We start from the raw sequence: 125117 nt of genomic DNA on the forward strand, positions 1-125117 counted from the left end.
AGACAACTGCCTTCCTGCTCTTTTCCTTGAAATTCTACAGTCCTGATGCTTTTAAGATAGAAACTTACTTCCCCAATTTCCTAGAGGCTGCTAGCCAGTTATCCATTTCTTTATCTCCCAACAAGCACTTCAGATGTTCTTCAGAGTTTCTCAGTGGCTTCCCATTTACTAGTACTCCATTATAAAGTACAGTTAAAATGTCAGGAAACCATTCTAATGTCTTCTCCTAATAACCCATTAATACAGCTTTCATTACCAATGTTTAACAATGGCTAATTTTTATTTCTCCCTTTAATTCACACACTACCAACGTCACAGTGGTTTTCTGAGAGCATTTCATTTTGCGACCATTAAGGCGATTGCGTTTTGTTTGTGTTTGGGGTTTTTTTAATCCCCTTTTTCTACTTGATGAGCTTTTTCCCTGACAGCATGTTTCTTCTTCCATGGTGCTGAAACCCCCAACCCCCATAAGTTGCAGAGGGACCCCCAAGCATGCCCAGGTGACCAGCAGGGAGGGGTACAGCTAAATGCCCCCTCTTTTTGTTGCATTTGGGTTTTTTTTAATCCCCTTTTTCTACTTGAGCTTTTTCCCTGACAGCATGTTTCTTCTTCCATGGCGCTGCAAACCCCAACCCCCCAAAAGTCACAGAGGGACCCCCAAGCATGCCCAGGCAACCAGCAGGGAGGGGTGCAGCTAAAGACCCCCTCTTTTTGTTTGCAGTTGGTTTTTTTATCCCCTTTTTCTACTTGATGAGCTTTTTCCGACAGCATGTTTCTCCTTCCATGGTGCTGAAACCCCTACACCCCATAAGTTGCAGAGGGTCCCCCAAGCATGACCAGGTGATCAGCAGGGAGGGGTCCAGCTAAAGGCCCCCTCTTTTTGTTTGCGGTTGGGTTTTTATCCCCTTTTTCTACTTGATGAGCTTTTTCCGACAGCATGTTTCTCCTTCCATGGTGCTGAAACCCCTACACCCCATAAGTTGCAGAGGGTCCCCCAAGCGTGACCAGGTGACCAGCAGGGAGGGATGCAGCTAAAGCCCCCCTTTTTGTTTGCGATTGGGTTTTTTTGCTGTTTGCTGTTCGGTTTTTTCAAAGTAGGACACCCAAGCAGCCACGGAATGAGGGTGGAGGGAGAAGCCTGCAATGCTGCAATGGGTTTTTTGCCTGGATGACACTAAACTAAGAGCAGAAAAGAGGAGAATAGTACCCCCCAGTGTCCGCAGACTTTACCTGCAGGAGACAGGGAAACAGCACCCCTTCAGTTTATGCTGACCATATGGTCGAATAAATAATTGATTGATTGATTGATTGACCCCTTCAGTTAACATTTTAAATAGGGGGGCGCGGCAAGAAAAAAACTGAATGCAGTTAATGTGAGCGCATGTGAACACACACACACACACAAATCTGCAGTGAGGATGGACGTATATGAACCATCCAAATCAATCCCGCTGCAAAAAGCCTTTAAAGTGTGGATCCAGGGCTCCATGTAAACAGGGCCATATATGAATCCTGTGTGCAGTATACATCTCACTGAATGCTATTGGCTGGCCCTCGAGATTGGGTCTTCTTTATTTTGACCTGTTCTTGAATTTCATTGTAAATATTTCCTAATTTCCACTTCAGTAGTTGTCTCCCTGTCCTCCGACCCTCCCGAAATGCAGGATCTATTTTCTAAGTGATAATAATGACCACTCATTCCTGCATCGCTGTTGTATCGCAATATTGGCGTTCGCGCTCCAAGCCTTAATAAAGGCGTCATTCGAGAAGTTAGAGGCAGCTTTTTCTGTGGCCAGACTGCGATCTGGCAACCCCTATCGGGAAACTGCCGTAATTGAGAAATATAGCGCCAAATTTGGGTGAGAAGTTCATCCCCCCCCTCCGCGAATGCAGCCAGCACCGTCTTTTCTTTCTCTCTGACCCCGAACTAATTGGAAGAAGCTTCCGATCTTTTACGCGTAAAGGGATGCACCGAGCCACTAGATGATCTCCTACAATCAGTATCCAATGCCTTGTTCTTATCTGAGCGGGGACTGCGTGCAGGAAGCAACCAAGCCAGAAGCCCGGGAAGGAGGGACGAAAGCGACTCTTGTGAAGGAATGATCGCCACCTACTTTCTCCGCCTCCCTTAGCTCTTACGCACTTACACCTCTGGCCCATCGCAGTCACCAGAGAAAATAAACAGTCTCCTGCTGCCTTTCCAGACTCTGGGCAAAACCATCCCCTTGAAAGCGGGAGGTTCTAGAGAGAGAAAAAAATCCACCCAGAGCAGGAGAGGGGGAAGTTTACAACGGAGCCGCTCTCTTTTCTTCTTCCTTCCCCCATTCCCATCCCAACAACCTGGAAAGCGCCGCCACCGTCGAGAGGATTATAAAGGATTGTGGGGTTTAAGAGCGAGCCATGTGGCGAGGGTTTTGAGGGAAAAGCCACGCGTGCCCCTGCCGGCCGCCGCCGTGCGCTCCGTGGGGGGGTTTGCCCGCCTCCTCCCGGCCGAGCCTTGGGCGAGCGGAGCGCCCTGCATGTCTGTGTGCCTGCGCGTCTCTGTGAGGGACGGAAGCAGGCAGGCGCAGGCGCAGCGCCCGCCCGTCTCCTTGCCTGCATGCAGCCCGGGCTTTCTCGCTCAGTGCAGTTGCCGGGGAGTTGATGGCAGCGCCAGAGCGCGCCGACAGCAGAGCGCCACGGGCACCCGAGCCCAAGATGTGCAGCCAGGAAGGAGGCAGCGGCTGCAGCAGCTACAGGGGCCCGAAGAGGGACAGGCATCGTCGTCGTCCGGTGGCCAGTCAACTCTCCTGACCTGCCTGCCGTCCTCTTCCCCTCCCTACCGCTTCCTCCCCAAAGAATGTCAGCCAAGTCCAAGGGGACCACCTCCTCCTCCGCCACCTCTTCGTCGGTGTCCTCTCCAGCCGAAGGGCTGCCGGCAGCCTCCAAAGCCAAGGTGAAGGAGCAGATCAAGATCATCGTGGACGATTTGGAATTAGTCCTGGGGGACCTGAAGGACGTGGCCAAGGAACTGAAGGAGGTGAGAGAAAGAGGGTTAGAAAGAAAGAGAGAGAACACCCACCCGTCTAACCTGGGGCGGGGCGTGTTCCTGCAGGAGGAAAGGCAGAAGAGAGGCTCTGGAGGATTTTGGAGAGCCCAGTCCGCCGCTTGCGTTTTCCCCGGGCAGGACTGGCCCAACTCTTTGGGAACTGTAGAGAGGCGGCGGCAGTAGTAGTAGCAGCAGCAGGAGCCGGGCTGGACCGGACTGCGTCAGACTTGTTACACTTTCGAGTCTTGCCTGGCCACGAGCAATCAACTAGTGTCTCGCTCTTTGCGAGCGGGTGGTGGCGGCGAAACATCTCAGGCAACGGCCGCCGCCTTTAGCCTTTCAGTGGCCTTAGTAGCTGGGATCGGGGGGGGGGGCGTGCTGGCTCGGCTCGCTTCCAGAATGATGCCTCTTGATTCCAACCCTCTGGGGAGGATGTGAGTGAGATGAGGAGACGCGCAGGCTTCGAGGGTGTTTCTCCCCTCCTTTGGGATGACTAATAGTTGAGAGGACTGCCCCCCCCGCTCGGATAGAGGTGGTTTGGGACGAGAGGAAAGGGGAGGGGAAAGGGCTGGGATGCTTTGCTCAGCTGTCCCCATTTCCGCCCCCTCAGGAGTTTGGTTTGTAAGGGGGGGGAGGCAGCAGGAGGAGCTGTGACTCTCCATCTCTTCGTGTAAAGGGCTGTGTGGGCATTTCTCTCTCCTTCTTTCTCTCCCATCCCAATGTCTTGAGATCCAGATTTAGCGTTTAGTCATTGCATTAACTAAGGAGATGCTTCCTTCTCTGTCAGCAGCGACGCCACTTAACGCCTTTGTTTTTCTTCTTCTCTCTCTCCCCCCCCCCCCTCCCCGTGGTTATTTCTGATCTTTATGTGGCGGATGTTATTTTTAGGAGGTTGGGGGGAGGTGGCGGCTTTGAGCTTGTCAAACTCATTAAAGTTCCCGTGTTGAGCAAAAGGGGATATTCCTCGCTAAGAGGGGAGGGGAATGCTGACGATGTAGGCCCTGGAGGGATTCTGCTGAATTTTGACTGGAGTCTTACTGGATGCTCCTGCTTCCTTCCCAAATTCCTCTGTCTCAACACGGATGGCCTCTTCTGTGCATAAAGACTACAATGATCCTTGATTCTTAATGCCAGCAAAGCAAACATGCCCACAGGGATCTGGACACAATTCAGAGTTCCCTGTTGAACTGATGACTTTACCAATACCATGATCTAAAGTTATTTATATTCTGTACTTTCTGAAAGTGCCCAGGATGGCAATACATTTATACCTATTCTTTAAATGAGTATATAGTCTCATCTGCATTCTTTCCTTGTATTTCATCATGTAGAATGGTGGGATATTATCTTGATAGAGTTTGTAGGTGGGGTGATTCTTTTCTTTTTTTAAACTGGTTTTTAAAAGACTTGTTTTTCCTGTGATGGTTACAGGCTGTGACAGATTATGGTGTTTTTAGTTCCCTGGAAGCAGAAGAAATCTCCATATAGTTATATATTTAATCAACAGCTGTCAAAATTCAGCAGGGTACATTTTTTCCTCTTTAGACAAATTTGTACAGGATGATTTGGTATGTGGATAACTCAAAGAGAAAGGCTGTGGATAGCAGCAAGCAATTATCTCTCTTCATTTTGTTTGACATTATAAACTTAGCATTTAACATCCTAGAGTTGGTTTCTGAATCATATAGGTTTGGATGACAAAAGTGAATTCAAATATAAATCAGTTGCTGATATAACTTAAGGATTACTTGGTGCAAAGGCTACCACCCTTATTAGGAAATAAGTCCAAATCATTTGGACTTTCTTCTTAGTAAACATGTATAGGATTGGACTGTAAAGGAATTGAGTGAGGGTGGAGAATGGACCAGTTGCAACCATCAACAGACACTTCCCATATTTGGAAATATAATTGCCGGAAACATTCTGGATTTTCCTTTTCAGGCTTGAATCATACAATAAATGTTGTGCAGAATATCTTCTTATCTTCTGTAGTTTAGGAATGGATATAATATTTCCTTATCCAGTGTCAAATGTTGGCTCCTGTAGCTTAATTTGCAGACGGAATGCAATTACTGTGGGGATGCTCTGAAGTAGCAAAACATTGCGATTCAAATAACATAACTTATCTGTCCTTTTTAGAGCTTCCTCAGATCTTTATTAGTTTTTTTGTGTGCAGCACAACTGGTGCACAGATGGTGGGATTACAGACTGAGATTTAAGTCGAAAGCACGTGTGCATTGCTTGGTAATCCTTTACATTGCATTACACAAGACTCTTCTCTCTGTTTCCTAATTTCATAGATGTTTAACAATATTATTTTCCCCTTAACAGAGTTCAGAAACAAATTTTCATTTCCTGGAGAAAGTTGTATAAAAGGTTCAGAAATACATTTCTTTTATTCCAACAACCCTACTTTCACTATGTTTTATCCTTGCAAATATGCCAGTATGTGTATATTCTGCTTTCAAGTATTTGTGGGTGTTTGATATTTTTATCTGAACAGATAAACAACTTGTGGTGTGGGGGCCACATGTGCCCCTCCAACCTCACTTAATACTGTTGCCTTCTGAAGCTGCCCCATTGTTTCATCTCATCCCATCCCTTCCTTCTTGTTGATTTTCTCCTTATTTTTTCCTGGCCTTTGAAAGTGGTTTTCCTTCTCTTTCCCCTGTGAGGTTTCAGAGCAATGGAAAGGGTCAGCATTTTATTTGATAAAAATAAATTGATATAGATTGAACTGTATTGATCTGCTGATCCTTATTGGATGAATTCACAGTCTATAAATGAATTGTATAAATAAATAAAAAATTCTCTGATTCGAAAGTAACCCCATCAGATTCAGTGGAACTTTCTTCTGAGTAGACCTGCATAGGATTGGGGATTCTAATCCGAGGTAGCCATGGTGAAAATTGAAGCAGGACAATCTTTATTCTGGTTTACCTAATCCAGAACTCTTCTGTTTTGGGCTCTATCTTTTATTGGCTCTGTCCACTGCTGGCGAGTAGCTCCTGACATAGTTTTTGTGAGCGAATATGGCCCTTGGCAGAAAAAAACAGATTGCTCATCTCTGACTTATAGTAGCAATATTCTCTTTAAATTTCAAACAGGCCACAACTTTTACTGTAGTGTGTATACTTTTTTTAGGATCCAGGAATTGCTTTTTTTCTCAGACTTTCCTTGATTGCTAGAAGTGGAAGTGATCTGTCATTCATTGTGACTTGGTTTTAGGTAAGCAGACTTGTTTAGTCTTTGCCTGCATCACTGAGGAAAATAACAACAACAACAATCCATGGACTTTGCTGCTTGCTGCCAGGAGTAGTTTTCCTATAGTTGTGATGGTTTCATGGAAAAAGTGAAGCTACATGCCTGTTAGGAAAGGCTACATCTTGTAATGACAACTTATGCACTTAAAACAGCATTTTGTTTTTTAAAAAACAGTCAGTAGGAGAAGATTAAAAACACTGTTCATGAGTCCATCTCTCATGTCTTGTCGTAAGTTTTCTGAAGACAACTGAAATGTCTGACTCTTTTTTTAAAAACCTCTTGCTGCACAGGCTCATTCATTGCCTTGTTAAGCAAGACAGCAACAGATGTGTGGACTTAACTACCAGATTGTGTATTTATATATTATATTTTATTTACATTCCACTTTCCTACCTGGAAGTCAGTCAGTGTACGTAAGGTTCCCAGATGCTCTCCCACCCAAGCACCAAATTCAGACCAGCTTAGCTTCACTAAAGTACTGCATAATGTGCCTTCAGAACATGTCTCAATAGCTAGCTTTGGAAGCAAAGACATAGAAACTGCACTCTTTTTTAAAAAAAAATACTGGCCTTCTGCTTTTTTTTTTTTTAAACCAGAATATATTTGAAGATATTGGGTTGGATTCAGGGAGCCCAGTAGCAGCTGGTGGGGCGGCACATGTGGGGCCTCATTGGTCTCCTGGCTTCCCAGCACCATGGTTGCTGCCACAGACCCAGAAGGGGAGATGTGTGTGTGGGGGGGCTTCGCATACTGTGGTGGAGCCAATCCAACACTCTTGGTGCTATGCACCACACCACGCCGAGCTCTGTGTGTCTCATTCCTCTCCTTCCCCCTCTCAGTCAGTGGCAGTGACCCATGGTGTTGGGAAGCTAGGAGAGCAATGCCACTTCACCCACACTGCCCCACTGGCTGCTACTGAAGGAGCCTTCCCCCAGCAGAGTAAGTGCCTCTGGATTCATCTATTGCAAATTTAAGGATCTATATATTTGCTCTTTATAAGTATTTATTATTCAGTCAGGCAGACATCATCAGTAGGGCATGAGATGCCTGTGTCCTGAGTGCCGGCACCAGCTTTATTTTGCTTCTCTCTAATGATGGCATCTCTGCCATTTAACAGGAAGAGCAAAACACCATTGAGAAGAATCAGGAATGGCCTACACCTTGCTTTACTTCCCTTCCTCAGGGCTATAGCTCATACATGGCCACAGTGGTGATTATTCTGTATGGATTTATCTTTGCTCTTAGCTCTCAAAGATGCAGGCTGTAGTTGTGGAACCTCTTAGCACAGTGGTGTAGCAACAGTTGTGCTACAGTCACGTTCCAGCAAGGCAATGTCAGAGCACTGTTTCGAGGAGAGCTACATGTGCTGACTTGCTAGGGTTGATAGGGTATGTCCTGGGAGAGAATCTTCTGAATCTGAAGAGTAAAGCCATGGTAGAGAAGATGGAGACTCCTAATCCAGGTTGTCATCTGATTTTAGGATGGGGTGAAGATTGAATATGACACTGGCCTCATGTTCTGGCACTTTAAAAACTGATACATGTTAAGAACATTTGTACATTAAAGATATGTGCATTTTATGGATACCAAAGCCTAATCACATCATACACATGTTTTGTTTTTAACTAGGAAGTAAGTCCCTATGATTTTAATGGACTTGTTTCCATGTCTTTAGATAGTAGCTTAATGGCATTTGGCTTCTGAATCTAAACTTAAATCAACAGGAGAATGTTTAGTTGTCTTAAAAAAAAAGGTCACCTTAATTCAGGAATATACCCCCTTTTGTTGTTGGGTCGAGGTGCAGTGCAAATGGACAAATGTTCATGTTTTCCTTCAAAATAATTCCCCCCCTCAACTTTTCTTCCTAAAGAATGTGTTAGTTATTCTTTTAAAGTGGAAACATATGTCTAGCTTCACTGAACAATTTTGAAAATAACTAAATGGTACCTACCCATGAATACATACAGGAAGCATGGTTTTCTTGTTGCTTTACCACATAGCAAGTAATCCGACATCCTTTTAAAAAGGACATTTAATGCTGATGGCATATTGCACATTCATTGTAGAGGATCAGGAAGTATCACGGGCATACCCAGCAACAACAACCCTGCACATAGAAAATTAAAAGCTAGGAAAAGGGGGTCTGTAGACAAATGTATTGCCAGGAAGCAAGCATTCCACAAGAACAATGGAGGGACTGACTTGGAATCAGGACCTAGTAGATAATTAGGAAGGCAGACAATGATTTCATCTGATCGTTTTATTAGGAATTTGGAAGCTGTCATATACTGAGATTGTTGGTCCATCTAACTCTGTATTGTCAACACTCACTGACCACAGCTCTCCAGGGTTTTAGATAGGAGAGGAGTCCTTCTCAGCTCTACCTGAAGATGCCAGGGATTGAACCAGGGACCTTTTGCATGCGAAGCATATGCTCTACTGCTGAGCAGAAACAACAGAATGTTTAGTCCTCATGGTACAGACAGAAACTCACCATTTCCAGGAACCATGGCATAACTTAAATATAGTTGTTCACAAAGGAATCTTTATGTAATAACTTACTGCTACATACATGAAAAAGATGTGGTTTACAGTTACATTGAGACTGTTACTGAGGATGCAGTAAGCCCCACTGAACTCCGTGGCATTTACTTCTAAGCAATCAGTAGTGGCTGGCGGGGCTGTGTGGGTGGGATTGCATTGCCCTCCCAGCTACGTAACACTGCATGTCACTGCTGGTTAATGAGAGGGGGAGGGGCAAGGCAGTGGGGAGCTTGGTTTGAGGAAGATGCTGCGTCAGGAGCAGTGGATTATCTCCACCGCAGCGCTGCACCATGCAAAGCTTCCCTCTCGGCAACAGGCAGTGATGCGCAGTGTTGGGAAGCTGGGAGAACAGCGTAGTCTCATCTGCTCACTCCTGTCATATGCTACTGTAAGTAGTGTACAGGAATGCACTGTAAGCCAGTGGTGTGAAACCTGTGGCCCTCCAGATGTTGTTGTACTTCAATTCTCATCAGCCTTAGCCAGCATAACCAATTATTAGGGATGATGGGAATTGCAACAACATCTGGTGGCCCACAGGTTCCTTATCCCTGCTGAAAACCCTCAGGATAATCTGAGTTAGGATATAGTGTAGCAGTTTGAGAAAAGTTTAAATCTCAAAGAGGTAGCTGACAATGGTTAGGGAAATACTTATTTGTCAGTGGTGGTTTGCTCCCAGGAAAGTCATGTTCAGAGTAGATAATTCTTCTGAGAATCAAGGCCTGTTGAAAAAGATGAATCATAACTGTAGTGCCTAGAGCCAGCTGCTTATGCATGTATGGAATGTGTGGTAAAAATATGATACCTGAGAGCCAATGTGTCTAATAAGTCAGAGACTGTCATTTCCCACACATATGTAACTAATCTAGCCTTTTCCCAAACAATGTACTTTTGTATGTGAAGGACTGTGATGGAGCAGTCCATCATGTGAACTGCCCCCCTGCAGACTAGAGCATACAACTGAGGCTCAGATTTTCCAGCTTATTACCACATCAGTCCTAGATAAGAAATTGTTGTAAAAATAAAAAACCACCTTGTTGTGGAAACAACAATTGTGGGAATCTCCTGCAAGAGAAAGGAAAGTATATGATAAGATTTTAGGACCTTAACCCCTCAGTCTTCATTCTCTTCTCAGACTAACCCTACATATATGTAACTGCATTGAACTGAATAGTTATTCCACTATTTACCCCCCTCTTCCTCTTCCTCCAATTCCTCTATTTCTTCCCTATGTTGAATTTTAGATGGTAAGCTCCTTGGAGTAACAACCTGTATTTTTGTTGTTATTTTTGAAATGCTATATGTGTGGATAGCACTAAGTACATAATAATAGTTAATAGGATTTGTGTATATCTTCAAATGTGAGCAAAAGTGGTACCAAGATTAAAGAATATTATATAATTCTTGTTGGGATAGTACAGTATGTACATTCTCCTTACAGCTTTAGCTTCTTCAGGATTTGTTGTGAATTTTATTGACCTATCCTATAATATACTGTTAAGTCACTCACTTTGAGACATAATTCATGTCACTTGTCAGTCACCAGTCCACTTCAAAAATACTTGATGATATAAACTAGTTTTTCCACTCTGGTGGGCTGCATGAACAAGCATTGGGGTTATGGAGCTTTCTCTATCATGCATTTAATCTGCAATGAGATCTAGGGTTTGTGCACACCTACTTTCAAAGAAATCTAGGTTTTCCATTAGAGTGCTGAAATATGGGGTGTTCAAAGCTTAACCATCAAAGTGTTTGGTTGGTTAAGCCCCTGGTAACATCAGTGTTATATTTTGTTCGACCATTTGATCTCTGTCCCATGCTGTCTAAATTGCCAAGAGCAATGGCTTTCAAATGTTGTTGTAATGGGGCCCCCTAAGTCAGTGCTTCCAGCTGGAAATAGTTAACCTGTGGCATAGAGCAGCAGCCCCATGCAGTTATGGTCCAGGACTGTGTTGGCTGCTGCTGGCTGGGGTCACTTGGAAGTGCCACTGGTGTCACTGTGCCTCAAGCCCAGTGTATTTCTGTTGTGCTCTCATGTTTTGCATGTGGGCTGCAAGGGATGTCCAAGGCATAGAAAATGAAATATCTTACCACAGGGGTTGCGAACCTCTGACCTGTGGGCCTAATTAGTCCTGACATGGCTCCCAATTTGACCTGAAAGGCCATTTGCCTCAAACCACACCCACCCGTCCAACACCTGATGTCAAGTGTGGGCAGATGAGCTTAAATAACTTGTCCCTCTGTCACAGTTGGCTCATGGGGAGAGGTAAGGATCTGGCCCACTAGGTAGATCCAGTTCTTATCCTGACTTATTTTGTAGACCTTCATCTTACCCCAGTTTTGGTATTCAGAAGATCAACAGAAAAGACAGTGGCCATGGGGTCATTCTGGATTCCTAGTTCCTGAAGGCAGGGGAAATAGATGTGCATGCTCTGCTGCACCAGTGCATGCACAGTATCTGTGTGGGAAAGGTGGTGATGGGCCTCATCTTGCACTCCTGAGGAAGGAGTCAGTTGGTGCATTCTAATTAAGATACATCCTCAGCCTTCATGTTTCCGAACCGCATATCTTAGGTTTGGAGGTTTTGGTGCTTGACAAAATGCACAATTTCCCCATGCACATTTTTGCTACTTATGCAAATGAAATATATAGACGTCATATACTTAAGAAATATGAGCTTGTGTTTAGGGAATTAATGAATGCAGAAATTAAACAAAAATAAGATGAGCAGTGAAATCATTCAGACTTGTATCTAGTTCTTCTGACACTGTCATTTCCTGGACTTTCTTTTTTCCATCCAGAATTTTCTGAAAATGTCATGTGTATTTTAGTTTTTCATTTCATAGCACTAGAGAATTTTCTTGCATCACATGGTAAATATCTCTGTGGAAATCAAATCTCATCAGCCAGGACAAATTCTTGAAAGTTATTTATGAAATATTTGCATAACTTCTAGTAAGCTAATGAATGTGCTTTAGCTTTTTATCAAAAGGGAGCAGACATAGTAGCTGTTGCCAATATTCTGCTGAGATTGATACAAAATAGAAAATATCTATATTGTTTGGTATGCAAGAAAAATAATGGCTACTGTGCACAATTATTTTGGCTTCATGCAAGTGTTGCCTGCACTAGCAATTTGCTCAGTTGACTGCCTGCCATTAAACCTGTGGTTTTTGTGCATGAATTTTCCATTTCTGCCTCAAACTAGCTGTTTTTTTATTGATTTAGTGAATAACTTTCTGTGTCTTAAACTACTTGCTATTCCATTTCAATTTAAACAGAAAATACTGGCCCAGATTCAGAACAGGTAGTATGCTGAATCTCACATGAACATCTCACTTGTTCTTCTGTGGGATCTTTCGTCATCCAATATATTTATATGGACTAAACAAAAGAGGTTCAAATGGGCCATAATATTGGACCAAGATAAATATTAAAATTGGGTGGGAGGTAGAAAAGTAGATTCTCAGGGATGGGAAAACAATGAGAGGAAATGGGGTTCATTCTTTCTCTGCAACTGCAATTCCTGTCAGTTGATCACTGGTTGCAGTGCAGTGCCGCTTAGGGGGAGAGAACATGAAGAAGAGGGACCTAATAATCTTTTTATTTACACAGGCAGCCAGTAGTGTTCCTCATGGGGCTGAAATCACAGTTACTGGCATTTGAGAAATGATATATGAGGTCTTAGGATGGGATAATATAAATGAAGATATTGAGATTTGGATTTCTTCAGGACCTGTAATGCACACCTCCAATATGTAGTTAGCCTAACAACCCCTACATCAGGCATTGCCAACATGGCCCCCATGGACACCAGTGTGCCTGCTAGTGCCTCCTTTGGTGCCCATGAAATATCTCAGTAAATGTCCCTTCACAAATCCACAGTGCAGGAGAGACTTTGAACTTCCTGCTCAATTTCTCTTTGTACTGACCTGTCCTCTCTTACATAGAATGCGTCCCTTTAAACCTGCCCACATTGCATTGAATGCCAGGATTGTACATTTTATGTTATGCCACACTCCATGGCAGCTAATTTGTGACTGGCATCCATTACAATCTTTAAAAATTCCAAATGTGCCCACTGGCCCAGAAAGGTTGGCAGCTTCTGTCACTTCTTTGGATTTAAATTCAATTTGCCAAAAATTCTACTCCTTGCCTCCCTCTCTCCCTCCCTCCCTCCTCCCTCTAACCCTAACCTTACTCACTCCAGCAGCAGCATGCAGAACGCAGAAAAGGAGAGAAGTCTCTTTCCTCCTTTCCCATTCCCAGTATGTGGTGTGCTGTTTTGCAGTGCACCATGCACAAGTCTATCTCGGAAATGTTTTCTCAAGGACTATTCACATCCCCATTAGCAATTTGGAAAACTGCACTTCCAAGTTCTGCTTGTAACCATGGGCTGTGTAGCTGACTAGCACTGGAGAAGTGGTAAGACTTGCTCCTGCCATCATTGAAGCCACATAAGCAGGTTTGGGAAGAAAGGAGCAAGAAGGGGACTGGGAGGGGTCAAGGGTGCATGGTGGGGTCAAACATGAATGTGGCAGGGTTCATATTGATTCAGAACAAGTGGAGGCATTTCGGGGAATGGGGAATAACTCAGCATGTTTGGCTTACAAAAGGCAAGTTTCTTTCTCTCCTCCCCATCACTTGATGGGGAGGAGAGAAATAAACACTTTGCCAGCTCTTGGCTTGATGCTTCCCATTCTGCTGAACATAGGGGTGGTGATACACCTTGTACTGTGGCTTTCAAGTGCCCAACAGCCTGCTGAATGTAGAGCACTTGGGAACTTGCATAAGGGATTTTGACAGGTAGGAGGGACAACCCATATGTCAATCATGTGATATCATATTGACATAATGTGATTGACAGGTGGGTTGTCCCACCCACTTGTCAAAGTTGGCCCATGGGGTGGAACCAGATAAAGATCTGGAACCAAATAGTTCCTAACCCTTGCCCTACTAATTTAGTAGATCTAATTTAGCATGTTTGTTTTACTTGTATTTAATAACCAAACTTAAAACTTAGAAACTGCCAAGCTTTCCTAATATTTCTTTTCCATCAGCATCCATTAATTGTTACTAATGAATTTATGAAATGGAAAATTTTCTACAGAAAAAAAACCTTGGAAAACATTCTACCTCACATCACTGCAAATCTTGCAACAGGTACTCCAATGTATGTAAACTAAGAGCAGAACCCAGATGTTATAGCACCAAGTTGACACTTAATCCAGACAAGTTGGAGGTACTGTCCATTGAGAGGTTGATGGTCCTGGATTAGGTATTCAGCCTATTCTGGATGGGATCGTATTTCCCTTAAAGCAACAAGTTCACAGATTGGGAGTATTTCTGCATCCAGATCTACACCCGGATGCTTGGGCGATGATAGTGATTGGAGTATCTTTTGCCAGTTCTGCAGCACATGCCATTTGCACCCTTCCCCAGAGAAATAGGACCTTGGCTTGGCCATTCATGCTCTTGTAACCTTCTGGTTACATTACTGTGTGATATCTGGGGCTTCTCTTAATTACAGTCCAGAAGCCTCAATTGGTTTAATGGTGAACCCTTGGTCCTCCAATCAGCCCAAGTAAGCACATTAACATACTGTTTTAGTTTTAGTCCACACTTTATACTTGAAATTATGTTGTTTTAATTACATTGTTAGTCATCTTGATATGTTTGGTTGAAAGGTGGGATAGAAATAAATAATATGTTCAGGAAATGAATGGTCTGACAACTTATGTATTGTATATTTACATGCTTTTTTCTAATACTGTCTTTTAAAAAGTAATTCTGGGTCACTGTATTTATAGTAGCCATATTTCTTTATTTATAGCTCCTTTGAAACTGTGGCTCCAGTTGAAACTGAATGAGGCAAGATGCACAGACAGAGTATATTTGGCATCGCAGTCCTATATTGTGTCTTTCAAGTGGATCCAGTGATGATTGGATGTTAATTCCAATAAGGAATCTGTCATTAGTCTAGCTGTTTAAAACCCAAGAGTGAATTTTGCATGTTTGAACATAGCCCAACCAAGCTCTTGTGTTATGTTCTAAAGTCCATCAAATCAATTACATGTAAAGTTTCCTAGTGGGCTCTTGACTCTTTGTGACCTTTATCTGATCTCTTTGTTCTTTGAAGCACGTCTCACTCTTCCATTTGGCAGTATTGAGATTACCCTTCTACTCTGCATGCTTACTGCTTATTAAGCCGTCATTTTTTTCCTGTTCCATATGCTAAGAATATTTTTTGACAGACACCCTTGTGTTATGGCACCTGAGAAGCAAATGCTTCCTGGGTTTTGCTGAGATTCACACATCATGAAATCTGTTCTGGCCTCCCTTTGGACATTTAGGGCCGGCTTCACTGTATGTGGAAGTAGGCTAAGAATACAGTAGTGTGAAATTCTTTCAGATGTGTAGCAATATTAACAAAGAGCAAAGATCATGAGCAGCCTCTAACCTCCTCATTCATAGTTTATGATGATCATGAATGCATTTGTTTCTAAAGTGAAGCTGAGTGAAATCATTTTGCCCCTTCTGTGCACCAATCTGCAAGGGCTTTTAGTTCCAGTATCAATCTATGTTGAAACAAAAGACCAGCATATATCTTTGGTGCGGACCATGAGCATTATGTAACCTGACAGAATGGTGCATACTGCCACCTTAGTGTCAGCTATTTTATTTTATAAACATTTGTGTCAGTTGCAGTCAACCCTTTTGTGCAACTATAAAGTACTTCAAAGTGTAGTATATTGTGAGCTAATTAGAGCATATATAAATTCTGGTTTTCAAACAAAGTAATACTGCCATAGCAAGACATCCTTCTGAGCTGAAATGTGCTGTATTCATGCAGTCTGGCAGCTGTCAGTGGTGAACCAAACAAACAATAGCAAAGTATAGGTATGACAGTATTCCCTCCCTTGGAATGCTGCCTACATTATAAACCCTACTGGTGAATCATGTGTTCATGCACTTGCCAGGAAACTGGATTGAAGGCCAGAGCCATCTCGTATCACAAATATACTTAGAATCTTATGATAATGGATTTTTTTTTATATACACAGCAGAGAAAGCTGTGGTTTATAATGTTTTACATGTGCAGGCACGGATGATAAATTGATTAGTCGCTTGCTGCTGCTACTTGTTTTTGGCATACCTGAATGAAGAGTTTTCTTGTTGTATGTCTATGCAAAACTCAGCAAATAATAAAATTAATCTTTAAGGGCGAAATGGTATTTATACAAAGATTTCTGTTCCACTTTTATAGTGCTCATGCACCACTCATTTATTTATGTCACTTATACCCTGCCTTTTTTTTCATCATAGAAACCCAAGGCAGCCTACATATGGTTCCCAGGTGGTCTCCCATCTAGGCACTGACCACACCTGACCCTGCTTACCTTCAGCAGGGTGCTAGCCTCATGTGCCTTCAGACCATAGCCTGTATAATTAGTGTGTGTGTCTATTTAACCGCCTATTTCACTGTTACACGTTCACATCATTGGTATGCTGATGTTTGAAATATATAGCTTTTTAACAACATCAACAGATATTTTTCAATCCAGAGTACTCTTTTGTACAGATGGCTAAGTTATCGTAAGTATTCTAAAGTGAGAGCTGTTACCTGGATGCTGTTTATACTGTTTGTTCTGTCATATATGTGCTGATTGGCACCAGTGACATGAGAAGTAGATCTGGGAGGTGTGAAAGAGTCAATTTCACTCATCTCTGCAGAACCTAGGCCTATGTAGGGATGGAAGGTTCTGTCAATTTCAGTTCTCTCAGTTTCTAATTTTTCCAGTCTTAAATCCAGTTCTCCACATTTCTGCAGCAATTTGCATTTTTTAAAAAAAAATTGTCATGAAGATTCTTCAGCATTTTAGTGCAAATTTATCCTAACAAACACATTTGTGTATGCAGTTTGGAGAAATGTATATTGTTTTTGCAATTTCTCCTAAAATAATTCATTTTCGTATGTTATTTTCACTAATGTATTCATTTTTATGCAGACTTTCCCCTAATATATGCATTTTTGTGAACATTGGTTGGAGAACTGCATGACAAAATTCGGATAAGTGCAAATTTCAATAGATTGTTAAGTTTTATATTGTTTTGGAAAGTGCAAATTTCATAGATCCGGCTTTAAATGCAAACTGAATTGAATATCTCCACCATCCCTAGGCCTATGTAATAATGATGGTTAGAATGATCATTATCTCATTATGGATCGTCTAGCCATGTTAGGGCTTAGCCCACACTCTGTTTCAAATTTGCCTTGTAACTTTGTGAAGTTATCCCTCCCCCAACTTTATGAATGATAACACAAATTTCCACTTAATGGACTTATACTCTGAGAGTTCTGTGTTTTAGGCAGAGCTTGGAAGATTACTTTTAAAAAGTAATAAATCACAGTTACAATTACATGGCCCAAAAAGTAGTAATTACCATTACGATTACAATTGCTCTGAAAGTAACTGATTACTTTTTCTCAAAAGGAGCCACTATAATTACATTTCAGTTACTGAAACGCCTACAAGGTGCTGGCCTTGGGTGCTGCACATTGAAGTAGCCTAAAACAACATTAAAAATAAACACACACATACAGATGAAGTAGAATAATTCTTTTAATCTGTAAGATAGCAATGGTGGTCTCTCCGCTGGTAAGGGAGGTGGGGAGGGAGGCAGAGGCCACTACCCATATCTTTGCACGTCAAACCAAGTGCACCCCCCCTCAGCCAGCTAGTATAATCTCTCTCACTTAACCACCTTCTGGACTTTGCCCTGCCACCAACTAAGGGACACTCACCCGAGCAAACATTTTCCCCTGAGATGCAAAAAAGTTAAAATACTGCAAAAGCAGCACAGTAGCCAAAGAGGGTGGTGGAGGCTACTTTGTGTGCCAAGTGCACGCGCGCGCACACACACACACACACACACACACACACACACACATGTTGTCATCTTTCACCTCCACAAGTTCTTTATCTCCATTCTGCTGCTGCCTCCTTCTCCTTTATCCATGTTTTTGCCCTCTGGCTCATTTTTCCCTCCACTCCATTCACCACTACCATCCATTTAGTTAAACAGTTGTTTTCTTCACTCCACCCTGTCTCACTTTCCACCTCCTCCCTTGTTGCCTCCTACCCACCCATAGAGCATGAGGGAAGAGCGACACTGCACAGAAACCCAGTTTGAGGCACATGATTTTCATCCACAGATCAGAGGAGCAGAAGACTTCCCCTGCTTCCCCCCTCCCAGTAATGCCCAAAAGTAATGCTGGAAACATTAGTTACTCCTCAAAAGTAGTAAAATTACTCCTGTTACTTACAATCAAAATGTAAAGGAATTACCCACTCATCCTCAAAAAAGGAATGAATTACAAGTAATTCGTTACTTATAATGAATTACAAGTAATTCGTTACTTATAATGAATTACAAGTAATTCGTTACTTATAATGAATTACTTCCAAGCTTTGTTTTAGGTACCACCCAGATATAATATTACCACCACAGGGTAATTACACTGCAATAATGTCAGTCAAACTCTCAAGACTAAAGTCATTATGATAGATTTAGATAGTACATTGTAATCCTGAATTTGCTCAATCATACACATTTTTAACTTTATTAAACATTGTTTCTTTGATGGATTCAGCAAAAATGAAATGCTTTTGTCCTATGCATGCTATCTTGATTATGACGATATATCTAAGATGACTCTTACATAAATGATGAGGTGCCAACATTAAATCTTTTATCAACCTATTGGGTTGGGTTTCATAATAGTTTATTTACCAATTATGAGATATTTCCCAGCACAGTTAGTTGGAGAAAGGCACATTTGAAGGGTGATGGGGAAGGAAATTCCAGACAATTGATTGTGCTCCAAAGGATAGAGTTTATCGAGAGACAATAACAGACCAATGGACCCATTGGGAGAGAGGCTGCCAAGAACCTTCTCTCCCCAAGATATGCCAAGCAAAGCATTATAAAGGGATTACACGTCATACGTATGTCATAACCACAAAGCAGAGGAAAGATCCATATTTAGCATTATCTTACATTTTCTGGGTGGTCACCTTATACATTTTTTGCCCTGCCCCTCCATGTGCCAGGTTGGTATCATCTTATCTCCATATCGGGCAGTTCAGATTTTCAGTCTTTTTACGCTAAAAACCCCTCTTAATGGGATGTTTACTTCTTCAGTTTAAACTGACACTTTATGTGAAATATCTCTCTTGACCACAACTTCCTCTTTTCCCATAACTTAGTACATAGCCAAGCTGCTTTCGTTTTTGCTCTATGCATTTAATAGGACAGGTCCTTGGATTAATAAGAGACAAAGCAAAGGGGCTTTTAGGGACTTACTGGAACTGATGAGTTATAACTTGGCTCTCAGTGGTCTCCCAGATGAAAGCTTGCAGGTTCTCTATAGATACAGTCTAACACAGAGTTAGGCATGTTTAAGCCCACTGATTTTCAGTACACTTAGCATGCCTAACTTTGTTGGATCATGGCCACATATTTTTCGCTCAGCCTAGTCTTGAGAGTTCAAGAGTAAAAAGTGAGAAGACATAGACTTGTAGGGATGTGGAACATTTTCGTAGGAAATATATAGCAGCTCTGAAATAGTGAAACTTTCCAACCTGATTGGCTTTTTTGCATGATCTGAGGATTTCACAGAATCTTACATATGATATTTTGGAAATGGTGTATGATCTGATCTTTTAATCCAAGCTGTAAACTCTCAACATTTTGCAGTTACCGTGGGTCTGCTAATGAGATAAACTGTCAATGTGTGTATCTGCAAGACAATAATTGTCAACTTTTGGCAGTTGCATAGCTGCTTATTAATTTTAATATAACCTAGCGAACAGGGTCTTCTACTCAGTATTTATGAATAATTGTTACTGATTTTTCTCAAAACCTTGTTTAAGTATTTTTGTTCAACTGCCAGTGAAATTGTTGAGCACTAGAAGGGAAATTTTACAAATAAATAGTATGGAAATTATGAAACAAGTTGGCCACTCTTACCACAGGTTTTGAATAATTGTTGACAATAGAAGTATCCTATTCTATTGTTGAACAAACATACCAGTGTTACAAATTATGGTATTAGTAATAATAATCAACAGGGATTACCGTACAAATTTTCTTCCAGTTTAATCTTGTTAATATGTACAAAATGCTCCCAAGTGAGATATTTGTTTCTTCTTTATATTCTTCTTGTGGTTTACATTGATATACTTTTGGAGAAAAAGAGAGATTTCAATACATGACCAAATCACAAAGATAATATAACAATTTGCTGTTTTGCAGCATTAGCATTAATAGTAGTTCATGGGTTGTAGTGATATTGGCTATTTTGATCCTTATTAATTATTGATCATTCTTTAAGACCTTTTTTTTTGGTAGACAGCCTATGTAACCGTTTAATTTTTTTGATCAGCTAGTCATTGTAATGATTTTTAAACTGTTTTTATGGTGTTTTATATTTTATTGTATGTATTGTAGTATACCACCATGTTATATTGTATCAACTGGCAGTATATAAATAAATAAATAGTATTATCAAAATATTTTAAAAGTCAGATCTTTCTAATAACAGGGAGTTCTGCTTAAACACTGTTCTAAGACTGAAGAATGCTTTTGTATATATTAGTTGGCTGGATCCAGATTTAGCGATGCTTAGGGTAGACCAGTTGAAATCAATGGGACTTAATTAGTTATTACTAAATTGTCCCATTGATTTCATCAGTTTAGTCTAATTTTGACTGAACTGAATCTGGATGGAACCAACTCATTGTGTGGTATTCAGTGCTAGTGCTACTCATAGTAGATCCACTGAAGTTAATAGACATTACTAACAGGTTCATTAATTGAAATGGGTTTACTCTGAGTAGAATTTAGTTGAATACAACCCATAATCTCAGGTTAAAATACATTGTTTCTCATGTTGGTTTGTAAACAGGAAGCTGCTGCTTGGATTCACTGCTTATGATCTGGTTTTATATTATGGTTTGGAATCCACAAATCACAGTTTCATGCTTTGGATAGAACTGGGAATTGTGGTTTAAAGTAACTTTGATACAAGCCCCAAAGCCTGCATGCGAGGGGTGGGGTGGGGAGAGATTGTACAGGCACATGTGCATCAGAAATGGCAGTTTGTGGGAATCTGATCTTTTCCCCTGATTCTCTTCACAACTAACATTCACAATTAATGTTGCAGTTCTTCATTTAGTTTCCTTCAGCCAAGTACAAAATGTTATCTGAAGCAGTCTTAAGTTAGAGGCATTACTTTTTTTTCTGCCCTTGATATGGCAATGTTTTGTTTATCATGTTCTACTCATTGTTTTGAAGGAGTGAACTCCAGCTGAGGAAGTAACAAGTTTAATTGTACTCATGTAATATGAGGCTTTTGGAATGTAGCATGTGATCTTTCTTGGAGCTTTTGTGTGGAAAACAATGAAGAAACGTAATAGTGTTAAACTATATTTAATCTGGGCAGTTTTGTGTATGTAAGACATGAACTTGAGTCCATGTGATTTTCAAATGTATTATTGAAGCATGAGAATGCAATGTGTGGGATAACTAAATTAGGTTTAGGTCTAAATTGATGCCAGTTAAATAATTGTTTAATGAAACTGATAATTTGTGAGTAGGAGATGATGATCTACAATGTGTAACTCTCCAAATCCATATTTCATTGTTTTTGTGTTATTCCAAATACTTGCAGTATGGATTCATTTTTTCCACTGAAGAGACACAGTGTTAGATTTTTCTTTACTGGGAAATGAGATCCCTCTCTAAATTTTCATGCCTTTCTATTACAAATATTTTTCTAACCTCCTTCCAAAGATTTGGCTTTTCTAGTAGCATAGTTTTGCTCATCCTTTGAAAAAAGAAACCTAATAAAAAGTACTGTGATGGCCACAGTAATTGTGAGTGGAAGGTCTAGATTACAAAAAGGTTGTCTTGTTACATGAGTGAAAGAGAGGAGGCGGAACCCATTCTCTAGTAATGAAGAAATTACATGAAGGGAATAATATAATATTACCATTCTGTAAGATTTAATCTGTTAGTTCCTGAAAAATGCATAAAGAAAAAATCTAGTAAGAGAACACTCATCTCACTATAGGAAACAGCAAGAAACCTCAAATTGGTCACATTTATTTCCAATAAATGTTCTCAAAGACTCTTGTCAGAAGACTAAGAAGCATCCGTAGGGAGAAAAAAAACCCTACAGCTAAAGCAAACTCTCCTAAAGGCTCAATGCATAGATTTCAGAAATATACAAGAAATGACAGTTACGACTATTTACATGATTTTAAGCCACTTAACTTGAAAAATGTGCATAATGTACTTTGTTTTGGACCACATATATTTCCTTGCTATTCATTAACCTTTTGTATCTTTGAAAAATTGCTGTTTCCTTGTTGGATCCCTGCAGAATATGCAGTTCTAATTTAGCATTGAGAAAGGGGATGAAGTGTCCTTAGGAGGCATAGTATTGATTAACACACAAAATATCAGAACTTGGAGAAGGAAGAAGGAAGAATTAGAGTTCGTTAGGTCTGTCTTAAGGGCTATTATAGGTTTTTTACATATATAAGCTAAATAGAGTTTGACCAGATACAATGACATCAAGTGCTGTTGGTAATTAGCTGGCTCCAGGAGCTGTTGGAAAACAGACAAATTAGTACGACCCTCACACAATTGGGATCCATATAGTACTACTGCCTGAATGAGGATGGCAGGAGCTAGGGTCATGCAAATAATACAGAGGCATCCAATTCTTGCTGTGTCAGAGCATTAAGTGGCCTTTCTTACCCTTTATTTAATCATCTGCTCTGTGTAAGGTAGATGCAATTTGTAAGATGAGTTGGATCACAGTCTTTTTACCTTCTATAGCAGCCTTTCCCAACCGGTGTGCCTCCAGATGTTGTTGGACCACAACTCCCATCAGCCTCAGCCATTGGCAATACTAGCTGAGGCTGATGGGAGTTGTGGTCCAACAACATCTGGAGGCACACTGGTTGGGAAAGGCTGTTCTATAGGTTCAGACTTTTTCTGGGTTTGTGTTTTTGTATTTTACTGAAGATTCAGGGCACTTCGTATAAGTCCTTGTACATAAGTAAGTATTATTCCAGGTCAGTGTGCTCTTTTAATGCTAAATTGAATTGTATGGTTTTCTGTCTTTCCTCTCATATTCTTGTGGAGAAAGAGTGGAATGGGGAACCTTTGAAGCCCAAGAACCATGTCTGTGTATCCAGTTGCACAACCTAAAATGAAGAGGAGTGTTAACCTGGTTTAATAAATTTTACACAATTGATTTCATGAATTTTTGTTGATCAAATAGTTCTGGAAAAAAAACCCTTTGTTTTTAGATTATATATGTGTGTTGTAGCAGGCACCATATCAAAAGAAACACTACCTCCTATGTAAGAAAGATATCTAAGATAATGGGCTGGCCCACATGCCACATGAAGGCAAACAATGCTTTAGTGTGACAATGGCAGTTCCCACAGAGGAGATCATGGCTGATTCTTTTCTTCCTGGACATTTTGCTGCTGCACCATGTTGCGCTAAGCAATAGTTTGCCTTAGTCCAGTGATTCCCAACCTGGGGCCTGTGACCCCCGAGGGGGGCATGAAGTAATCCAGTTGGGGCCACAAACAGTAAAGAAATGAATTATTTATTATTATTTTTAAAAAAGACTTCACTCCTTGGACGCTGTCTGCTCCCCACTGCTGCTGCAAACACTTCTCCCTTGCTCCAAACGAGAGGGGAGGACTTTTGCTGAAGCACCAGAGCGTCTTTCAGGCATGCTGAGGATAGGCATCTACTTATAAAACACGTGGCAGACGCCAAAGCAGGCTGAGGGTGGAGCTACAAGGAAGAAGAGGAGATTACTATTACTGGCCCCCATCTCCTTGCACTGCCACTGCTAACTATGGCCTTACTCAGAACGAGAGGAGAGGGCTTTTCGTGAGGCAAAAGAAGCAAGGCCGCAAGGAAAGGCTGCTTTTCCCCCTTCCTTCCTGGCAGCCAGCCTGCCTGCCTTTCTTGGCTCCTGCTTTGCTGCCACCTCCTTTTAAAAATTATTCTTATTTGCGAGGCTGCCCAGATCTCACCTTCAGCCCAGATGGAGCCAAGGAGCAGTGAGGATGTTCAGGATTTGCTTGCCCCTCATCTTTGAGGCTAAGTGTATGTGCCAGCATCCCCCCTTTCTTCTACCTACACTCCCCCCCATCTCTCCAAGATGCTGTGGCAGTTGAGGGCTTCCCCCTCCCATGTGCCCAAATAAATGCATGACTACAGGTGCCTGCAGGAGGGGCAGGTGTGTTTGTGTGTGCCCTGATCTGTCTTTTGCTCCACTCTTTCCCCAAGTGCATGCTAACCGAGTCATCAGTTCTGATGATCATCCGAAGGCCTAAAAGCACTAATCCCCCTCCTCAATCTATCCACCCTTTTGTCTTCATAATCCAGCACCCCACCACTGCCACATTAATGCTTCTTTATTATTGTTGTTGTTGTTGATGTTGTTGTTGTTGTTGTTACTGTTACTGTTTTAAAAGCTCAGCAGGTTGGCTGAGGCTGGGGTCCATACACTGCAGCTGAAATGTATTTGTTTATTTAATTATTGCATTTATATCCCACCTTTCCTTCAAGGTGCTCAAGGTGGTGCACATGGTTCGCCCCCTTTCCATTTTATCCTTACACCCACCCTGTGAGATAGGTCAGGCTGAGAGACTGTCTGGCCCAAGGTGACCCAGTGGGATTCATGGCTGGGTCGGAATTTGAACTTGGATCTTAGTCCAACACTGTCACCCACTGGTGTTGGGAGACAGGACTGCACATCTTCAGATGGGGGGGATACAAATTTATTTATTTATTTATTATTTCATTTGTATCCCACCCTTTCTCCCAGCAGGGACGATCTTGGTTGGATCTTTGAGAAAAGAAAGCAACACCTCCCTGTCTGCAGGGAGCTTTTTATGAAGTAAGGGATATTTGGAGATGTGATTTTGCCACGCACCATTTTTTTCAATTAACAGAGAATAAAATTACAATTAACTTGTGAGGGGGGGGTCACAAAATGTTTTGAACTTACAAAGGGGATCCCATACTCATAAGGTTGGGAACCACTGCCTTAGTCTGTTGTCCAAACTTGGGCTCATGGTTTAGACTCCAGACTAACCATAAAGCCCGGTTTTGGACATCAAGCTAAGCCAAATTATGGATTAGTTCAGTGCAGTGCAGCTGCAAAATGGAGGTGGAGGAAAGATGTGGCTATGATCTCCTCTCCAGGAGCCCCCCCCTCACATGTTTGCAATAAGCCATTGTTTAGGTTAGCATGACATGCAAACCAGAGCAGTGTGTGCCATCTGTCATTTTGAAATGGCTAGTTTTAAAAATAATAAGTTACAAAGATTAAAAGTGTACTGCCTAATAAAATTAGAGACATCTTTTTCATAAGTTAAGTCTGCAGTCCTATACACATCTACAAGGTACGAAACAGCTAATGGTAGGCAGAGCCAGGGGTAACAACATGTGAATGGTAATGGTATTTGCAAGGGGTGTTCATGGACCCCAAGATTTGCTGTGTATTGGTGTCTGTGCATTATTGTTTTTCAAAAAAAAAATCTGTGCTTTCTTTGCTTTGATCTGTGTTTTGGGTTCCAAGCCACGCTGCATAAAATGAAACTCTGTCTTGCCCCAATTGCCATAATGGGGAATCTAAAAATGGCTATTTCCCCCCACACACACACACACTTTCGGTCAAAATGGATTAAATTTACAGGAACAAGAGTCCATCCAGAGTCGATTGAGCCTACCAAATTGTAGACAAATACGTCCATGGTTTTAAGAAATTTGACCATATAACACCTATTCTGGCCCAACTGCACTGGCTACCAATATGTTTCCGGGCCAGATTCAAAGTGTTAGTTCTTACCTATAAAGCCCTTAACGGCATCGGACCGCAATACCTGGCGGAACGCCTCTCCCGCTATGTACCTACCCGTTCGCTGCGCTTGACGTCGAAGGCCCTTCTCCGGGTTCCAACGCATAGCGAGGCCCGGAGAGCAATAACTAGAACTAGGGCCTTCTCAATAGTGGCCCCCGAATTATGGAACGACCTCCCTGACGAGATACGCCTGGCGCCTTCTTTGTTATCTTTTCAGCGCCAGGAAAAGACCTACCTCTTTGCCCAGGCTTTTTAAATATAAATTTTAAATTTCAAATTTTAATTTTAATTTTTTTTTGTTGCAATCTTGTTTTCACATATGTTTTATAGTGCATTTTATTTATACTCACTTGTATTTTAACCTGTTTTTATTGTTGTACACCGCCCTGAGAGCTTATTGCTAAAGGGCAGTATAAAAGCACAATAAATAAATAAATAATAATAAATAATAATAATAATTGTGGGGAAAGTAAAAGGGATTCACTTTCCTCCATAATCAGTTCTGGTGTGTGTGTGTGAGAGAGCGAGAGCAAGCAAGCGAGCAGGGAGTTGTCTCTTTCTTAGCTTAAAATAATTTAGAGGTATTTAAACATGGGTGGCTTTGATCCCTGTTCTCAATCATCCCATGTTTTATGAAAGGAATAAATTTCAGCAGTTCAAAGATTGGGAAAAGGCAGATCTTTACCACATTAGAGACTTTTGCATAGGTAGCCATCCCAAAACACCTGACCAACTAAAATCTCAGATCAAGGAAATTAAAACATCCTGGTTTCAACTTCACCAAATTCACCATTTCATCACAATTTCAATTATCATCCAGCAAGTGACAAGACCCCTAACCCCCTTTGAATCTTTCCTTGCTCAACCTTGGGGAAATGGCAAGGGGGTGTTATCAAAAATATATGGCATACTACTAGAGACAACAGTAGGTTCCTCTATAAACCGTAAAGCCCCTTGGGACAAAGACCTTAGTCAAAACATCAGTGAAGCTGACTGGAATGGTATTTGGACTAGAACCCCTTTCAGATCTGTTTCTTCTAGGATCCGTGAAAATGCACTGAAGCTGATTTTCAGATGGTACCTCACTCCCCACATCCTACATAGAATCAATGACAAGCTCTCCCCCTTGTGTTGGAGACGGTGTGGGGAGCGAGGTACATTTTATCATATGTGGTGGTCTTTTGTGCTGATTGTTCCCTTTTGGAAGGAAGTATTTAATGAAATCAACAAGATTACCAATCAATCCCTTCATTTAGACCCATCTCTGGCTCTGTTACTTATCGCTGATGAAGCCAACAATAAAATCAAACACAAAACCTTGACAAACTTTTTTCTTATAGCAGCACGACTGGTGATAGCTGCTTCCTGGAAAACACTTGACCCACATATGATGCATAAATGGTATCAGGAAATATGGAAATTAGACAAGGAACAGATGCAGACAAGTTCTATGAACATTAGTATAGCTTTATTGTTTTTGTTAGTCAAAGTGATGGGGCTTGCAAGCCTCCAACCTCGCATGGTAAGATTTGGCGGTTCACATTGGGATAATTATCTGGAAAACAGTTCAGGACAATAACCATTTAATATATGCTTACCTCCCTAGAGCATTATAGGTACAATAACTCCTTTTGTCAATTGCACTATTTTCTCTCATTGTTGTATAAGTTATACTTGTTTTGTATTCTGTTCTACCTAAAACCAATAAAAACATTATTAAAAAAAGGGAGGGAAAAGAAAGAAAGCCAACACTTTAGACTGTGAACAACTATTAATCTGTTATGGATTTCTAAGAACAGGAAAAAAACGTATAATGCAGAAACTGATATTATCAATGCTAGTCTAAAGATATGGGATAAACATAATAAATTTTTAGCACTTAGTATTTCACCAATAGCAAATAGTACTTTGCCAATAATAGAAGATGAAATATTCAATCTTAATGGACATTTAGGTGATTTTGAGATCTGGCATGAAAGAGGAATGAGTCATTATGAGAACTGGGAGAAAATAAGAACATGGGAACAGGTGAGAGAAAATGTTAATAACACCACTTAAACATCCTAATAAGAACCTTTCTAAGTGGGCGGAGACAGAGGCAGGAAGTGAGAACAGTAAAAAACAGAATTTGAAAAACTAACAAGGAAGTACCAAGTTAAATGATTTTCAGCTTTATATCAGGTGCTGATACATTCAGAGATAAAACATAAGCTTATGGTAAAATGGGAGAGAGATTTACAATGGGAAATCGTGGAGAAGGATGAAGATTCCTATTTGGACTAATTTCACAGTAGCCATGAACCACAGAGAAATTGCATTAAAATGGTGAGGCAATGGCATTTGATCCCATGGAAAAACAGAAGAGAAAACCAATGGGAAGTGTTGGTTCTATGACAGCACAAAATGACATTTTATACATACATGGTGGAAATGTTGGGAAGCCAGATATTTTGGAATATGGTGATATCAGTTATAACCAAACTATTTGAATTATTTTGATACAGAGTAAGTTAAAACAAAATGTAATTTTTAGCATTATTTGTTACTTAATAAGACTATTTTTACTTACATAGTATTTGATTTAAATCTGAATATTTACATGATTGTGTACATAATTAGAACGTCGTGATTTTCTAAGAGGTCTAAAATGTATATATACATACACATATACATATTAACACTGCATAATAATGATAAAGCTTATTCACAATTATTAATAAATAATTAAGAGATGGTATATATTCTCACTTGTACATTTTTTAAAAAATCTTTCAGCTTTACATCATCCTTTCCATTCCAGTGGTTTTGTGTCTTCTAGGACTTTACAAACCTCCCTGATAAAGCTTTACAGATCTCTGTAGGCCTTAGGTGTGAGGCTGTTCAGGACACTGCCTGCCAGGGTTGATAAAAATCAATGGGTTTTTTTTTAAATCAAACAATTGGATTTTTTAAAATTTAAATCGATTTCAAAATTTTCTTAAAACAATTAGTAAAAAAAAGAGCCTAGATCAAAGATATAATCATTAATACTAATTATACAACTTATATGCTATGATTACATTAACAACAGTTTATGGAGATGGGAGATCAGGTTATCTTCAGATGGTGTACATGAAGTGCTCTCTCTCTCTCTCTCTTTCTCTGTAGGTGTAGAGAGAATTTTTTCTTCCTTTGGACTAATTCATTCTAAATTGAGAAATAAATTGGGAACTGAAAAAGCAGGAAAGCTTGTATTTCTTTTCCAGACAATGAACAAGAAAGACAAAGTTGAAGTTAAGTTGAGTTAATTGTACCACCCAATATTATGTGTTTCTCATGTTTACTAGATAGAAATTACCTAAATTTTATTTTTTAAAGAACTTTACATTTATGTAAAAATTGAAATAGCCATTCAAAAATCCATGTGCATGTATTGTTAAAGTTGTTGCTTGTTGATTCTTCTGGTTAGTTTTCTTCTTCAACAATCTTATTAGTACAAAAAGTGTGTTTAGTGATGGTGATTCTGGCCCATCATGACAAAAATATCATGACTGATTGAACAGTTAGACCTGATTCATCACGTGAATTACTTCACAAGTTCATTCTGCTTTAGTTTAGGTTGCCAGGTCAGAAGCATCCCAAACCTGAGATTTCAGGGTGGGCCCTAGTGGTGTCATGAGGGAGAGCCCTAGTGATGTCATGGGGTGGGCCCTAGGAATGCCATTAAGTATGATACATTAAGCATCAACCATAGTTGCTTAGAGCATACCATTCAAACAAAAAAAAAATTCTGATTTAAAATTAAGATAGAAATCTTAGCTAAAAGAGGGTTTTGCCAGGTCCAGCTGAAGTGATGGGATCATTTCTTCTCACCTGCTTAGGGAGCCTCAGTAGGGAACGTTTAATCTGTTGGCGTGTGCGGATATTTGTGTGTCAGCGCGTTACTACTGAGAGCAAGACGTCCAGAAATCCACAGACAAGGAACTTGGTTTAAGAGTCTTTACTTCAGACATTAAGGCTTACAGCATGCAAGCGGTTTCACTTTCCCCCACGACACCTCCTAACAAGAACCTCTCCACTCTGAAACAAACCCCCCACAGAAGGCTGGCAGAACTTTCCCAGCCTATATCTCCCTGGTTGCCTTGACAGCAGGTGCTGGCCTTGATGGTCCGTGCCAAGGCTCTCTGCAAGGCTTTGCAACAGCTTCACCCCTGCCTTGCTCTCAGGCTTGATGGAAACTCTAGTGCCATCCATGTCTGTGGGTCAACATAATCTAGCCTGTTTGCTTCTGGCAAAAGGCACCGAAAAGATAGCAGAGATGGTGCTTGGCTAATATTCAAGGGGAGGGAATTCCACAGGGTAGGTGCTGCCACACTAAAGGTCTGTTTCCTATATTGTGTAGAACGAACCTCCTGAAAAGATGGTACCTGCACGAGGCCCTCACCTGCAGAGCGCAGTGATCAACTGGGTATATAAGGGGTAAGACAGTCTTTCAGCTAACCTGGTCCTGAGCTGTATAGGGCTTTGTACACCAAAACTAGAACCTTGAACTTGGCCCGGTAGCAAATGGGCAGCCAGTGCAATTCTTTCAGCAGCACATATTGCTGACATATTGACATATTGGTGATATCCTGCCCCATTGAGCAGTCTTGCTGCCACATTTTGCACCTGCTGCAGCTTCCGGACCAACCTCAAGGGCAGCCGCACATAGAGTGCATTACAGTAATCCAGCCTGGAGGTTACCAGTGCGAGGATAACAATGGTCAGGCTATCCCAGTCCAGAAACGGCCACAGCTGTCTTACCAGCCAAAGCTGGTAAAAGACTCTCCTAACCACGGAGGTCACCTGGGCCTCTAGTGACAAAGATGGATCCAGGAGCACCCCCAGACTACAAACCTGCTTTTTCAGAGGGAGTACAACCCCATCCAAAGCAGGCAACTGACCAATTATCTGAACTCGGGAACCACCAATCCACAGCGCCTCCTTCTTGCTAGGATTCAGACTCAGTTTATTGGCCCTCATCCAGCCCACCACCAAGTCCAGGCAGCGGTCTAGGGCTTGCACGGCCTCTCCTGATTAAGGTGTTATGGAGAAATAGAGCTGGGTATCATCAGCATACTGCTGACACCTCACCCCAAAGCTCCTGATGACTGCTTCCAAGGGCTTCATATAGATGTTAAAAAGCCTGGGACACAAGATGGTGCCCTGTGGCACTCCACAACACAACTGCCAGGGGGCCGAAAGTCACCCAATGCTATTCTCTGAGAGCGACCTTGGAAATAGAATCGGAACCACTGTAAAACAGTGCCTCCAATACCCATCTCACCAAGTCAGCCCAGAAGGATACCATGGTCAATGTTATCAAAAGCCGCTGAGACATCAAGGAGGAATAACAGGGTCACACTGCCTCTGTCCTTCTCCCGATAAAGGTCATCCATCAGGGTGACCAAGGCCGATTCAGTCCCATAGCCAGGCCTGAACCCAGACTGGGATGGGTCAAGATAATCTGTTTCATCCAAGAGTACTTGCAATTGCTGCACCACAACCCTCTCAATCACCTTCCCTAAAAAGGGGGTATTTGCAACTGGTTGGTAGTTGTCACAAACCAATGGGTCCAGTGTGGGCTTTTTCAGGAGTGGTTGGATCACCGTCTCCTTCAAGGCGGCTAGAACCACTCCCTCCCACAATGATGCATTGACCACACCCTGGATCCACTCAGTCAGGCCCTCTTGGCAAGCTTTAATAAGCCAAGAAGGGCAAGGGTCGGGAGGACACGTTGCTGGCTGCATCATCGCAAGTACCTTGTCCATGTCATCAGGCTGCATCAACTGAAACCGTTTCCAAGAAGTTGCAGCAGATGTTGCACTGGACACCTCATTGGGGACTACAGTAGATGTGGATGGGGCATCAAGACTGCTATGGAGGCGAGCAACTTTACCCTCAAAGTGCATTGCAAACAATTCACAGTGGGCCTCCAAAGGGTCTAAAACTCCATTTCCTGGAGTTGATGTCAACAGACCCCTGACAATACTGAAAAGCTCCAGCGGACAGCTACTTGAGGATGCGATGGAGGCAGAGAAGTGGGCCTTCTTTGCCGCCCTCACCACCACACAGTAGGCACAGAGCTTGGAAAAGTTACTTTTTTGAACTACAACTCCCATCAGCCCAATCAGTGGTCATGCTGGCTGGGGCTGATGGGAGTTGTAGTTCAAAAAAGTAACTTTTCCAAGCTCTGGCACGGTTATGATTTCTTACTCATGCCCGATCAGCCTCACAGCACGTCTTTCGCCACTTGCTCACTAGCCCCACTTGCTCCCTCGCTCTCCCTCTGCCCCACCTTGTCTCTCACTCACCCTCCCTCTGCCCCACCTTGTCCCTCACTCGCCCTCCCTCCACCCTGTCCGCTTGCCCTCCCCCACCTGCTTGCTCTTCCCCTGCCCGCCCACCTGCGCGCTCTCTCTCTCTTTCTCTGCCCCCACTCACTCACCCTCTCCCCACCTGCCCCCTCTCTTGGTCGCTCTCCACCCTGCCTGCTTGCTTGCTCGCTCTCCCCTACATGCCTGCCCGCTTGCTCGCTCTCCCGCCACACCACCCGCTCACCCTCCCCCCACTTGCTTGCTCTCCCTCCCTCGCCTGCTTGCTCTCCCCATCTGCTTGCTCTCCCCCACCTGCCCACTTGCATATTTTCATAATTAACATCTCAGGCTCTGGATGGCCATGATGGCAGTGAAGACAAATGGGATCATTCACAGCAAGTGTTGATCTCCAGTTGAAATTGTGTACACAGTCCAGGATGCTCTCCAGCTAGTTAGCTGATAAACTTGAGTGGAAATATTGATGTGTAAAGGAGATATGTTTCAGTATTTTATAAAACTGCTGTTGCCATCATTTGTTCCTTTGCAAAATATGCCACATGTCTGCTGCTTCATTATCTGTCTTAAGGAAGCTGCTGGAGAATAACTGAGATGACTTCATTCTGCTTTTTAGAAGTGCTAATTTTTTTATTGTATACAATAAAATGCATTTCTTGACAAAATTTTAACAATACATATAAAACACAAATTACTAGAACGTTCAGAACATCCTTGTGAACACTTGGAATTTGGAGAAATATCTTGTGGCAGAGTGTGGAGATCATTACTGACTCATGACAATGTTTAGTCAACAGATACTTTTAATGGCAGATTATTTTATGGTGGAGCTTGTTGGCAGTTCCACTAAAGACGGTTTAAAGAATTTTAAAGATTTTTAGATATGTTTTTAAAGATGTCTTGTTTTAATACATTTTAAAGTCTGTTTTTATGATGTTTTAAAGTGTTTTTAGTGCTTTTGTTTACCACTCTGAGCTGTTACTGGGAGGAAGGGTGGGATATAAATAAATAAGAATTCCAGCTATAGTCCCATTCTCCTTTCCCCCTACCTGAAATAGGGAAGAGTGTTTGACTATCAAGAACAGAACTCATCAGGGAGAGGAAGAATCATCCCCTCACTGTGGCATTCCCTTTCTGCTTCTGCTTCACCAAAAGAAAGAGGCTGAAACTTCACTAGCAGGAACCTTCTTTCTGTCCACACTTCCCTTAAGCCTATTTCCAGAAATGCAGGGCTGAGGGTGGGGATAAGGTAGCTGGAGACCAGAGATGTACATTTAACCCACGGCCAACCTCTTTATATAATGAAAAGTGTTGCCTTAGGTTAAAAATATTGGTTTGTGTGCTAAACCTCTTTGGTAATCTGAACTGTCAATGAGTGCCGTTTCTGCACTCTAACCTTACAGTCAAGTGTCGCTACAACTCAGAATTCTGTTTTCAAGTTCTATAATTTACAATCTTTTGGTGGTTGATAGACAGATGATAGAGAAATAACTGTGGATGTACAGCAGTCTTTTTGGAGTTTTGAAAACAATTTATGAACAAAAGTTGAATTTAATTTTGAATTTACTTTAAAAAAGGTTTTTTTTAGCAAGTTGTAATGCATGGTAAAGAAGCAGAACTCTGTTAAAACCACAGAAAACAGAAGATTTCAGTTCAGCCATTGGCCTAATTAGTCAGAATGAGATCTTCAGAGAGGGCATACTCTTACCAGATATGATTTATAATGGAATGGACATGCTTAAATTACTACATGGGGCAGATCTTCTCTTTTTTTCTTGGTTTAACATAAGAACATTAGAGCCTGCTAGATCAGGCCCAACTAGTCCACTATCCCTTTTTCACAGTATCCAGTCAGATCCAAGCAAAGCAGAGCCTGAGGACAAGAACAAGCAATGAGTGAAATGCTGAGATCCCTTTATAAACACTCTTCAAAAGATTAGGATGCATCTCTGTTGGATTTACTTATGGTTTGATGGTGCTATGTGACAGAATAAGAAATGTAATAAGTGGTATATACTGAGCAAACATTTGTAGCATTACAACTTGTGTCAAAGTAAAACCTGGTTGTACCATGTTTAAGTTAGGACTGAGCCTCTCCCTTTTGATTAACATTGTGGATTTTTTTGAGGTAGTTTTGAGGAAAAAAAGGTTATGTGATCTTCCATTGTGACATTGGCATTGCCATGGAATTGGGTCTGATGGTGGCGACTGCGATCCCAATCATGTTTGGTGTCATTTCTTCAGCTGTATAGCACCAATGTACAACACTTCTTACACCCTGGTGTAGCTTAATGAAAAAAATTGGGTAAAGCAGTGATGGAGAAATGGCATTCATTGCCTGCTGCCAGGACCTCAAAGTGGTGGTGATGAACAAGGTGAGCATGCGTACCAAAGACTGTGTTGAAAATGTTAGATTCAGAATATTTGGCTCAGCCTGACTTTTAGTATCAACGATTTGTGTATGTGGTTTTGAGCAAATACATCAAAATGTTTTCAGTGAGATGTCAACTGTTTACATGCCTTTCTTGGCACAGTTCTGAAGCCCTAATGTCAAGTTGGCTGTTAGAGCAGTATGATTAAGCATTAAGTCTCACAGCAAGTGTCAATAGGGAGTATGTATCTCTGAGTGCTGGATGCTGAATTCATGCATATGCTTCCAACAATCTAGACATAACATTCTGAAAGTGCATTTTGGTATATTGCTCCCAGTTAAGCAGTCAAGTTTCAGGACATGGATTAATTAATACAAAAATATCTGATACCCTTTTATCATTACAGAGAGATATACTAACCTTGGAGAATCTGACAGCATTGAGGTTTATATAACTATATGCAAAGATGTGTTTACAACTAACAGTAAGACATGTTAGAGGGCAAGTTTGCACATAGTGCCAAGACCCAAACCATGCACAACTGAGCAAATGTACAGGTTCCTGGATCAAAGATTGAAGCTGGAGTGCTCCTTCCCTTGTCCTGTGCTCCCAAGACTAATCTATGGTTTGGCTTAGTGTTACATGTGAAGCTGGGGTGATGGTTTGTCTCTCCTCCAGACAAACTAAGAGTGGTAAACCAAGAACAAACCTTGGTTACAGCTTGTGGTTTGTCTGGAGTGACACAAACCATGAGCCCAGGTTTAGATGAATGGTAAGCCAAATCATGGTTTAGTCCTGGGTAGTGAGGCAGCTGCAGGACTGGGGATGGAGCATTGCATGGATCTTGTCCATGATCTTTGGTCTGCAAATTCATATGCTTACTCGATTGTGCTAAGCGCCAATTTGGCTTACCATTGTGTATGAACTGGATCAGTTTGTATGAAACATATACAAAATAATATATTTGGAGTGGAGTGTTGATAGAGGACACAAATTCCACAAAGTGAAGCCCATGTAGCTTGAAAAATTGCTGAAGAACAAAAATCAATTTTCATATAAGTTTCACTGTAGATTAATTTTAGAGGTTTCTACTGAGCTTTACAAATTGATTGCATGTAGGATAGAGCTTGCAGTAGAATGTGTTATTGATGCTGTAGCAATGATACATAAAGGTCTGGGAGGAAAACATGTTTCGTAGGCTTGAAACAACTTGCTATTACCTATTGGCAATTTCACAATTTAGCCACTGAGCTGCTGTGATGTCAGGGAGTATCCAGCTGCTCAGGAGAAGGCTGATAGAATCTGAGCAAATAGTGAAGATTTTATGAAGGAGTGTGATTGGTTTGGCTAAGAAAAAGTCACACAGGTGTAACTATCGGAGGGGATGTGTGCAGTTGCCAGGATTGGAGGAACTGGCTGAGTTGTACTAGGTTCTTAAGTTGAATCAGATAGAATACTGTGGCAGTTTATGAAGCAGTTTGCTGGAGGGCTGCTAGCTTCTGCTACATCCGTAGTGGATATATAGCATCCTCATCATCTCTGTTTGCAGTGCTCACTAGTAAAGCACTGGTAGGATGAATGATTGAAATGGGATATAATAGGAAGCACAGGAACAGAATGGATAGGTGTGGAAAGGAGAGGGCTGAAATGAAAGGGTCAATGAGAAAGTGGCTTAAGGAAAAACCTAACACAAGGACTGGAAGAGCTGTGTGCTGATGATGGGAAGGACACAGATATGTGACAGGTTGAAGGAGATGGGTGCGACTTGTAAGGCTGGTGGTAGGCTGAGTGCAATTACATCTTAATCTAATTATGAAATGTTTTGGTGTCAAGCAGATTATCTTTAATAGGAGACATCCTAATGCTATTTCTCTTTGCAAGCCTCCTTCATGTAAAAACAATGTATTTTTTTGTTTATTCACACTTGATTAGGAGTCAGCACATTTATTTCTAGAGTAAAGTTTCTATTGGAATTCTTCAGTAACTCATCTCCTGCATTGTAGTTGCTCTGTTTTAGAAGTGTATTTGAGAGAATCTGAATTGGCAATTGTCAATTCTGAAACTCTTTTAGCCATATAATGCCCATTGTTTATGGCAAGAGTGGTTTATCTCAGGCTTTGTAAACAATTTCTTAACTTGTATTTAATAAAATTCCCTCATTTTCAGTGGGGAGCCAGAGGCAAGTCAAATTTAAGTCCTTTTTTTTTTAAAGCCCGCATTTCAAGATAGGGAAACAAGCATGGCTTCCTGAAATGCATAGGCATAATAGACTGCTGATAATAAAAAAGAAACAATAAACATGCATTCAGATACACTGTGTAACAAATATTAAGTATGACACACAATTTTTTTTAAAACAAATCTTACACAGCTGTTGCTTGTACTAATAGTCTGGCCACTGTGCATTTGTTTAGATTTCAAGATCTTTGCAAAATGTAATAGAACATATATTGATTGCGGTACACTGGACTAAACTCCTATCTTCCTGGTGTTGTTGTAAGCACTGAGCGTGGCACTCAACAGGGCTGAAGCAATGAATTCCCCATATTATACCAGTGTGGTCCATCCACTACTCTTTTCCAATTGAGGTAGAGTCAGTAGAACACTTTATGGGAGCCCAAGACATAAACAGGTCATCAGGAAAGGAGGGGTTGAAGTTAGCCCTTTAATAACCAGCCCACTCCTGCTTTCTCGCAGGGCATTTCACAGTGATATAGATCTTAGAGCAGAGAGAGCCTTTCTTCACAAACTTTCTTCCTAGATTTCTAGGGAAAATAGATGGAGGAAGAGTCATGTGGTCACAACAAGGGCTGTGTCAGACCCTGATATGAGTCAACCCAGGGCTCACTATTCTTTCCTTTTCTATTATGCCCTCTGGATTTTGTTCCACATTAAAGCAAATGCTTTACTTTGCTCTTGGAAAATGTAAAGATCACCATAGCTCAAGAAGAAGCATCCTCCAGAACAGCCCCTAGAGGTGCTCCCCTGTTAACCTGCAGGACTGATATGAGACTGGCTTCTGTGCTAAAAAGATATCACAACCAAGAAGCCCCTGTCATGGCCCAATGACAACCATCATAGGGCCTAAGATATAACCATCTTAGGTTATATCTTGAAGGAGGCACTCTTTTAGGTACTGATGGTGTGGTGTGGATGCGAGTGAATGAAACATGATAAATGCCTAATATGGAAGCATCTCAGTAGTTTCATCTGATTCTCCCATGAAGTTCCATTCTTTCTTTTGCAAATAAGGGGGCCTGTAATAAAATTGGGCTGTTGCTACTATGAGTGAGTTGCAAGAGAGCATCTGCTTTTAATAAGTGCCCTGATGGGTCACAGTGCACCCATGATGTCAGAAGCATGGTAGGGAAAATTAACCTGGAGGGTGTCGCTCCATACCTTGCTCTCTGCATGCTCAATACTGTGGTTTAAGGCTTTTGAAGACACACCTGCTTACACAGACATCCCTCTGATCTCTTGATAAGAACATAAGAATAGACTGCTGGATCAGGCTAATGGCCCATCTAGCCCAGCATCCTGTGCTCAACCAGATTCCTATGGAAAGCCTACAAGCAGGACCTCAGCAAAAGAGCACTCTCCCCTCCTGCAATTTCCAGCAACTGGAGATCTGAGTCTCCTGTTTTTAATGCTGTGTAGCTTTAATCTGATTGTTTTATTGATATTTTAGTTATGGATGTTTGTATTTTAATGTTGTGTAATTGTTTTTTGTATTTTGTAAACCATTTTGAAACCTATCTTGACATTAGGTGGTATGTAATAATAATGATTATCCTATGCATATTTACTTGGGAGTAAGTCCCACTGCACAGGATTTGTGATGTTTGTTTCTTCTGTATCATCTATGGTAAAAAGTTCTACATATCTCTAGTGGCCCAATAGGATAATCATTTCTTTTGTGCATGCTGATACATCTCATACACTACACTGAGAAATTATGTATCTTCTGCATACCATCAAATGTGCAGTTAGCAGTACTGTAATATGCCTGTTATTGCTAATATTTTACATTGATCTTGGTTGTTAAAACTTTCATATTCTTTATCTTGCACCTACCAGGGTTTTTATGTCACATTCAACTTGATTGCAGTGTCTCAGTGCTTAAAGAATAATTGTTGAACCATTCATCCTTGCTCTTGCCTTGCTTGACATGAATTTTAAAAATATTATTTCCAGTGTGAGTAAATAGCAGAAGATATCTGTCATCCTGTGCAAAGCTGATACAGATATAAAAGGAATGAAAGTATTTGTAAATCAATGATTTTGTATTGCAGTTATTGCCAAGTGGGAGAAAAGTATAAAGCAACTTTATCCTTAAACATGGAAGAATTTGGATCTGGATTTGAATTTGGATTTGGATTCAGTAGATATACTAGGGGGGCAGTGGGGACAAGTATATTAGCTCCATCTCCTTGTTGATGTTCTGCACCTCCAAGAATTGGAGGGTGATATTCTGAAGCAGGGAGCCATGGTTCTAAAATGTGTGGGGAGCCTCCACAAGTACAGGAGGCTCTCCGCTTCAGAATATCGTCATCAAGGGGTTACAATAAATTGCCATAAACACAGATAGATGTAATACAAAACAAAGTCACTGCAAATGAATTGAAAAAGGGCAATTACCACCAGCTCAACTGTTTCTAGGTCAGAGCCTTATCAAAAGATGAATACATTCTAAAGTTGGAGATCTGGTATTTGAGGCAGATCCCATTTGTAAATGAGAACCATTTCACATATGTACTTCATTCATCTAATTGCTCAGCCCTCAGTGTGTGATCCATATTTCAAGTGAGGTGAAATTCCTATGTATTGTATTTGATTTGAGATGAAATTGTGGCATGTGAAGTATGCATTCAACATAATCATTCTGAGGCTCACATGAGGCTCAGTCATGATGTATAAGTGACAAAATAGTTGCCTCAGTGATTTTAGCGTATCAAAAACCTGACAAGTTACCTCGAGGAAGACTGAATCTTGAGGAAGAGTTGCCTTTTTTTTAACTCAGGTAAGGCTCACTAGAACACAGTGACAAAACACCTGCTGTGAATTATCTAATCCCTAGTTTTCACTGAGGAAATAAACCTGTATCTGGGCTGTACTTCTTTAGACTGAATGTAGGTCTCATATGATTAAATGTCCGTCCATCCAACTATTATGTCAGAGAGAAGGCTAGACTAGAATCCCACTTCTCAATATGATGGCTATCTGTGTGGAAGAAAAATAAATTATTTGAGCCCTTCCCCACCCACCCCCAGTCTGAGGTGGCATCACCTAGACACAAGTTCACCTTTACATTGAAAATTAGGTCTAAATCAAAGTTGAACAATCTGTCATGACTGAAGAATCTCCCATTAGTGACTCCAAAGATGTTACTGACAGTCATATTAAAATGCTGCTTCTAGTTATTGTATTCAGTCCCTTGAATCTATGAATTAATCAAAAGCTGTTTTACCTGGCTAACGTTTCTGTTGAACTTTGAATATGGGAATTCATCAGTAGTAGTAGCATTCTAATAATAATAATAATAATGTTAAACTCCTCCTGAACATCTTGCTGCATGTTTTAAACTTAGTCTCAGCTGAAACACTTCAAAAAGCAAGATGTCTTAGACATTCAGATTTTTTATCAAGATTACAAATGTGCCAGGGTTGCTAAGTATTTATTTTATATTAGCAGCAGTGCAGTTCCCTCAGCACCAGTGTTATATACTGATGAAAGGCAGCATCAGCCACAAACTGTGGCAGCATAAGCCATGGAATTGTGGTGGTGCACTGGCCCTATGATTTGGTTCTGATCTGTATTTGTCACTTCAAAAGATAGCTGTGGTGTTTTCCCCACAATGAAACTATTACAGTTTGGTATATGTAAAAAAAGAATTGCTTCATCTCCTATAGTAGCTTGTGGGCAATTAGTCTGAAACTGCAGACATGAGAGATGTGCCACAGGTAACAAACTTGCCAAATTGCAGACAAATAAGTCTGCTATTGTACTACCTTTTAATATTTGGGGGGGAGACTAAAAGGGTTTAACCCTCCGTATTTATTTATCCCTTCCTCAAACCACTGTGACTGAGAGTCATGGTAAATATTCCACTCTGACTGAAACTGAGACATGCCTGTTGCTTAGGAGCTCTCTCTTAGCTGCCCTCCCTGCAAGTTTTCCTTATGCCTTGTCACTTCTGGAAAGCTCCGCTCTTCTCCCACTCCACCCTGGCATTTCCATTATGGTAGTGAGAGTTTTTCTCTGGCAAGACACAGTATTGTGTATTGGCATAATTTTTTAAATGTCCAGGGTAAAAAGCACCATGAGGTATTCTGTGTGGTCCCCAATCCATGATGCCTTGTGGAAGCTCTGTTTTGCTCTGTTGAGTCAGAGATTCCCCACAGATCATGATATGGGATTTGTACAGGGCAAGTGCAGAGCAAACTTTCCTGTAGACTTTTCCGCTTAATTCTGGAAACAAGGGATAGGGCCAGTGCACACAGGGATATTGGGAGCGGGTCCAACATGCCCACCTGTACCTCCTAACCATTTTGAGCCCCTACATGTTCTTTTGGAGACCTGAGGAAGGCTATGCTTTGCTTCCAAAACAAAAACCATGATTTGAATGGGGTAGAACTTGTGAACTAGAAGCTTGGGCAAGAATGGCTCAAATATTAAGGGCCATTGTATGTGAATTGACCCATTCTGTATCTTTTTTTCCTGATAGGATTTGTGAACAACAAGGTTAAATTTTACTGATATTTCTCATCTTCCTTATTTCTTTTGGGCTAGCATCAATGCTGTAATAATGTGGCCACATTAAAAAAAAGTATAAAAGCATCAGTGGAGATTTAGGGCTTATCCAAATGGAGCGGGATAATCCACGGTTTCCATATTCGGTTTGTCATCTGATAGTCCTCACTTTGCCTTTTAGTTCGCTCTTTCCCAATTAAAAAAAATGCTTTTTTGCACCCGCACACGCAGCGGTAAGACCCCTACATTCTTTTCACTTTTTCCAAGCTCCGCCTCTGAAACCTCCCCCTATCAACCAATTGGTCAGCAAAAAAATGATGTATGCTCCTCTCTCCCTTTGCAACGAAGCACAATATGGCTGTAAAGGAGTTCTCACCGCGGAAGGAAAGGGAGAAGGAGGCGGGTGGTCGGGTTCAGCCTGCCTCCAGAAAGCGTTGTCAATTTCATTCTACTGGCTGGGGTTTTTGCTTCAAATCATTTCGCCGCGGGAAGGAAAGGGAGAAGGGGGGGTGACACGTTTCTTGCTTTTTTGGAGAATTAAGTGCAATTGCCGGCGTGTGTATCTCCTTAAATACTCTTAAAGGCAGAAAAGCATACATCCGTTTAAGCGTAATATCGCAAATACAAACAAAAAAGGGGCTGCTGGTCGGTTTCACGCCTGCTTCCAGAAAGCTTTGTCAATTTCATTCTACTGGCTGGAGTTTTTGTTTCAAATCATTTCGCGGAGGGAAGGAAAGGGAGAAGGAGGGGGGTGACACGTTTCTTGCTTTTTTGGAGAATTAAGTGCAATTGCCAGCTTGTGTATCTCCTTAAATATCCATAAAGGCAGAAAAGCATACATTCGTTTAAGCGTAATATCGCAAATACAAACAAGAAAGGGGCTGCTGGTCGGTTTCACGCCTGCCTCGGGAAAGCTTTGTCAATTTCATTCTCTATGGTTCTCCAGTCTCTAAGGAGATACACATGCTGGCAATTGCACTTATTTCTCCAAAAAAGCAAGAAACATGTCACACACCCCTCCTTCTCCCTTTCCTTCCTGCCTGAAATGATTTGAAACAAAAACTCCAGCCAGTAGAATGAAATTGACAAAGCTTTCCGGAGGCAGGCGTGAAACCGACCAGCAGCCGCTTTCTCGCTTGCTGTGCATTGCAGATCTCACCCAGAGTGGCCGCCCAGTTTGCAAGCTGGCAAAAAATAAAATGCATCTGTGCAGTAGTTGCAGACCCCCCCAACACCCCACCATTGCGATGATTGGTTCAATTTTCCTGGGCTTATTCTCGCACATGTGCAAAAGTGCAGATACGTGATTGGCTGGAATGAGGAGAAGGGGCAAGGGGAAACGCCCAAGAACCACCCATCAGCTGTAAAGTCTGCGGTATTGCATCCTAACTCCTGAAGGCACAGCGGATGATTCCCAATTTTAAACAGCAAATCGCATTTTTGCTGGTATTGCAAGGAGCGGATTTAACCCGCCAAAATGCGTAACAGTGCGAGACGTCATTTGGACGACCGAAAAATAATGAACACACATAGCGGGCGTATCACTCATTTTGCAGTCCTCTGGATGAGCCCTAAGATAAGATCTGTATGCATATTATAACAAATGGTAATAATTCTTGTGTCCTTGCCTTCTAAGGAAGTCCTCTGAATAATTTAAGTAGACTATACTGTTGTATGACTGACCAGTTGTTACACTATATTTTTAGCAAAGTTTCATGTTTCTCTTGAAATAAAAATAACTAAGTTTAGTTGTTTGGTTTTATTGGAGGGTTTGGAGGAGACAACTGTGCCTGAGTGACTAGACATGTGTCAGGCAGGAGAATGTGAACAAATAGTGCTGGGAGGTTTTGATTAAAACCGTGAGATAAGAGGATCCCACACAGGAGGATAATTTTAACAAATCAGTTAAAATAATTTACATGTCATGCTGTGTCTGTGTGTATTAACTCAAACTCCCAGCAAAACACAAAACAAAACAGGCTTAATCAGATCCCTCAGTTTCCTGAATATATCTGTTGTCCTTATGCTAGAAAAGAACTGTGGCTGTCCCATCATTTCTCCTGGTGCTTTTCTTAGATGTCCTTCCACCTAAACAAATTTTGTAGTAACCCCATTGCAATTAAGAGTTGGAACATATTTATCTCTAGTTCCTAAGCCCTAACTTTTTTTTTCAGAGTAGAACTTATTTTTAAACTAATGAAACCAAATGTTCATGTATAAAAAGAAGCTTATTTGGGGGAAAGGGAGGGTAACAAAGACACATACAGAGACTTACAAATAAAAATTAAAAGATTAGTCTAATGTAGCTGGTTACATTTTACCAACTTAAGCAGAGCTGTTTCAGATCTTGAGCAGAATTCCTATGGAAAAGAGATTCTAACAGAGAGCCCCTTTGGACTTACGGTTAGATGATTTCAAGAAGACAATATACTGAGATGATGCTTCACCTATTTATGGAAACTGACTGGTAAAAGCCATCCAGTTAATAGAAACTGCTTGTTGTTTGGACCAGTTATCTCTTATGTCCATGGTCCATATGGTATATTATACATCTATATAGAGGCTAGATCTACTTCCTTAATGACTCTACACATACATTATAAAAGGATTGACCAGTTAACAAGTATCTAAGGTATTATGAAAACAGGACTTCACCTAAGAATGTGTACTCAGAAACAAAAAGTAGGCTATCCGTCTTCCAGAGGAGTGGACTGTTTGCAGATACTGTAGGGGGCACTATTGCTCTGTTTAGAACAGGAATGACTAAGCTGTGGCCCTGCAAATGCTGTGGTGCTTCAATTCCCACCAGCCTCAATCAGCATGATCAATAGTCCAGGATGATGGGAGTTGTAGTCCAAAAACATCTGGAGGGCAACAGTTAAGCAGTCCCTGGTTTAGAATATAGAGTTTATGAAGGACAGAGAAAGATTCAGGCAAAACAGAGTGAGGAATGATTGTTCAGCTTCAATCTTGCTCAGTTCCACCTGTACCCTGCAAAACTAACAAACCAAAGAAATTGTGGGTGAAACAATAATACAGTAGATTCTCCTACTACTGATAGTTTTATTATTGATGTGAAGAAAACCTCTGCTGGATGTCAAGGAAGACATACTTGGATTCCATTCAGTGTTTCACTCACATTCTGCAAACAAATAAGTGCTTCAATACTGCTTCTCTATCACTGTGTCTTCAGAACAGACATGTCATGTTGGTCAGTGAAGCAGGCTGTGAGACTCACAGACAGGGTTTTTAGCAAAGAGAGTGAAACCTGAAGCAGAAGGGTTAAGCTGTGAGAACAGAGCGCCAGTTTGCCAAGGTCAGCAGCTGGCTGGGAAGCCTGATAAGGTGGGATGCTTGGGAAAACTCAGTGTGGGGGAAAAGCTGTCTGTGAAGAGAACTGTGTCTAATGTCTTTGCCTAGTAAAGACTCTTACAAGAAACTTGCCTGGCCTGGCTTATTCCTGTTCTATGCGACTCTTGGATTCCATCCTTGTATGATCTATACACGCACACGCCAACATGTCATCTCTTACAGAGCTTTCATTACATTCATTCTCATCTGTATTTACCTTCAGTTTATTGACCTTCACCCATGTTAATGGGGCATCATCTCAACATAATGTAGCAAGTATAATAGTTATCAAATTTAAAACTTGGGGGAGGAGTGGCATGGAAAAATGAATGAAATTTTAAAATTGTGGTAGAGCTTTAAAGCTTTTCTAGAAAGGTACTGATTTAAGAGGTTTAATGAAAAAACCTTTCAAAGGTGAACAATCTTGAAATGAAAAAATGAAAGACGCTAATGTCTTTCAGATCAGCTGAATTTCAATTGCTCATTATTCCTGGACTCAGGCTTACTTGGGTCAAAAGCAATTGTCACTGTGAAATGGAATACAATTATTCCTTTGCAATTGTTCTGAAGGTAACTGAGCTTTTCAATGATAACTTAAGAGAACTTGGCCCGTGCTGCTTTTCCATTAGTTTTCACTTAGTAAAGTGTGAAAACAAACACATTTTAACTAAGCCAACTTCTTCATTTTTAAATAAATTATATACATAATACATTATTAGGCTCATTGAATTAGGAATATTTGGACAATTCTTAGGCTGATTAACATAGTTTTAATACTGCATATAACTAAGCATGTATAGTTCAGTACTATGCAATGCTCTGTGATTATTTTTATTTAATTGCCATGTATTAAATTCACAGCAAGCCACATTTCCACCATAGGATCATTTATTACATGTGTTTAAAGCAAAACATCTTAGCTCTGCCTTCCCCGCCCCTACTTTTATTACTCAATATGGTGAGACTAGGAATGCTGGCTTAAAAGGATCAAACAAGGATAACTTTAGGGAGGAAAAAGAAGTCCCCCTTTCAAGTACTGCTTTATTATCTGCTCCCATCTATCAGACCTTCCATCACCATCATCTCATTGTTATCTGAATTCAGCTTTAGTTCATTGATGCCCCCCCCCCTTGAAGAACTCCTCATTGGAATAGAGATGAGAGTGTTGTAGCACTTGAACGTCCAGAGCAATAGAGCTTGCAGATATGCTAAGACAATCTCTCCTACATCCAAATCCAAACAGCCACCAAGAGCCCTGTGTATCTTTTTCCAGCAGCAAAAACAACACATTAAATGTAGCACATTAAAGAAGGTAAAGGTGCCCCCACACTTGTAGTGCAAGTCGTTTCTGACTCTTAGGATGACGTCTTGCGACGTAAGAAATGTTGTTATGGCACAAACTTTCATGGACTAGAACCAACTTCATTTTACATCTGGCGAAGTGAACTCTAGTCCATGAAAACTTAAGCTGTAATAACATTTCTTAGTCTTTAAGATGCCACAAGTCTCTGTATCTTGCTGACTATCTGGCCTAGTACTAGCTAACCCACAAATATGTATGGCCCACTTTTCAGAAGTCATCCTGGGCACCATTGCCCTTTTGTTTCCCTTGAAATCTTCTTCGCAGTGAACACCCTGCCTTTTGCCTTCTACAAATATAATTGCCCTTGGATTCCTCTGCTTAATTTGCTTTTGAGAGCAGTCTCCTTAGTAGCCACTTTTTGTCATCTTTTTGTTTTCCTTCCTGGTAGATACCCTCTTGTGGCCTGGAAACACATGATATTTTATTCCCCATCATTCCTTCATTCTGCATTTTTTGGCATGTCCTTTTTGTATGATATCCTCAGCTTATATGTTGTAAGTTGTTGTGGTATCCATCTTTCTTTTAATAAACTCAACCACTTAGTTAGTTCCTGAAGTCTTGGTTCAGTCTTCCCAGAAACCTTACATTGATGGTCCACTACAGAACTGAAGTTAACTATGGTGGCTTATGTTAATTTGGCTGTTAGTTGCATGTCCTTGAGGGAGTCAAGCCAGAGACTATTGGGAGAAGAGGTTCCCATATCAGCAGACTATTTCCTCAGTGGTCCATTGTTCCTGAAAGGACTAGTAACAGCACTGAATCAGATACAGATAAATGTAAAAAATATGTTTCTGAGCAAGCATGAATACAAACCTTTGGGACAATTATACTTCCTTGCATAATTACTTTCTATTTGCTCTTCAATTTATTTTCCCAGATTTTCATTTTTAATAATGTTAAACAAAATATTACAGTATTAAGTTATGTCATCATGCTTTCTAAATAATGTAAGTGATATGTTGGGGCCAGTCTGAAAGCAGAGGAGGAAAAAATAACTTTATTTTAGCACATCATGCATAACTTGGTTGTTAGTTATTTCATATAAATTACAGGTTACCTTAAAACAATGTTTTGTGGTTCAGTTTCAACCAAATTAATGGAAATATGATTTTAAAGCACTTCTTGACTATGTCTTACTACAAATTCCCTAAATAGGAAAGGTGTTGGGGAGTGGCATTGTGATCTTGTGTTCTGCAATGCTTCAGCACAATAAGAGTTTCGTTTGCAATGGCTCCATGGAATCACTATACTTTATATGACTGTGAATGCCTCTATATCCAATAAATAAATAAATAAATAAATTCACTGAATCCACATGTTGCATTCAAGTCTATTTTAAACTGGATAAGAAGGCAACATGACCATTTTCACCTCTGGATTATAATCAGCATTGGTTTAGAATTCTTTGAGAGTGTCAACAAGCATATAGATAGAGGTGATCCAGTAGACATAGTGTACTTAGACTTTCAAAAAGCGTTTGACAAGGTACCTCACCAAAGACTTCTGAGGAAGCTTAGCAGTCATGGAATAAGAGGAGAGGTCCTCTTGTGGATAAGGAATTGGTTAAGAAGCAGAAAGCAGAGAGTAGGAATAAACGGACAGTTCTCCCAATGGAGGGCTGTAGAAAGTGGAGTCCCTCAAGGATCAGTATTGGGACCTGTACTTTTCAACTTGTTCATTAATGACCTAGAATTAGGAGTGAGCAGTGAAGTGGCCAAGTTTGCTGACGACACTAAATTGTTCAGGGTTGTTAAAACAAAAAGGGATTGCGAAGAGCTCCAAAAAGACCTCTCCAAACTGAGTGAATGGGCGGAAAAATGGCAAATGCAATTCAATATAAACAAGTGTAAAATTATGCATATTGGAGCAAAAAATCTGAATTTTACATATACGCTCATGGGGTCTGAACTGGCGGTGACCGACCAGGAGAGAGACCTCGGGGTTGTAGTGGACAGCACGATGAAAATGTCGACCCAGTGTGCGGCAGCTGTGAAAAAGGCAAATTCCATGCTAGCGATAATTAGGAAAGGTATTGAAAATAAAACAGCCAATATCATAATGCCGTTGTATAAATCTATGGTGCGGCCGCATTTGGAATACTGTGTACAATTCTGGTTGCCTCATCTCAAAAAGGATATTATAGAGTTGGAAAAGGTTCAGAAGAGGGCAACCAGAATGATCAAGGGGATGGAGCGACTCCCTTATGAGGAGAGGTTGCAGCATTTGGGGCTTTTTAGTTTAGAGAAAAGGCGGGTCAGAGGAGACATGATAGAAGTGTATAAAATTATGCATGGCATTGAGAAAGTGGATAGAGAAAAGTTCTTCTCCCTCTCTCATAATACTAGAACTCGTGGACATTCAAAGAAGCTGAATGTTGGAAGATTCAGGACAGACAAAAGGAAGTACTTCTTTACTCAGTGCATAGTCAAACTATGGAATTTGCTCCCACAAGATGCAGTAATGGCCACCAGCTTGGATGGCTTTAAAAGAAGATTAGACAAATTCATGGAGGACAGGGCTATCAATGGCTACTAGCTGTGATGGCTGTGCTCTGCCACCCTAGTCAGAGGCAGCATGCTTCTGAAAACCAGTTGCCGGAAGCCTCAGGAGGGGAGAGTGTCTTGCACTCGGGTCCTGCTTGCGGGCTTCCCCCAGGCACCTGGTTGGCCACTGTGAGAACAGGATGCTGGACTTGATGGGCCACTGGCCTGATCCAGCAGGCTCTTCTTATGTTCTTATGTACTTATGTTCTTATTTGGACAGAGGGTATGAAAGGAGCACATGTTCTGCTGATATGATAATGTCTTCAAGTTGTCATGGCAAAGAGAAACTGTACTCACTGAAGAATGAGTAGCTTTGCATGCAGACAGGAATGGTATAATATTAAGAATGGCAAAAATCTTCCAAGAACTAGATTTAACTCTGCCTTTAGCACTTTTCCGAAGACGCCATCTTTTTTACTGCCAAGACGTGAAATAATTTGTGGGTTCCAAAAGACAATCTGTGACAAGTGTAAAACCAAGATAGCTAACCTGTCAGATGTAGAGTGGATGAATAGCCTCCCCCCCCCATTGTCTTGGTTCAAATTAACTGGTTCTCTGGACTCTCATATTTCTGTTTGGTTGGCTGCTGTTCACAGATGGCACAAATTAGCACCGAGATCCTTGTAACAGAATAGTGCTGGCTAGTACTAAACATTAATAATAGTATCTGACATTTTATTCTTCAGGCCCATGTATTTTCAGCTTGAAAGTTGCTACTATCAGATAGCATTGTTTGCCCCTTTGATTTGGCATTAGCAGGAAATAATAAAGTGAATAGAACATTGTCAAGCATTGTCAACCTAACTGTGATAAAGTTTAGGTTATGAATCAGTGGTATCTTGATGGGGCATCTGTTCTATATATCATAAGCCTTAAAGTTAAAGGTGCTTGAAAATGTATCAGCTACTTACAGCCCATGAATTGTGGGTTTTTCTCTTCTTCCCCCTTCATCCGGTTCTGCACGTGCCAGAGAACTCTGGAAGATTGGCTGGGTCTAAGTGGAAGCAGTGTGTCCTTCACACATAAAACAGATGCAAAAAATTTCAGTTTCATAACCTCACTCATAGAGATTGGCTATATATCTCATACACACACTTATGCTCATAGAAGCCTAAATACAATCTAGAGGTAAACTGAATTTCCCTTCTCATCTATGATAAGCCATTCATCTGATGTTAAAGGTGGGTGGGGAATTTTGCTCCTTTCAGTGTAGCAGAACAAAACTGTTAGGTTTTCAAGGTACACATTTGGCTTGTGTTCATATGAAACACTGTGGATCTGTCCTCCCCTTCCACGTTCTTGTAACTTAACAAAAATAAGCCTCGTGACCTCCCACAGCAGGTGCAAGGTATGCTGGAACCTTCAAACACCTGCCATATTTCTTGCTGGGGCAAGTCAGAATGTTCTTATGAGGTTTCTGTCTCAGCCCAGGAGGAAGTACCGTTGAGTTGGGAGATTCCTGTGGGCCGCACATTCAACTCCAGATGCCTGAGTGAATATTTTTATAAAGTTCAAAAGTGGGCATGAGGCATACCAAAAACTCCCAACCACGTCAAACCTCCTACTGGGAGCCAGTCAGAATGCTATAGGAAATACAGCATTGGGAAGTTGCTGCACATCTCACGCCAGCTGCAGGTGGCCCCACATGAGTCTTGGTGTTCAGAATTAAGGAAGAACAACAAAAATCTTCTTGAAGCCCTTATCATGCTGTAGAACAGTGAGACGCGTTGGGCTCTTGACATGGTTGGCCCTGAGTGTCCTCTCCGGCATTGTGGAGCCCGGCTTGCACCTTGGTACATCAGTGAGCTAAGGGCAATGAAACAGGCTGGATGATGGCTAGAGCACAAGTGGCAAAAGATATGCTGTGAGGTTGAATGGGCACGAGTAACTGAGCCTACTATGTGGTGGTGAGGGCGGCGAAGAAGTCCCACTTCTCTGCCTCCATCGCATCCTCAAGTAGCTGTCCGCTGGAGTTTTTCCATATTGTCAGGGGTCTGTTGACATCAACTCCAGGAAATGGAGTTTTAGACCCTACGGAGGCCCAGTGTGAATTGTTTACAAGGCACTTTGAGGGTAAAGTTGCTTGCCTTTATAGCAGTCTTGATGCCCCATCCACATCTACTGTAGTCCCCAATGAGGTGTCCAGTGTAACGTCTGCTGCAACTTCTTGGGAACAGTTTCAGTTGATGCAGCCTGATGACGTAGACATGGTACTTGCGATGATGCGGCCAGCAACGTGTCCTCTCGACCCTTGCACTTCTTGGCATATTAAAGCTTGCCGAGGAGGTCTGACCAAGTAGATCCAGGGTGTGGTCAATGCATCATTGCGGGAGGGAGTGGTTCCAGGTGCCTTGAATGAGGCGGTGATCCGACCACTCTTGAAAAAGCCCACCCTGGACCTATTGGTTTGTGACAACTACCGACCGCTCGCAAATACCCCCTTCTTAGGGAAGGTGATTGAGAGGGTTGTGGTGCAGCAATTGCAGGTACGCTTAGATGAAACAGATTGTCTTGACCCAACCCAGTCTGGGTTCAGGCCTGGTTATGGGACTGAATCGACCTTGGTTGCCCTGACAGATGACTTTTATCGGAAGAAGGATGAGGGGAGTGCGATCCTGTTATTCTTACTTGATCTCTCAGCAGCTTTTAATATCATTGACCACGGTATCCTTCTGAGCTGACTTGGTGAGATGGGTTCTGGAAGCACTGTTTTACAGTGCTTCCAATTCTATCTCCAAGGTCATTTTCAGAGAATAGCGTTGGGTGATTGTCTTTTGTCCACCTGGCAGTTGTGCTGTGTGGTGCCTCAGGGTACCATCTTGTCTCCCATACTAACATCTATTTGGAGCCCCTGGGAGTGGTCATCAGGAGATTTGGGGTGAGGTGTCAGCAGTACACTAATGATACCCAGCTGTATTTCTCTGTAACATCAGAATCTGACAAGCCGTGCAATCCCTGGACCGCTGCCTGAACTCAGTGGTGGGCTGGATGAGGGCCAATAAACTGAGTCTAAATCCAACCTAACAAGACGGAGGCGCTGTGGGTTGGTGGTTCCCAAGTTCAGATAATTGGTCAGTTACCTGCTTTGGATGGGGTCGTCCTCCCTCTGAAAGAGCAAGTCTGTACTCTGGGGGTGCTCTTGGATCCATCTTTGTCACCAGAGGCCCAGGTGACCTCTGTGGCAGAATGCCTTTTACCAACTTTGGCTGGTAAGACAGCTGCAGCTGTTTCTGGACTGGAATAGCCTGACCACTGTTGTCCATGCACTGGTAACCTCCAGACTGGATTATTGTAATGCACTCTATGTGGGGCCGCCCTTGAGGTTGGTCCAGAAGCTGCAGCTGGTGCAAAATGTGGTGGCAAGACTGTTCACTGGGGCAGGGTATCGCCAACATGTCACCCCACTGCCCTGGCTACCTATTAGCTATCAGGCTAAGTTCAAGGTGCTGGTTTGGTGTACAAAACCTTATATAGCTTGGGACCAGGATATCTGAAAGACCATCTTACCCCTTATATACCCAGTCGATCACTGTGCTCTGAAGGTGAGGGCCTCCTGCAGATACCATCTTATGAGGAGGTCCATTCTGCACAACGTAGGAACCTGACCTTTAGTGTTGTGGCACCTATGCTTTGGAATTCGCTCCCCTTAAATATTAGACAGGCACTATCTCTGTTATCTTCAGTACCTACTGAAGATTTTCATCTTTCAGCAAGCCTTTTATGTAGAGATCTTATCCTAGTCTGCATCTGTGTTGGAATTGCTTTTTAATATGTTTTTAAAGCTTTTTTAAAAAATGTTTTTAAAGATGTCTTCAGGTCTCTTACTTCATTCCCAACAATCAGGACCAGCAAGACATAGCTGATTTCCCATGGTAAACATGAGGTTGGCTGGGGGATGCAGATTGTGTGTCCTCAGAGGCTCCACCCACATGCCCTCAGAGACACCCCACCAGGTTTAGGTTCCACTAGCCTCCACTGACATAAGCAACAAAACACAAGTGCTATTCCTGTAAATAATGAAGCAAAGTTTTATCTAGACTAGACAGGGACACACACATTATCCAGTTTTTATTGCAATTAATTTCTTTCACTTCTGCCTCTGACTACTAGGAAGACACAAGACAGCAATAATTCCACGCAAAGCACTGTTAAAGGTTTGTTTCCTGAATTCGTGACTAAACTAGATATACTGAAGCTCTTGAGCGTCTGATATGCAAGATATACTGTTGACAAGATGCAAAAGATGGCTAATTAAACTAGAGCACCATGGGAAAGACAATAGAATCACTTGTCCATAATATTTCAGACAGTCCAGAAACATAGCAGTGGGATGCCATGTATGTATAAAAAAAGAATCACATTTCATAGTAGGAAGTTCAACCACATTGCTGTTTTAATTGCCCTCTTGGAAGCTGCAGTGCAAATTGTTCTGCCAGCAGCTAGTTAAAGAACAAAATCAAAACTTCTTGTTGCATTGCTGTACACTTTGGAAGCAGAGTAATCCATCAGCCTGCACAAGAAATTGTATTTCTCCCATTTCCAAAGAGGGGTGGGCAAACTGGGTAACTGGCCAGTCAAATACTGAGTTCAATCCAGACATTGACATTTATGAATGGAAGGACTTCTATCTGCAAAGGCTTTTGATCCAGCATAGAGATTCCACTAGTAAAAGGAGAAGATATGACTTCTGCAATTCTCCCTGAAGCCAATAGCTCCACCTTCCACACTGTTCAGGCTGATTCTACAGCTCTACGAGCAGAGTTTCTGAGGAAGCAAGGAGCTGCAGAGGGAAGGGGGATTTGGCAGAAATAGCCTCCTTCTCATTTGCCAGTGGAAGTATCATCTGAGGTTTTAACTGTTTTATGTATGTGTTCTAAAATTGTTGTAACCTGCCCTGGGACCTTTGGGTAAAGGGCAGGAAATACATTCTAACAACAGCAACAACTCTGCTAGCTGAATGCTCCCACTGAAGGATATAAAATCTGAATCTAAGCCACAGCCAATTGACTGCCTATTATTTTACATTGGTTAAAAATTTCATGAAACTTAATGGTACGGTGGAAATGTCAGCACACCTTTTTATTTCATTATGGTACCATTTGTTTGTAAATTGTTATTCTTTATTTGTCATGTTTATATCCTCCTCATCCTCCAAAGAGCTCAGGACTAACTGTAAGGTTCTTTCTCCCTCCCAAAATGGACCAGTTTACACATCAAAGCAAATGCACCTAGCTGGGCTGTTTTGCTGCTCCCCACTAGTGCAGAGAGGAAACAACTATGATCCCTGGCATAGCATTATATCCAAACCAGTGATTATGGTTTTTTTCCACTCCAACCAGTCATGATCAGTAAGTCAAGAGGAAACTTCAGCTACAGAACTTGGTTTGTTAGGAGTGAAACATACTAATACTATCTTCACCAGGGACTGTGATTTGTTTCACCCTAAAGCTAGCAGGGAGGAACGAAGTGAGGACAATTGCCTTGTGTATGGTATATCACAGTTTATGACTCACTGTGAAGTGTGAAGACAGCCAATCATTTACCTGTGAGTTTGAAAGACAGTGGCTGGCTGAAGGTTAATCAGTAGCACTTAGGCTGCAATCCAATACATGTCTACTCAGAAGTAAGCTCCACTGGATTCACTGGGACTTAATCCCAGTTAAATGTATGTTGGATTGCAACCTTAGAATGCTTTTTAACCTGGGTCTTGAATTTAATTTTAATTTAAATGCATATCTATAATAAAGGTAGTAGAAGGAAAAGGTAATATAAGATATTTCAAAGTGTCAGGGAAGAAGTATTATTGGTGTGAATATAACATTGGAATAAATTGTGAAAAAATATCTAAAGCATTCTAAGATGTCTGAAGTTAATTTAGTTTTGAACCCATGTGCAAGAACACAGTATGTATTTGATGGGGTATGCAGTAGCTTCAAACAAATTCTGAATCCTGGGCAAATGTGTGGTGCTTTGGAAGGATTTTGGACTTGGCCAAGGAAAAGTGGGATCTGTACAAGATACCCTGAGTCAAAGTGGATACCCCTGAAGCGCCTCACAGCACCTCAGAGATTCAAATGTCCAAAAACTCCAACTCTAAAAAACTACGAACAAGCATCTGTTAAAGGTAAAATTAATGTCTCTAGACTTACCATGTGGATGGAGATGAGAGGAGAACTAGAGCAAATACCAGGGTAGTGAGAGGAAAGACAGTGAATTCTGTTATGATTAACAGCTTAAATTTGCAGTCAGGGGATTATTAGTATACCCAGACTCTCCAATCTCAGTGCTTTGGGAAAGAGATTACTATTTGATTCTCCCTTTCCGATTAACTTTTAAAAGGGTATAGCACAAAAACTGCTGGACCAATTTGTCTTCAATTTGGCAGGCTTGCTACTTAGGGGCACCTTTCTCATGTCTGCTAGTTTCAGATACAAAACACATGAGTAGTTTTAAGTGATTTCTTGCTTGTTGCTTGCTTTTTACCCACCCCAAATACTGTCCAGGGGGGCACTATAGCTATTCCTTCTGAAATTTGGTGGGATTCAACCACATTGCAGGATTCAAGAGTAGTGATTTGCCTGCAATTCCATTCAGTTCTGCAAATAGCACAGAAAATCCTCAAGCAATTTGCGATAATTGGCAGATTTAATCCACTCTGGAAGGATTGCTATGCCTGCAAATTTGATCCACTTCTGTCAAAAGGAGAGAAATCCCTCCCCAGTAATGAATATGAGGAAAATGAAGTCTAATTTTTTCCAAAGCAAACCCAGTCTTTGGCCATGAGTTAAATTGAATTGCCTTTGAAGCACTTCAGACCAAAGTGGACTGTTTTCTGAAATGCAGCATTGAGGCCTGAATCAAACCTTATGGTCAGTGCACAGCCCTAGTAAATGCCATCTTCGATACTGCTTGTGTTCTTGTGAGAAAGTGAATCTTTGATTGCAGACTTCATATCTAAGATGCAATCCTAAAGGCTGATTCCAGATTAATCCCATCACAGTTACACTGAAATCTATAGTAAAATATGTTCCCATTAATGTAATAATGATATCACAGCCCAACAAAAAAAATTTTTTTTAGTTGCCAAGGATGTTTGAATGACTTTAGGGTATTTTGGGGGTGCTAAATCCAAAAACGACATTAGTTTTGCCGAATTGGCTCTAGTTTTTGAGATAATGGATACCCCTCAAATGACGATTGTACCCCAATACGACCTGTAGCTGCTGACATATGCAGCAGGGTTTGGTCTGTCTTTTTACTCTTGAACATTGTTTTGCAAGTTTATCCATTGCATATAATATCATATTGATACTTTTTTTTTTGAAGAGGAATATGAGTTCGTCACAAAGAGGCTGCTTCAACAATCCTAATGTGTTCTGCTACATTTGTGGCAAACAGGGCCGGTTCCAAAGGGCAGCCAGGTTGGGCACTGGCCCGAGGGCCCCACAACTCTAGGAGCCCCTGGGGGGCCCTCTGCTCCCCTTCCACGATCCCACAGATCGCAAGACGAGCTTCCGAACCACCCGCCATCCCCAGCGCTTCACCTACCTTTCTCTGCGGTTTGGAAGCTCGTCTTGCGATCCACAGGATCGCAGAAGGGAAGCAGAGGGGCCCGGGGCAGGCTAATGCCCAAGGGCCCCCGCATTCCTGGAGCTGGCCCTGGTGGCGAATACACTCTGCAAAAACAAAGAAAAAACATCACTGACTTTGTAAAACAAGCATATCTTGCTTATTTTGGAGTGAAGCTTGGAGATCAAGATAAGTCTTGGGCTCCCCATAAGGTTTGCAAAACCTGTGTAGAGTACCTACGACAGTGGAAAAATGGAGAAAGGAAACGTTTAAACTTTGGTGTGCCTATGGTGTGGAGAGAGCCGCAAAACCATCACTATGATTGTTATTTTTGTGTTGTGAATGTGAAAGGCTTCAATCGCGACAAGAAACGTAAGTGGGAGTATCCTGATTTGGACTCAGCAAAGACGTTCCCATACCAGTGTTTACCTCACTGCCTGACCTTCCATTGTCAGATGTTGAAGAAATGCTGGACGTGGAGTGTAGCACAGATGGTAGCCCTGGGAGTGGATATGAAGAAAGCATTTCAACACCTGTGCAGTTCTCCCAAAAAGAACTCAATGATCTGATACGACACCTCAGTCTGTCAAAGCAAGCATCTGAACTTTTAGCATCCAGGCTAATGGAAAAGAACTGTCTACAGCCGGAAGCTAACATAACAGCTTATCAGACAAGAGAGGAGGGACTTCTTCCATACTTCAGCCAAGATGAAGAACTTGTATACTGCAATAACATTCCTGGACTTCTTCTCCAAATGGGACTACCGGAATATCGACCAGAAGATTGGCGGCTTTTTATAGACAGCTCCACCAGAAGCTTGAAATGTGTTTTATTGCACAATGGTAACCACTATGCATCTCTTCCAATTGCTCACTCCACAAAACTTAAAGAAGAATATGAAAATATCAAAATGGTCTTGCAGAAGCTCTGCTATCATGAGCACCAGTGGTCTATTTGTGTTGATCTAAAGATGGTGAACTTCTTGCTTGGGCAGCAAAGTGGATACACGAAGTACCCTTGTTTCACCTGCTTGTGGGATAGTAGGGCAAAGCGAGATCATTGGAAAAAAGTGACATGGCCTTCAAGGGAACACATGACTGTAGGTGCAGTGAACATCATTAACAAGCCATTGGTTGTCAGAGAAAAAATCATTCTCCCACCACTCCGTATCAAGCTTGGACTGATGAAGCAATTTGTTAAGGCCTTGGACAAAGATGGTGATTGCTTCAAATACATTTGTAGATCGTTCCTTGGACTGACTATGGAAAAACTAAAAGCAGGAATCTTTGATGGTCCTAAAATTCATAAACTCATCAATGATTTGAATTTCACTAAATTTATGAATGATGTTGAAGCTTCTGCCTGGTGCAGTTATGTCTCATTGTCAAGAACTTCTTGGGTAACCACAAAGCAGACAATTATGAAGAACTGGTGCAAAACATGCTCGCTAACTTTAAACATTTGGGTACTAATATGAGCATAAAGGTACACTATCTCCATAGCCACTTAGACCAATTTCCGGATAATCTTGGTGATTTTAGTGATATAAAGGTGATGGAGGAAAGGTATCAAGGCAGATGGGACAGACACATGATGGCAGACTACTGCTGGAGCCTCCAACGTGATTGTCCTGATGCCCCACATAAAAGAAAATCGTACACACAGCATTTTTCTATGCATTAATTGTGATTATCTGAATCAGCTTACTTTGTTTTAATGTTATTGTACTGAATACAATGCCATTAGGTATTTCATGTGTTTACTTTTGTATGATTTGAGACAGTTTCCATGTCATTTGTGGGTAGGCTATGTCTGACCATTAAATTGTTTGAATTTGTTATGTTTTTCAATGGGGGTATCCATTATCTCAAAAATTAGAGCCAATCTAGCAAAACCGATGCCATATTTGGAATCAGCGACACAAAGTTACCCTAAAATCGATCAAACATCATTGGCAATAAAATTAGTGTTGACCAGTGTTATAGAAATCTTAACTACATCTAAGAAATATTTATCATTCACAAAGTCATATTAGTAATGATATGTTACATTCTAAAGCCAGTTTCATGAGAACAGGGATATTTTGCTGACTAAGCAAAAGGATATTACAAGGAAAGCTGCCATGAAGCTATAGATTATTTTTATTGCAGATCAATCATTTAGTTATATTTTAATGCTACTACAGTGAGAATGTAGTGGTTAACTAGGGCAGGAAACAATGGATCAGTCTACAAGCAACAGCAGCCATATAAATAATTTAACCTAAGCATGCATCAGATCAATTCTAGTGCATTTCAGTTATCTGTGTACTTTGTGCATGGTGCATAATGAAACTTACATTTTAAAGTAACACAATGAAGCTTACTTCTTCTTTTTTTGTATTTCCATTCACTATCGTTCACACTTTCATTCACAGGCCATCTAAGATCAAGTGTCCTGTAAGACATTCTCCTGCTCCTGCTTTAGCTCAGGCTTGCCCCTTTTGTTGTTGCCTTTCTGCATGCTGTGATGAACTAAATATTTTCTCTGTGTGGAAGGGTTGGCTGGTTTGTGGGTAGCTTGTAGCGTTTTAAGATTTATTTTTTTTTTAAAAAAAGTTTAGGACTTTAAAATTCTGTTTTCCATTTTCCTCTTATGTTGGGTTTGGATAGAAGTGTTGATTTTATGAATATTGTGAGCCCTTTGGAGACTTCAGTCAAAATGCAGAATACAAATCAAATAAATATTACTGGTGGTAGTATTCAGGGTTGCACAGTTCCACTCTTCTGTCTGGCAAGGACCCTTTCCTAACCTGCATGTTGCACAGATTTGAGGTACTTTCAGTGCAAACACCTCAGGAACATGCCAGAAGTCACCAGCTTGATGCACACAGTGTTTATTCTTCTTTATACTGCCTGGGAATTGGCAGTGACTCAAAGTTAACTCAACACTTCTCTCTCCTAGAGAGGTCTGCAAAGCTATAGATTATATCTGAAAAAACAACTACAGCTGCCTGGAATTGCTTTTGTGTGCAGTTTATTCCTGACCTTTTTATTGCAAATTGGTTATGATGATTAATTGAATAATGGCCTTTTGCACATGCCCAGATGCCCTCTATTACAATGGAATCTGTATTTACTGAGCCTTGGCAGTAAATACAGATTCCATTGTGGTCTTTTATTGGCCAATTAGAAGTTGTGGAGATGTGCCAGCAATGGAAGACTTCTACACAGGTGTGGTTGTTTTATGTGGGCTTTATTTTCCTTCTTTTGAGGCATAGGATAATTTTTCTGTTGACATCCCATTAAGGTAAAAAAAAAAAAGATGCCAATTATTTTCACAATCCCAAAATGCTGAAACTCATTTTCTCAGAGTTCTTCGCAGTTCACAGAAAACATGCTGGACTTTTACAAAAGCACAAAAAGCATTTCACTGTCTAACAACAAAGCTCAGGGCAAAGTCAAAGATAGCACTCCTCTGACCCCAACTTCTCTGCACATGCTGCAGCATTAAGTGGAGACAAAGGACGGTTTGATTTGGTGACAACCAAATAGCAGCTGGCTGGTAAGTCAAGCAACAACAAAAAAAGTGTATCTGTGCCATGGTAGTACTACTCATAGGGTGGCCATGCATCCTACTTTACAAGCCTCTATTTGAAGGCTGTCCAAGTCTGGTTGAAAGATAAAGAGCCCTAAAAAGGGAGGCCTGGAAATTGCACCAAAGTTAGCACCTACTCAGCAGAGGGCTCATAGGTTACCTCACCACAGACCCCCACATCATGAGAAGTATTTTTATTTATGGTAATTATTTCTAAATTTGCATCTATACATATATATCAGCATATGCACATTTTATGGAAATCTAAGTCCTCTTTGTTGGTGATGTGTAAGCAGCCACCCTAACTATTCAGCATGAGAGCAACCATGTGAACAATACCAAAATAAATACAGTCACAATGCCCTGATGATCCACAAATCTTGAATGACTATTTTCATAGCTCTTCAGTGGTCCAGGCAACTGGGGGAAGCAGAACAGTAACTGCTCAAAGAATCTCATTTATTGTTTTCTGAACACATACAAATATCTGCATTTCTTGAAACTACAGGTTGAATTTTACCTTATGCAATAATACTTCCTCCATATCTTAAACTCTGACCAAACTTTTATACTTTTTATTTATCATTTTTCTTTTTATATTGGCATTCCCTGTTGAATAATTAGCCATGTTTCACTAAGGAATGTAGGTGATCTCGCTTAAGGGAAACCTGATTGCTGGAACTTCAAAACAAAGTTGCATGGAGGGAGACCAAAAGTAAGGGGAGACTTTAATTTTTTTTCAAAAAATGGCAGCAGGAACTAAACAGATCCTAAACAGATGTAAAAGCATAACAGTCAAGCACCTTTAGGAAAGCTGTAGCTATAAGTTAATCAGGCAGGACACACCAGAAAAAATCCCAGGAAAAAGTTAAAATCTATCAACTGCAAGCATAGAAGAGAAGTAGCTCACAAAAAGGAGCCCATGCTGTCAAAATGTTATCCCACTGATGTTTGCAGCAGTGCTTTGAAAATATGCAAGGGCAGCTCCTGCATGCCTGAAAGCAGCTGTGTTCCTTCCTCCTGGAAAACTTCTGGTAAAACTTCCTAGGTAAATAACTTTAACATAAAATGTTCTACCTGAGAAGTCTGAATATCATAGGAACAAATTTTAAAGTTAATCATATTCTTCCTTGTATCTCTAGAGGCTGAGCTCTCATGCTGCCACTCCAAACGTTCCTGAATGTCAAGACAGCTTTCAGAGCAAAGGGAAAAGGCAAGATTATAACAAAATGAGTGCTCACATTAGCAGGTCAAACTTGAAGTGAACTATTAGTTTTGAAATGGATCAGAGCAAAGAATCCATAACAGCAGCCAAGGCAATTAATTACAAAAGATAAAATAACACAATTCAATTGATATTTGACAGAAATATTCATGAAGAGTGAAATACAATAATGCCACCAGCTAGAACAGATTATAGGAAGTCTTATCAATGACAAAAAGTATAGTGAAATTGCCATGTTCTGAGCCCAGAATTTTAACAGAAGAAAACACCTTAGCAGTGCACAATGTGTTTTATTACATTTATATTCATTTGTTTCCTCTAAAGAGCTCAAGACAGCATACATGATTCTGTCCCCTCGCCCATTTTATTTATACAACAACCCTGTGAGATAGGATAGACTGAGAAAAAGTAGCCCAAGACCACTCAGTCAGCTGCTTACTTAGTGGAGACTTGAATTTATGTTTTCCCAATCGGAGTCTGATCATTACATTACACTGGCTCTCTTATACAAGCTCTCCACAATACAACAGGGAGAAGTCATTAGTAATTTAGGATGCAATCCAGGCAAAGTTAAATGATTGTCAGTTGCATTCATTTCAATGGGAAAATTAAGCATATGCTTAAATCTCTTCCATGGGTGTGACAAGCACTTAACTCTGCTCAGATTGTCATGCTTAGTTCCGGGGATTGTTTTTCAAAACATAGTCTGTGCTACCAGCTCATTCCTCCATGCATTTGTTGTAGTAAACTGTTGTACCACAAAATACTATAATTCACATTGCTTTATTAAATATTTTGACATTGTTTTATTGCTTGTATGTTTGCTGCCCTGAACTCCTTTGAGAGGTACGGTCAGATAAATAATAATAATAATAATAATAATAATAATAATAATAATAATAATAGTTTTAAAATATATTTACCTCTTACACACTTAGGCTAAAACTAGTCATTAAGACAACTGCATGATCACCACCAAAAGTATCAGCCCATTGTCTCCTTCTCTGCTCTCCCCATAACTGCTTATAAACTAAAATGTACATGGCACTGTGCTGTAAATTTCTACTTCTGTGTCTGCCTTTTGCAAGGGCAAGCAGGGAAACCCAAACACAATCATATCACTGTACGTGTTTTAGATTTAGTGGTTATAGGGGGAGAAGGAGTAATATTTAATTTAAGCCTAAGAAAGGAACTCAACGCTTTGTAGATTGCAGACAGAATCCTTTTGAACATCAGCACTGTGATGTTAGATCCCATTTTACTCCTAAATGATTATTCTGTTTACACATGGGGAAAAGGAAGTTTTCTGTAAGGAAAACAAAACAAAGATAACAAATGGCTTCTTGAATTAGCTTTACCTAGTATTCATTTCTGCGGAAAGCAATGATCCTTCTTCAATTTACATTTGCACAATTCCCATTCTAAATTGGCTGTATGTAAATCAACCTTTGAAAGATCTTCTATTTAAGTTTCAGATGTTAATGTTCACAAGCCATTTTAAGAAGAATAGGTTATTCTGACCCTAATGTATACTAAATCAACCATGTGGTTAATTGTTAAGAGACAGAAAAATTAACCTTTTTTTAAAAAAAAAATACAGTAATAGGATTAGATATTATTCTCAGGGCTCTGGTCCCCCGACCTGAAAATGTTACACTGAATATAAAGTATCACCAACTTTCCTTATTCCTTTTATATGCAATAATTGTTTTCCATCAGTAACTTGATAATGAATCTATTTAAGATATTTCATCCATTTATTCTAAAGATCTACATTCTATTGTTAATTTTCTTGTGAAAAGAGTTTACTTTATGTTTATACTGCCGAACCTACAAGTACTGAAGCAGCTTTTCATTCATTTTTATTCTCACAACCCTGTAACAGGCATTAAGGTAAGATAGGAAGAAAAAGTATGACTTCACTAAGGAACTCAAACAATGTTATGGCTGAACAAGGATTTTAAAGCAACCTGGGACTCCCATGTTGAAACCCAACACTCCTGCAATATCATAGTGGGTCTACCTAGCAAGATAACTCACTGAAGTGAAGAACTAGTATTGTTGTAGCATGAGAACTGTACTGAACACATCCTGGGAAGATGGAGGGTAATCTCATCTTTCCTTCATGTTTTTTTTTGTTCCAGTCTTTGAAGAATAGACATTTACAGAGAAGTGTAATGATGTCAGTTTTAAGCAGTTTAAGTGCTCAACATATTCACAATATTAGTTTGCATTTGGGGAAAAATGTGCTGCTGCAAGTGTGGGATTTGTTTCCCCCCCAGAAAAGTTTATGTTTAGCTTAGTTTGGCCTGTGGACCACCAGTGGTCCATGAGCTTCATTCAGGTGGTCTGTGGATTTGAGGTTGAAGATGAGAGATAGAACATCCATCATGTTAAATATTAATATTGATTTTAATATATTTTATGGCTTCCTTTATTTCTTATATTGTATTTTATTGAGTTACAGCATCTAGTATATTTTATTTATTTCATTCGATTTATATACCGCCCACAGCCCGAAGGCTCTCAGGGTGGTGCACAGCATGGATAAAATACAATAGAACAAAAAATCACAAAACAGTAAAAACATACATATTGAACAGTTCAACAACCTGCTGTACATTAAAAGCTAAAAGATAGATTAAAATGCTTGGGAGAATAAAAAGGTTTTAACCTGGCGCCGAAAAGAGAAAAGTGTAGCCGCCAGGCGCACCTCATCGGGAAGACTGTTCCATAATTCGGGGGCAACCACCGAAAAGGCCCTAGATCTTGTTACAGCCCTCCGAGCTTCTCTGTGAGTCGGAGCTCGGAGGAGGGCCTTAGATGTTGAACGCAGTGAACGGGTGGGTTCATACCGGGAGAGGCGTTCCGCTAGCATTACAACTGGCAGAAAAACCATTAAGTGGTCCACCAAGACCCTCAGACATTTTTAAGTGGTACGTGGAAGGGGACATTTGGGAACCACTGGCCTACTATAAATAAATCAGCAATACATTTTCTGAAACTTAATTTATGAACATCAGTCAATAAATTTGCTTTGTCTTTTTACAATGGGATGGAGAACCTGGCCCTCCATATGTTGTTGAACTCCAACTCCCATCAGCCTCACCCAGTATGGCCAATGGTAAAGAATGACAGGAGTTATAGTCCAGCAACATCTGGAAGGTCACAGGTTCCTCATTCCTGCTGTAAAAAATTTACTGTTTAGAACTGAACTTAAAAGAGCTTAAATAAGACTGACGTTGACAACTAACAAAATGTGTGAAACTTACAATTACACATCTTGCTCTTTGTATATCTGGCTAGTTTGTAGAGATTTATAACATGATTTAATGGTAATGTCTACTCAGAGCTTGGAAAGTTACTTTTTTGAACTACAACTCCCATCAGCCCAATCCAGTGGCCATGCTGACTGGGGCTGATGGGAGTTGTAGTTCAAAAAAGTAACTTTTCCAAGCTCTGTGTCTACTACACAGCTGAATCTAAAAGCATCTGTTATATTTACATCATAATCCTATGGATGCCTACTCAGAAGTAAGTTCCACTATAATCAATGTTGTTTACTCCCCAGTAAGTGCATTTGGAAATGCAACTGTTGTTACTCAACCACTTAAACAGAGCTGAGGGAGGTGCATGCATACAAATATATTTAGTGCCTGTTCTTTCTGGTCTCTGATCAACAGCTTCCTCTATCACGACCAGGGCAAAACAGCAGTGATGACAGGGTGCTCAGAATGTTAGTCTCTTAATTTATTGTGCTTTATTTGCATGCTGGGTTTTAACCAAGATATACAAATATAGCCCAAAGGTACTGTTTACTGATCAGTGCTTAATTTATATCACTGTCCTATACAGACACAAGCATGGAGAGATAGCTCCGAGACATGATTATGGTGCACAGTTTGTTACTAATCGCTTTGACTATGAATCCATGTTGCTGTTACTCTGGAAATACCATAGTTTTTATCACATAAAATACAGTTTTCAGCCTTACAAAATCCAGTAAGTAGAGACTGCTGTTTAGAACACATTTCTACAGCCATAACAGGCTTTCTGCAAATTTGACCGTCAAACCTTCTTAATGAATACATTTGACAACATACTGCACCACATCTCATTAAACTGTAAAACTGAACATGGAAACATGGTTTGCATTAGACCAGCCTTTCCCAACCAGTGTGCCTCCAGATGTTGTTGGACCTCAACTCCCATCTTTCCTGACCATTGGCAATGCTGGCTAAGGCAGATGGGAGTTGTGGTCCAACAACATCTGGAGGCACACTGGTTGGGAAAGGCTGCATTAGACAAATAGAAAATAAAATCAGGAAAGTGTAATCTCCATGTTCAGTTTGTCATCAGCTATTACAAATAAACAGGGCATACTTGGAACCCCCCCCCCGGTTCTAAATTGACTGGTAATTGCTGGTCCCAATCCATAAGGTTCCTCCTTGGTGGCAGCTACTGCTTCTCTGAGTTGCTTTCTCTCTCCCCACCTCACCCACTCTAGTTGTCCTCACTTTTCTTCTCTCTATCCACTCTTTTTTCAGTGGCTTTCTCTTCCCCTCCCACTCAGTAATGGCCACAGGAGAGTCTCTCCTCACCCCTCATCAATGCTAGTAATGGTGCTACAGCATGTTGCAAGCACCACTACATGAGGGACCCAGGGCAGTTAATGAGCTCTAAAAGAAACTACCCCCTTTAGGATGCACACCTTAACGTGGTGAGGGGGTTTGAGAGTGTTGAAGAAGCTAACAGCAATGCTGTCAGGAGTGTAGACCAAGAGGCTAAACTCCTAGCAGGGGCACCCAAGGCGGAATGGTCAAAGCTGAGACACCAGACTAAGATGCATCTAAACTCAGAGGAAGGCAATGGTAAACCACCTCTGAATATCTCTTACCACAAAACCCCTATGAACAGAGTATCCAAACTGCAATATGAGACAGCTGGAAGATGAGACCCCCAGATCAGAAGGCACTCAGCAAGCTACTGGGGAAGAACAAAGGACAAGTACGAGTAGTGCTGTGACTAATGACGCAGCTGGGTCAAAGCCAAAAGAAAGCCCAGAGGCTGATCCGCACAGATGGGAAAGAAGAGTCCGGAGTTGTACAATAGGAACATGGAACGTGAGAAGCATGAACCAGGGAAAGTTAGAAATTGTCAAGGAAGAAATGGAATGTATCAACATTACAATACTTGATGTGAGTGAATTAAAATGGACGGGAATGGGACATTTTCAATCGGGCAACTACAAAATATTTTATGCAGGAAATGAGAAATTAAGAAGAAACGGAGTTGCTTTAATAGTGAGAAGTGATGTAGCAAAAGCAATTAGGAGCTACAACGCAAGGTCTGAGCAAGTGATATCAATGAGATTAAACGGGAATCCTATTAACATAACTGTTCAGCTGTAGGCCTGCTTTTGTGCTTTCCTCTTTAACTTTCATCAGCATTCGTTTCAAATCACTACTGGTTTCTGTTAGTAGTATGGTATCGTCTGCATATCTTAATTTTTTTATATTTCTCCCTCCAATTTTCACACCTACTACTAGTGTAGTAACAGTCTCAGGAGGTATCCATGGACTTATAAAATGAAATAATAATAGAAATTAAATATCTGGATTCATTATGGCTCAATCCTGCCAGTAGTTATGTGTGCTTAAGTGTTAAGTATTGGGGGGAGTTGCTTTGCTTTGGTGGTCATGGATAGGATTAAACTGTGTGTGCATGCATGCTAGGCAAAATATGTTCGAGTGGCATCCAATGTTAGGCATACTCAGAGTAGACCTATTGAAATCAGTGGACTTAAGTCCATTAATTTCAAAGGTGTTCTGAGTATGTGACTAAGAGAGCAATCCAAAACTAAGATCCACTGGGATGTGCAGAGTTTGGAATTGGTGGATCTACCCTGTCTGAAGTCCCTCATCCTGGCTTAGCTAAAGTCCTCCATCCTGGCTCAACTAGCTCAGCCAGAATAAGTCCTGAAAAAGGGGTGGAGTGGGCTGCAGCAGGGGCAGGATGGAGCAGAGGGAGACTTACCCATTTCAAATTCAGTTCATTTCAGTCACATGACCTAGCAACCCAGTGGAAGTTGCACCAGCAAAAAGGGTAGTGTAAGGCAAACTCCATTTTAAAGGCTTGTTTCCCTTCTGCCAGGCTCAGGCTGGCTCAGCCAGCAGTAGCCCCGCTCCTGAATGAAATTTGGAACATGAGTCAATTAAACTGGCATAATTTATGCTGGCTTCCTGTAGTTTGGAAACTAGTTTCCTGTAGTTTGTAGCTCTACCTGTTGGATATCACCCTCTGTTTCTTAAACACAGGATATTTTGTTTGTTTGTTTTGTCCTGCCCACCTTTGGAATGCAGCACCTGAAACACTAGCCACATTCAAATCTGGCCCTCAGGCTGAAAATGATTTCCCATTCCTGACTTAATAGTGGCAACAGGAACATTATGTAGAAGTCTCCAACCCAACGATTTTACTCTGTCATTAGATCTTAGCAGTACTGTACAGAATTGCAAACAATTTCCTTACAATAAAAATGAGATGCGCCTACCTAATATGTTCTCTAATTAATAATCCATTTTCATTGCCATGATTCTACATCTTGTTGAGGGGAAACTTCCCACTGGCATGGAAATCACATATCAGATGGAAAGCTTTTTAATCTCAGAAGGCTGAAAGCAAAAAGTAAGGTAACCTCCATCGTAGAACTTCAATATGCCGATGATAATGTAGTCTCCGCACATTCAGAGGAAGATCTTCAAAGTATCCTAAATGTCTTTGCAGAAGTATATGAAAAGCTTGGCCTCTCGTTTAACATCAAAAAACCCAAAGTGCTTCATCAGCAAGTGCAAACCAATACCTCTGTACCACCATCAATCCAGCTTAATGGTGCAACACTGGAGAATGTCGATCACTTTTCTTATCTTGGCAGCCATCTCTCTGTAAAAGCTGACATGGATGCTGAAATTCAGCATTGTCTGAGCTCTGCGAGTGCCGCATTCTTCCAAATGAAGTGTAGAGTGTTCAAGGATCAGGATATTCGCAGGGAGACCAAAATGTTTATTTACAAAGCCATTGTACTACCGACCTTACTGTACGCCTGTGAAACATGGACCATCTATAAACACCACTCCCAACTTCTTGAAAGATTCCACCAACTCTGCTTCCAGAAAATTCTGCAAATTACTTGGGAAGATAGGCAGACTAATGTTAGTGTATTGGAAGAAGCAAAGACCATCAGTGCTGAAACAATGATCCTCCAACATCACCGGCCATGTTGTTCGAATGCCTGATCACAGTCTTCCAAAGCAGCTACTTTACTCAGAACAAGAATGGAAAACGGAATATCAGTGGACAGCAAAAGAGGTTTAAAGATGTTCTCAAAGCTAATCTAAAAAAATGTAACATGAGCATTGAGAACTGGGAAGCCTTGGCCCATGAGCATCCCAATTGGAGGTCAGCCATTATCAAAGGTGCTATGGACTTTGAAGAAGCACGAGTACAGGGTGAAAGGGACAAATGAGTGAAGCGGAAGGCACGCCAAGCAAATCCTCATCGTGACCGTCTTCCGTCTGGAAACCTATGTCCTTACTGTGAGAGGCTGTGTGGATCCAGAATTGGCCTCCAGTCACTTGCGGACCCACTGTTAAAGACCTTACCCTGGAAGACTCTGACTCGGCCACGAGTGATCGCCAATGAAAATGAATCATATATGCTAGGGCAGTTGTCAGAAACCAAGGACAAAATTATCAAGCAAGTTATTTCTGAGTACTGAAGTGATAAGTCAGTCACATGATAATTATAGTCTTAATATATTTTAGTCTCACTATAATTCCACTGCCTGCATTTGAGTAGCCAGCTGTAGTCAGGGACTAGATGCAAGAAAATTGCCTGAAGTTGAATCTAGTCATGGCTGCAGTAATTATGACTAGCAGGTCTTGTTTTTGATCTCTAGATTGTGTGCCACCACAAGCTCTCAGGCTAACCAGGAATGCCTCTTGACTGTACCACAGAACAAGAGCTTTTCTTGGCAACTATAGTTTTATAATTCTATTCTTTTGGTGACTTGCCAAACCCAGAGGATAAGAACTGTTTGGAGGCATTGGAAGACCCACTTTATTAAGGATGGCAGGTTGAAAGAATAGGGAGCAGCAGCTATAGCATCAACCCAATCCAGCAATCATTCACAGGTACACAGGCTAGAGTATGAACACTGCACTCCAGCTAACTCAGCCATCTAAAATTCATTTCACAAGATATGCACACAAAATTCAATGAAGAACCCATTTGTTCTGGATGTTGGCTGAAGAGGAAAGACTGATTGATAGATACCATCCATCTAGAACCTTTGTGGTGGATAAAATAAGAAAAGCAAATAGCTAAACTGTTACAAATATGCAAGAATATTCGCTAATAGGCAAAAAACCCTTGTTAAGAACGTACTTATAGCCAACAGATATTTGTATCAAATTATAAAAAGCAAGGAAATTGGGCAGCTATTGTGAGTGCACCAGGGGAGCAGGAGACCTGACCTCCTCTCTGAGATATTGTACTGCCCTACAAATTTGTAAAAATGCACACACAATTTGGGTTGGTCTTTCACAGTCCAATCCACTTTCTGTGTAGCTTGGAGAGAGACAGAGGGGAGAGACAGGTTTGATTATTTCCATGCTTATTGAGTTCAATGGGATTTACTCCCATGCAATCATGCTTAAGATAGGTGAAACTGACAAGGGGTGAGGAGAAGGGGGAGGGATGGAGGGCTGTGGGGGGAAGGAGGCAGGGGATGGAGAGAGGGGGAGTGAGGGGAGGGGGAAGAGAGAGTGGGCAGAAGAGGGAAGAAGGGGGAGGGGGGAAGCAGGAGCGAGGGGATAGGAGGAAGGGAGGGCAGGTTCGATCATTTGCATGCTTATTGAGTTCAATGGGATTTACTCCTTTGCAACCATGCTTAGGATATGTGAAACTGACCTGGAGGAGGAGCAGGGAGAGGAAGGGTAGAGTAGGAGGAGGGGGAAAGGAAAAGCTCCTTTCCTTTCCAAAAGGAAAACATTGTTAACAGTATCATTATTTTTCAGGGTTTCCCCACCTATTTGTTCTACAGCAGACACATGTCTGGTGTGGGTGTGGCCCCCAGTTAGCCAAGCCAAACAGCTGTTAGTCTGGCTTTTAAAACACTGACAGTTGCTTCAGTTTTTTATGTTTCTTACAAACATTTGTGAACATAAAACCAATGTCATCTTACAATAATTGTTTTTGAGTTTCTGTGTTTCAAATTAAAATATACAGAATGAAATTACAATGTACCATTTGTAATTCAGTAATATGAGAGCATTTATCAGGGGTCTAATTACTTTTGCAAGGCACTGTGTATTGGATTCCTGCATTGAGCAGGGGGTTGGACTCGATGAACTTATAGGCCCCTTTTAACACTATGATTCTATGTCATATAATTAATGCACATTTGTGTGCATTAATGGTGTGCATTGGTAACCTGTAAGAAAAATAAGATGCAAATTAAAAATGATGGCAAATTGTAGACCAGCTTCCTGATCAACATCCAGAGATAAAAATGGATCAGTGGCAGACTACTAACACATCGATGCCTCTCTGAAAGTAGACCAGATAATCCAGGGATAAACTTATATGGGAGAAATGTCATAAGCATCCCTAATAATCCTTACTGTTAACTATAACTGCAAATATTTGGCAGTTTTTACAACATGAATGAATGTATTATTGATCTTCTTGCTACCCTAACCACCTTTTCTGAGGCTATGGTGATCAAATGAACATTTGCAGTATAAGATATGCTTGAATCTGCATCTCTCATGAGGTATGAACCCTTAAGAGGCAGGCCAGAGGCAAACCAACCTAAAGAAGCCATTTCCATCACACTGTATCTTCCACATAATTATCCTAGATGCAAAAATGATTAATCTCTAGCAGCCTACATTTTTCATTTTTTTTAAAAAAAATACTACATTTGAAAACAATCTTAACAATAATTAACAATAATAATTCCCTGTATAGTAACTTTTGTGCGTCCTGTTCTGGGAAAGGTAGTAATGCTACTGAAAAAAACAAACAGAAGAATTCTGAAGTCAACAAGCAACCCCCAGGGCTTGTATACTTCCTGTGAAATAATTAACATCATATTTCACTATGCCATCTTAATGTATTTTTTGTTTACATAGGGAAAGTTACTGAATAATTATTAGTAATATCCTACAAGAATTCTGAGGCTTCTGTGAATTATTCAGCATCTTTTTCTAGGGCCTTTTTTATGGATACAATACCTGAACATACAGATGCTATTGGAGGTTGCCTATTCATAGGGTCGCCATTAGTCGTGATCGACTTGAAGGCACATAACAACAACCTGAACATTTAATTCTCCCCCCCCCACAAAAAAGCTGATCTTAGACATCATGTCGTCTACAGTGTGGCCCTGCTATTATCAATTTACAGAAGGCCAGTTTGCAGCACACACAGCATCAAACATTCAGAAATTGATTGGAATGCAATCTCTCTGAGACAGCAGTTGTTTTACAGATAACAATGTAGCCAGGAGAAATCTCTGATACAAACTGCAACATTATACATTTCTCAGAAGGAACTCCTTTGAGCTATCAGGTAGTTAATATACATTATATATATATATATATTATATTAAAAACACCATAGAGGCACTATACTCCTCAGTGCAGGAACATTTCCTTTGTACTTTTCATTTGAACTTTTCACAAATGCTCCAGTTCTCTTCTACAGTAAACAACACTACCAAACACAGTATCTCCATATTTCAACAGGCTTCATGCAGGGGCCACTGTTGCATTACGCACTACATGCCTGACTAGAGCCAGTGAGGTTCAGGAGATCTGAACAATGAAACTTGGGATCTGAACAAGGAACACCCAAGATGAAAAGCCTTGCTCAGCTATCAACTGTGCTGGCCCAAGACATTTGTTATTGCTGACACTTTACATAGTGTTGCTATACCTTTTTGACACCAGTTCCTGCTGTTATGTATTCCCACTATTAACTGAAGCAGATCACTTTGCTGCATGGCAGAGTCAGCTCTGGATTTCAATATATTCTAGGATGGCCAAATAGAGATCACATGAAAAAAGGAAATGCATCATAAAAAGAGGACAAATTAGGCCAAGGATTAGTATAAAATGTGCATATGCTAATACATATGTATAGAAGTAAATCTAGAAATAATTGCTATAATTTAAATAGAAATACAGCACATCTCACCACAGTTGGGAAAATTGTGATCAGGTGGTGTGTAGGCCTTGTTGGTCTGTTGTCCAGGTTGCTAACTGTTCATATGCATCTTCAAGGCCCCTGTTCTTCCTTCTTAGGGTTCTTTATTTTAAAACTGGACTTCAGCCAAACTGCCTTTCAAATAGAGGACTGTTCTCTAATAGCATTTCAAATTTCTGTACAGAATCCTCTGTGCTCTGTAAAGTGGGACACATGGCCAGTCTAATATAAGACAGTCCTACAGAAGCCACTCCCTATAGACCTCTGAGTGCTTCTGTCAATTGCAGGCTAAACTAGGAGTGGCTTGACCAATAGGGCAGAGAGTGGGCACTTGCCTCTGGCAGTGAAGTCCCTGTTGCTTACCAGAAAAGGGAAGGGACTGCGAGGTTGAGGCTGTGTGGAAGAACTGGTGGGAGTAGCAGATTGGCTGTGCTGGTGAATCTGTGCAGTCCCCAACTCACCACCACCTCAGTGCTCCCCCTCTTGGTAGGTGGCAGTGACTTTACTGCTGTAAAGTTACTGTTGTGGTTACCCACACCAATGGTCTAAACATTTGGAGGATGGGTGGTGTCCCTATTCCAATCACTACTAGATCAGCCATAGATCAGCACAGGAGCCAGAGGTATCATTGCCACAAAACAGTGATAGTGCTATCCAATTCACATAAGAGAATACAGCCTCTTCTATTAAATGCCTCCTGGTGTGCTTCTTGTTGGCCTCTACTACTGTCTATTAGACTGATGTCTGCAAACATCTTCATCTCCTTCTAAAAAGCCTCAATTAAGGTGGAATTAGAGAATGTGCAAAGAGAAATATTGTGAGCTACTTTAAAAGAGAATCTAGTCAATACAGGGAGTTAGCTTCCCTTTGGTCAAGCTGTTTTAGCTTCTTTTCTTTTTTACCCACATGTAATTGTTCAGGAAACAAAAAAGCCGTCTCCTACTTACTCAGTGCCGACATCAGCAGGAAATTTTAGCTGAATTTCCACATTAGAATTCTGTTATTTTTTAAAAAAATGAGTAAATATAAATGGTCATGCGTTGATATATCAGTTTTATAATTAGCAATAAACAATGTAACCATATCTTAGTTTTAAAAAGAGCCAAGGAAACAGCCCACAAAGTTTTGAAATAGGTCATCGTTTTGCAAAACATTCAGGTTTGAGCTTAGAATATTTAAGGAGTCATATTAAAACCCAATTTATAGTTTATATTAGCTTTAAAAGCATGATTAATATATTTGCAGAGTGAGGATCAGAGTTCCATTATCAGCATTCTTCACATATTTTGAGCCACTGTTATCACCTTTGGATTATACACTAGTCACACAAAATGGAGCAATCCATCTCTGTTATGCTCTATACATGAGCAGGAGATTGATATTTGATGATAAAGTATGGGTTACCACTGTCAGACAGAGACAGATAGCAATGACATATAGATATAAATGATTAAACTATTATAGATTGCAGAAGCAGAGGAAAAGGAAAAGAAAAAGAAAACTAATTAATGTATTTTTTATCTATAATCAGATCTTGTCTAGAAACTTCATTCAGTGACCTGCCTGGCTCTCCATCTATATCCTCAGAATTATAACTCCTGCCCATCTTATTCCCCCATAGTCACTGAAATGTATCATTAAAAATATTATCACCACTTTTTAAAAAATTCAAGCACCACAAACATAATCCTTTGTTTCTGACAGTAGTACCAGTGAAAACTGTTTTGTGCCATACTCTAGTTTTGCTACTGGGCTCTGCCCCACCCACCTGTTAGATTTGGCCCGCAAGGCCAGTCCTGATCAGCATCTGGTCTGTAGAGCCAAGAAAATTCCCCTAGACCTGGCCTAGCTGGTATTTATTAGCATCACCCTCAAACTTAAACAGCTGTGGAGTTTAACTCAGACATACACAACTGAGTAACTTCACTCAGCTGAAAATTCCAAAGCAGAAATGATCACTTATCATCCAACAGAGGTACTACACCATTGGCTTTACATACAAAAACTTAAAAACAGATTAATACCACAGTGGCCAAATAGTACAGATGTCTTCCAGCAAACCAACAACAGTGTTCAAACATGTTCTTAGAATTTACAATACAGGAGTCCAATTTAAATCCTCATTTAGTTCATCACAAACAAGAGTCTTCAGAGAAAAAAATGAGAATACTGTTCTCAATTTTGCTTCCAGTTGTTTTCTAGATTTTAAATCCTTTCCAGTATGTCCGTAGTTGACAAAGTATGTCACCACAAAGACATGCATTCTTTTGTTTTTAATGAAATTTATGTTCATTCATTCTCATCTTAATTTTTTTAATATACATGCCAACATACATAAGATTGCATGGTTACTTTGGTACTGCAGTTATAAAATTCTTTCAGGACGTGTTTCCTTTTATCAGCTTAATTGATGAAGTCCTTAAACTCAACACAATTCATATATACACTATATTGGCTACAGGAAAAATTACTTTGGCTTTGTTGAATAGAGTCAACAAATGTGTTGTTACATCATTAAGATACTGTGCACTAGAAGGTCTCTCACATTTTGAGCATGTTTTAATACAGGAGGCTTCTCCTTACATCTAGAGATATCTACTAATAGACCCCAGTATTTTAATATTAACTTACTGAATCAGTCCATTGAACTATCAAGAATTGAAGGCACTATTGTTCTAATTTCAATTATCTTATTCTCCTTAGGTTTTAGCAAGTCCTTCTGGCTTTAAACATAACCTTTTCAAGAATCCCCTTTGGATATGCTCATTTCTGCAACTGTTTTATCAGTAGTTTGGTCTGTGTGTTCAAGTCCAGCAGACTACTATAGCTTCTACTTAATCTAATACTCTGTGAAGATGGCAGATTTTTCTTACTATGACTAGCATAAAAACTGACACACACCATAAAGGAATTGGCTCCAGTTGGTTTTCTAAAGATAGCTGTGTATATATGTGTGTCATTCTTCATTACTGTAACATCAAGGAAATTTATTCTGGATATATCATTTTAGATCAAATTTAATGGATTCATGCTTATATTAAGATATAAATCCAACAGGGTTTTTACAGGCCCTCTCCAGATCATGAGGTTGTCATCCAGATATCTATTATAGGTTTTAAGGACTTATTATTATAATTCAAAATATGAACCTGGTTTAAACCAGTCCATACATAGGTTTGCCAATTCCTGAGCAAACTTACAGCACCTGACAGCTCCTGATATCTCCCTATAATGTTGAAATAGAAATAATTTTTTCTTCAGTGCCACTTCTGCCAAAGAGCAAATAAAACTAGTGAGCAGGTTCCTCCAGTTCTCTTTATTTAAGGTAAAATTTGTTACTCCTACTGCTTGGTCATGAGGTATATTCATATATAGTGATACCACATCCATAGTAACCAACAACCAACCTCATTCTCCAACACAACTGTATCTAGATTTTAAAACAAACACAAGTCTGTGTCTTTCAAACAAGTTGGTATCTGTGGAATAAACGGTTTAAGGAGCGATTTACATACTTTGATATAGGTTCTAACTCACACCCAATTATTGGGTAGTCTGGCACTGGGAACACCCGTTTTATGCATTTTTGGTAAGAGGTCAAACACAGGTGTTCTTCCATCTGCCTCTGATAAGAAATCATAAACCTTTCTATTTAGGTATCCCTCAATTAGGCATCCATCAGCAATCTGCACAATTTGCCTTTCTGCAACCTGTAATGGGTTCTACCTGCATAAAGTAGGTGTTCAGTGCAATAAAACAATGTCATTCTCAGAGCTTGGAAAAGTTACTTTTTTAACTACAGCTCCCATCAGCCCAATCCAGTGGCCATGTTGGCTGGGGCTGATGGGAGTTGTAGTTCAAAAAAGTAGCTTTTCCAAGCTCTGGTCATTCCTAGTTGTCTATGTGCCTCTGTCAAATAGTCCTTTACATCCCAAATAACTGCTGGACTTCCTTTATCTGACCATATCTTCCCTTTTCTTCAAATCATTTCAAGCCATCCTTTCTTATCTGGTTAAGGGAACAATCCAACTGCCAGGCAGCCGGGGGGGGGGGTTGGAGGAGGAGCTGGCAGAAAGCTCCACATGATCCTCTTCCTGTTCAAGAGCTGCTGGTCCAGCTAAACATTGGTTCCACTGGCAGCTGGGCTCATGACTCCACCCAATAGGGCTCCTGGGGAGTAAGCACTCCTGAATGGAATTTTACATTTTTTTGTAGTTCAAAGGGGGATTGGGACCCATGGGAGGGATCTGGGTGGGGGAAGGATCTCACATAAGCCCCCCGCCATGTAGATCCTCCCCCACCATGCCTCTGGAACACCCTTATGCCAGCTTCCACTGGGCCTCCATCCACTGGGCTGGCCATTCCTGGTGGACTCCTGGTGGTGCTGGGAGGCTCCTGCCGGAGCCACATCTCTGCTACAGCAGAGGGCTGATGCCAGTGGAGCCCAGCATAAACCGGAGCCTCCCAGTGGTGCCAGGGATCTGTGGCATCCAACTCACCACAGCCCAGCAAAAGGGTGAGTTGGGATTGCGCCCTAAATTAAGCCATGATCTGGTTCCATTTCTTCTACAGTCCTCACCTCTTGTACAACCATTTCTTCAAAGATCTGAATCCTACAATTTACTAAGGTAGGATTAAAAATGGATTTAGGTTTAAATTCACTCTATCACTTCACACTTGATCGTGGTTTTAAAAAGAATCTCTGTAACCTTATCTGCCAAAACAATTGCTGGAGCAACATCCATTAATTAAAAGCATTATGCCTAGATGTACTGTAGGTATAAAAACATCCCTTTTTGTAATACTTATGCTCCACTGGAAACCCCGCCCCCCACTCCATTCCCAGATGGGAATTAGAATTGATCCCTTAGTTGGGAATCCCATTGGAATAACAAAATCATAGAATAGTAAAGATGGAAGGAGCCTAAAAGGCCAATGAGTCCAGCCCCCTGCTCAATGCAGGAATCCAAGTTAAAGCATTCCCAACAGATGGCTGTCTAGCTGCCTCTTGAATGCCTCCAGTGTTAAAGAGACATGTGAACTAAAAAGATGTGTGTGCAGATGGTGTTTTGCTTCAATATTTGTAGGCCAATGTTCTTACTGTTGAAGAGACAAGACTTTTTTAATCTGCACAGTCTGGTAGTGAACTTTTGTATCAAACACCACAAAGTCCCAGTCGCATAGATGGTTAGCTCCTGCATATAAATCTTCTCTCTTAGGATCATGGTTTGTTTCCACTGCTAAATTGCCTAAATTCAAATATTTGTAGGCAGGGTCTTGCACCAAGTAAATTCAGTATAATCTAAAGGTTTTGAATGGCATCCAGACCTTTATATAAAGGACGCTTGACCATAATAGCTAATGTGCCTTCAAACAACACTCTGGAGGCACTGAAATGTGACAATGAGCAGAATAGCAGCTGTCTTAGTAAGCAATATTTAGAAGTCCATAATGGCAGATATTAATATACAATCCATATATTCCCCAAAAAAACCAATGGCCTATGTTTTGTGCCACTCATGAATTACATTTTATTACTCTCTCTTACCAGAGGTTATGTAACATGTTTTCCCTTATGATGAGTTTGTTTCTTTTTTCGCATGTGAAACAACCTAATTGTATGTTTATAGCAACGGAATGCTTTTGTTACTACACTGAAACATTTTAAGGCTTTAGAGACCAAATTGAGTAAATATATTTGCTGAAAATATTGATAAATCCTTTCAAAAGTTTTCATTTCTTTTTATGCTATGCAAGACATCAATATAGCTAAAAAACTACAGCCCCTTAGCTTGTGCAGAGATGAAAACCCAATAGTCTTTCTCCCCAGAAATGAGCCTTTAGCAATTATTGTATATTCAAATAGATAGAATATTCAGCAAAAGGGTAAATTTATTATATGAGATTGGTGGGAAATGTCTTTGAGCCCAAACTGAACTGTTATTATTTCTTAAGATATTAGGCTTTGCATACTGGAAAGCTAGTGAATATTTTTCCGTTCCCTATAAACATACACAGAATTTTCTGGAGATGGGAGGATTTTTTTCTTCCTTTTTTCTGCTTAAATGGTAAACTACAAAACTGTGCAAAATGTTTACGTGCCATGTTTACAATAAAAGCTTCTATAAATAGTGAGGATTTTAAAGAATAAGTCATCATCATCCAAACATGGCAAACTAGTATGTCTTTAAAATAATTTCAGACAAGGAAATTTTTTAGTTAAAACCTACCTGTATATAAAAAAAGTTTATTATTCTTTTCTCCAAGTTTTTGGATAAGTGTTACTACCAGTGGACAAATATATCTTAGCTAAAATATTGTGCCCGCATAGAAAAATAAGGAGACAAGGCACAAGGTAGGGTGAACTGGGCCACTTTTATTAATTTAACAGCAAATCTGCAGTAGGGAAATGTAGCATTGACACTTTCTGTTCATAACAAGCTGTGGCCGAGGCAACCCTACGAAGGATGAGGGGTAGCATTTCATCTATCCTTTGCCTTGAACCCCACCCTTTCAGGTGAGTAGAGGGGCCTTCCTGCTTCACCCCTTCTGGTGCCCCATGACTCTGGGTGGGTGTTACAGGTTAGCCTCAAAGGTGTTCCTTACCTTGCTAGGAGACCCCATAGCCCTAAACTCAAGCCTTGGGACTACACCCTTCAAGGTGGCTAAGAGTGTCACCAAATCTTAACTACCTGATAACGTCTCACACTTACCTGTCAATGTGGCCAATTAACCTATTTAATGGCTACCACCCACTAAGTACACCCATCACCAAATCAGAACAGACAGGGGGGGGGCAGCCAGCAAGGCCAATCAGCTGAAGGACAAAAAAAGAAAATCCTAATTAGCCCCAAACAACAACCAGCAATGCTTACACTGAATGAAGGGCAGGATGGTCAGTGGTGAGAAACTGAAGAGGCCAGAGGAGAGGCAGGGCAGGCTTAAACAGCCTGGTGTTAGACTTAGCCCCTGACATCAGCACAGCATGCATTGGCATGCTTGAAGCCATTTGGCTCCCCTTCCAGAGCAGCTGCAAAGTCTGCTCACTGCCACACCTGCTGTGGGCAAGGTGGCAAATGGAAAATGATAACATTGAAAAATTCAAGTAAGATTACAGCTTGTAACAACAGAAATTAAGATTTCTTTAAGACATCAAAAGGCCTTTACGACATAAAATACTTACATGCCTACTCAAAAACAAGTATCACTGATTTCAGTTGTGCTTACTTCCAGTAAACCAGGTATAATATTTCAGCCTAAATCATTTAAGACACCTTAAAGCTTTATATAGGCAAGTGGAATCACAGCAACTTTTCAGATGTCTTCTGTAGACATACAGTTAGTCACATGCTTGAGACCTTCTTCCCTACCACTTAGTGTTCCTTCCCCTCATGCTCTCATCACATATAAAGGGCAAAGCACGAGGTGCCATATTTATTTATCACTGTTCACTGACCTTGTAAAATATAGAAGCCACTTATAGCCATTTCTATTATGCAGGTTCATGAACCTTTCATATTAAAATAAACAAGTGCACTGGGCAGGTTGAGAAGAGTCCAAGGCCTGCTCCTGATCATGTCAAATACAGAACACTACTCATTGGAGGGAGAAAAAGGTCAGTTTAAGGTAAAGTGAATGCATGTGAAAGAACTAGAAGCCCTATTCTTCTCCATCACCCAACCCCAAAAGTAATTAACACTTTAGAGATGTGGTGATGCCTGATCCAATGATTCATTTTACAGACCTCTGATACTGTGGAATGAGGCACATTTCCTTATGGCAAGCAATCTGCAGCTTCCCTGATCATTGGTTACACCGGCTAAGGCTGATGGGAGTTGGAGGCCCAACAATACCTAGAGGGCCACAAGTTCCCCACACCTGCTTTATAATAACAAGTCTTAAAGTGAAGGTGGTCCTGGCAATTCCAGAGTAAGAACAATGGTATATGATTAGCCTAATTAAAGGACAAGGAACCAGCACTGTTTTAGCACTGATGATACACATCACTCTCTTTTTTCCCTTTATTGTGCTCTGTGTATATATTCAGTCTCATTTATTTAAACTCAGTCTCTGTGCTATTTGTGATGTACTTAATTTTGTGCCTGATTTACCCAACTTTGTGGAACAAAGATCATCATTGCTTTTCCAAACATCTGCTGTTAAATTCATCTGCACCACTTCTCCAACTGCCATAATCCAACGGATGTACATTTGACTTTGTTACCATCTTTTTTAAAAAATAAAATGCACTCTTCATTTGTGACATAGCATACAGTCCACTTCAATACTACTGCTATAGCTGCTTAGCTCAAAAGTAAGTTCAAAGTTTTAATAGTTATGCATCAGGAAAACACATTCAGCAGTTGGAGGTTTCCAAACGCTATATAGTAAATGTAGAATGCAGATGTACCAACCCACAGTCTGGCAAACCAGTTCTCTGTATGTTTCTCTGAGAGTAAATCCCACTTATTCCCAAATAAGAGTGCATAGAACTTTTGCTTTTAGTAATTCTTTTTGCCATTAACTGGAAGTTCTAATACCGAACCATTGCTTTAATTTTAAAGATTAAATCTGACATCCCTCTTTAGGATGCACACCTTAACATGGTGAGGGGGTTTGAGAGTGTTGAAGAAGCTAAGAGCAATGCCGTCAGGAGTCTAGACCAAGAGGCTAGACTCCTAGCAGGGGCACCCAAGGCAGAATGGTCAAAGCCGAGACACCAGACTAAGATGCATCCAAACTCAGAGGAAGGCAATGGTAAACCACCTCTGAATATCTCTTACCACAAAAACCCTATGAACAGAGTATCCAAAATGTGACACGAGATAGTGTTGGAAGATGAGTCCCCCAGGTCAGAAGGCACTCAGCAAGCTACTGGGGAAGAACAAAGGACAAGTACGAGTGGAGCTGTGACTAATGACACAGCTGGGTCAAAGCCGAAAGGAAACCCAGAGGCTGATGCACACAGATGCGAAAGGAGAGTCCGGAGTTGTACGATGCACACTATACGAACATGGAGAAGCATGTGAGAAGCATGAACCAGGGCAAGTTAGAAATTGTCAAGCAAGAAATGGAATGTATCAACATTACAATACTTGGCGTGAGTGAATTAAAATGGACGGGAATGGGACATTTTCAACCAGGCAACTACAAAATATTTTATGCAGGAAATGAGAAATCAAGAAGAAATGGGGTTGCTTTAATAGTGAGAAGTGATGTAGCAAAAGCAATTAGGAGCTACAATACAAGGTCTGAGCGAGTGATATCAATGAGATTGAATGTGAAACCTATTAACATAATCATCATCCAAGTCTATGCTCCACCAGCAAACGCAGAAGAACAGGAATTGGAGAGATTTTATGCAGAAGTACAGGAGAAAATTGATCACACACCAAAACAAGATGTGCTGATAATCATGGGGGACTGGAATGCAAAAGTAGGGAACAGAGAAGAATTAGGAATTGTGGGGAAATGGGGCCTAAGAGACAGAAATGAAGCAGGAGAAAGACTTATTGAATTCTGTGAAGACAATAATTTGTTTCTTGCGAACACATTTTTTGAGCAACCAAAAAGAAAACTGTATATGCGGACATCACCAAATTGTCAATATAGGAATCAAATTGACTATATAATTGGTAGCAGAAGAAGTTCCATACTTTATGCTAGAACAAGACCAGGAGCAGACTGCGGTACAGATCATGAACTGGTCGCATCGAAAATCAGAGTAAAGCTAAAGACGAACAACAAAGCAATCATAATGCCAAAATACAATTTAAATAACATCCCAGAAGCATATAAGGATCAAATAAGGAACAGATTTGAGGTTTTAAACTTAGTTGACAGAGAACCAGAAGAACTATGGACTGAAGTCAGAGACATTATCAGGGAAGAATGCAAAAAGACAATACCTCTAGATAAAAAGAGAGAAAGACCTCAATGGATGACTGAAGAAACTCTTAAAATGGTTAAAGAGAGAAGAAAAGCAAAAGCAAAAGGAGATAGAAACACGGTCAGAACCCTAAATGCAACAATACAGCGACTAGTACGTAGGGACAAAGAGAAGAGGACAACAAAAATGGTAAAACAAGAGCCCTATTCCAAAAGATTAGAGAAATGAAAGGGAAATTTAAACCACGAGTAGGGATGTTGAATAATCAACAGGGGAACACACTTGACTGACCAAGATGAAATAAAAAGAAGATGGAAGCATTACAATGAATAACTCTATAAAAGCAATGCCAGGATGTCAGATTCATTCAGGGAGGAACTGTATGATGAAGAACCAGAAATTTTAGAATGTGAGGTGAAAGCTGCTCTTCAAATACTTGGAAGAAACAAATCACCAGGAACAGATGGCTTACCAATAGAGTTCTTACAAGTTACTGAGACTGAATCTGTCCAAATTGTGACAAAAATCTGTCAAGAAATATGGAAAACTAAACAATGGCCCACAGACTGGAAGCATTCAATATACATCCCAATTCCAAAGAAAGGGGATCCCAGGGAATGCAGTAATTATCAAACTATTGCCTTAACATCTCATGCAAGTAAAGTAATGCTCAAGATTCTACAACAAAGACTCTTATCATATATGGAGCAAGAAGTGCCAGATGTCTGAGTTGGATTTAGAAAGGGAAGAGGCACAGGAGATCATATTGCAAACATACATTAGATAATGGAATGGACCAAAGAATTTCATCTTCAGATCTTCACGGCCCTGTCGAGTTATAGTGGCAGAACATTGCTGTGGATGTCTCACTGTTGAACAGTTTAATGGTCTCTAAAAGAAGAAGAGGCACCAGATATATCGCTAACATACGTTGGATAATGGAACGGACCAAGGAATTTCAGAAGAAAATCACCCTGTGCTTTATAGATTACAGCAAAGCCTTTGACTGTGTAGATCATGAAAAACTATGGAATGCTTTAAAAGAAATGGGAGTGCCACAGCATTTGATTGTCCTGATGCGCAACCTATACTCTGGACAAGAGGCTACTGTAAGGACAGAATATGGAGAAACCGGTAGGTTCCCCATCGGAAAGGGTGTGAGACAGGGGTGTATTTTATCACCCCATTTATTTAATTTATACACAGAACATATCATACGGAATGCGGGACTCGACCAAGATGAAGGTGTGAAAATTGGAGGGAGAAATATCAATAATTTAAGATATGCAGACGATACCATACTACTAGCAGAAACCAGTAATGATTTAAAACGAATGCTGATGAAAGTTAAAGAGGAAAGCACAAAAGCAGGACTACAGCTCCGGAAGGTGACAACAAGAAAACGGGCTTTCTCTGTGGTGGCCCCCGAACTATGGAACTCTCTCCCTGATGAGGTACGCCTGGCGCCAACATTGCTGTCCTTCCGGCGCCAGGTAAAACCCTTTTTGTTCTCCCAGGCTTTTTAACAACATTCTAACAACATTTTTAACATCTATTGTAACACCTACATTTGCACTTACGCTCTTAATATTTTAGCAATTTTAATTACTTAACATCTTAACATCTTAATACTTTTAACTGATTTAATACGTTTTAATATTTTTAGGCTTGTGTTGTAGTTGTTTATATGTTTAATTATGTTCTGCTACTTTTGGTATATTGTTTTTAAGTTGTTGATATATGTTTTTACTTGTATATTGGATGTTTTTATGTTGTGCACCGCCCAGAGAGGTACGGCTATTGGGCGGTATAGAAATATAATTAATAATAAATAAATAAATGTCAAAAAGACTGAAGTAATGACAACAGAAGATTTATGTAACTTTACAGTTGACAATGAGGACATGGAACTTGTCAAGGATTATCAATACTTCAGCACAGTCATTAACCAAAATGGAGACAATAGTCAAGAAATCAGAAGAAGTCTAGGACTGGGGAGCACAGCTATGAGAGAACTAGAAAAGGTCATCAAATGCAAAGATGTATCACTGAACACTAAAATCAGGATCATTCATACTATGGTATTCCCAATCTCTATGTATGGATGTGAAAGTTGGACAGTGAAAAATGTGTTTAAGAGAAAAATAAACTCATTTGCAATGTGGTGTTGGAGAAGAGCTTTGGGGATACCACGGACCACAAAAAAGACAAATAATTGGGTGTTAGAACAAATTAAACCAGAACTACCATTAGAAGCTAAAATGGTGAAACTGAGGTTATCATACTTTGGACACATAATGAGAAGACATGACTCACTAGAAAAGACAATAATGCTGGGAAAAACAGAAGGGAGTAGAAAAAGAGGAAGGCCAAACAAGAGATTTCTTGATTCCATAAAGGAAGCCACAGACCTGAACTTACAAGATCTGAACAGGGTGGTTCACGACAGATGCTGCTGGAGATTGCTGATTCATAGGGTCGCCATAAGTCATAGTTGACTTGAAGGCACATAACAACAACAAATCTGACATATTGATAACTTATTAATGAGGGTGCAAATGAGAAGTGTCTACACAGTCAAAGGAAGCTTCTGTTAATACTTCCACACCTCTGTCTTTGCCATTTTTTCATCTTCATTATTAACAATATTTATTTATTTATTTATTTATTAGTTCCATTTGTATGCCGCCCCTTCCTCCCAGCAGGAGCCCAGGGAAATTCCTCTTTCCCATACAAAATCATAAACATATGAAGGGCAAATACATTCATCACATTAGTTGAACAGGCAGAATCTATACGATTGACTTCATATAGCAGTTTTTTCAGCTTAAACAGTAAAAAATCTCAAAAGCACCTTCCCATGTTACTTTCTAAAAGTCCATCACTTGCTCCAAATCCAGAAACTGCAACACAAGAATTTAGATAAGGGATTATCCAATAGACCATCTCCAAAACCAGAGTTATATATGTCCAGAGCACTTACCATATACAGTCTTTGCTTGCAGGCACTCAAGAGTTCAATTACCTCCCTCCGGGGAGGGGGGGAGGCTTTGGATCCTAAGTTAACTTACAGAGGTTCATGGAAGGAAAGTTTCCTTCCCCCTTCCTCCCCTCCTGGAAAATATATCAGTCAAGCATACTCTTTGGAAGGTTGAGCTGCTTCCTGAACAATGTTGGATGGACCCAAGACAGCTACTGGGGAAGGAAGGGAAATTGCCCCAAACCAGGCAGAGGTGAACTTAAGTTAACTTATCTTAAGATCCAAAGCAATGTTTTTTGTGTTTTTTTTAAACTAACGTGGCATATAGGAGATTCCTAACTCTAATATTAAAACAAAGTGGAAGGTGTGCTTGATATTAAACTCTGAGGTGTTCCATTTCTGTTACTATAGTTACACATTATCTAGCATAGGAAAAAACTTTTTTAGTTGGCTCACAGGCGAATAATTTATTTTCCAGAAGCAAGCTTTGACAGCTGTATCATGAACTTATGTCAATAGGTATTTATAATTTTAAAAAAGATCAGAAAATATCTAAATGCTGTACAATAATTGTATTGTGCATATTACGACTGATTTTTATGCTGTCATTGGCATCACAAAAGTTATTGGATCTTGCCCTGTAGGACAAAGAAGACTTACTTAAATGTGGTGGATAAATATGATATTATAGAATAACCTATTCTAGTATCTGGAATTCAACGAGCTTGTCATTTACTTCCTGTTCAGATATCAGATTTCAAAAATCTATTGACCCTTAAGAAAGAGCAAGCTTTTTCTCCACCTGCCCCCCCCAAAAATCCTCACCAAAATTCTCCTGAGTCACACGATAAAGGAATGCTCCCTTTCTGTAATCTCCCTGTTGTATCCAACCTCTTCATAAGGTCCATTTCCTATATTGTGCGGAACGGACCTCCTGATAAGATGGTATCTGCAGGAGACCCTCATCTGCAGATCACAGTGATTGACTGGGTATATAAGGGGTAAGACGGTCTTTCAGGTATCCTGGTCCCGAGCTGTATAGGGCTTTGTACACCAAAACTAGAACCTTGAACTTGGCCCGGTAGCAAATGGGCAGCCAGTGCAATTCTTTCAGCAGCGGGATGACATATTGGCAATACCCTGCCCAGTGAGAGGTCTTGCCGCTGCATTTTGCATCAGCTGCAGCTTCCAGACCAACCTCAAGGGCAGCCCCACATACAGCACATTACACTAATCCATCCTGGAGGTTACCAGTGTGTGGACAACAGTGGTCAGGCTATCCCGGTCCAGAAATGGCCACAGTTGTCTTGCCAGCGGAAGCTGGTAAAAGGCACTCCTAGCCACGGAGGTCACCTGGGCCTCTAGCAACACAGATGGATCCAGGAGCACCCGCAGACTACAGACCTGCTCTTTCAGAGGGAGTACGACCCCATCCAAAGCAGGCAACTGACCAATTATCCGAACTCGGGAACCACCAACCCACTCCTTCCTGCAATGATGCATTGACCACACCCTGGATCCACTCAGTCAGATCCCCTCGGCACACTTTAATATGCCAAGAAGGGCAGTGGTCAAGAGGACACAGTGCCAGCATCAATGCGAGCACCTTGTCTACATCATCAGGCCGCATCAACTGAAACCGTTCCCAAGAAGTTGCAGCAGACGCTGCACTGGACACCTCATTGGAGACTACAGTAGATGTGGATGGGGCATCAAGACTGCTACGGAGGTGAGCAACTTTACCCTCAAAGTGTCTTCCAAACAATTCACAGTGAGCCTCCGAAAGGTCTAAAACTCCATTTCCTGGAGTTGATGTCAACAGACCCTTGATAATACGGAAAAGCTCCATTGGTCAGCTACTTGAGGATGCGATGGAGGCAGAGAAGTGGGCCTTCTTTGCCGCCCTCACCACCACACAGTAGGCACGGTTATGATGTTTTACTCGTGCCCGATCAGCCTCACAGCACATCTTTTGCCACTTACACTGTAGCTGTTGTCCAGCCTGTTTCATTGCCCTTAACTCACTGGTGTACCAAGGTGCAAACCGGGCTCCATAATGCTGGAGACAGTGCTCAGGGGCAACTGTGTCAACAGCCTGAAGCGCCTCGCTGTTCTACAGCGTGACAAGGACTTCAACAGGGTCAGCTGCTCTATCTACTGGGAACTTCCCCAGGGCATTCAGGAATCCTGTGGATTCCATTAGTCTCCAGGGGCAGACCATCTTAATCTGTCCGCCACCCCTGCAGGGAGGGATCTAAGTCTAAACTTCAACAGCAAGTGATCTGACCATGACAATGGGGTGACATCCACCCCTCTATCTCCAGCCAACCCCTTCCTCCATCTGGAGCAAAAACCAGCCTCAGAATGGACATTGAAATCACCCAGGACTATCTTTCTGGATTCTCCAATACCACAGCTAAGATAGCCTCTGCCAGCTCAGTCAGAGAAGCTGCCAGGCAGCAGGGTGGACAGTACACCAGCAGCAATCCTAGTTTATTCTCTTCTTGGCCCGACACCAGGTGCATGTCTTCACAGCCAGCTCGAAGACTGAGTGTCTTCCTAGTGACAGAGATGTAAGTTCTGTAGACCACAGCAACTCCTCCACCCCACCCCCACCTCTGTCCCTGCAGCCTATGTTGGTGTTGCACCAAGTATCCAGGTGGGCAAAGCTGGGTCAGATCAATTTCTCCCAGCTCACCCACCCAGGTCTTGGTAATGCACACCAAATCAGGACCTTCACCCATGATCAAATATGGATGAGTGTGGTCTTATTATGTACCGATCTGGTGTTAAACAATAGCACACACAGGCCAGTGGGCACAGCAGATGAACAATGAGGAACCTGTCCATGAGAGGAGTGAGAGCAAGGAACAAGGCATAGATAGCCGTGTTCCTGTCTTCTATGGTAGTTCACTACCTCCCCATGACTATACCTGGAAACCTGTGGAGAGTAGTTCTTGCCTTAGAGTACCTTTGTCTTGTAGTAAAAAGAATGAATAAAAGGGGGGAGGAAGAAAAGACAAACACTCTCTCTCATACACACACACACACACACAACTATCCCCCCCTCACTCTCTCTGATGAGATTGCTAATAAGAGAGGGGTTTTTCTGCAACAATAAAGATAGCTTACTTATTTTAGGAATGAAAAAGCTACTCTGGGGTAGCTCTCATGCACACACTTCAGCTTTTAAGAAGGATCTGGTGACTTCAGTGCACAAATTAAACTTTGGCAATCACCTAGGCTAAAGACTCTTGTGAGAGCAGTAAAGCTTCTTATAATAATGAATTTCCCCGCATTCACTTTTACCTTGCTTGTTATCTCAAGTCAAAAGAGAGAGGAGAGCTCCTATTTCTCTGTGTTCCATTCAGTTGGGGCTCTAACACTTTGAACAAATCAGCCCCTGAAGCTAGTTAAGGACACCCTCAAAGAATAACTAATGGTATTGTATAAAACAGACTCTTGTTGCATTTTTCTTTCCTGGGGCCCTTCCCTGAACTTGTCTTCTTCCAACACTTGGATTTATTCTTCGTACTTTCCCTCTTTGTTTTGGTGGGCTGGTTGGTTGTTAGGTGTGGATGCCTGTGTATGTGTTTTAAGCAGTTGTATTCTTTTCTTTTTGAAACAAGATGATCCAACCATTACCCTGGACAGAATGACTGTTGTTCTGAGGCCCTTCCCTTTCAACTACCCACTGCCTTTTGTTTACTTGTTCATAGATCTCTCTCTCTCTCTCTCTCTCTCTCTCACACACACACACACACACACACAGAGGAAATAAGTAAAATGGGTATGGCGGCTGCTGCGGCAAAACTTTGCTAGTTGATCTTGTTGTGAGAAATTGAGGGGAATGATCTGTTAGCTGCTGCACAGAGTCAGCAACACCCACAGGAAGAATGCATGGTTCTGAATGACTGGAGGCAGATCCCTGGCAGATCTCTGGGTGCCTCCTTATTCTTTTTTTGTGGCTTGTGTCCATTAGCTACTAAGAGAAAAAGGGGGGGAGGGGACAAAGGGACAAACAATGGTCCACTTCTGGCCACCCTGGTTAGCATCTTTCCAAGGTGAGGGAGTAGTTGCTTGATTTTTTTTTAACTGTTTCCCTTCCAGGAGATGGGTGGGAACCTGCTTCTAACGATTATGACTGGGAATAAGAAGAGAGAGGAGATGGGCAGAAGCATCCTGGAAGCCTCTCAGTCAGTGCTAATGTATTTATATGACTGTGGGTGACAGGAGGAAGATTGAGCTATGGCTTTGGGATTGAGGGGGTTCAGATTCTTAGGAGGGTGTTGCCCCACTTGGCCCAACAGAGAAGCCTTCCCTGGCTTATGTATTTCACACACTAAGGCTGCAATCCAATACACGTCTTCTCAGAAGTAAACTCTATTGTGTTCAATGGGTCTTTCTCCCAGGTAAGTGTGTGTTGGATTGCAGCTTAATTCAATAAAGTTTGATGTAATTGTGCTATCTGTATAGCATTAGCTAGTGAGGAAATTATCTGTAATCGCTAACATTCTCTGTTCTTTGAAGAATAGAGTTGCTTCACTTTGAAGCTTTGTGAAATAGCAAGTAATGCAGCATGCCTGCTTTCAGAGCATAGTAATGTAAATCATTTTGAAGCTATCAGAAGTATGGATTATTATTATGTTTCTATTTATCTACATGAATGCTGATTATGTGTTGTACTGTGATATAATATGAAAAACTGTAATGTCCCTTTCATATTACCAGCATAGTCTTTTTGGTCTATTACAGTGATGGGTCGAGGAAACTATTCATGCTGATGTCTTGGATACTCCATTTAACAGCAAATAGGCATGTTCAGATTGTTATGAATGCAACTTCTTTTGGGCAATGAAAGAGAAGCTCCATAAAAGGAAAATGAATGTCCTTCTCTTAATGCATGCTGAGAAAGTGATTCTCACTAATGCTTACTCTGAAGCTCACCTGGTTATAAATGGTGTAGAAAAAGTTCAGTAAACTGCTTTTAAAGGAGTAGGCAGTATTTTAAAATATGAGACAGTGTTGGGTAAATGGTAATATGTAAAATTATAAAGAGAAGAGGTGGAGGGAAAATCACATCTAAGTTTAATTAAACAAGGGGATGGGGTTCATTTTATTCACAGTTTTAATTGAAGCTTAGCTGAAATTAGGGGCAGAGAAGCACAGATGGAACCAAGGTGAAACGACAAACAAGTGTCTGAGTCAATGGATAATGGGCTATAACTTAGAATTTCATTAAATACCACTCTCCTGGGTGCTTTTTAAAATAACCTCTGGACTATCCACTTGGCCTACATTTCTTTCTTTTTTTTTTCTTTTCTGGCTGTCCATTGTCCATTAACCTTGAAATGAACAATGGCTTCCTCCCTTGTTATCTTAATTTTCTTCTCCTCTATTATAAGTATTCCAAACAGAAGGAAGAATTAACAGACAAACCCCACAGCAGACTTTGGGGTGAGGGGATGGTTGAATAATTAGCTGGTCTTGTATTTAAGTTTGAGAAGTACATTCAGTATGAGTTGTATTCAACAAAATTATCCCATTAGAGCAAGGACTTCTGTCTGGACACCATCTCCCTCTCCTTGCCCTCTAGTGCCCCTCCAAAATTTGTTCTGGGATGTTTTCCCAATTCTATAGAACAGATTTTAGGATGAGAGTGCATAGATAGAATAGAGGGAGAGGAAGTCCTGTGAAGGTGGAGGTCTTTGCAGTAATGGGATGTCTTTATTGGATACCACCAGACAGATGGAAAGATAGATAGATAGATGATGATGATTTATTAAATTTACATCCCACTCTTCCTCCCAGTAGGATATAAATAAAACAATTTTTAGGGGGGACAAGTTGATACCCCACCTGCAAATCCTGCCCTTACTTGCTGATCCAGCAGGGCTTTGGATGCAGCAGATCCACCACTTTGCACCCCCACCCCCACCCCCACCCAATTTAGACTTGCACTGCACTTTTTGTTCTCTATATCTATCTATCTAGTGAGCATTTGTGACTTTACAGGCAATGCACTGTCAATTTGAAGAAATATTTTAAAAGTATTTTCTGAAGTTCTTTGATGTTAGCTTATGTAAGTGTCTCTTTTTGTTCATGCTGGCCTATTCATTATTCACATATTAAATATTTGATTTTCCCTAGCTGGTATTTTCCGTCTGGTATTTATACACTGGAAATCTGTCTGCCTTTTTTTAATAAAAAACTTCTTACATGACCTAACATTTGCACACCAGGTAGAAAGCTCAGTTTTTTCCATGACTAGGTTAAAATAAGTCTACTGCATAATGTTCAAAAGAAGCCCAATAGCTCTGCTGAAATAATTTTTGTAACCTTGACTGGTTTTGGAGCTGCATATACTTGGTTAATTTTCTTCTGCTTCTAGAATTTTAATTACAGTCTGAAGGGTTTTGTAAGTTTCTAGAAAGGTGTAATCCAATTGTTAGTTGTATGTTACTTAAACTTATTTTCATATACAATTAATGGCAAACATCTCAACTGTTGCAAAGTAGACTAAATGTTAGATTTGCATGTCCAAAGAGATGGATTTTAAAAGTCTTAGATATAGATGTATATTTCAGTATAGATGCATGCCATATATCATGTTTGTGTCAGACCATTTAATAGTGTTTGCCACAATGTCAATTTTGAAAATCTTGCTCTTATGCATTTGTTTTGATCACTTAAATACTATAAGGAAACTGTTGGTTCTTTGCCCAATATAAGTGGGTAGAATGGCCAGACTGTAACTACTTGTATCCCAAGCATATTACAGGCCAAACAATCATTTTTTTTTAAAAAAAGAAGTTTCCTTACTGCTTTTCAAACTATAGTGAAGAAATTGTATTGTATTAGTTTTGCCTCAATCACTTTTTTGTTAGTTTGTAGAAACCAAACTAAAAGTGTGGGGCTACTGGCCTCCATCTTGTAGAAATGATAGCAGAAGCAGAGCTCAGAAGAACTAAGGTCACAATCCAACTTACAGGAAGCTGGTGGAAGTGGAGCTGGCAGAAGCAGAGCTAGCATCCAACATCCAACATCCGTTCAGGTGCTGTTGGGAGGGGAAGATGCAGGCTGTGCCAGCAGGGATCAGCAGAAGGGAACGAAATGCTTGTTGCCTCCCACCACCCCTTTTCCCAGCATAGTGGCTGCTGGGATGAAGGGCTACAGGACCAAGCCAAATGGGCTGAGGGTGCGGTGAAAGTCCCCCTTCCCTCAGCTCAGCTCCCCCGAATATCCCTTTTTGGGCCTTCCACTGGCTCCACTTGCGCCAGCCTTGGCTAAGCTGGCTGTGCCCCTGCTATGCCTGCCTAGGCGGCAGCATAATTCCCAACTGCACCATGGCTGTGCCGGGGGGGGGGGACTTCTGCTGGCAGAACCCAGCAGTGCCACCCTTCCTCCTCCTCCTCCACAGCACATCCTGAAGTTCCTCAGCCTTGCTGGATTGTGCCCTAAGGCAAATGTAACTACTTCCTTATTTATTTATTTGTTTCGTTTATGAATCACTTCCCCTGAGGTATTCCAAAGCAATTTACAATATAATAAAACAGCTACATACTGTATATAAAACCAGTTAAAACAATTGCATAACAATCTCCATTTAGAAGGCTTGTTGAAAGAGGAATGTCTTTAGTAGGTGCCAAAAAGACAATAGAGAAGGTGCCTGCCTGGTATAAATAGGAGAGTTCCAAAAGGTAGGTGCTGCCACACTAAAGGCCTGATTCTGATATTGTGTGAAACTGACCTCCAGATCGGATGATATCTGCAGAGTCCCCTCTCCTGCAGAACACAGTGACTGGTAGGATATGTATGTATGTTTAACTAGATTAGCTTCAATACATGTAATACATTCATTTTGTATGCATTTTGATGACTATTTCAGTTACCTTTTGATAGCAAGCATTTCCATTTCCTATAATTGTATGTCTTGAAATTATTGTTACCCATCCTGAGCTCTTGAGTTTTGTTTTATGCAAAGTGGTACTTTTCTAGAGTGAAGAACTCCAAGACAGATGTGGGGAATCTTTGGCCCTCCAGATGTTGCTGAACTACAATTACCATCCATCATCCCTGACCATTGACCATGCTTGCTGAGGCTGATGGGAGTTGTAGTTATGCTATGGCAAAAGTGGCAGCCATGGAGGGAATAAAACGCTTTATGAGTCCAGTAGAGTGCCTATCGAAAATAGAGAAATGGTTGATTAAGAAAGGAATGTGCGTGTGGGATGATGATTGTTTTAAGACAGATGACCCTATGAAAACCATGACTGAGGCCTATGCGGGATATTGCAAAGAGTGCAGGCCTTCCAAATCAAAGAAAAGTGCGGCAGCCGCTTGGGGAGATAAGGATGTTGTGCAAACACAGCTGTTGTGAAAGATGTTCCAGCTCTTTGAATAGTTCTGAGGAAACAGAATTTGAGTGTTTGAGGGCTACAACAAATACTATCTTTTCAACATAGTTGCAATCTAGGATCTGAATAATGTGAATGGACTTCCAAACATTTTTTGCATGAAGCACTACACACATGGCTAAGGCTAATTTTAACCCTTCAGAAACTTGGCCTGCTGTAGTCAAATTGGCTCAAAACACATGGTGATGTTTCATTTTGGAGATTGGTTCACACAGTTGGGTTCCAGGGTGACTACACTGCCAGGCAGTAGTGGCCAGTGTGTTGGGGAGGAGCTACCCTCTCAACACCAGAGTTATTGCAGCTTATCTGAATGGGGATGGGCTGGGACAGGGTGACAATAAGATTAGGGCTGTTAAGTGGATTAGTGAGAGTGTCTTATTTTGTTCCTCTGGTGCTTCTGTGCAACCCCAACCTCATAGAATCATAGAATAGCAACAGTAAGGGTAGTCAGGAGCTATCTCATCAATGACTAAACAAACCTCACAATCCCACAATGGGACAAGAGCTTCAACAGGAGCACCATACGTGCCAGCCAGAAAATCCCCCAGAGCATTCAGGATTCAATCAGATTCCATAAGTGTCTAGGACCATTTCAATGGGTCCCCACCCCTACAGAGTGGAGTAGCTGCATTCAGCCCAAACCTCACCAGTGAGTTATTTATCCATGCCAATGGACTCATAGAATCATAGAATAGTAGAGTTGGAAGTGGCCTATGAGTCCATCGAGTCCAACCCCCTGTTCAATGCAGGAATCCAAGTCAAAGCATTCCCGACAGATGGCTGTCCACCTGCCTCTTGAATGCCTCCAGTGTCGGAGAGCCCACTATCTCTCTAGGTAATGGGTTCCATTGTCATATGGCTCTAACGGTTAGGAAGTTTTTCCTGATGTCCAGTCGAAATCTGGCTTCCTGCAACTTGAGCCCATTATTCCGTGTCCTGCACTCCAGGAACAATCGAGAAGAGATCCCGGCCCTCCTCTATGTGACAACCTTTCATGTACTTGAAGAGTGCTGTCATATCTCCTCTCAGTCTTCTCTTCTCCAGGCTAAACATGCCCAGTTCTTTCAGTCTTTCCTCATAGGGCTTTGTTTCCAGTCCCCTGATCATCTTTGCTGCCCTTCTCTGAACCTGTTCCAGTTTGTCTGCATCCTTCTTGAAGGGCGGAGACCAGAACTGGACACAGTATTCAAGATGAGGCCTAACCAGTGCTGAATAGAGAGGAACTAGTACTTCACGCGATTTGGAAACTATACTTCTGTTAATGCAGCCTAATATAGCATTTGCCTTTTTTGCAGCCACATCACACTGTTGGCTCATATTCAGCTTGTGATCAACAACAATTCCAAGATCCTTCTCACATGTCGTACTGCTGAGCCAAGTATCACCCATCTTATAACTGTGCGTTTGGTTTCTTTTTCCTAAGTGTAGAACTTTGCATTTATCCCTGTTGAATTTCATTCTGTTGTTTTCAGCCCAATGCTCCAGCCTATCAAGCTCCCTTTGAATTTTCTTTCTGTCTTCCACGGTATTAGCTGTGCCCCCCAACTTTGTATCATCTGAAAATTTGATAAGCATGTTTTGTACCTCCTCATCCAAGTTGTTAATAAAAATGTTAAAGACCACTGGGTCCAGGACCGATCCCTGTGTTACCCCACTCGTTACTTCCACCCAGTTTGAGAAGGAACCATTGATAAGCACTCTTTGAGTACGATTCTGGAGCCAGCTGTGGATCCATCTGATAGTTGTTTCATCCAGCCCACATTTAGCTAGCTTGATAATCAGAATATCATGGGACACTTTGTCAAAAGCTTTGCTGAAGTTGAGATATATTATGTCCACAGCATTCCCACAGTCTACAAGGGAGGTTACCCAATCAAAAAATGAGATGAGATTAGTTTGGCAGGATTTGTTCTTCATAAATCCATGTTGGCTCCTAGTAATCACTGCATTGCTTTCAAGGTGCTTACAGATTGACTGCTTTATAATCTGCTCCAGAATTTTCCCTGGGATTGATGTTAGGCTGACTGGTCTGTAGTTCCCCAGTTACTCCTTCTTGCCCTTTTTTGAAGATAGGGACAACATTAGCTCTCCTCCAGTCAACCGGCACTTCACCTGTCCTCCATGATTTCACAAAGATAATAGACAGCGGTTCTGAGAGTTCTTCAGCCAGTACCTTCAATACTCTAGGATGCAGTTTATCGAGCCCTGGAGATTTGAACTCATTCAGAGTGATTAGGTATTCCTTGACCATTTGTCTATCAATCTCAAGCTCCAATCCTGCCCCTTCTACTTCATGTTTCCCAGGAGGGTCATAGACCCTTTTTTGGGAGAAGACTGAGCAAAAGTAGGAATTGAGCACTTCTGCCTTTTCTTTATCATCTGTTATCATTTTGCCTTCCTCATTGAGTAGCTGTGCCACCATTTCTTTTCTCTTTTAATATGGACATACCTGAAGAAAGTTTTTGTGTTGCTTTTAGCATCCCTCGCTAGTCTCAGCTCATTCTCAGCTTTAGCCTTCCTGACACCATCCCGGCAATTCCATGATACCTGCCTGTACTCTTCCTTTGTGGCCTGGCCTTCTTTCCACTTCCTGTATGTGTCCTTTTTTGTTTTCAGGTCATCTCTAAGCTTTTTGTGAAGCCACATTCTGTTGTTTCCCCCCTTTTTTCCTTGTTGGAATTGCTTGCCATTGCGCTTTTAGAATTTCCTTTTTTAGAAACTCCCACCCATCTTGGACTCCTTTTCTCATTAGGGTGGCTTGCCATGGAACCGTACTTAAAATTGTTCTGAGTTTATTCAAGTCAGCTTTCCTGAAGTCCAGGGTGCATGTATGGTTACTCTCAGCTTTCGCTTCTGTTAAAATCAAGAATTCAAGTCTGGTGTAGTCACTTTCCCCCAGAGTTCCCGTAACTGCCACTTCATCTACCAAATCATCTCTATTGGTTAGAATCAAGTCCAAGTCTGGTTGCTTCCTCCACTTTCTATAGGAGGAAGTTACCTCCAACACAAGTCAGAAATTTCTTGGAGGGGCCGTGTTCGGCAGAATTTGGGCCCCAAAGTCCTTGAGTTTCCTTCCCAGAGCTTCAAAGTCTGATGTTATTTCTTCATAGTTCCGTTTGACAGTATCATTGGTTCCCACATGGATGAGGAGAAAGGGATACCTGTCGGTGGGCTTGATGAGTGATGGCAACCTTTCTGTCACATCTCTAATCCTCCGTCCTGGTTGACAGCATACCTCACTGCTGCTCTGCCTCACTGCTGCCCTGTTCATCTAAATGGCAGTTATGCCAACGTTGAGAGGGCATTTCTGTGGCTCCACCATACCACACCCACCTCTGCTGCCAGAATAACATATGATCGTAGTTTAAAAGCTAGGCAGGTTAGGGCCTTTAAATGTATAGCCACTGCTTTAATTATTTTGTGCAAGTATGCACCTGATGACACATCTCATCAAGTTAATGAAATAGAAAAATACATTCACACTGATAACAAGAATAACACAGGTTACGGTGAGGAGGAAGATCAGTAATTTGTTTTAATTCTTTGTGTTTTTATTGGTTACTTGCACTGTTACAATACAAAGTTACCTAATGATTGGAAAAGGATAGGTGATTTGGGGTTTAAGTATGATAGTGGGATGGAGAGTTTGGGCTGAGATTTTCTAGACATTTTATGTTATTTTTTCAATGTTTTCACAACTGATTAAAAATAACAAAATACCCCAAAAAATGTTATTCCTGAAGCCAAAACATTTATTGATTAGACAGTTCATAATTTCAGAATTCATGTGCATAGTTCCAGTTCAGAGCAATGCACGTTGCTATGGTTTGGAACATGTTTATTATTATTTATTTTATTTATAAAATTTATATCCCAACCTTCCCCCCAGAAGGAGCCCAGGGTGGCAAACAAAACATTAATCTAAAACATCTTAAAAACTGACTTTAAAATATATTAAAACAAAACATCTTTAAAACATATTTTAGAAAGGCTTTAAGAACATCTTAAAAAGCAATTCCAACACAGACACAGACTGGGATAAGATCTGTACTTAAAAGGCTTATTGAAAGAGGAAGGTCTTCAGTAGGTGCCGAAAAGATAACAGAGACGGTGCCTATCTAATATTTAAGGGAAGGGAATTCCAGTGATCAGGTACTACAACACTGAAGGTCCACTTCCTATGTTGTACGAAATGGACCTCCTTATAGGATGGTATCTACAGGAGGCCCTCACATACAGAGTGCAGTGATTGACTAGGTATATAAAGGGTAAGAATCTTTCAAGTATGTTAAATGGTCTGATTTGACATTGGCCCCCTGAAAAATAGTCAAATTTGATATTTTAAATTTCAGAAAGATGATTTCTTCCATTTTAGTTAGGTACCTTATGTCATAATTAATGATCCCTAATTATTTCTTTTTGAAGGAATCAGAAAGTGGGTGAGCACCAATAAAGTCAGTCAGATTAGATAATTTGCAATTATGTACACTGTTCCACAACTTGCATGGATGCTGGTTGCAGTATCCCAGGAGCTGTACTCCCAACAAAGCATACATGGTTGAACCACATGGAATTACAAAAACCTGTACTACTGGCAGCATGGGAAATAATATGTCTGCTATCCACTCTTTCAGTTGCTGAGAGCTAGGCAGTGACCATAAATTGAAGCCACAAATCTGGCTCCTTATTTTCTCATAGTAAAGTGAGGTCCACCACAGCTCTCATCCTGAACATGTCATAAACTAACCAGGTCACCCCCTAGTACCACATACACAACACATACAACATGTCCAGGTATTTGAACAGCATGGGCCCCTTGCCCAACTGCTTCTACATCACTACCCTATTTATGTGAAAAAACATGGAATCTAGTTTGCCCCAAGACAGTTCAGTCTTCCTCCTGATGTTCTCTTAATCCTTCTCTTCCTCCTTATCCCTTCCCTCCTTCTTGGGCTCCCACATCAGCAGTATGAATACATCCACATATTGAGCTCTCCAGATTTTTTTCCCTTTGTGGAAGACAACAAATGAAAACCCAGAGGGACTCGCACCTCCCTAAAAGGAATAGCTTTCACATTAACTGATACCAAGGAACCTACCACTGCTTGCTTGTCCTTCAACACCCCCTTTTGGTGCCTCCCATGACTGTTGCTGCCACACTTGACTATCTACTGCCTCCACAGACCTCAAATGGCCCACCTCCCCATCCATCATAGATCACCTGCTCTGTCTCCTCTCCCCACCCCTTGGCAGTTACATGCCAGTGGTCGGAGCGTGAGCTTGAATTTCCTATGCAGCATGCATATTTTAGAAAGAATTTCTATGCCATGCTTAAAATATATGAAGGATTTAATTCTGATTCAGAAATTAGATTTTTATTTAAGATTTTATTTAAGATCCTTTAAGTATGATAAAGGCTTTATACATTTTGCGATTAGATAAGAATGTGTAGGCCATAGTGATGTTAACTTTCTTAGCAATTATTTATTCATTATAAGTGTAGCCACCAAATAGTTAAGGCAAACCAAGATTTGTATTAAACCGAGTTATGTGTGGTTTCAAGTAATGCCAGATTCATTGAGCTATAAATCAGTGTCACTCTGATTAGTACACTTCAGAAGATATCAAATATGGATTATTTTAAACTTTTTAAAAAGGATGGGCTAACTTAATTATCCTTTGTTTTATATTTCCTGTATTTTCTTTCAGTATTCATGCATTCATGCAGCACTTTTTCATATTAGTATTTATCCCTTAATGCTATATAGCATTTATATGATTAAACACAAATGCAATGTAAAAGTTATGCCATAAAAACCATCTGTAATTCCTAGACAGACTGTTAATTTGTTCTGCATTCTGCAGCTCTTTTTCTTTAATCTCATGGCAGTGTACTCATTGCGACAACATTGTGAATCTCCGCACAAACTCATTTGCTCTGGATAGGTGTGTAAGAGCGTGGTATCATGGGTGGATTACACTAAAAACCCACCTTGTCTAATCTCCTTTCCAAAAGTGCAGGATCCAGTTCCCCACATGTCAACAAACAGTACATAAACTCTAGACTACAGGGTGCCATAAGGAGAAAACATGTGGACATAAGAGAAGAGAGCCCATTCTCCCATTTCATGGCTCTTCACATTCTGCATAACTAACCACAATTTGATTCATGTTTCTTTTCAATGGCAGGTCTTTACGTAATTCATATCGTCATGTTTTCCTTTCATATTGGCTCTAGAAGCAGATGTGCCTCATTCCCTGAGGGGCTCTACAGGGGTGGGGGGAAGCCTCCATCTGCCTGATTCTCAGGCAAGGACAAGGAATGAATTTCTTGCACTTTTGAAAAAATAACAATAACAGTGCAAGTAAATAGACAATTGCAAGCTGCATAGACAAATAAGGCTTTCCTTCTAGATCTTCTATAAGAGTATGAAAGAAGTGACCCATTAAAAGTTCTGATTTATTTTATTTATTATTTATATATTAAATGTATATGTTCCCTTTCCTCCCAAAGGAACCCAGGCCAGTAACTTCATAAGTACCATGAAATTAGTCTTAAGAGCAAAGGCTAGAATCCTAACTGTGTCTACTCAGATGCAAGTCCCACTGAATTCAGTGGGGCTTACTCTCAGGTAAGGGGTCAGGATTGCAGCCTCAAGTCTTTGCACATACAGTCCCACTGTTCAACACAGTTAATAACTATTGTCTAATTAATCTCTCCTCCCCTTAAATATTAGACAGATCTCTGTTATCTTTTCGGCGCCTACTGAAGATGTTCCTCTTTCAGCAAAGCTTTTAAGTAGAGACTTTATCCCAGTCTGCATCTGTTGGAATTGTTTTTAAGATGTTTTTAAAGCTTTTTTAAAAAGATGTTTTTAAAGATGTTTTGTTTTAATATATTTTAATGTCTGTTTTTATGATGTTGTAGAGTGTTTTTAGTGGTTTTTTTTGCTGCCCTGGACTCCTACTGGGAGGAAGGGCGGGATACAAATTTAATTAATCAATTAATTAATAATTAATTATCATAATCATCATCATCTATATGGCATGTGCAGCTTTCCAGTGCAATCCTAACAATGTCTCCTGAGAGGTAAGTCTTATTGAATTAATAGGGCTTACGACTGGGTAAGTGGGTTTGGGTTACAGCCTTATTCTATGTATGTTCATTCACAGTACATCTTAGACTCATAGTGAAGGAAACCTCTTTGCTTTAGAAATCACACCCTCCCCTTGCTCTGTTTCTGGAAGGAGCCTCAACCTTAGGTGTGGTTTGGACAGCACAAAATCCCTACAGTGTAGCAGAGGCTGCAATCCTAAACGTGTCTACTCCGAGACAAAACCCAATGGATTCAATAGGACTTACTTCCAGGTAAAGGGTTAGGATTTCACCTCAATCCTAAACACATTTCTTTAGACATAAGTCTCACTGTGCCTTTAGGATGGCTCAGATATGCTGCTCTAGCCTTCTAATGCCAATGTGGGGTGCACTACCTAACCCCCTTATCTTAGTATGCAGCAGACTGTATGCACAACTGTGTGCAATAATCTTTGCACAATGCAGAAGAGAGAACTGGCTCTGAGCACAGAAGCCCCAGATGAGTTCATAAATTTAGAAAGCAAGGATTGAAAAGCTTGGAGAAACTCTACATTATAGGAGTTGTTTCCTTCAGAAAAGATTTGTGCTATGGAGAAAGTGAAACAGGAACTGCCTCACCGATCGGTGTGGCCAAATACAAAACTGAAAACCAGTCTTATGTATGAGATTTGCAGGGTAATCCTGTGCATGTTCACTCAGAAGTAAGTTTCACTCGATTGTATTCAATGTAGCACTAAAGTGAATGTTCCATCAGCACAAGCGAATGTTCTCCCTCTCTCCTTCCCCTTCATGCTCCATACATCTGTTTTGGGGTTTCCCCCAGCCCTCCAGAGCAGATCTGGGAATGGCACAGGAGAGTGGGAAAGTCCTGTTGTGCTGGTAGTAATCCTTGCAAGCGTGTTTAGTTGAATACCACCCACTAGGTTCAATGGAGCTTACATCCAAGTCAATGTGCATAACATCATAGCAAGAGGACAAGGAGTCTGATGAGAACAAAATGGCACAATTATTACCGGCCATCATCACTTCATCATCTATAAGCATTTTATTTATCTTTTCTCTTTCATTACTATCCACAGAGTGCAAATGCAATGCAATGGTGATCACGGTAATACTGTAATTGGTATTAATTATGTAATATTCACAGCTTTGGAATCTGGTGTCAACAAATGCTGGGTACATTCACATGAAGCAAATCCAGCCCTTGCAATGAATGAATATGCAGTCAGTTTGCAATTTTTGCACACATTTCTGTTACCATCAGAATTCTCTGACATTCCTAGCAATTGGTAATAATCATCACTTTGTTTCTAGGGAGCACTTCTCACAGTACTGTGTGATACTATGGATACCCAAGTACAAAACAGATGTGCTGCTTATCAAGTATAATGGCTGCATGAGTATATTTTTTTGGGGAAATTGCACGTTAAAATATATGTGACCAGTGTTTTGTTGTTGTTATATGCCTCCAAGTCGACTACGACTTATGGCGACCCTATGAATCAGTGACTTCCAAGAGCATCTGTCATGAACCACCCTGTTCAGATCTTGTAAGTTCAGGTCTGTAGCTTCCTTTATGGAATCAATCCATCTCTTGTTTCGCCTTCCTCTTTTTCTACTCCCTTCTGTTTCTCCCAGCATTATTGTCTTTTCTAGTGAATCATGTCTTCTCATGATGTGTCCAAAGTATGATAACCTCAGTTTCATAATTTTAGCTTCTAGTGATAGTTCTGGTTTAATTTGTTCTAACACTCAATTATTTGTCTTTTTCGCAGTCCATGGTATGCACAAAGCTCTCCTCCAGCACCACATTTCAAATGAGTTGATTTTTCTCTTATCTGCTTTTTTTACTGTCCAACTTTCACATCTATACATAGAGATTGGAAATACCATGATTTGAATTATCCTGACTTTAGTGTTCAGTGATACATCTTTGCATTTGAGGACCTTTTCTAGTTCTCTCACAGCTGCCCTCCCCAGTCCTAGCCTTCTTCTGATTTCTTGACTATTGTCTCCATTTTGGTTAATGACTGTGCTTAGGTATTGATAATCCTTGACAAGTTCCATGTCCTCATTGTCAACTGTAAAGTTACATAAATCTTCTGTTGTCATTACTTTAGTCTTTTTGACGTTCAGCTGTAGGCCTGTTTTTGTGATTTCCTCTTTAACTTTCATCAGCATTCATTTCAAATCATTACTGGTTTCTGCTAATAGTATGGTATCGTCAGCATATCTTAAATTATTGATATTTCTCCCTCCAATTTTCACACTTCCTTCATCTTGGTCCAATCCTGCTTTCCGTATGATATGTTCTGCATATAGATTAAAGAAATAGGGTGATAAAGTACACCCCAGTCTCACACCCTTTCCGATGGAGAACCAATCGCTTTTCCATATTCTGTTCTTACAGTAGCCTCTTGTCCAGAGTATAGGTTGCGCATCAGGACAATCAGATGCTGTGGCACCCCCATTTCTTTTAAAGCATTCCATAGTTTTTCATGCTCTACACAGTCAAAGGCTTTGCTGTAATCTATAAAGTACAGGGTGATTTTCTTCTGAAATTCCTTGGTCTATTCCTTTATCCAACGTATGTTTGCGATATGATCTCTGGTGTCTCTTCCCTTTCTAAATCCAGCTTGGACATCTGGGATTTCTCGCTCCACATATGGGAAGAGCCTTTATTGTAGAATCTTGAGCATTACTTTACTTGTATGGGATATTAAGGCAATAGTTCCATAATTACTGCATTCCCTAGGATTCCCTTTCTTTGGAATTGGGATGTATATGGAACGCTTCCAGTCTGTGGGCCATTGTTTAGTTTTCCATATTTCTTGACAGATTTTTGTCACAATTTGGACAGATTCAGTCTCAGTAGCTTGTAGCAACTCTATTGGTATGCCATCTATTCCTGGTGATTTGTTTCTTCCAAGCATTTTAAGAGCAGCTTTCACCTTGCATTCTAAAATTTCTGGTTCTTCATCATACGGTTCCTCTGTGAATGAATCTGTCATCCTGGCATCTCTTTTATAGAGTTCTTCAGTGTATTGCTTCCATCTTCCTTTCATTTCATCTCGGTCAGTCAGTGTGTTTTCCTGTTGATTATTCCACATCTCTACTCTTGGTTTAAATTTCCCTTTCATTTCTCTAATCTTTTGGAACAGGGCTCTTGTTCTTCCCTTTTTGTTGTCTTCTATTTCTATACAGCAACTATTGTAATAGTTTTCTTTGTCCCTACGTACTAGTCGCTGTATTGTAGCATTTAGGGTTCTGACTATGTTTCTATCTCCTTTTGCTTTTGCTTTCCTTCTCTCTTTAACCATTTTAAGAGTTTCTTCAGTCATCCATTGAGTAATTTCTTTCTTTTTAACTAGAGGTATTACCTTTTTGTATTCTTCCCTGATAACGTCTCTGACTTCATTCCATAGTTCTTCTGGTTCTCTGTCAACTAAGTTTAAAGCCTCAAATCTGTTCCTATTTGATCTTTATATGCTTCTGGGATGTTATTTAAATTGTACTTTGGCATTATGATTGCTTTGTTGTTCTTTAGCTTTACTCTGATTTTCGATATTACCAGTTCATGATCTGTACTGCAGTCTGCTCCTGGTCTTGTTTTTGCAGAAAGTGTGGAACTTCTCCATCTTCTGCTACCAATTATATAATCAATTTGATTCCTATATTGACCATTTGGTGATGTTCATGTGTACAGTTTTCTTTTTGGTTGCTCAAAAAATGTGTTCGCAAGAAACAAATTATTGGCTTCACAGAATTCAATACGTCTTTCTCCTGCTTCATTTCTATCTCCTAGGACCCATTTCTCCACAATTCTTAATTCTTCTCTGTTCCTTACTTTTGCATTCCAATCCCCCATGACTATCAGCACATCTTGTTTTGGTGTGTGATCGATTTCTTCCTGTACTTCTGCGTAAAATTTCTCCAATTCCTCTTCTTTTGCATTTGCCGTTGGAGCATAGACTAGGATGATGGTTATGTTGATAGGTTTCTCATTTAATCTCATTGATATCACTCACTCAGACCTTGCATTGTAGCTCCTAATTGCTCTTGCTACAACACTTCTCACTATTAAAGCAACCCCATTTCTTCTTAATTTCTCATTTCCTGCATAAAATATTTTGTAGTTGCCTGGTTGAAAATGTCCCATTCCCGTCTAGTGACCAGTGAGTGGAACTGTATCAAGCTCCTGCTTCCGTATAATTTTTAAAGGGGACTACACCAAGAGATTTATGCATGGGCTCTTCATAATTGATGTTCAGAATATTTATTTAGCATTTGAGTATCCATACCAGAGTGCACAAAAATTCCGTGAGAAGTCAGTGTGATGTTCCTGTATTAATGTATATATGGTAAGTGCTGTTTGTATAGAAGATATATGGTAAGTGAAATGAAAGAGGAGGGGGGAGTAAATGAGCAGTAGAATGCTGGATGATTGGCTGGGTGTTTGGATGGCTGAGAGTATAAATGGAAGGATGACAGTTGAATCTGGGTGGACGTTAGTGGGTTTGAGAGGTGTTTGGTGGACGTTAGTGGGTTGTTTTGGTGGAGTTGGGAGGTGGGTGTGAGTTGGTGTATGTCAGGAGAGTGTGGAGAAAGAGGGAGGTGGAGTTCGGATTAGTAATAAGTCAAATATCACAGTAATAGATGAAACCATAAGCTTGTAGATCATTATCAAAGTTATCTTGTTATTAATGTTATTTAATAAATACTATTTTGGTTTACCGAAGGCCTGATCCTTGGCTGGGGTTTCACAGACCAGAAGGGAGGGTAAGGTAATAACTAAGGCTGAAGGGAAACAGTAACAAATGGTGGCAGCGGTGAAGAGGAGAAGATAACATTATAAGTATCCAGAGCAACCCCGAGTTATGAGTTATCTGCATTGATACAAGGGGGTTGGGAACAGCATAGGGACGCAGTCACGAATGTAACCGGATAGAGAGACTCAGGCAAGGTCTCTGGGAACATTGGTTGTAGAACGTGACTGGTGGTGCTGCCTAGCAGGGGGATCTATTGAGATCTGTGCTAGAGTGGAGAGAGAAACCATAAAAAAGGACAGTCCAGACTGGTGGAGTCCCTGGTGGTGCCTAGTAAAAGGCAGTAGCCACGAGCAGGTAGGAACCTGACAGGGAGAGCCAGGGAAGGGCGTCACAGTCAGCCTAAGATTTCTGAACTTCTGTACACTAGATGGAGACTCTTTGTGTGTGTTTGTGTGTGCATTTCCTTTTTCAAGGGAAGAAAAAGCTGCAATGAAGTTATATCTTAACATTGAATGAATAGGTCAGTATGATGTTATCTGATGATGTGGTTGACCTTTGACTTCTACCCTAAGGTAAAATTATCCTACCTTGTTTCTACTGCATCTTTATGTTCAGGTTGTTTTACATCCAAAGCATACAGTATTTATGATTTTTCATTTTTTTTAAGTTGAAGCTTGAAGAAACTCAACTTGACGAGTTTTTGCTCTGGGTTTCAGAGCGTATTCAAACCTGAAATTAAGATGTAAGTCATGTTTTGTAGTTATGAAAGGAACTGGAATGTGCAACCTATGAGGCTTAACACAAAGGAAGAGTGCTTTAAAACCAGTGGAGTGGACACAATTATTCCCAGGTTATTTTGGTTTTGTGTTGAAATTTATCTGAAATGTTAAAACTGTCAAAATGCATTTGTCTTAAAGAAAGTTTTAAAAAGTTTTTTAAAAGTTCTCCCAGAACTCCTAGCCAAGAGAATTTAGTTTATTATAGTTCACTTGTATTAAAACAGATTGCTCATGTTTTTGTGTTTGTGTATGCTGTGAAAGACTGAAATTTCAGCCTTTCACATGAGTGCACGCTCACACATGGAATAGCTTTTTACTTCACAACATTTGGAAGGCACCACAATGATTACCTCTGGCTTAGAAAACACGGAGCTGGATAGAAAATCTGACTCACAATAAGCCAACTTCCTGTGTTCCTGTTGAGCATGCAAAAGGTACTCACCTCCTCTGGATAGAAGGCCTGGAAAAGACCCAGAAATCTTAGGCAGCTATTGCCACCTGAGTACACTGAGTAGATTTGCCAGTGATACGACTCAGTACAAGGCAGCTCTATACGTTTGACTGACAACATTCTACTTCTATTGAAGTTGCAATGGTGTTTTTGAAAAATTCATCCATTTCAACTAGATTTGGAGACTCCATAGATCAAACCTACAATGTTACATCCAAACTGATTTAAGGGCATGTTGGCTTAGTAAGTACTAGCATTGAGGGTTTTTTCTATGTGCATCAAATTGCAAAACTTTGGGTTTGTCAAGAACTTGCAGGTGACAATACTTGACTGATGTGCTGCATTTGGCTTGGTAGGTCACTTAATGTGCAGATCCGACTTGCAGTGTGAGTAGCCTATCAAAGTTGGGTCTTCTGGAGCTCAGTTTGATTTGATTTAGAATTAGTGTGTGAACTCAAAAGCACACATATGAAAGTTAGTTATACTCAATGAAACTTGCATATTAAACATAATCAGAGTTGTGGCTGTGTTAAACTAAGGCAGGCTTAATTGTATGCACTACTTACAGACTTTATCTAAATAATTGTTGTTGCTTGTTTCTGCTGAAAATATTCAATAAAAATGAATTTTAAATACATACATACATGCATAGTGATATAACCCTAACACTGGCACCACTGTACCCTTCATTGAATAAAATACAATTCTTATCCACACAGTCTGAAAGCAATGGTTAGAAATGGGAACAAATGGAATAAGTAGCTGTTAAAATCAACTGTGGAAAGGTATCATTTCCGTTATCTGAAAAAGGCATTGTGGTGTTAACCAAAAACACATCAGTTGACTTTAACACACAAGAAGGCTTTAGTACAGGTATGGGGAACCTTTGGCCTGCCAGATGTTGCTGTGCTACAGATCCCATCATCCTTGGCCATTGGCCATGCTTGCTGGGGCTGATGGAAATTCAACATCTGGAGGGCCAAAGGTTCCCCATGCCTGCTTTAGTAGATTACCTTAATAACTTGACATAGTAATTTATGAAAAGATGTAAACTATACATTGTGACAAATATAAATATGCCAGTCTTTAATTATATAAATTATCCAAGTTAAATTAGAAAACTGAGTGGGAAACAAAGTGGATGTAACACGTTGACCAATAACACAACAAAATGGGGGTTATTCATTTATCCATAATTCTCACGTATTAAACAATAATGTTTAAATGCTTGCATATTTACTGATTTAGAAAAGCCATCTAGGAAGAGGTCTACAAATAGAAAAAATATTCGTAGAATATATGGGTAGTTATATTTTTCTATAATTGTGTAAGAAACTGCAGTGATTCTGAGAGCTTGAAATGTAGTCATTTTTTCTGTGCTCTGAGAGAATATCAAAGAGTTGAGAAATGAGAAAAGACTTTAAAGGTTCCCCTTTCTTTGTATTCTAGTAACTGTAAACCACTGTGCAATCTCCCTTTTTATTTTTTCTTTCTTTTTTCTTTTTTCTTTTTTTTGAAGTCCTAGTTAGCATTCTTTACAGAGATGAGAAGCAGCAAAAGGATAATTGTTTGAAATTATTTGAACAAACATTTTGACTTTTTCAGGTTTACTTTGAGCATTCTCCTTTTTTCATGTTGCCTCTTTTTCAGTCAGCTTAGCAAAAGAATTTGGCCACAGTCTTCTGGGACACTACCTACTGAAATGCCTCTTGGAGGGAGCTATAGCAGGAGTATGTGCTTTGCATGAAAAGTGTCCCAGTCTCACTTCCTAGTATCCAGCCAAAAGATTCCTAGTGACAGGGGATGTTTAAGTACTCTGCCTGAGCTTAGGTACAGATGCTGCCCTTCAGGGGTGCTAGATGGATCACAGGGTTAACATGGTATATGGAAACCAAAAAAAGGCAAAGCCTCAAAATGATGCTTCAAATAGAGAAATATATAAAAGTTAAAATATACCTAGTATATTTTGGTGAAAACAACAGAGGTGCTTGTTGTGAAAGAGTAAAACACACTGTTTAGTGGGGGGAAATGGGGTCAAGTAACAATGAAATGCAAAATGTACTTTCTGTGACAATTCTGTTTGACCCCCCCAGTTTATCACTTTCCTCCATCTTATACCGTTTTAAAAGGTATTGCCTCCTTTGCTCCTCTAGTAGCAGTTTGACCACAGAAACAGAGAGCAGGAGGAAAGTACCCAAGTGCCACTGAGGATGCTTTTTGCATAGGTTTGCTGCTATGGTTTAGGAAAGAGAAATGTGAAAACTGCTTGCCAGTTGATGTAAGTAGATAACTGTTATTAAGATTTTTATGGGTTCATATGGCAAAATGTGTCCTCTGCTTCATTTTCATGTTCAGAAGATATTTATAATTTCATATCTACTTCACCTCATTGTCACATGTATTTTGTTTGGTGTCAGCTCTTAAGAGATCTTTTGTGGTAGACCTACATTCAAGAATCATTCCATCCACACTAGGGATAAATAATTTAACTGACCTTTATTCTATGAGCATGAAAGGAATTATTGGTGGGTATGCACATGAAAAAATTATCAAAATTTCATTGCTGTAAACTCGTGAAATAATGTTGCTGTAGAATTTACATAAGAACAGTACACATAATATTTCTATATTAAATAGAATTTAGGACATAAAAGGAAATAAACTGTGGTTTACAAGACAGAATATTCAATATAAATATCTTATGCCAGCCTTTCCCAACCTGGCACTCACCAGATGTTTTAAACTACAGCTCCCATCATTCATCGCCATTGGCCATGCTGGCTGAGGCTGATGGAAGGTGGTCCAGCAATATCTGGAGCACACCAGGTTGGGAAAGGCTGCCTTATACCTATTAGCAAAAACATAGAATATGATGAATGGCCTTATCTTTTCCTTTCATTATAATCAATTTCTATTGCCATTTGCATTTGGTTTTCCTGCAGGTGGTCGATCAGATTGATACACTGACTTCTGACTTGCAGTTGGAGGATGAGATGACAGACAGTTCAAAAACGGACACATTGAACAGCAGCTCAAGTAGCACAACAGCATCCAGTTTGGAAAAAGTCAAAGTGCGAGCCAATGCGCCACTTATCAAGCCCCCAGCCCATCCATCTGCCATTCTCACAGTACTAAGGAAGCCCAACCCACCACCACCTCCTCCACGGTTGACTCCTGTAAAGTGTGAAGACCCTCATAGGCCAGTTATCCCTGCCAACCCTCTAAAGACTAATGGAACTCTACTACGAAATGGAGGTTTACCGGGCGGAACAAATAAAATTCCAAATGGGGATATATGTTGTGTACCTAATAGTAACTTGGACAAAGTTCCAATGCAACCTTTGATGCATAGATCTGAGAAAGACAGATGTCCTCTGCCTGGAACAAGGGAACGGGTACGATTTAATGAAAAGGTCCAGTACCATGGCTATTGTGCTGACTGTGATGTTCGGTATAATATTAAAAATAGGGAGGTTCACTTGCACAGTGAGCCTGCCCACATGCTGGGAAAGCTTCCTCACCAATGTCCTCCCTTACCACCACCACCACCACCACCTCCTCCTCTTGCACCTCCTCCTATTCCGCTAGAAAATGGAGGGGTGGGACTGAGCCCCAGTAGTAGCTTTCTTCCTCTCAGACCTGCAACTGTGCCTCCACAAATTGCACCAAAACCCCAGAAGACCATCTTGAGGAAATCAACCACTACAACAGTGTGATGTATCCCACTTGGAAAACTGTTTTTTCTTATGTATAAAACATAAAAAATGTAATGAGCACTTTCTACTCAAGCAATAAAAAGCCCAAATATATTACACCCTTTCTTCGATGAAGTGGCATCAAAATCACATGGTAAGTACAGAGAAAACTGATGTTTGATGCACAAACACATTGTAATGATCATGGTGTAGGTCATCACTGGGATATATTTATTAATATTACAGCAGAACACCTTTAGATGTGGCCTAGTAGACAGTTAAACATTATTCTGAGAAACTATAGATGTGCAGTAGCAGTTAATTGTGAAGTCAAATATGGTTTAGAAAATACAGTAATTTGCACTGCCAGAAACTGCAGAGATCGTGGATTCAAAAAAGAGTTTGTAGTGGAAGCAAAGAAATGCCCTAGAATATTGTATTGTATTGCATCTCCTTTTTTTTCTCAAGAAAATCTGGGTTTTTGTTTGACAACCCAAATGTTCGTCATGATCACTTTAAAATGCCCCCAAAAGAGTAATTTCAGGTTAGCAGTGTTCCCATCAAGGGGAAATAGGGTAGGAGTACTTTTGTCAGCTTCCATTTCCTTCCCCACCCTCAACTCCATCCCTGAAAAATGGTTCAAATGTCATTTGTTAATTATAGATCTTCAGTTTCTTTTTAATGTTGTCCTTCTGCAAAATAATCACCACAGTGACAGCAATAATAATTTTGCCATAGGATATTGGGTCAGGTGCTTAAACACTTGAAACACTCTGAAAATATTAAAAGAAACTTCCCAGAAACAAAATATTATAATTCAAAAGCTTGCGCGCTCTCCCTCTTTCTCTCTCTGTCCCTGTTTCTTTATATTTGGTTGACTGACTGTTATTGGGGAAAATCCTCTGATGCTTAAAAATGTTTGCAGAGTCAGTAGTTTATTTTAAGTATGTCGGTTATGAGGAAAAGGTGATTGATCAATCAGTGAAGTGCTCCTTTAGTAAGCCTTATGTTTACGGACGTGCTTGCAATTTTAAATGAGTGATATGGAAGATCCTAGGAAACAGTTATATAGTTATATATGATTAACACAGCCAAAAGGTTTAACTTGAAAATTAGTTTAATGAGGATGGTATTTCTCTGGTCTTAAAAGTAAAAGCCTTATCCTTTTATTAGCTTGAATCCTAAGTTGTGTGAATGGAACTTTGCACATGGACCAGGGTTTTTTCCTTTCACTCCCTTTCCACAAGATACACCCTTTTATGCAACTGACACTTGCTAAAATTCCCTCTTCTACACAACTATTAAACATGCAGGAGCCTCATCTTTTTCACCTAGCCACCCTAACGGTTGTCCTGTTACAGATGATAAGCCACACAGGAGAATACAGCATGCTTCTGGGAAGTGGGGAGGGGGGGGAGAGGGAGAGACTGAAGCAGGAAGGAGGAATGGGCAGTAATCAGGAACAACCCCCCTCTTTTGCTAAGGGAAGTACCTTCCACTTGCACAGTGACAGCTTTTTGTCCAAGCCAATAGTTGCAATATTAAACTGAAATGAAAATTTAGTAGCTCCATTGTTTTAGATGGTAATAGTTTATCTGTTAATATGTTTGTAGCCTTGGTTCATCAGTTAATCAAACCAATGATGAATAAGGCCATAGTCCTGGCAAATTAAAGCACTGTTAAGAGCCATTGATTTTAAAGGAAGGGAGGTGAGCGTTTGTTTATATATAACAAGTCATATATGCTTTTGTAGGGGAACCATGTTATTCAACCTGGTATTAAAAACTCACTTAGGTTGCAGTCTTGTAGGCAAGTCCCATTCAGTGGGGCTTATATCCAAGTAGACATTGTGCAAGATTTCATTGTTAAACTCTTATGATCAAATGCACATAGCTGTGTCAATGAATTAACTTTGGAATGCACAAAAACCCAGCAACCTTTGGAGATCATGTTCTAGGGGTATTGCCAGTTCAGTGATCTGCCTGCTCTTGTCAACGGTTGTATGTCACTTTCTGTGGCATTTCAAGTGCTGAGGGTGATTCTAAGTGCAACAGCACTGAATGCTTGCTGCTCTGGTGGCAGAAAACCTTTAATAAGACCCCAAAACCTAGTTGAAGGCACAAGAGGGTTCTCATTAGAATTCTAATTCTGCCTAAGCCTAATTGTATAAGATGTTTTGCCAGTACAATATCTCATAGGTTCAGGATGTAAATTAAAAAAGAGAGAGAGAGAGTGCCTACAAACCACATAATAGTCTCTTGACTATTTTACCAATTTTGCAGGCCAGGATTGCAGCTTAACTCTGAAGATTTCTATACAATGGAGGATATAAATGTAAAGAAAGGGACATAAATGTAAGAAAATATAAATAAATGAAATAACATTAATGGAGATTTACAAGAAATGTCTTAAGAATCTTCCTATATAATAAAAAGGTAAGCCATCATGCCGTCATGTCATCATGCAGTGTGACAGCAGGGATGGGGCATGGCAACAAAGATGGCTTACCTGGTGAGTGGGTAAGCTACATGGCGACGGCAGGAGAGGCCAGGCGGAAGAGGCCCCAGAGACTGCAGGAGAGGCCGGGCAGGAGAGGTCAGGTGGGAGAGCAGTTGCTGCCTGGGTGGAAGTATGGTGGCGGCAGCAGCAGCACCTTGGCTACACCGGCTTACTGGGTAAGCAGGGGGGCTATGCAGTGGACACTGGAGCCTGGGCAGGAGGTTGGTGGTGGCAGCAGCAGCAGCAGCAGCTCAGTAACTGGATCAGAGGCTGGGCAGCAGCTCTAGGGACAGATGGGGGAGTTCTGGTGATTGGTGGAGGGAAAGGGGAAGAGATCTGGTTACCTGTGGGGGGAAAGGTTCTGGTGACCCAAGGGGGGAGCTTTAATGATAGTAGGCAGGGTTGGTGAGTGAAGCAAGCAGGGGCAGCAGCCCCTAGTGCAGTTAGTATAGTTTTGAAACTGATGAAGGTTCTCAAGTGATTGTGCCTACTTGCAGTCTTAGCTGGAATTTGTGACATTAGAGGCATGTATGTTATAAATTAAAACAATGTTTTATGCCGGAGTAGCCAATGTGGTGCCCTATAGATGCTGCTGGACTTCAGTTCACATCAGTTACTGCCAGCATGGCCAGCGTTGGTGGGAGTTGTGGTCCAATAATATTGGCATACTATCATTAGGATAATTATACAGCCACGAGAGTGGCTGTATACTATAGCCAGCGTGGATTTTTCACATTCCGCAATGTTAAATTGAAAATACCCCCCATGCCATTCTGATGCTTCCCATAAGCTCATTTCTTTTCTTTTTTTCATTAATTTTTATTCAAATTTTCAAAGACAAAAAAAACAAAACAAAACAAAACAAAAACAATTAAACAATAAAATAAAATGTTGAGTTCCGATTTGTCGCAGATCAGTTATAAGTCTACAATATATAACAATCCTATCTCTAAAATTATATTATAAAATCACTTTCCTCCAGTAGTTATCTTAATTAATCCTCAAATCTCATAAACATTATTTTATTCTTTCCACAAAAAGTCAAAGAGAGGTTTCAATTCCTTGAGAGATATATCTTTCAATTTTTCTCCAAATAAACATGTCACTTAATCCATCTAATTCAAATCTGTTAGGCCCAATAATTTCAATAGCCATTCTTCCATTATCTATATTAATTCCATCTTCCATCTTCAATAATCCTGTTAAGTCCAGTAATTTCAGTAGCCATTCTTCCATTATCAGTATCCCATAATAATCTTGTTGTCATAGCCATAGTCCAAGTAAACATATCAATTAATCCATCTAGTCAAATCTGTTAAGTCCAATAATTTCCATAACCATTCTTCCATTATCAATATTAATTCCATCTTCCATCTTCAATAGTCCTGTTAAATCCAGTGGTTTCAGTATCCATTCATCCATAATCAGTATCCCATGATGATCTTGCTGTCATAGCCATAGTCATATAACAAGAGTCTGATGGGAATTTCCCCCATCACAAATATGTCCTTGCCATCAATTCTGAATATGTTGTTGAAATATTGTTGTAAAGTCACATCTCTGCTCTGGGTGCATCTCTGCTCTGTCATATATTTGTAGTTAATTCCATAAATTTTTTCTATGTCAAGCCCCATCACATCATTCCAGTCAAGAATTCTGAATATGTTGCTGAAATATTGCTGCAAAGTCATATCTCTGTTCTTCTTTTTTACAAAATGCACTGGCTCATCTCTTAAGAGTTTCTCCACTGTCACATATCTGTAGCCAACTCCATAGATTTTTTCTATGTCAAGCTCCATCACATCATTCCAGTCCAGAAAATTATCCAAGACATTGATAACTTTACCACCAAAATCTTCATTAATTTCTTCAGAGACAACGTTGAATTCCAAACAGTAAACTTTATTTCTATCATCCATAAACTCCAAATCTTTTTCCAATTTCACATTTGTTCCAGTCTCCAGGGCTTGTAGCTTCCCTATCCCATCAAACTCCTCTCTCACAGAATCCACTATTTCTTTAAGCTCCTGCATCATTTTATTAAATTCAATTTTCATCTCCTGTCTACCCTGTCTCAGGGTTTGTTTCATTATCTCAATCTCATCCATTATTTTCTGAAACATAATTTCTTCCATGGTCTCAATCACTTTCCTGGCTGCCATTCTTAAAACCACAGAAACAAAAATTATTTCAGCCACAATTGGGTTAATATTCCAGGCTTGCTTATATCACTGTAGACAATACAGCCTGCCTTATCTCTATGTGTTCAGGAATACAAAACAAACTTAGTTCCCAACATGAAAACAATTAGTGGCATCGTGAACAAGCAGATTCGTCAAAATGAAATAGACCAAAAAAAAATTTTCCCCCCTCCTCGAAATAGAAATCCCTCTTCCGTTGGTATCTTTAGAATGCACCTCCAGGACAGCTTTTTGCGATAAACAAAGATAAGCTTTTTCGATTTCTTTCCTCCTTAATTTCGTTAGTGAAAGAGAAAAGCCATAACTCACCTAAACAGTTCTTCACAGCTGATTCATTGACAAATCTCTTTTTTTGCTGCACCAATTTAAATCAAGTGAAAAAAGAAAAAAGAAAGAAGGATGCTTATCTGCCTGTTAAAGTCCGTTATTCTTTAAAGAAAAGATAAACGTGTCGCTGTAATCAGCTAGAGCTTGATGAAAGTCCGTCCGGCATTGCAGTTTGAACCTTCTCTCATAAATAAATGAAATCCAGTCCTCCCCACAAAAACAGGCTTTGTGGTTAATCTCTTATATTTCTCTCTGCCCGGGAGAAAATCTTTACCAGTCAAAAAGAGCGTTGTGACTGATTTTAAAGCTGAAAAAGCTTCTTCTGAGACAAGAGCTTGGCTCAGAGGCAGCACAGGCAAAGCCACCCTTCCCGGAAGTCCCATAATTTGTGACATTAGAGGCATGTATGTTATAAATTAAAACAATGTTTTATGCCGGAGTAGCCAATGTGGTGCCCTATAGATGCTGCTGGACTTCAGTTCACATCAGTTACTGCCAGCATGGCCAGCGTTGGTGGGAGTTGTGGTCCAATAATATTGGCATACTATCATTAGGATAATTATACAGCCACAAGAGTGGCTGTATACTATAGCCAGCATGGATTTTTCACATTCCGCAATGTTAAATTGAAAATACCCCCATGCCATTCTGATGCTTCCCATAAGCTCATTTCAAAACAAAACCTTACAAAACTTATAGTTCTGAACTCAGAAATGCTTGCTTAACAACCCTCTAAATTTTCATGGTGATACACAAAATAGTCAGAGAGAACAGAGAGTTCAAAGTCTAAAAAGAGAGAGAGAAACCCCAGAGCCCTTTTGGACTTTTTCCCCTGAGAGTTCTCATAATCTGTTGAAATTCATTAAAAATCAGCCATGTTCACAGAGTACCTGTAATCCTAATACTGGCCTTGCCCATACTCTGACCTTCATCTTCTGCAGTTTAAAAGTTAAAAAAATGCCTGGCTGATTTTTAATTAATTTAAGAAATTTTGGCTGGAAGCCAATGATAAGGGTGGGCATGCTCCGTAAGAACCAACTGTCAGTGTCCGAAAAGCCTCACAGCTGCTGGGCTTGGCTAATCAGGGGGCCACACCCACACCAGACTTTGATTTCACATGAGACAGTCATGGCTTCCCTCAGAGAATCCTGGGAAGTGTAGTTTGTGAAGGGTGCTGAGTTTGTGAAGGGTTTAACAGTCAGCCACTCTGATTGAAGCTCTGTGAAGGGAACAGGGCGTCTCCTAGCAACTCTCAGCACCCTTCACTAACTACACTTCCCAGGATTCTTTGAGAGAAGCCATGACTGTTTAAAGTGAAATAAAGGCCTGGTGTGGATGTGGCCAGGGAAAGCTTTGGTTTCAATTTGGGTGGAAGGCTACATGTGCCTGCTGTAGAATAAAAAGGTGGGGAAAACGCTGAAAAACAATGATACTGTTCACAATGTTTTCCTTTTGGAAAGGGTTTTCCCCTCTGCCCAGTGCTCACCCATCCAATCTTCTCCCCCTCCCCTCCCTGCCCATCCCCCAGGTCAGTGTTGGACTACGACCTGGGACTACGACCCTGGGAGACCAGGGTTCGAATCACCAAACAGCCATGAAGCTCCCAGGGTGACCTTGGGCCAGTCACTGCCTCTCAGCCTCAGAGGAAGGCAATGGTAAAATCACCTCTGAATATTGTTTACCATGAAAACTCTATTCATAGGGTCAGCATAAGTCAGGATCAACTTGAAGGCAATTCATTTCCATTTTCAAACATGATTGCACAGAAATGAATGCCATTGAACTCAAAAAGTATGCAAATGATCAAACTAGGGTTGCCAGGCCCAGCCTCCAAGAGGTCTTCTATATCTTTAAAAGTTGTGCAGGAGGAAGGGAGAATTTCACTTTGGGGTTTTTCCCATTACAGTGTTGCAAGAAAACCCTCCTTCCTCTTCCTGCTGCCCCCTCCCCCTCCCCCCCCCTCTTCCCAGCACGTTACCAAATTCTTCCAAGCTACGCAGCAAGTGGATTGGGCTGTGAAAGACCAACCCAAATTGTGTTTGCATTTTGACCAATTTGTAGGGCAGTCCAATATCTCATAGAGGAGGTCAGGTCTCCTGCTCCCCTGGTGTATTCACTATAGGTGCCCAATTTCCCTGCTTTTTAAAGTTTGATAGAAATATCTGTGGGCTATAGGTACATTCTTAAACCGTAAGGTTTTTTGCCTATTAATGAATTATTTCATTTTGGTTTTCTGTTTGGTCTGATGCTTCTTCTTTTTTCCCTTGGATTTGTTGCTTGATATTGTTGTTTGTCATGTCTGATTAGAAATATTTCTTTCTGAATATTTGATTTACTTGTGATCTTTATATCCTACATTCCTTATCTGGTATCCCTTCCATCATACTTTAAACCAGGTGATAAACCTGTCACCTGTTTAAACTTTTTCAATTGGTTATGGTTATTGTGATTATGACATTACCACGATAGCATACACAGATTGTTATATTATGTGAATACTTAAGATGTGTTCCCTGCTGACTGTGTGAAAAGCCATTAAAATTCTGGAGAGTGAGGTATTCATATTCACTAATAGGCAAAAAAACCTTTGGGATCCTGTGCAAATTTGGAAATGGGATCCTGTGCAAATTTGCTGAGAATGCGTTGATCATTTGCATGCTTATTGAGTTCAGTGGGATTAACTCCCCTGCAGTCATGCTTAGGATAGGTAAAACTGACTAGGGGGAGAGAAGCCTGGAGTGGGCAGGGGAGGAGGAAGAAGGAAGAAGGGAGGAGGAAGGAAGAGGAGAGGGGAGGGAGGGGAAAGGAGGTCTGATCATTTGTATGTTTACTGAGTTCAGTGGGATTTACTCCTGTGCAATCATGGCTAGGATAGGTAAAATTGACCATGGGGGAGGAGGAGGGGGAGGGGAGAGTAGAGGGAAGGAGGGGATTGGAAGGCGAGAGGGAAGGAGGGGATTAGAAGGGGCTATATAATAATGTATAATAATGTTGCAGTTCTTACATGGAGAAAGCGGTAGCCAATGCTTACGTTACTGTAGTATTCCTGGATATTAAGGTCAGTAATATTCTTAATTCTGAACGACTGACATAATTTCAGATCTGGAGGATATTTTACAAGCTGAATAAGGTCAAACTAAAGCACTTTTGAGTCCCATTGATTTTCAGGGGGAAGATTTAAACACTTGCTTATTTTTTCCATTGAGAGCAAGGGGACTTAAATATGCATTCACTTGACAGGATCATGTTATGAGTTCATAACGAATTTGCCAAACTTTGTTTTAACTCTGAAACAAAGGGCATTTCTACAGCATCAACATATAATTAAGAAAGAAATGCAAGACCATTTTCTTTTAAATATAGCAGAGTTAAAATGAATGGAATAATTAGTGCAGCAACATTTTCTCAAAGATATACAAAAGGGTAATTACTCTAGGTTAAGTACATCATTTGGAACACATTAAATCTGGAGGAAAATAATGTTTCTATATATGGAAGCATGTATTGATTGTAACCTCTGCTCATTATATATTGGAGTCTTCAAATATGAGAACCAATTAGAACAGAATATGCAGTTGTATAATTTAATATGGAGGCCTCAGCGTCACAATGATGTAAGTGCACAATGGTGTATCTTATAAAAATTGCAATAACATTTTTATCATAGTGTGTATCAGATAATGATGGATGAGCTCCTTTGGCTTGATTTAGAATGAGCTCGAGCTTTGTCAGCAAGCAATCAGAAAAAAGCTCATCTGTTTTCCAAGAGTTTTCTCCACTTCATAAGCTTGGCACAAACTTGCACATTACTGCATTGCTTCTGGGAATTGTGGTTTGCTATGGTACCATGTGCATGGTTGAAGTTGTGGCAAAGGCAGATGCTGTAACATTGTGTTTCAGACCTCCATTCTCTCAGTTGGTTTGTTTATCCAGCACTATATTGTTTAAGAAATATGTCCATTTAAGACGTAGTATTGCCATAGTACTGATGCAGACAGGACTCTTGCAATTATACACCCAGCTTCTTGCTCTCTTGACCCCTGTTCACTCTGGCTGATGAAAGCCAGTTTTTTTGGGGGGGGGGTGACTGGGTTGGTCTAGGGTGTGGTGAATGCATCTCTGCGTGATGGAGTGGTGCCTGTTGCCCTTAAACAAGCTACTCCTGAAGAAATCCACTTTACAGTAACTACTTCCCAGTAGCAAATACCCCCTTACTGGGCAAGGTGATGGAGAGAGTGGTGGCAGACCAGTTGCAGGAGTACTTGGGAGATACGGCCTATCTAGATCCATTTAAATGGATCAGGAGTGGATCAGGACTGAATTAGCCTTTGTTACTCTGATGGATGTATTGAGAGTGGAACTGGAGGAATGTGTTTCTCCTCCTGCTTCTTGATCTTTTGGCAACTTCTGATACAATTGACTACTCCTGGACTGGCTCTGTGGGATGGGCATAGGGGGCACTGTTTTACAGTGGTTCTGTGCCTACCTGCTTGTGTTTCAGCCCCATGGTCTTTGTGCTAAGGTATGCTGCAGGGGACAATACTGTCACCAGTGCCATTTAACATCTGTATGAAGCCACTGGGAGAAGTTATTGGGAATTTGGGGGTTATTTCTCTGTAACATCTGAGTCAGGAGAGGTTGAGTAGGGTCTGGAATGTTGTCTGGATGCAGCTGTGGAATGAATGAGAGCTAATAAACTGAGCTTGAAACCTGGGAAGGCACAGGCACAGTAGGTGGGTGGGTCCAGTGTCCAGGAGATTGACCATTTGCCTGTTCTGGACGGGATTACTCTGCCTCTGAAAGAATATATGCACAGTTTGGGGATGCGTTTGGATCCATCTTTGTCATTTGACAAATGTAGCCTCAGTAGCTAAGAGTGCCTTTTACCAGCTATGACTGGTGTGCAAACTACAACCACTCTTGGATAGAGATATCCTGGCTGCTGTGATTCATGCATTGGTGATCTCAAGACTTGATTATTGCAATGCGCTCTATGCGGGACTACCCTTGCACCTGGTTTAGAGGCTCCAGCTAATGCAAAATGCTATGGCTAGACTGTTGATAGGGCCAAACTATGGCCAGCACATAACTCCAGTGCTTTGAAAGCTTGCACTGGCTGCCTGTATGTTATCAGGACAGGCTCAAGGTTCTTTTGTTAATTTATAAGGCCTTTAACAACTTGGGTCCAGGACTGCTTGATCCCTTTTACCCAGGCCGGTTACTGAGACCTTTGGAAGAGTCTTGGTTGATCCCCCCCCCCATGGCTCAGATGCACTGCTTGTAACAACTAGAAGCTCTGCATTCAGTGTAGTGGGCCCAAACCCATGGAACTCCCTCCAAAGTGAGATTAGACAGGCATCCTCCTTGCTGAACTTCAGGCATGTGACTAAGATTTTCTTGTTCCAGCAGGCATTTTAAAGTAGTGTTTGGTTTCATGATGATTTTATTGCTCTATTGTTTATTTTATGTATGAATTGTTTTTATGCGCTCTGTTTAGAACTGCAAACGATTAAGCAGTATATAAATGTTTTAAATAAAAAAGCAATACTATGAACAATAAAAGCAGGTTTAACGTTAAAAAATACTTCTGTGCATGCATTTACACAGCATCTGACTTTGTGCATTTATGTACAGCAGGGGTAGCTAACCTTTTGTCCTCCAGACATTCTTGGACTCCAGTTCCCATCAGCCCAAGCCAGCACAGCAAATAGTCAGGGATGATGGGAGTTGTAGTCCAGGAACATCACAGCCTGGCTAGCTATGATGCACAGTATCTCATTTTAACATCTTGAGCTAGAAAATGATTTCTGGTGATAGCGGCAGTCAATTTGGAATACCGCTAAACATCATGAAATCAACAAATACAGAACTGAGGATAATGATGGCAAAAGAGGCAGACAAAGACAACATCAGGGCCTGATCCGGTCATAGTGTTTCTTCCCCTCCCCCCCATAGGACCAGTGGATGTGAGAAGGAAGAACACAGCGAAGGAGCAAGCAGAGACAATGTTACTGGAGCATGCTCCAGTTGGACTACTCCTTCCATCCCCAGACCAACATTACATTTTACATCATCCATTTTAGTATTTTAGATTTGTAAACTGCCTTGCCAAAAAGCTGGCATACAAATGCAATAACAGAAAAATAATTGTCCACAAATTTCAGCACTATCGCTAGTACCAGATAGGGTTATCATAAAAACATAGAAAGCTTCCTTTCACCAAGTAAACCATTGGTTCATTTTAAATCATTATTGGCTACACTGACCTGCAATGCTTTCCAGGATTTCAGGCTGGAATCTTACCCAGCAATGCTCGCTCTAAGATTTGGGGTGGAGGAGGAGCCCTCATTCAAATTTGTTACTGCAACTCCCCCCTCCATGAGTGGGCCCATCTCCTCCTTATCATTGTCACCACTGCCCATTCAGTTGCCCTCTTCCCTTGGGCCTGATCCACACAACCTCCCAGAATGAGAATGCAAGGCAAGAAAAGGAGGATGTTCCATCTCTGGACATGGTTTGCATGCTTGGAAAGAGGAGGTGACTAGGCAATGCCTGCAAGAGGAGATGGATAGGCAGAGGAGGAGCAAGGCCTGATGGCTCTGTGGGCTAGCAGTGGACCCCATGAACAGTTGTCCTCATCATCTGTCCAACAATACTGGCCCTTTTTCCTAGCTCTGCCTGGAGATGCCAGGGATTGAATCTGGAGCCTGTGCATGCAAAGCATGTGCTCTACCACTAAGCTACATTAGCCACTCCACTAATGTCTGTAGGTTCAGACATGCTGGTATAGGTCAGTTGCTTGAGGATAAGATTCTGTCTGGTCTTGGATGATGATATTGGTGACTCTTGCAGTATTAGCAGCACAGCCTATACTGATAGAAATATTATTTGTTTTTTGAAGCCAGCAAGTCGACTCTGTCTTTTCTGGAGCTGGAAATTCATACTCAATAAATTTGCTCTACTTTTGCTATAAAATCAAAAGGAGTATGGATTCAAATCATTGTATACATAATAATGTAGGAGATGGATGCATTCTATGAAAAATGGAAAAGGACTGCCTTGAAGTCGATCCCGACGTATGGTGACCCAATGAATAGGGTTTTCATGGTAATCAGTATTCAGAGGGTGTTTACCATTGCCTTCCTCTGAGGCTGGGAGGCAGTGACTGGCCCAAGGTCACCCAGTGAGCTTCATGGCTGTGTGGGGATTCTCTCTGGTCTCCCAGGTCGTAGTCCAACACTTTAACCACTGCACTATATAAAGGTATATTTCTGTATGCGTAATATTAACATGCTACATCCACTAGTGGATGTGACAGTCTTTTAGACTGCAGTGTTCCTGGGATAGTTGGTGTGATTATACAGAGATGGCACAAGCTCAAAGGACACAGCCCCTCCCCCCAATTTCTTATAATTTGTTTGCTCCTGTCATTAATTGTTCCTAGTACTTGGTGTAAAGTCTCTGATTAGACCCAGAGATCTGCAAGCAAAGTGTCAGTTCTATAACAACACCTTCTCCCACTTCCCACTGCAGCCCTTTGCAACCACAAACAGCTGCACCCAAACCATCAAGGATCCCTTCAAATACTGTGCAATGAGGCATGAGGATCTGCAGCTTGGGAGAAGTGAAATCCTTCCTTTGTGCAAGAGAAAGTATGGTTTTCTCATAGAGGAGGCTTTTCACATTTAAAATACTTAACAATACTTTTCCTTTCTCTCTCTTTTGGCCATCTTTTCCAAGGCTTCATGCTGTCATTAATCTCCACAGTGATTGTAATACAAGATATTGGGGGTATGCAGGGCCAGCCCAAGAAATTTTGCTGCCTGGGGTGAAGAAAAGGATGGTGTCTTCATTCCATATAAAAAAACTCACCCGACTGGCTGTGGAATCTTCAACACTGAAGATGAGACAGTGTCCTTCACCACGGCTGAGGGCACCAGGGGTGCAGGGCAGACCATGTGGCACACAACTCTGCCCACTCTCTGCCCTTCATTATTTGCCACCTGAGGCAGCTGCCTCACTCTGCAGACATAATTTTGCATGTGGTCTTAATGACTATAGGTTTTGGACTGGCCTCCAGTTTATTTAATTGCAAGCACCTATGTTTTAAATATGTTGCAGCAATTACTATGTATGCTTGCTCAAGAAATACATGTATTTCAAAACAGGAAGGCTGATTTAAATCAGTGCAAATATTTTTCTTTCTTGGTGGTGGGCAAAGCAATCCAACTCAGGGGAAGCCGGCATAAGAGGTGATGGTGCAAGAGAAGCGGCATAACATTCCACCGCATCCAGTGGCCATTCAGGAGCCTCTGGGTTGGCTGAACACTGGCTCAGCCAGGAGCTGTGTGCAGGGACCAGAAACTAAACACCTGCTCTCCAAAATACCCCTACTGGGCAGTAAGCCCTCTCCATTGACTTCTATTGTGTTTACTTTCTTAGGTCAACCTTTTTCCCGACGTAACTTTTGCCCGAACTGGGACCTGCAGGAGTGCTCCAAACATAAGTTAGATGTGGCCTAAGTCCCCTCACCTCAGCCCCTCCCCGACACACCCCTGGAATGCCCCTTTTTGGGACTTACGCCAGTTTCACTTACACTGGTCTCAGCTGAAGTGACTGAGCCCCAGCTGAGCCAGGCTGTGGGACTTACACTGGCATAGCCTGGCTGAGCCAAGACCTAACCAGCTCAGCTGGAGATCCGCTGCATCCAGCTCCCCTCAACCCAGCATAAATGCAAGTTGAATTGTGCCCTTAAATCATGATTTAAATCTATTCACCCTGAGTATACTACTAGTTTTGTGACAGAATGAAGCAACATTTGTGTCTGTTTTAGAAATACATGCAGAACTATATGAAAAAAGCCTCAGTAGTTTATTATGGCATGTTCGCAGGTAACAACCTACTTCATGTGTATAATGTTGGCAGAAATGTTAGTATGTTTGCATGTATACATTATATATAAAATTTTGAAAGCTGAGAACCATCCATAATCTAAATTTAAAATATGGGATACAGTATCCTGCTAAGGAATTCCCAAACTGGCATTTCTCAGATCAACTCATCCTTTTTTTCCTTCCTAAGTACAATTACCTTAACGTTCAAGACAGAGCATCTGTTTAGAGAAAAAAATGTCAATTTACTGGTTTCCATTTTTAACATTTAATTTGTGCTTAGGATCTCACTAAGCTCGTGCTGTTTGATCAATGTAAATGTCAGGATGCCATTGTTAGAAAGTGATGGCTTATTAGACATTAGACACATACAAAGGTGTCTTGTGCTGATTCAGACCATTGCCTCATCTAGTTTGCCTTAGTTTACTCCAGGGGTTCCCAAACTGTGGTCCACAGACCACCAGTGCTCCATGAGCATAATTCGGGTGGCCCATGGCATGTCTGCAAACATACAATTAACAACCGTACAAGATCTAGCATAGTGAATTACATTTGCTACAACTGGCAGAAAAATCATCAAGTGGTCTGCCAAAATCATCAGCAATTTTCAGGTGGTCTGTGGGGAAAAATGTTTAGGAACCACTGATCTACTCTAAAGTGACTGGCAGGGCCCTTCCATGATTTCAGACAGGAATCTTATGTGGTTCTACGTGGGAGATGCCTGGTAGGTATCTACAATGAAGCATGTGCAAGTGAATAAGCCATTAATAGATGAATGTGGTTTGCTCCAGTAATTGTATTGCCAGAGAAGTTGGGGGGCCAACCTTCAGTTACTATGCGTCATTCCTGCATCTGTTTATCTGATGGATGATCCTAGTGAGAAGCTGCTTCCAGTTAGGGGAATGTATATAACCAAGAAGCCATATTTTGTTTATAATAAGCCTTTTAAAA

The 125117-nt window shown here is 40.8% G+C and overlaps 1 protein-coding gene across 3 annotated transcripts; it reads left to right on the forward strand.

Moving 5' to 3' along the window:
- The first annotated feature begins 2034 nt into the window (after positions 1-2034).
- On the forward strand, positions 2035-110365 carry PRR16 (proline rich 16). 3 transcript variants are annotated; one of them, XM_061624753.1, is made up of 3 exons: positions 92800-92845; positions 108707-108831; positions 109496-110365. In XM_061624753.1, the coding sequence occupies exon 3, from the start codon at positions 109547-109549 to the stop codon at positions 110267-110269; it is 723 nt and encodes a 240-aa protein (XP_061480737.1). In that variant the 5' UTR covers positions 92800-92845; positions 108707-108831; positions 109496-109546; the 3' UTR covers positions 110270-110365. The 3 variants fall into 3 exon arrangements, with proteins under 3 accessions (XP_061480727.1, XP_061480737.1, XP_061480746.1); XM_061624743.1 differs by lacking the exons at positions 92800-92845; positions 108707-108831 and adding an exon at positions 2035-3019; XM_061624762.1 differs by lacking the exons at positions 92800-92845; positions 108707-108831 and adding an exon at positions 100482-100548.
- The last annotated feature ends 14752 nt before the right edge of the window (positions 110366-125117 follow it).

Source organism: Rhineura floridana, chromosome 1 (assembly GCF_030035675.1).
Source record: "Rhineura floridana isolate rRhiFlo1 chromosome 1, rRhiFlo1.hap2, whole genome shotgun sequence".
Taxonomy (NCBI): domain Eukaryota; kingdom Metazoa; phylum Chordata; class Lepidosauria; order Squamata; family Rhineuridae; genus Rhineura; species Rhineura floridana.

Coding starts and splice junctions, on each gene's coding strand:
- PRR16 (XM_061624743.1), top strand. CDS start 2,840: ATGTCAGCCAAGTCCAAGGGGACCACCTCCTCCTCCGCCACCTCTTCG. Junction 3,020..109,495: donor TGGCCAAGGAACTGAAGGAG/GTGAGAGAAAGA, acceptor GTTTTCCTGCAG/GTGGTCGATCAGATTGATAC.